Here is a 107,500-nt window from a genome sequence, read left to right as displayed (position 1 = left end):
ACTCTCTAGTCACTCAAACAGGTAACCAGACTCTCAGGTAACCAGACTCTCTAGTCACTCAAACAGGTAACCAGACTCTCTAGTCACTCAAACAGGTAACCAGCCTCTCAGGTAACCAGCCTCTCAGGTAACCAGACTCTCTAGACACTCAAACAGGTAACCAGACTCTCTAGTCACTCAAACAGGTAACCAGACTCTCTAGACACTCAAACAGGTAACCAGACTCTCAGGTAACCAGACTCTCTAGACACTCAAACAGGTAACCAAACTCTCTAGTCACTCAAACAGGTAACCAGACTCTCTAGTCACTCAAACAGGTAACCAGACTCTCAGGTAACCAGACTCTCTAGACACTCAAACAGGTAACCAGACTCTCTAGTCACTCAAACAGGTAACCAGACTCTCAAATAGGTAACCAGACTCTCAGGTAACCAGACTCTCTAGACACTCAAACAGGTTACCAGACTCTCTAGTCACTCAAACAGGTAACCAGACTCTTTAGTCACTCAAACAGGTAACCAGACTCTTTAGTCACTCAAACAGGTAACCAGACTGACTCTCTAGTCACTCAAACAGGTAACCAGACTCTCTAGACACTCAAACAGGTAACCAGACTCTCTAGTCACTCAAACAGGTAACCAGACTCTCTAGACACTCAAACAGGTAACCAGACTCTCAAATAGGTAACCAGACTCTCAGGTAACCAGACTCTCTAGTCACTCAAACAGGTAACCAGACTCTCAGGTAACCAGACTCTCTAGACACTCAAACAGGTAACCAGACTCTCTAGACACTCAAACAGGTAACCAGACTCTCTAGTCACTCAAACAGGTAACCAGACTCTCTAGACACTCAAACAGGTAACCAGACTCTCTAGACACTCAAACAGGTAACCAGACTCTCAGGTAACCAGACTCTTTAGTCACTCAAACAGGTAACCAGACTGACTCTCTAGTCACTCAAACAGGTAACCAGACTCTCTAGACACTCAAACAGGTAACCAGACTCTCTAGTCACTCAAACAGGTAACCAGACTCTCTAGACACTCAAACAGGTAACCAGACTCTCTAGACACTCAAAACAGGTATCCAGACAATCTTATTTTACCAGGTAAGTTGATGGAGAACACATTCTCATTTACAGCAACGACCTGGGGAATAGTAGGGATGAAGGAGCCAATTGGAAGCTGGGGATGATTATGTGACCATGATGGTATGAGGGCCAGTTTGGGAATTTAGCCAGGACACCGGGGTTAACACCCCTACTCTTAAGATAAGTACCATGGGATCTTTAGTGTCCACAGAGAGTCAGGACACCCGTTTATCGTCCCATCTGAAAGACGGCACCCTACACAGGGCAATGTCCCCAATCACTGCCCTGGGGCATTGGGATATTAATGTTTTAGACCAGAGGAAAGAGTGCCTCCTACTGGCGCTCCAACACCACTTCTAGCATCATCTGGTCTCCCATCCAGAGACTGACCAGGACCAACCCTGCTTAGCTAACGTTTTCTTCATCAATCTACACACATGCCTCATAATGACAAAGCAAAAACAGTTTTTTAGACATTTTCACAAATTTATTTTAAAAAATTAAAACAGATACCTTATTTACATAAGTATTCAAACCCTTTGCTATGAGACTCAACATTGAGCTCAGGTGCATCCTGTTTCCCTTGATCATCCTTGAGATGTTTCTACAACTTGATTGGAGTCCACCTGTGGTAAATTCAATTGATCGGACATGATTTGGAAAGGCACACACCTGTCTATGTAAGATCCCACAGTTGATAGCGCATGTCAGAGCAAAAACCAAGCCATGAGAATTCTCTGTAGAGCTCCGAGACAGGATTGTGTCGAGGCACAGATCTGGGGAAGGGTACCAAAACATTTCCGCAGCATTGATGGTCCCCAAAGAACACAGCGACCTCCATCTCTGTAGCACTCCACCAATCAGGCCTTTATGGTAGAGTGGCCAGACGGAAGCCACCCCTCAGTAAAAGGAACATGACAGCCCGCTTGGAGTTTGGCAAAAGGCACATAAAGGACTCTCAGACCATGAGAAACAAGATTTTATGGTCTGATGAAACCAAGATTAAACTATTTTGCCTGAATGCCAAGCGACATGTCTGTAGGAAACCTGGCGCCATCCCTACGGTGAAGCATGGTGGTGGCAGCATCATGCTGGAGTGTCTTCGGGACAAGTCTCTGAATGTCCTTGAGTGGCCCAGCCAGAGCCCGGACTTGAACCTGATCGAACATCCCTGGAGAGACCTGAAAATAGCTGTGCAGCAACGCTCCCCATCCAACCTGACAGAGCTTGACATGATCTGCAGAGAAGAATGGGAGAAACTCCCCAAATACAGGTGTGCCAAGCTTGTAGCGTCATACCCAAGAAGATTCGAGGCTGTAATCACTCTGTAATCGCTGTCAAAGATGCTTTAACACAGTACTGAGTAAAGGGTCTGAATACTTTTGTAAATGTGATGTTTTTTAAATTATTTTTTCATACATTTGCAAACATTTCTAAAAACCTGTTTTTGTTTTGGCATCATGGGGTAATGTGATGTCATTATGGGGTAATGTGATGTCATCATGGGGTAATGTGATGTCATCATGGGGTAATGTGATGTCATCATGGGGTAATGTGATGTCATCATGGGGTAATGTGATGTCATCATGGGGTAATGTGATGTCATCATGGGGTAATGTGATGTCATCATGGGGTAATGTGTGTAGATTGAAGAAATAAAATGTTTTCAAACATTTCAATATAAGGCTGTAACGTAACAAAATGTGTCAAATCCAACTACTTCCCAACAAACACACACAGACACCATTAGATAGTATCTCTGCCACTCTTTAACTTGTGTGTAATGCGTGTCTGTGCCTGTATGGAACATGTCAGTAACCCGTGTTTTAACATGTGTCCCCTCTCCTCTCCCTTGCCAGGCGTTGCTGGGCCATACAGACACAGTGACCTGTCTGACAGCCTCGTCAGCGTATCACATCCTGGTGTCTGGTTCTAGAGACAGGACATGCATCATCTGGGACCTCAACAAACTGTCCTTCGTCACACAGCTCAGAGGACACCGGGCCCCGGTCTCCGCCCTTTGCATCAACGAACTCACGGTGGGTGGTGTATTCACACTCAGGAACTCACGGTGGGTGGTGTATACACACTCAGGAACTCACGGTGGGTGGTGTATACACACTCAGGAACTCACGGTGGGTGGTGTATTCACACTCAGGAACTCACGGTGGGTGGTGTATTCACACTCAGGAACTCACGGTGGGTGGTGTATTCACACTCAGGAACTCACGGTGGGTGGTGTATTCACACTCAGGAACTCACGGTGGGTGGTGTATTCACACTCAGGAACTCACGGTGGGTGGTGTATTCACACTCAGGAACTCACGGTGGGTGGTGTATTCACACTCAGGAACTCACGGTGGGTGGTGTATTCACACTCAGGAACTCACGGTGGGTGGTGTATTCACACTCAGGAACTCACGGTGGGTGGTGTATTCACACTCAGGAACTCACGGTGGGTGGTGTATTCACACTCAGGAACTCACGGTGGGTGGTGTATACACACTCAGGAACTCACGGTGGGTGGTGTATACACACTCAGGAACTCACGGTGGGTGGTGTATTCACACTCAGGAACTCACGGTGGGTGGTGTATTCACACTCAGGAACTCACGGTGGGTGGTGTATACACACTCAGGAACTCACGGTGGGTGGTGTATTCACACTCAGGAACTCACGGTGGGTGGTGTATTCACACTCAGGAACTCACGGTGGGTGGTGTATTCACACTCAGGAACTCACGGTGGGTGGTGTATTCACACTCAGGAACTCACGGTGGGTGGTGTATTCACACTCAGGAACTCACGGTGGGTGGTGTATTCACACTCAGGAACTCACGGTGGGTGGTGTATTCACACTCAGGAACTCACGGTGGGTGGTGTATTCACACTCAGGAACTCACGGTGGGTGGTGTATTCACGCTCAGGAACTCACGGTGGGTGGTGTATTCACACTCAGGAACTCACGGTGGGTGGTGTATTCACACTCAGGAACTCACGGTGGGTGGTGTATTCACACTCAGGGTGATGTTTGTTTCCCCCAAACCTATTGATGTTACAAGGGTGATTCAGAAATTAAGAGAGATATTTCATTCTAAGGATACTATAGTTTTCACGTTGGATTTATTATTAACTACAAAAATGTTGTTGTTGTTTTATTCTAGTGCCCCTCTGGTTGTTAGCTAGCTAGTTCTGGTCCAACTATAAACCAACTCTAGTTCTGGTCCAACTTTAAACCATCTCTAGTTCTGGTCCAACTTTAAACCAACTCTAGTTCTGGTCCAACTCTAGTTCTGGTCCAACTATAAACCAACTCTAGTTCTGGTCCAACTTTAAACCATCTCTAGTTCTGGTCCAACTTTAAACCAACTCTAGTTCTGGTCCAACTATAAACCAACTCTAGTTCTGGTCCAACTTTAAACCAACTCTAGTTCTGGTCCAACTTTAAACCAACTCTAGTTCTGGTCCATCTCTAGTTCTGGTCCAACTATAAGCCAACTCTAGTTCTGGTCCAACTCTAGTTCTGGTCCAACTATAAGCCAACTCTAGATCTGGTCCAACTCTAGTTCTGGTCCAACTTTAAACCAACTCTAGTTCTGGTCCAACTTTAAACCAACTCTAGTTCTGGTTCAACTATAAACCAACTCTAGTTCTGGTCCAACTTTAAACCAACTCTAGTTCTGGTCCATCTCTAGTTCTGGTCCAACTATAAACCAACTCTAGTTCTGGTCCAACTATAAACCAACTCTAGTTCTGGTCCAACTTTAAACCAACTCTAGTTCTGGTCCAACTTTAAACCATCTCTAGTTCTGGTCCATCTCTAGTTCTGGTCCAACTTTAAACCAACTCTAGTTCTGGTCCAACTCTAGTTCTGGTCCAACTTTAAACCAACTCTAGCTCTGGTCCAACTTTAAACCAACTCTAGTTCTGGTCCAACTATAAACCAACTCTAGTTCTGGTCCAACTATAAACCAACTCTAGTTCTGGTCCAACTATAAACCAACTCTAGTTCTGGTCCATCTCTAGTTCTGGTCCAACTTTAAACCAACTCTAGTTCTGGTCCAACTATAAACCAACTCTAGTTCTGGTCCAACTATAAACCAACTCTAGTTCTGGTCCAACTATAAACCAACTCTAGTTCTGGTCCAACTATAAACCAACTCTAGTTCTGGTCCATCTCTAGTTCTGGTCCAACTTTAAACCAACTCTAGTTCTGCTCCAACTTTAAACCATCTCTAGCTCTGCCATTAGTGTGTTTGGACCATGATAGTTCGTTGGTAACGTGGACACCAAGGAACTTGAAACTCTCGACCCAGGACAGTTGTCCAAGCGGTGATGCAGCCAGTCAAGATGATCTTGGATGTTCGCAGCTGTAGAACGTTTGTTGAGGAGCCGAGGGCTCCTGTGGGGGAGAGGCACTGCCGTGCCATTTTCACGACTGCCCTGGTGTGTGTGGATTATGTTAAGTCCTTAGTGATGGGGACACCAAGGAACTTTAACCTTTCGACCCACTTCACAACAGCCCTTTTGATGTGGATGAGGGCGTACTCTCCCATCTGTCTCCTGTAGTCCACAATCAACTCCTTTTTCTTACTGATGTTGAGGGAGAGGTTGTTGTTCTGGCACCACACAGCCAGGTCTCTGACCTCCTCCCTGTTGGCTGACTCATCACGGTCAGAGATTAGTTCTACCACCGTTGTCTTGATGATGGTGTTGGAGTCGTGTGTGGCCATGCAGTCGTGGATGAACAGGGAGTACAGGAGGGGACTAGACACACACCCCTGAGGGGCGGAGGTGTTGTTGTCTACCCTCACCGCCTGGGGCCAGCCCGTCAGGAAGTCCAGGATCCAGTTGCAGAGGGAGGGGTTCAGTCCCAGGGTCTTTAGCTTGGTGATGAGCTTGGAGGGCACTATGGTGTTGAACGCTGAGCTGTAGATTGTGACCAGCATTCTCACAGTCATTTCCCTCTGGTCCAGGTGAGAGGGCAGTGTGAAGTGCAATTGAGATTGCATCATCTGTGGATTTGTTGGGGCGGTATGTGAATGAGAGTGGGTTTAGGGTTTCTGGGATGATGATGGTGTTGATGTGTGTGTCGTGACCAGCCTTTCAAAGCATTTCAATATTAAAGATGTGAATGCCACAGGGAGATGTCGTCATTTAGGCAGGTTACCTTGGAGCTTTTGGGAACAGGGACAATGGTGGTCAGCTTGAAACATGTTGGGATTACAGACTGGGACCAGGAGAGATTAAACATGTTGGGATTACAGACTGGGACCAGGAGAGATTAAACATGTTGGGATTACAGACTGGGGCAAGGAGAGATTAAACATGTTGGGATTACAGACCGGGACCAGGAGAGATTAAACATGTTGGGATTACAGACTGGGACCAGGAGAGATTAAACATGTTGGGATTACAGACTGGGACCAGGAGAGACTAAACATGTTGGGATTACAGACTGGGGCAAGGAGAGATTAAACATGTTGGGATTACAGACCGGGACCAGGACAGATTAAACATGTTGGGATTACAGACTGGGACCAGGAGAGATTAAACATGTTGGGATTACAGACCGGGACCAGGAGAGATTAAACATGTTGGGATTACAGACCGGGACCAGGAGAGATTAAACATGTTGGGATTACAGACTGGGACCAGGAGAGATTAAACATGTTGGGATTACAGACTGGGACCAGGAGAGATTAAACATGTTGGGATTACAGACCGGGACCAGGAGAGATTAAACATGTTGGGATTACAGACTGGGACCAGGAGAGATTAAACATGTTGGGATTACAGACTGGGGCAAGGAGAGATTAAACATGTTGGGATTACAGACTGGGACCAGGAGAGATTAAACATGTTGGGATTACAGACTGGGACCAGGAGAGATTAAACATGTTGGGATTACAGACCGGGACCAGGAGAGATTAAACATGTTGGGATTACAGACCGGGACCAGGAGAGATTAAACATGTTGGGATTACAGACTGGGACCAGGAGAGATTAAACATGTTGGGATTACAGACTGGGACCAGGAGAGATTAAACATGTTGGGATTACAGACCGGGACCAGGAGAGATTAAACATGTTGGGATTACAGACCGGGACCAGGAGAGATTAAACATGTTGGGATTACAGACCGGGACCAGGAGAGATTAAACATGTCAGTGAAGACACTTGTCAGCTGGTCTGTGCTTTGAGAACACGCCCTGGTAGTCCGTCTGGCCCGTCGGCCTTGAGATTGTTAACCTGTTTAAAACGTTTTGCTCACGTCGGCCCAGGAGAGCTTAGATCACACGGTCATCTGGAAACACAAGGGGCTTTTTACGCAAGGCACAGTGTTATTTTATGACTTGCCTAGTTAAATAACGTGAAATAAATAAAATAAAATAAAAATATTCATACAATCGAGCATAAAAAGCTTGTAGCTCATTTGGGAGTTGTGCGTCCATAGGCAACTCACGGCTGGGTTTCCCTTTGTAATCTGTTACTGTCTGCAAGCCCTGCCACATACGACAAGCATTGGAGCAGGTGTAATAGGATTCTAACCTCCTATATTGTCATTTTGCTTGTTTGATGTCTCGGAGGTTGTATCTTTCTTTTATTAATATTTTTTATTGCGTCCGTGTACTGTTCCTGGTAAGCGGTAGCTTTAGCCCAGCGCGGATAGTGCTTGTAATCCATGCTTTTTGGTGTGGATATACGTTCTTATAGTCACTGTGGGGACGCCATCGTCTATGCACTTACTGATGAAGCCAGTGACTGCTGTGGTAAACTCCTCAATGCTATCGGATGAATCCCAGGAACATATTCCAGTCTGTACTAGATAAAACAGTCTTGTAGGCTTGTCTGTTTCATCGGACCACTTCCTGTTTGAGCTCATCACTGGTACTTCCTGTTTGAGCTTTTGTTTGTACGCAGGAGAATGGAGTCATGGTCAGATTTGCTGAAGGGAGGACGAGGGAAGGCCTTGCATGTGTTTCTGTTGGTAGAATAAAAGTAGTCTGCGGTTCTAGTGCCCCTAGTGGCGTGTTAGAAGAAGTGCGGTAGGACGGTTTCAAGTCTCCCCATGTTAGTCTCCGCCCACCAGAAACGCTGCCTCTGGGTGAGTGGTTTCTTGTATTGTTTATGGCCTCGCACGGTTTGTGGAGTGTCAGAGTGATGTTGGCTTGTTGAAGGATGTGGACGAGGTCTGCAGAATACCATGAGGTTTTCATTATCACCTGAGCAACAGATCGAGATTTCCTTCACACTTGATTCAGCACACCAGTTGTTATTTATGAAAAAACATACTGAATACTTATGTAAATGTTATATTTAAGTTTTTTTTTTTAAACCTGTTTTCATTTCATCATTATAGGGTATTGTGATGTCATTATGGGTTATTGTGATGTCATTATGGGTTATTGTGATGTCATTATGGGTTATTGTGATGTCATTATGGGTTATTGTGATGTCATTATGGGTTATTGTGATGTCATTATAGGGTATTGTGTGTAGATTGATGAGGGGGGGAAACAATTTAATCAATTTTAAAATAAAGGCTGTAAACGTAACAAAATGTGGAAAAAGTCAAGGGGTCTGAATACTTTCATAAGGCTCTGTGTATTCAGCTGTACATTAGCTAAAACTTCAAACAAAGTGAACTTGATCACTTGATTATCTCTCTCTCTCTCTCTCTCTGTGTGTGTGTGTGTATATATATGCCTATATATATATATATATATATACAGGGAGACATAGTGTCTTCGGCGGGCACCTACATCCATGTGTGGAGCATCAACGGCAGTCCCATAGCCAGCGCCAACACCTTCACAGGCCGCTCCCAGCAGATCCTCTGTTGCTGTGTGTCAGAGATGAACGAATGGGACACGCAGAACGTCATCGTCACCGGACACTCCGACGGCGTCGTCAGGGTAACCAACACTTCCTCCCTTCCTCTCTTCTCATCCTACTCTTACTCCATCTTCTTTTTTTTGGGAAGGGGGGGGGGGTTCAGATGAAGCCTAGTACTGGACAAAAAACAACAAAAAAAGCAAGGTCAACGAGGAATCTCCATTGAAAGTTATTTTTAGTTTTTATCTGAATCTGGGAAACCAGCCCTTAATATCTGTCACTCTTTGTACGTAGTGTATTTATGCTTCAAAATGAGTTTCTTCATCAAAGATATTAAAGTTTTCTAATCTCGTTTTCCTTCCTGTAGTTCTGGAGGATGGAATTCCTACAAGTCCCAGAAACCCCTGCTCCAGAGCCCATCGAGCCCCCTGATGTAACTGACTGCTGTACAGAGGACAAGCTGGGTAGGTCTCTGTGTGTGTGTGTGTGTGTGTGTGTGTGTGTGTGTGTGTGTGTGTGTGTGTGTGTGTGTGTGTAAGTCTCTAATACTGGTGAGGTCATAATTTCATCACGAAGCAAAAAGACATCTGGATGTCTCCCCTTCACTATGAAGTCCACTGCAAAAGTAGTGCACTATGTAGGGAATAGGGTGCCATAGGGCTCTGGTCTAAAGTAGTGCACTATCTAGGGAATAGGGTGCCATTGGGGATGCCGCCTCTGTGTCCTGTGAGCAATAAAGTAGTCTTTCTCTTCGTCTCCAGCAGAGGGACCCGAGAGCCAGAACGCTGACGAAGACAGCAGCGAATCAGACGGAGACGAGCCCTGCCTCAGCACAGAGTCCAAACCCTCCCCTCTGCCCAACGCTGCAGCTGGGGGAGGAGCTGGATCGGTTGGGGGAGGATCAGGCAGCCAACCAGGCAGCACCGTCCACAGACCCAAAGGTCGGTTTACCAGTCAGCCAGCCAGCCAGCCAGTCATCCAGCCAGCCAGCCAGCCAATCATCCAGTCATCCATTCAGTCAGTCAGCCAGTCAGTCAGCCAGTCATCCATTCAGTCAGCCAGTCATCCATTCAGTCAGCCAGCCATCCAGTCATCCAGCCAGTCATCCATTCAGTCATCCATTCAGTCAGTCAGCCAGCCAATCATCCATCCAGTCAGTCAGCCAGCCATCCAGTCAGTCAGCCAGCCAGCCAGTCAGTCAGCCAGCCAGCCAATCATCCAGTCAGCCAGCCAGCCAGCCAATCAGCCAGCCAGTCAATCATCCAGTCAGCCAGTCATCCAGCCAGCCAGCCAGTCAGTCATCCAGTCAGCCAGCCAGTCAGTCATCCAGTCATCCAGCCAGTCAGTCATCCAGTCAGCCAGCCAGTCAATCATCCAGTCAGCCAGTCATCCAGCCAGTCATCCAGTCAGCCAGTCATCCAGCCAGCCAGCCAGTCATCCAGTCAGCCAGTCAGTCAGTCGACCTACCTATATGAAGGCAGAGTGTGACAATGTTCATCATTTGATGACTTCATTTGTTGAATAGGTAATTGGCTAAAACCTACTATATTCTGATATTTTTCTCCATCTCTCCTGTTTTGATTCCTACATACCTGTAACAGACACTATCTGGTATAATCCTGTTTTGATTCCTACATACCTGTAACAGACACTATCTGATATAATCCTGTTTTGATTCCTACATACCTGTAACAGACACTATCTGATATAATCCTGTTTTGATTCATACATACCTGTAACAGACACTATCTGGTATAATCCTGTTTTGATTCCTACATACCTGTAACAGACACTATCTGGTATAATCCTGTTTTGATTCCTACATACCTGTAACAGACACTATCTGATATAATCCTGTTTTGATTCCTACATACCTGTAACAGACACTATCTGATATAATCCTGTTTTGATTCCTACATACCTGTAACAGACACTATCTGGTATAATCCTGTTTTGATTCCTACATACCTGTAACAGACACTATCTGATATAATGCTGTTTTGATTCCTACATACCTATAACAGACACTATCTGGTATAATCCTGTTTTGATTCCTACATACCTGTAACAGACACTATCTGATATAATCCTGTTTTGATTCCTACATACCTGTAACAGACACTATCTGATATAATCCTGTTTTGATTCCTACATACCTGTAACAGACACTATCTGATATAATCCTGTTTTGATTCCTACATACCTGTAACAGACACTATCTGGTATAATCCTGTTTTGATTCCTACATACCTGTAACAGACACTATCTGATATAATCCTGTTTTGATTCCTACATACCTGTAACAGACACTATCTGATATAAAGGACCTTTCAAGAGTACAGACGACCACCCATCATTAATGGTCTGTAGATCCTGAGGGTCCCGGTGCCCTCGAGCTTTCAGTCAGTCAGTTAATCAGCCAGTCAGTTAATCAGTCAGTTAATCAGTGAGCCAGTTAATCAGCCAGTCAGTTAATCAGTCAGTCAGTCAGTTAATCAGCCAGTCAGTTAATCAGTCAGTCAGTTAATCAGTCAGTCAGTCAGTTAATCAGCCAGTTAATCAGCCAGTCAGTTAATCAGTCAGTTAATCGGTCGGTCAGTTAATCAGTCAGTCAGTTAATCAGTCAGTCAGTTAATCAGTCAATCAGTCAGTCAGTTAATGTCAGTCAGTTAATCCGTCAGTCAGTTAATCAGTCAGTCAGTCAGTTAATCAGTCAGTCAGTTAATCCGTCAGTCAGTCAGTTAATCGGTCAGTCAGTCAGTTAATCAGTCAGTCAGTTAATCAGTCAGTCAGTTAATCAGTCAGTCAGCCAGTTAATCAGCCAGTCAGTTAATCGGTCGGTCAGTCAGTTAATCAGTCAGTCAGTTAATCAGTCAGTCAGTCAATCAGTCAGTCAGTTAATCCGTCAGTCAGTTAATCAGTCAGTCAGTTAATCAGTCAGTCAGTCAGTTAATCAGTCAGTCAGTTAATCAGTCAGTCAGTCAGTTAATCAGTCAGTCAGTTAATCAGTCAGTCAGTTAATCAGTCAGTCAGTTAATCAGTCAGTCAGTTAATCAGTCAGTTAATCAGTCAGTCAGTTAATCGGTCTCTGTACTGTACCATACAGAGGTAGAGCTTGTATGAGAATGTTAATCTTCATTCATTTTATATTTGAAGACTTAAGTTCTATAGTTTATTAGCCAAACCTACCCCATTCTTACTACTTTGCAACACAAAAATAAAATGCTTTTTTTTTCTGCAGTTCCTAGGGGTCCCGGTGCCCCCGGGGGTCGGCCAGGGGCCTCCTGGTCAGTGGACAGCGGGTCAGATGACTCCCGACGCTGGTCAGACACCCTCAGCCTGGACGAGAAGGACGGCTTTGTGTTCGTCAACTACTCCGAGGGACAGACGGGACAGACACCCCTCAAACCAGGGGTCCACCCTCACCCCCAGCTTCACCCTCCGCACCCCATAGCAGGCCATGGGGGGGTCCCCCAGCCCGTACACCCCACCACCATGGAGGCACGGCCCTATAACCAGCTCAGAGCAGGTACTGACCAAACCACAGTAATGCAGATCACCCATTAACACAGAGTGATGTATACTGCTGGGTGTGTTTCCCAGTTGGTCTGAGTTTGTGGGTGTTGCGGTGTGTGTGTCTGTGTGTCTGTGTGTGTGTGTGTGTGTGTGTGTGTGTCCTCTAGCTGGTGCATTGTTAAAGTGCTGCCACTAAACTGTGTGTGTGTGTGTGTGTAGGCTACAGATGGGAGCGACAGCTGGTGTTCCGTAGTAAATTGACCATGCACACTGCATTCAACCGGAAGGACAACGCCCACCCAGCAGAGATCACATCCCTCGCCATCTCCAAGTAGGTAGTCTGTCTGTGTGTGTGTGTGTGTGTGTGTGTGTGTGTGTGTGTGTCTGTCTGTGTGTGCGCCTCACTGCATTGAAATGTATATGTGACAGAGACAGCATTCACAAGACAGTTTAGAGGTGGAGGTTGTATAGAGATATAGACAGTATTCACAAGACAGTTTAGTGTACAGAGAAAGATGCTTTATAGTTGCATGGTGGCAGTAATCTTCTCCCTCACTCTCTCTTCCCACCTCTCTACTCTCTCTCCTTGCCTCCCCTTCTCTCTCTCTCTCTCTTTCTCCCCCTCTCTACTCTCTCTCCTTGCCTCCCCTTCTCTCTCTCTTTCTCACCTCTCTACTCTCTCTCCTTGCCTCCCCTTCTCTCTCTCTTTCTCCCCCTCTCTACTCTCTCTCCTTGCCTCCCCTTCTCTCTCTCTTTCTCCCCCTCTCTACTCTCTCTCCTTGCCTCCCCTTCTCTCTCTTTTTCTCCCCCTCTCTACTCTCTCTCCTTGCCTCCCCTTCTCTCTTTCTCCCCCTCTCTACTCTCTCTCCTTGCCTCCCCTTCTCTCTCTCTTTCTCCCCCTCTCTACTCTCTCTCTTTCCTACCTCTCTACTCTCTCCCCCTGCCTCCCCTTCTCTCTCTCCTCTCTGTGTGTGTTTGTCTCTCCCCCTCCCCCAGGGACCACAGTAAGATCCTGGTGGGTGATGGTCGTGGCAGAGTGTTCAGCTGGTCGGTGAGTGACCAGCCTGGTCGTTCTGCTGCTGACCACTGGGTGAAGGACGAGGTTGTGGACAGCTGTTCTGGCTGTACCGTACGTTTCTCCCTCACAGAGAGACGTCACCACTGCAGGAACTGTGGACAGCTCTTCTGTCAGAAGTAAGTCTCTGCAGGTCAGGGTTCGTGGCCCCCCAACAACAACAAAAAATTGGGGTTAATGTAGAACGATTATTAACAATAATCATTCGTCATCGTGTTTATTTGTTAAAGGGACAGATACAATTAAATTAATTGACACATGTAATACCAGTTAGCCAATTAGGGTTACTTGCCTTAATCAAGGGCACATCGACAGAGATTTCGTCCTTGTCTCGGGTATTGGAACCAGCAACCTTTCGGGTACTGGTCCAACGCTCATACCGCTAGGTTACCTGTCGCCCCAATCGTTTGCAGCATCAGTCCTCTAGATGGCCGGAAAAGGCTGCTGAAATGGTTAACGCCGAATTAACATGAAATGGTTAACCAACAATGAACCCGCTATAATATTACAATTAAAATATTGTACAGCCCCATAACCTCAAGGAGTTTTACCAGGGACCAAGCACTGTGCACTAGTGTCTCTCTCTCTCTCTCTTTCTTCTCTCTCTCTCTCTCTCTCTTCTCTCTCTCTCTGTCTCTCTCTCTCTCTCTCTCTCTCTCTCTCTCTCTCTCTCCTCTCTCTGTCTCTCTCTGTTTGTCTCTCTGTCCGTCTCTCTCTCTCTCTCTCTTCTGTCTGTCTCTGTCTCTCTCTTTCTTCGCTCTCTCTCTCGCTCTCTCTCTTTCTTCTATCTCTCCCAGGTGTAGTCGTTTCCAGTCTGAGATCAAGCGTCTGAAGATCTCATCCCCGGTGAGGGTCTGTCAGAACTGTTACTATAACCTGCAGCACGAGCGCAGCGCTGAGGACGGATGCAGAAACTAACCAAGGTCCTCGGTCCCACACCACTACAGCGGAAAGCCTATGTTGTGCCCGTTCTCTCTCTACTTTTACACACCCCCAAAAATACCCCACCTGTGCACCCCTCTACACACACCTGTCCAGTAACCACATGTAACGCTCTGAATGACGCAGACTAAAAGGGATCACCGATTTGAACTGTGGCGATTGTTTCCGTAACTGTGGTAGTTAGTTTAGTATGAAGAAGACTGGGGGGGGTGGATAGAAAAAGCCGTTGGTTTAGTATGAAGAAGACTGGGGGGGGGGGTTGGATAGGAAAAGCCGTTGGTTTAGTATGAAGAAGACTGGGGGGGTTGGATAGGAAAAGCCGTTGGTTTAGTATGAAGAAGACTGGGGGGGTGGATAGGAAAAGCCGTTGGTTTAGTATGAAGAAGACTGGGGGGGGTGTGGATAGGAAAAGCCGTTGGTTTAGTATGAAGAAGACTGGGGGGTTGGATAGGAAAAGCCGTTGGTTTAGTATGAAGAAGACTGGGGGGTGGATAGGAAAAGCCGTTGGTTTAGTATGAAGAAGACTGGGGGGTGGATAGGAAAAGCCGTTGGTTTAGTATGAAGAAGACTGGGGGGGATAGGAAAAGCCGTTGGTTTAGTATGAAGAAGACTGGGGGGGGATAGGAAAAGCCGTTGGTTTAGTATGAAGAAGACTGGGGGGTGGATAGGAAAAGCCGTTGGTTTAGTATGAAGAAGACTGGGGGGTGGATAGGAAAAGCCGTTGGTTTAGTATGAAGAAGACTGGGGGATAGGAAAAGCCGTTGGTTTAGTATGAAGAAGACTGGGGGGGGGGGGAAAGCCTATCAAATAGAGAGAGAAGAGTGTGAGAAGAGAGTTCGTTAAACAATCTTTAATTTCTCGCTTTCTTTCACAGAATAAAACGCTGACCCTCAGCTCTATCCTCCGTGTAATCTCACCATTAGATCTTAGAGACCAACAGGAAACTCCTTCAGTTCAAAACTTGTTTATATTGTAAATACTTAACATTGACCTTTTTAACGAGCAGGAGGTGGGGGGAGAGAGAAAAAAACGGAGAAAATAATTATATTAATGGTTGTTGAGGACAAAAAAAAAAAGTGATTGTGACTAATCATTCCCGGCTTTAAAAACTAAAGGAATGTGTGTAATGTTAGTCTATAATGTCACGGAAGCCCAGAGGGAATGAGAACTGCTACGCTCCAAATGGCACCCTATTCCCTACGTTGCGCACTACTTTTGACCAGAGTCCTATGAGAATAGGGTGCAAAGAGCAAGTCCACTATAAGAGAATTAGGGACGCTATTTGGGATGTGGACGATGATAATGACCGGGGGGGACTATGAATGTTATAATAATAGTAATAAGTGTTTGTGGGTTGACATTACAGTTTCTAGTTATGCAATGACTTCTTCATTTCTTTTTACATTTTTTTTTATTACAATGTGTGAGTTTGATGTGTGAGTTGCCCACAGTGTCAAGCGACTGCCATTAAAGTGAGATTGCGTCTTGTCTTTTCTTCGCCAAATCGTTTCGATATATATATATATCACGCTGAGTAGTATGTATGATGAGCTAACCGTGTCTGTCTTGCATCTACCATGCAGGCTTTAGTTTGGAACACGTAACCCCCCCTCCCTCCCTCTCCCTCCCCCCCACCAAACAGTTTAGTTCCCAGATTATGTTATTGTTGTTGTTTTTATCAAGACTGGAGAAAATATCATATCAAATCAAATGTTATTTGTTTATTTGTCACCTGCGCCGAATACAACAGGTGTGGATCTTACCGTGAAATGCTTCATTACGAGCCCTTTAACTAAACAATACAGTTTTAAGAAAAAAAGTGTCAAGTAAAATAATTGTTGAGTTAATTTTTTATTTTATTTTTTTTAAAGTAAAAAATCATTAAAGAGCTGCAGTAAAATAACAATAGTGGGGCTTTATACAGGAGGTACTGGGTCAATGTGGAGGCTATATACAGGAGGTACTGGGTCAATGTGGAGGCTATATACAGGGGGTACTGGGTCAATGTGGAGGCTATATACAGGGGGTACTGGGTCAATGTGGAGGCTATATACAGGGGGTACCGGTACCGAGTCAATGTGCGGGGGCACCGGTTAGTGGAGGTAATGGAGGTAATATGTACATGTAGGTAGAGTTATTAAAGTGACTATGTAGATAATAAACCGTTCGGTTTCTAGGCTTTCCTTCCCGTTACCATAGCAATATTTATTTGATAGCTCCGTTGATCTGTGGTCTCCATAGGACATTACTGGTGTTTCGCCTGGAGGTAAATCATCATGGGTTCATCATCTGAAATAGAATATAGAGAATATACACAATACATGTGTGATAGATTCATCTGTTTTGATCACATCTCATTACTGCATTGCTCTTGCTATGCTACTGTAGTTGCTGTATTGTAGAGATAGTGTATAGCATTAGTGTACGGCGACCTCTGCTCCCCCCCGTCTAGGTCAGGACCTCTGCTCTCCCCATCTAGGTCAGGACCTCTGCTCTCCTCGTCTAGGTCAGGACCTCTGCTCTCCTCGTCTAGGTCAGGACCTCTGCTCTCCCCGTCTAGGTCAGGACCTCTGCTCTCCTCGTCTAGGTCAGGACCTCTGCTCCCCCCCCCCCCCGTCTAGGTCAGGACCTCTGCTCTCCCCGTCTAGGTCAGGACCTCTGCTCTCCTCGTCTAGGTCAGGACCTCTGCTCCCCCCATCTAGGTCAGGACCTCTGCTCTCCCCGTCTAGGTCAGGACCTCTGCTCCCCCCGTCTAGGTCAGGACCTCTGCTCCCCCCGTCTAGGTCAGGACCTCTGCTCCCCCCGTCTAGGTCAGGACCTCTGCTCTCCCCGTCTAGGTCAGGACCTCTGCTCTCCCCGTCTAAGTGGATGAGAAAGAGTAGCATTACACTAATTTATACATTGATTCTAATATGGAGACCTATGGAATAGCTGCAGTAGAACTACAGATGAGACCCAGTTAACCAGAGAGTCCTATGGAATAGCTGCTGTAGAACTAGAGATGAGACCCAGTTAACCAGAGTCCTATGGAATAGCTGCAGTAGAACTAGAGATGAGACCCAGTTAACCAGAGAGACCTATGGAATAGCTGCAGTAGAACTAGAGATGAGACCCAGTTAACCAGAGAGTCCTATGGAATAGCTGCAGTAGAACTAGAGATGAGACCCAGTTAACCAGAGAGTCCTATGGAATAGCTGCAGTAGAACTAGAGATGAGACCCAGTTAACCAGAGAGTCCTATGGAATAGCTGCAGTAGAACTAGAGATGAGACCCAGTTAACCAGAGAGACCTGTGGAATAGCTGCAGTAGAACTAGAGATGAGACCCAGTTAACCAGAGAGACCTATGGAATAGCTGCAGTAGAACTAGAGATGAGACCCAGTTAACCAGAGAGTCCTATGGAATAGCTGCAGTAGAACTAGAGATGAGACCCAGTTAACCAGAGAGTCCTATGGAATAGCTGCAGTAGAACTAGAGATGAGACCCAGTTAACCAGAGAGTCCTATGGAATAGCTGCAGTAGAACTACAGATGAGACCCAGTAGTGTGTGTTAGTGAGAGATAATCTAAAATGTTCTAGGTGTTTTACATCTACTAAAATGAAAGCAAGTTAGGGTTGTACAGTTGTATCTGGAACGTTTGGGGATACAAGGATCACCTCGATATATATATATATATATTTGACTGAGGACGATCTCTATAGTTGATTGCAGCATGAAATCCTCTCTCGGTCACAAGAAAAGCGATTTGCTCGTCACATTTCACCCTTGAGATGTCGTTAGCTAGCTAGTATGTTTAGAAGTAGTTCTCGATGTATATGTGGGGACCGTGAAATGCGAACATAGTTTGTTTGTGGTCATGATTCGTCATCGATCTGCATCCCTCGTTCATTCGTCGTGTTCTGTATGTTGATGATGCTGTGGGCAACAGTGCATTGAAGTGCTGCTTTCTTTACTAGAAATCACTTTTTATTTTTTACACTTTATTTGATTTTTTTTGTAACTTTTTTTGGGGAGAGTCTCTTCTGACAGGTAAAAACACTTCGAGCTGTAACACAAGTGCAGTCAATGAGTTGTTAATGATCGATTAGAGTGTGACGACCCCCCTCCCCCCCCCCCCTCCGTGTTATATGCACTCTTATTACTATTGGTAAATCACTCTAGGTATGTACTGTATCATAACAGCCAGCTGATAACATGTCTGTTACTAAGCAACTTCAAAATAAACCAGATGGCTTATTATTGTTATTATTATTATTATTCATCTAAGTTCATTATTTCCACCTTCTCCATGTACACAAAAAATAATAACAAACAAAAAAAGTTTAGAAAGGAATAAGAATCATGATTTTTATCGAATGCTAATTTTATGTTGTCAGGCTATCATTTTTTTTTTAAGGAAAAGGGTGCATTTCTTATCCAGAGTGAAATGAACTGTATAAAGTATTTATGCAAATATTAACTGAGTTTTTCCTTCTTTTTTTATGTCAGGAAGTTGTTGTGTGTGGATTAACACAACTGATTTTGTGTCCAGTTGCATTGAACATGTTTTATTTACATTATTTTTGTAGTTTATTTTTTGTTTTCGTGATTTTTTTTTTTTTCAGCGCATTGTCAGTCTTATGCGTTTTGTTTTTAAGCCATTATTAACCCCCGAAGCGATAGGTCGGTGTACAGTTACGATGGGAGTGCTGGAGATGTACCCCAACTCTGGGTGGCCTTTTTCTATTCTTTATGGAAGAAGAAGAGAAAAAAACAAGGACTGATCAAATTTAAATAATGTATTATTTTTGATGGTCTTGTATTAGACTGCATTACTACAGTATCTAGTGTGCAATCTGTGATGATAGCTGAATGTTCATTGTGTATATGTGTTCAGTACAACAATGAGAAGAACCGTAGAATAACCCCTACAGAAACTGTAACAATAATACAATAGATCTGGTACGTATAATTTCATTAAATACTTGCTGTTTTACCACCAATTAGAGCTGTGTGTATGTGTGTTTTATTCGTAACGTATGTAAACCAATACTGCTGTTATGTTGACACACGTTGATCCCAGAGACATATTTACTTCAGAATGTAATATAAAAGGGCTCCCGAGTGGCGGTGCAGTCTAAGGCACTGCATCCTCAATGCAAGAGGTGTCACTGCAGTCCCTGGTTTGAATCCAGGCTGTATCACATCCTGCCGTGATTGGGAGTCCCATAGGGCAGCGCACAATTGGCCCAGTGTCGCTAGTTAAATAAAATAATAATATATAGCAAGGGTTATCCTATATCCTGGTTTGAGGGGAGTAAGGGTGTTCTAAATGGGTTATTGTACAGGGAAAGGGGAGATACCTAATCAGTTGTCCAACTGAAATGTTTAACCTAACCCCTCTGAATCAGAGAGGGGGGGGGGGGGGGCTGCCTTAATCAACATCCACGTCTTCGGCTCCCCAGGGAGCAGTGGGTTAACTGCCTTGTTCAGGGGCAGAATGAAAGATGTTTACCTTGTCAGCTCGGGGATTCGATCTAGCAACCTTCCGGTTATTGGCCCAAAGCTCTAACTACCAGGCTACGGGACAAGAGTTCTATATGGAACCGTTTTCATCCCAGGGTTTCTTAAAATTATTATTTGTGGGGTGCAAAGGGTACTTTCAGGAACATAAAGGGGTTTCTCCTTTGTGTTTATTAGTAGAACATTTTGAGAAGAGTAGATGTCCAACTCTTCGGCGTCAGGATTAATTTACACTTCGATAAATGAAAAGCATATTTTACATACACGTTTACTATAGGTCACGTGACGACAGGCTATCAACAGGAAAATACCTTCACAGAAAATGCAATAGTGCCAACAATGCAGTCCTATCTTTGTATCACCATCTGCGCTGTTGTGTCGCCACTGCGGAGCGGAAGAAGCAGCGCTATTTCAAGCCAGTATTGAGGGGATTCGATTATCATGCTCGGGTTTACCCCAGTGATTGCATTCGTTTTGGAACCAAACTGCCTCTCGGGGGTGAGCCAGGTACCCAGGTCATAGGCCGTGGCGAAATAGTCTCAAAATAAAAATGAGGTAGCCAATTCTAGACTAAGCACGTGGAGTAGTGAGTAGGATTCTGTTTTCACATGCAAAAGTGAATGCTTAAAAGAAAATAAAAAATTAAATGCCTACCCACTGAATGATTTTATGGAAAATATATGTTGTATAATTCTGAACGCACCAAGCTACTTTATTATTAACAACATGACCAAGCGTCGCAGATTACTATTCGATTTTAAGAGGGCGCTTCTCCCTCACCACATTTGCCGGTTCACGGGAGATAAATCAGTTCACCCACGGTTCAGGTTAGTTGAGTCAGTCAGAAAGAGACTTCGGGATAGGCTGTTCGGATAGACTGGTCGTTCAGGATAGGCTGTTCGGATAGACTGGTCGTTCGGGATAGGCTGTTCGGATAGACCGGTCGTTCGGGATAGGCTGTTGGTTCACCGCAGCGCCACCAAACAACTGCGGCGTTAAACAAATGCAACACATTCGGTTGAGAGAAGGTTCCTACTTTTTTGTTAATGATCTGTCACAATATACATCAATATTGCAGAAACGGACGGTTATTTCAATGATAGCCGAAAATCCTCTTAACTTCTTGTTTTTATTCCAGGGTCGTTTTTAACGTGTTGAGTTAACTATAAGGAGAAAGACATGACTGAGTTAAGGATGAGAGGAAGAGGAGCGGATCCCGACAGCGTTAGTGGAAACATGGTAAGACACAGGACTAAGTGAAAATAGGTGTTTTGTCTCTTGTCGCGTGTTAAAGTTGTTGTACTTAGCGGGACAACGACGGACAACTTGACCTTATCCATTGATAATTACCATAGCTTGCTAATTTAACTAACATTGGCCAAATCATGGTCAATATTCAACATTAGCGAGCGAAATGGCTCTTGTGAATGTTTATATTGTCATATCTGCATTTATTTCAGAACTTCTTATTTTCTCCTGTAAAATTTCAATTTTTAGCAAATAGTGGTGTTATATCTGTTTCCCTGAAGACTTGCCTGACAGCCACACATTGCTATCTAACATGCTAGTATCGAGACTCTCAGCTCACACACACAAGTCACCGGGCGAAGGTGTCTTCTGTAAGGTTAAGATCCCCCGACGTTTCGGTCTGAACATTTTATGGTACGGTATCATTTACTGTACGCTTTTGGAAGCATAAGGACCATATCTTTCATATCAGCGAGAAATGCATTTCAGGAATAAATAAAAATGTTAAATTGACACACACCTTGATAAGGTCAGGGTTGGTTTATGGAAGACAAGAGGCAATTAACCAAATGATCTATCTAGCCTGTGGAAGCACCCATAGTTGTATGGATCTGTGCAAAACTGCTATAGTAAGTGTGTGTGGGGGGGGGGTTACATCCCTCGACTCCTTTTGTGTCAACAGACATCCCCTAATCAAAAAAAAAACCTGACTCATGGAGATTAAGTGTACAACTGGTAAATAGTCTCTGGAATTTCAGTCATATGTCTAGCTAGAAGCCAGGTAATTAATTCTAACTAACTGTCTGGAAGGATGAAGCTAACGTTGTACAGAGCCTGACCTCAGCAGGAGTAGTTGACTGAAATTAAGCTAGCTATAATCATAAATGTGGGCTACTATAAGTTATCATAACAAAATAACGTTGCTTTACAGAGAGTAGTGAGACGGACAGTGGAGAGTCAGACTGCAATGAAGGAGGCAAAGGAGACACACAGAAAGAGGCAGTATTGAAGCAAGCAGGGAGAGAGGTTCTACACAGAGAGACGAAGCAAGCAGGGAGAGAGGTCCTACACAGAGAGACGAAGCAAGCAGGGGGAGAGGTTCTACACAGAGAGAGGAAGCGTTGAAGCAAGCAGGGAGAGAGGTTCTACACAGAGAGACGAAGCAAGCAGGGGGAGAGGTTCTACACAGAGAGAGGAAGCGTTGAAGCAAGCAGGGAGAGAGGTTCTACACAGAGAGACGAAGCAAGCAGGGGGAGAGGTTCTACACAGAGAGAGGAAGCGTTGAAGCAAGCAGGGAGAGAGGTTCTACACAGAGAGACGAAGCAAGCAGGGGGAGAGGTTCTACACAGAGAGAGGAAGCGTTGAAGCAAGCAGGGAGAGAGGTTCTACACAGAGAGAGGAAGCATTGAAACAAGCAGGGAGAGAGGTTCTACACAGAGAGAGCGAGGTCCTACACAGAGAGGAAGTATTGAAGCAAGCAGGGATAGAGGTTCTACACACAGAGAGGAAGCATTGAAACAAGCAGGGAGAGAGGTTAGTACAGTAGTACAGTGGTTCCCAAACTTGGGGTCCGGGACCCATGTGGGGACCCCAATTTTTTTTTAAATAGTGTCCCATGAGAGAATCTTTAATCTTATCAAAAACAATGTTTCTCTTCAAATTGGTTTAGAATACATCATTTTAGGACCTTCAACCTGAGGGCCTTTTACACTGTCAGAATTTACTTTCATGTCATTATGTGTTGGGGCAGCCAGTGGGACCTAAAAAAAGTGTTATATAGTGATATATATATATATTTATTTTCCGCCTTTATTTCACCAGGTAGGCTAGTTGAGAACAAGTTCTCATTTACAATTGCGACCTGGCCAAGATAAAGCAAAGCAGTTTGACACGTACAACGACACAGAGTTACACATGGAGTAAACAAAACGTACAATAATACACACGGAGTAAACAAAACACAATAATACACACGGAGTAAACAAAACATACAGTCAATAATACACACGGAGTAAACAAAACACAATAATACACACGGAGTAAACAAAACATACAGTCAATAATACACACGGAGTAAACAAAACATACAGTCAATAATACACACGGAGTAAACAAAACGTACAGTCAATAATACACACGGAGTAAACAAAACATACAGTCAATAATACACACGGAGTAAACAAAACATACAGTCAATAATACACACGGAGTAAACAAAACACAATAATACACACGGAGTAAACAAAACATACAGTCAATAATACAGTCAAAACACAATAATACACACGGAGTAAACAAAACATACAGTCAATAATACACACGGAGTAAACAAAACATACAGTCAATAATACACACGGAGTAAACAAAACATACAGTCAATAATACACACGGAGTAAACAAAACATACAGTCAATAATACACACAAAACATACAGTCAATAATACACACGGAGTAAACAAAACATACAGTCAATAATACACACGGAGTAAACAACGTACAGTCAATAAACATACAGTCAATAATACACACGGAGTAAACAAAACGTACAGTCAATAATACACACGGAGTAAACAAAACACAATAATACACACGGAGTAAACAAAACGTACAGTCAATAATACACACGGAGTAAACAAAACATACAATAATACACACGGAGTAAACAAAACACAATGTCAATAATACACACGGAGTAAACAAAACACAATGTCAATAATACACACGGAGTAAACAAAACACAATGTCAATAATACACACGGAGTAAACAAAACATACAGTCAATAATACACACGGAGTAAACAAAACATACAGTCAATAATACACACGGAGTAAACAAAACACAATGTCAATAATACACACGGAGTAAACAAAACATACAGTCAATAATACACACGGAGTAAACAAAACGTACAGTCAATAATACACACGGAGTAAACAAAACATACAATAATACACACGGAGTAAACAAAACACACAGTCAATAATACACACGGAGTAAACAAAACACACAGTCAATAATACACACGGAGTAAACAAAACACAATAATACACACGGAGTAAACAAAACGTACAATAATACACACGGAGTAAACAAAACGTACAGTCAATAATACACACGGAGTAAACAAAACGTACAGTCAATAATACACACGGAGTAAACAAAACGTACAGTCAATAATACACACGGAGTAAACCAAACGTACAGTCAATAATACACATGGAGTAAACAAACGTACAGTCAATAATACACATGGAGTAAAACAAACATACAGTCAATAATACAGTAGAAAAAAAAAAAAAAAGTTTTATATACAGTGAGTGCAAATGAGGTAAGATAAGGAAATAAATAGGCCATGGTGGCGAAGTAATTACAATATAGCAATTAAACACCGGAATGGTAGATGTGCAGAAGATGAATGTGCAAGTAGAGATACTGGGGTGCAAAGGAGCAAGATAAATAAATAGAGTATGGGAATGAGGTAGGTACATAGCCCATCTGTAAACAGGTGCAGTGATCTGTGAGCTACTCTGACAGCTGGTGCTTAAAGTTAGTGAGGGAGATATGAGTCTCCAGCTTCAGAGATTTTTGCAGTTCGTTCCAGTCATTGGCAGCAGAGAACTGGAAGGAAAGACTACCAAATGAGGAATTGGCTTTGGGGGTGATCAGTGGGGGAAAAAAGTATTTAGTCAGCCACCAATTGTGCAAGTTCTCCCACTTAAAAAGATGAGAGGCCTGTAATTTTCATCATAGGTACACTTCAAAAAACAGCTCTACAGACTTCACTGTCATGGTGCCCAGTCAGTACACAACACTATGCTCATCGTGTCTTACCAGGATCAGATGGTGACAGAGGTATCAGCAGGGTCAGACAGCCAGGGAAGACCAGTCTACGGAGCTCAGATGAGTCTTGCAATTTATTAACAATACCAGTGAATGGATACAAAGTTCCTTCTTGACACCATCGGTAGGCTACAGTCTGGGATCTTGAAATAATGGTCATTTCAATTATTGAACCATTAATTATATTCTCATATAATATAATGTAAAAATGTACAGCAATATAATTCTTTGTCATGCCTCATCTTATGAGGATCAGATGGCGACAGGGGTCTCAGCAGGGTCAGGCAGCCAGGGAAGACCAGTCTGTGATGGAGAGGAGGTGAATATTTGCAGATACAACACTTTATTCTCTCTGTGCAGCAAACACTGGACAAGCCAGATGCTTCAAAGATTAAAACTATTTTAAGGGAGTCTGACAAACCTCCAAAGTTGATTTCTAAACTGTATCAAGGGTTGATAGAGACTTTTCCTGATGACACAAAACATGTAAAACAATATGTGAAGAAGACCTGGGAGACACTATTGATAATGATGATGATGATGAATAGATACAGCTATGTTTGAATGCCCAGTCATGTTCATATCATCTCAGACATAAATGACTGCAGTTTGAGACCATCGATAGAACATTGTATATGCCAGTGAAACTGAATATCTGAATATCATGCCCTCAGAAATTAAATGATTTATCGGGCGGTGTCAAGCAGAAATGGGACATATTTGTTATGGTCTTTGTGAAGGTTGACTGAATTCTGGCAAAGATGGTTATTTTATCTCAGCATGTCTACAGATTCTCCCTGTTTTTGTTTGCTATGGAAATGTTGATACTAGAGACTTATCTGAAGAAACGGTGTAACCTAGCGTTTTTAAAGCGGCTAAGAAATGCATTGCCATTTAATTGGAAGGTTGGATGTCCTCTCACAATGGATGGAAGAAAGGTCAAGTTACACTCCCGGTCAAAAGTTTGGATACAGCACAGAACGCAGTTCAATTGGGCCATCTTCTGCTAACTGGTTTCTATGGTAACATCTGTTCTTGTCAATTAATGTTCTGTATGATGTCATGTTTCATGTGGAGCCCAGGAAGAGTAGCTGATGCTACTCATTCCAGGGTTTTTCTTTATTTGTAATATTTTCTACATTATAGAATAATAGTGAAGACATCACAACTATGAAATAACACATATTTGAATCATGTAACTAAAAGAGTGTTCAAAATATATATATTATTTTAAAGAAAATCAGCCAACAAGTGCTCAGCATATGTGGGAACTCCTTCAAGACTGTTATAAAATCATTCCAGGTGAAGCTGGTTAAGAGAATGCAAAGAGTGTGCAAAGCTGTCATCAAAAATATATGTTTACTATGTGATTCCATGTGTTATTTCATAGTTTTGATGTCTTCACTATTATTCTTCAATGTAGAAAATAGTAAAAATAAAGAAAAATCCTTGAATGAGTAGGTGTGTCCAAACTTGACTGGTACTGTACATGCATACATACATGTAACTGCCAAAATAATGGAAACACTTGAGTAAATGTGGGATACAAAGTACTGTATATTGAATGTCACAATATAGGAGTAAACAAAACATACAGTCAATAATACACACGGAGTAAACAAAACATACAGTCAATAATACACACGGAGTAAACAAAACACAATGTCAATAATACACACGGAGTAAACAAAACATACAGTCAATAATACACACGGAGTAAACAAAACGTACAGTCAATAATACACACGGAGTAAACAAAACATACAATAATACACACGGAGTAAACAAAACACACAGTCAATAATACACACGGAGTAAACAAAACACACAGTCAATAATACACACGGAGTAAACAAAACACAATAATACACACGGAGTAAACAAAACGTACAATAATACACACGGAGTAAACAAAACGTACAATAATACACACGGAGTAAACAAAACGTACAGTCAATAATACACACGGAGTAAACAAAACGTACAGTCAATAATACACACGGAGTAAACAAAACGTACAGTCAATAATATAAACAAAACGTACACAATAATACACACGGAGTAAACCAAACGTACAGTCAATAATACACATGGAGTAAACAAACGTACAGTCAATAATACACATGGAGTAAAACAAACATACAGTCAATAATACAGTAGAAAAAAAAAAAAAAAGTTTTATATACAGTGAGTGCAAATGAGGTAAGATAAGGAAATAAATAGGCCATGGTGGCGAAGTAATTACAATATAGCAATTAAACACCGGAATGGTAGATGTGCAGAAGATGAATGTGCAAGTAGAGATACTGGGGTGCAAAGGAGCAAGATAAATAAATAGAGTATGGGAATGAGGTAGGTACATAGCCCATCTGTAAACAGGTGCAGTGATCTGTGAGCTACTCTGACAGCTGGTGCTTAAAGTTAGTGAGGGAGATATGAGTCTCCAGCTTCAGAGATTTTTGCAGTTCGTTCCAGTCATTGGCAGCAGAGAACTGGAAGGAAAGACTACCAAATGAGGAATTGGCTTTGGGGGTGATCAGTGGGGGAAAAAAGTATTTAGTCAGCCACCAATTGTGCAAGTTCTCCCACTTAAAAAGATGAGAGGCCTGTAATTTTCATCATAGGTACACTTCAAAAAACAGCTCTACAGACTTCACTGTCATGGTGCCCAGTCAGTACACAACACTATGCTCATCGTGTCTTACCAGGATCAGATGGTGACAGAGGTATCAGCAGGGTCAGACAGCCAGGGAAGACCAGTCTACGGAGCTCAGATGAGTCTTGCAATTTATTAACAATACCAGTGAATGGATACAAAGTTCCTTCTTGACACCATCGGTAGGCTACAGTCTGGGATCTTGAAATAATGGTCATTTCAATTATTGAACCATTAATTATATTCTCATATAATATAATGTAAAAATGTACAGCAATATAATTCTTTGTCATGCCTCATCTTATGAGGATCAGATGGCGACAGGGGTCTCAGCAGGGTCAGGCAGCCAGGGAAGACCAGTCTGTGATGGAGAGGAGGTGAATATTTGCAGATACAACACTTTATTCTCTCTGTGCAGCAAACACTGGACAAGCCAGATGCTTCAAAGATTAAAACTATTTTAAGGGAGTCTGACAAACCTCCAAAGTTGATTTCTAAACTGTATCAAGGGTTGATAGAGACTTTTCCTGATGACACAAAACATGTAAAACAATATGTGAAGAAGACCTGGGAGACACTATTGATAATGATGATGATGATGAATAGATACAGCTATGTTTGAATGCCCAGTCATGTTCATATCATCTCAGACATAAATGACTGCAGTTTGAGACCATCGATAGAACATTGTATATGCCAGTGAAACTGAATATCTGAATATCATGCCCTCAGAAATTAAATGATTTATCGGGCGGTGTCAAGCAGAAATGGGACATATTTGTTATGGTCTTTGTGAAGGTTGACTGAATTCTGGCAAAGATGGTTATTTTATCTCAGCATGTCTACAGATTCTCCCTGTTTTTGTTTGCTATGGAAATGTTGATACTAGAGACTTATCTGAAGAAACGGTGTAACCTAGCGTTTTTAAAGCGGCTAAGAAATGCATTGCCATTTAATTGGAAGGTTGGATGTCCTCTCACAATGGATGGAAGAAAGGTCAAGTTACACTCCCGGTCAAAAGTTTGGATACAGCACAGAACGCAGTTCAATTGGGCCATCTTCTGCTAACTGGTTTCTATGGTAACATCTGTTCTTGTCAATTAATGTTCTGTATGATGTCATGTTTCATGTGGAGCCCAGGAAGAGTAGCTGATGCTACTCATTCCAGGGTTTTTCTTTATTTGTAATATTTTCTACATTATAGAATAATAGTGAAGACATCACAACTATGAAATAACACATATTTGAATCATGTAACTAAAAGAGTGTTCAAAATATATATATTATTTTAAAGAAAATCAGCCAACAAGTGCTCAGCATATGTGGGAACTCCTTCAAGACTGTTATAAAATCATTCCAGGTGAAGCTGGTTAAGAGAATGCAAAGAGTGTGCAAAGCTGTCATCAAAAATATATGTTTACTATGTGATTCCATGTGTTATTTCATAGTTTTGATGTCTTCACTATTATTCTTCAATGTAGAAAATAGTAAAAATAAAGAAAAATCCTTGAATGAGTAGGTGTGTCCAAACTTGACTGGTACTGTACATGCATACATACATGTAACTGCCAAAATAATGGAAACACTTGAGTAAATGTGGGATACAAAGTACTGTATATTGAAAGCAGGTGCTTCCACACAGGTGTAGTTCCTGAGTTAATTGCAATTAAAATCCCATCATGCTTAGGGGGGTCATGTATAAAAATGATGGTCCGGCCATTATTTTGGCTACCATGGTAACCCTAACCCCAACCACAGAGCATGAGTAGTCAGTGAATGGTTTGATGAGCATTAAAACAATGTCAACCATATGCCGTGGCCTGCTGGTTACAGTTCTCCCTCCCCTTCACTGTGTTGTTTAAGACGTGTCTATGGAGACTCTGCAATGCTCAGGCCCTGCATTCAGACATTGATGCATTCAGACATTAATGCATTCAGACATTAATGCATTCAGACATTGATGCATTCAGACATTAATGCATTCAGACATACTGTCAAGCCAGTAGGTCTAAGATGAAGTTGCCCCCTACACGCTGATCCTAGGTCCCTTTTTTATTTTTTATTCCTCACCACTAGGATTGACTGAGGGGAAGCAGATCCTAGATCTGTGCCTATTTGAAGACCTTCACCCCGGAGTGCAGCTAACCACTGACAAGGTACAAATCTGTCGTTCTGCCCCTGAACAGGCAGTTAACCCACTGTTCCTAGGCCGTCATTGAAAATAAGAATTTGTTCTTAACTGACTTGCCTAGTTAAATAAAGGTAAAATAAAAACTGACGGCATGAAACTAAAGTCTAAATCAGTAGCTGAATGTGATTAGGCTTCCAGACTATTTCATATTCGTTGATGCCCTTTTTGTCAATGTTTTCCTCTTTCTTTCCAGAACCTAATAATCTGTGGTTTTGGTTTCTGTTCTTCTGAATGTTTTTCTGCCTACCTGGCAGTCAATAGGCTTGACCTTTTTCTCTGGATATTTCCCCAATGGCACCCTATTCCCTATATAGTACACTACCTTTGACCAGAGTCCTATGGGCCCTGATTGTAGTGCACTGCATAATGCAGTCATAGTCATTGGTGGGCTCGCGACAATCTGAAAGAATGTTTTCCTCAGTCAGTTGAATGCGGCGCTACTTCATAGAACCGTGGTTACATGAGTTGAATGCGCCGTTTACTTCATAGAACCGTGGTTACATGAGTTGAATGCGCCGTTTACTTCATAGAACCGTGGTTACATGAGTTGAATGCGCCGTTTACTTCATAGAACCGTGGTTACATGACATGAGTTGAATGCGCCGTTTATTTCATAGAACCGTGGTTACATGAGTTGAATGCGCCGTTTACTTCATAGAACCGTGGTTACATGAGTTGAATGCGCCGTTTACTTCATAGAACCGTGGTTACATGAGTTGAATGCGCCGTTTACTTCATAGAACCGTGGTTACGCGAGTAACCTTTTTAGCGTCTGGGACAAACGGAGCGGTAAAAGTAGTTTTTCTAGCGATGGATTTGGCTCTAGATTTTGACTGGTTGGAGCTATTACCAATTATGACCCTGAAAGATCCGACTCTGTCAGGAACACGTGTATTCCGTTTCCACCTACAAAGCTGCGCACGGCCCGTTTTTAGAAGGGAGAGTGATTCATCTGCGTAGAATAACTGAGGGAAATCAATTGATTCTCCACTAACAATGTCAGACTTCAGTGCAGCTTTTGACATTGTCGATTATAGTCTGCTGCTCGAAAAACGTCATGTTCTTACACCCCCTGCTATAATGTGGATAAAGAGTTACTTGTCTAACAGAACACAGAGGGTGTTCTTTAATGGATGCCTCTCAAATATAATCCAGTTAGAATCAGGAATTCCCCAGGGCAGCTCTTTAGGCCCCTTGCTTTTTTTCAATCTTTACTATCGACATGCCAGTTTGACTTTGAGAAAAGCCAGAGTGTCTATGTATGCGGATGACTCAACACTATACACTTAACAAAGAGTTGCAGTTAGTTTCAGAATGGGTGGCAAGGAATAAGTTTGCCCTAAATATTTCTAAAACTAAAAGCATCGTATTTGGAACAAAACACTCACTAAATCTTGTAATAAATCATGTGGAAATTGAGCAGGTTGAGATGACTAAACTGCTTGGAGTAACACTAGATTGTAAATTGTTATTGTCAAAACATTGATGCAGTAGTAGTTAAGATGGGGAGAAGTCTGTCCATAATAAAGTGATGCTCTGCCTTAACAGCACTATCAACAAGGCAGGTCCTACAGGCCCTAGTTTCTACCTTCTTAACAACACTATCAACAAGGCAGGTCCTACAGGCCCTAGTTTCTGCCTTCTTAACAGCACTATCAACAAGGCAGGTCCTACAGGCCCTAGTTTCTACCTTCTTAACAACACTATCAACAAGGCAGGTCCTACAGGCCCTAGTTTTGTAACACCTTGAATACTGTTCAGTCGTGTGGTCAGGTGCCACAAAAAAGGCAGCACGGTTGGCCCTTGGATGTGCACAGAGAGCTAATATTAATAATATGCATGTCAATCTCTCTTGACTGAAAGTGGAGGAGAGATTGACTTCATCACTTTTATTTATGAGAGGTATTGACATGTTGAATGCACTGAGCTGTCTGTCTAAACTACTGGCACACAGCTCAGACACCGATGCATACCTCACAAGACATTCCACCAGAGGTCTCTTCACAGTCCCCAAGTCCAGAACAGACAATGTACTACATAGAGCCATGACTACATGGAACTCTATTCCACAGTACTACATAGAGCCATGACTACATGGAACTCTATTCCACAGTACTACATAGAGCCATGACTACATGGAACTCTATTCCACAGTACTAGATAGAGTCATGACTACATGGAACTCTATTCCACAGTACTACATAGAGCCATGACTACATGGAACTCTATTCCACAGTACTACATAGAGCCATGACTACATGGAACTCTATTCCACAGTACTACATAGAGCCATGACTACATGGAACTCTATTCCACAGTACTACATAGAGCCATGACTACATGGAACTCTATTCCACAGTACTAGATAGAGTCATGACTACATGGAACTCTATTCCACAGTACTACATAGAGCCATGACTACATGGAACTCTATTCCACAGTACTACATAGAGCCATGACTACATGGAACTCTATTCCACAGTACTACATAGAGCCATGACTACATGGAACTCTATTCCACAGTACTAGATAGAGCCATGACTACATGGAACTCTATTCCACAGTACTACATAGAGCCATGACTACATGGAACTCTATTCCACAGTACTACATAGAGCCATGACTGCATGGAACTCTATTCCACAGTACTACATAGAGCCATGACTGCATGGAACTCTATTCCACAGTACTACATAGAGCCATGACTACATGGAACTATATTCCACATCAAGTAACTGACGCAAACAGTAGAATCAGATTTAAAAAACACCTTATGGAACAGTTGGTTACTGTGAAGCAACACAAACATTGGCGCACACACACACGATAACATACATACTATATATACACATGGAGATATGTGGTGGAGTAAAGGCCTGAGGGCACACAGTGTGTTGTGAATGTATTGTAATGTTTTAAAATTGTATAAACTGCCTTAATTTTGCCTGGACTCCAGGAAGAGTAGCTTCTGCATTGGCAGCAGCTAATGGAGATCCATAATAAATACAAATATCAGATTGTTTGATCATCTCTGTTTTCCTGAACATAGACTACTACAGTTCCCGCTCAGCCCAGTCAAAACTGTTCGCTGCTCTGGCCCCCCAATGGTGGAACAAACTCCCTCACGACGCCAGGACAGCGGAGTCAATCACCACCTTCCGGAGACACCTGAAACCCCGCCTCTTTAAGGAATACCTAGGATAGGATAAAGTAATCCTTCTCTCCCCCCCCCTTAAAAGACCTAGATGCACTATTGTAAAGTGGCTGTTCCACTGGATGTCATAAGGTGAAAGCACCAATTTGTAAGTCGCTCTGGATAAGAGCGTCTGCTAAATGACTTAAATGTAAATGTAAACTACTTATTTCAGACAGAAATTAGCCATTACCTCCCTGATTTGACATTTTATATTGAGATAATGGCAATAAGGTCTGATTATAAGGATTCATCAAATTATTTTAAATATTTTTTGGTGGAGTGGTGGCAATGACTATAGGGGAAACACTGACCTATATCTTAGGGCTATGCTATAGCCTGTATACTGTAATTGTACCATCAAGTTTTGTTTTTAAATAGGCTATTTTCTAGAGGGAAATGTATCCTAACGATTTGAGAATTGCCTATTTTTTTAGTAACATTTTTAGTGGAAATTGTTAAAAGTAGTCCTTGTGCATAGTTGTGTGGTTTAACTTTGCAATCATTTGGTTTTTGTTTGAAATTTTAAATGTCTGAGCATCATTCTGTTAATGTAGGATCAGGTCCTCTCCCGGTCCCTGTCGTTTTGGGATCAGGCCCCCCCGTCCCTGTCGTTTTGGGATCAGGCCCCCCCGTCCCTGTCGTTTTGGGATCAGGTCCCCCCCCCCTGTCCCTGTCGTTTTGGGATCAGGTCCCCCCCTGTCCCTGTCGTTATGGGATCAGGCCCTCTCCGTGTCGTTATGGGATCAGGTCCCCTCCCCGTCCGTGTCGTTTGGGATCAGCCCCCCCGTCCCTGTCGTTTTGGGATCAGGTCCCCCGTCCCTGTCGTTTTGGGATCAGGTCCCCCAATCCCTGTCGTTTTGGGATCAGCCCCCCCTTGTCCCTGTCGTTTTGGGATCAGGTCCCCCGGTCCTGTCCCTGTCGTTTTGGGATCAGGTCCTCCCTGTCCCTGTCGTTTTGGGATCAGGTCCCCCCGTCCCTGTCCCTGTCGTTTTGGGATCAGGTCCCCCTGTCCCTGTCGTTTTGGGATCAGGTCCCCTCCCCCTCCCCTGTCCCTGTCGTTTTGGGATCAGGTCCCCCAATCCCTGTCGTTTTGGGATCAGCCCCCCCCTTGTCCCTGTCGTTTTGGGATCAGGTCCCCCCGTCCCTGTCCCTGTCGTTTTGGGATCAGGTCCCCCCGTCCCTGTCCCTGTCGTTTTGGGATCAGGTCCCCTGTCCCTGTCGTTTTGGGATCAGGTCCCCTGTCCCTGTCGTTTTGGGATCAGGTCCCCTGTCCCTGTCGTTTTGGGATCAGGTCCCCTCCCCCTGTCCCTGTCGTTTTGGGATCAGGTCCCCTCCCCCTGTCCCTGTCGTTTTGGGATCAAGTCTCCTCCCCCTGTCCCTGTCGTTTGGGATCAGCCCCCCGTCCCTGTCGTTTTGGGATCGGGTCCCCCCGTCCGTCCGTGTCGTTTTGGGATCAGGTCCCCCCGTCCCTGTCGTTTTGGGATCAGGTCCCCCCCGTCCCTGTCCCTGTCGTTTTGGGATCAGGTCCCCTCCCCCCTGTCCCTGTCGTTTTGGGATCAGGTCCCCTCCCCCCGTCCCTGTCGTTTTGGGATCAGGTCCCCTCCCCCCGTCCCTGTCGTTTGGGATCAGGTCCCCTCCCCCCGTCCGTCGTTTTGGGATCAGGTCCCCTCCCCCAGTCCCTGTCGTTTTGGGATCAGGTCCCCTCCCCCTGTCCCTGTCGTTTTGGGATCAAGTCCCCTCCCCCTGTCCCTGTCGTTTTGGGATCAGCCCCCCTGTCCCTGTCGTTTGGGATCGGGTCCCCCGTCCGTCCGTGTCGTTTGGGATCAGGTCCCCCCGTCCCTGTCCCTGTCGTTTTGGGATCAGGTCCCCTCCCCCTGTCCCTGTCGTTTTGGGATCAGGTCCCCTCCCCCCGTCCCTGTCGTTTTGGGATCAGGTCCCCTCCCCCCGTCCGTCGTTTTGGGATCAGGTCCCCTCCCCCAGTCCCTGTCGTTTTGGGATCAGGTCCCCTCCCCCCTGTCCCTGTCGTTTTGGGATCAAGTCCCCTCCCCCTGTCCCTGTCGTTTTGGGATCAGCCCCCCTGTCCCTGTCGTTTGGGATCGGGTCCCCCCCGTCCGTCCGTGTCGTTTTGGGATCGGGTCCCCCCCGTCCGTCCCTGTCGTTTTGGGATCGGGTCCCCCACCGTCCGTGCCGTCTTACTCATTATTATCTAAAAGGAAGTTTCAGACTGAACCAATAGCATCTCTCCTAATATACAGCCCTTTGTGCTAGGTGTCCCAGTCTGCAGGTTTTCCCTGGTTGTGTCTCCTCATCACTCAGCGCTACGCCCTAAATGACAAAATTACATCCGTAATTGCACCCTGTGCCCTATATAGTGCACTACGTTTGACTAGAGTAGTGCCCTATATAGTGCACTACGTTTGACTAGAGTAGTGCACTACGTTTGACTAGAGTAGTGCACTACATAGGGCACAGGGTGCAATTACGGACGTACAAAGTGTCTTCTTCCTTCATTAAAGGTTGAGTAGGATTCTCCTCTTTCATGAAGGAAACCACGGACTCCTTGTCTGTCTGAGACCAGATACACACACACACACACACACACTGAACAAACACACTGAACACGGCAGTGACACAGCACAATGTCACAGCTAACCCCCGCCCCTTCTCAACACACACACACACACACACACACACACACACACACACTGAACAAACACACTGAACACGGCAGTGACACAGCACAATGTCACGGCTAACCCCCCCCCTCTCAACCCAGCACACACGAACACTGATGCACACACACCACACACACAGTCCCCTCCTCAACCCAAGTCGCTCCCAATTTACCCTGCTCATTAGGACTGGTGGCTCAGCCTCTGACCTTTTCGCTAATTTTAGAGTGCAATCTATCGTCTCTCCTTATTTAGGGTGGTTTTAGTTGAGGGAAGCCATGGAGAGAATCCAACCAAATCATGAGAAACTAAAAGGAGAGAGGCCACCGTAGGCAGACATGTCACTCAAGAGAAGACAGGCTATGTGCACACTGCCCACAAAATGAGGTTAGAAAATGAGCTGCACTTCCTAACCTCCTGCCAAATGACCATATTAGAGACACATATTTCCCTCAGATTACACACACACACACACACACACACACACACACACACACACACACACAGAGAGAGAGAGACTTAATACAGTTTTTCCCAATTGTTAACTCACTAAAACTGGACCATAAAGGCACAATGACCCAAAACTGTAACTGATTTAGAAGAACCAGACACCAAATCTGCAATACAACTGGCACATGTGTTTCTTCACACTCCGATTGCAATTCTATAACAAACATTTGGACAAACCACCTTCACAACTAAAATATCTTGTGTACAGATGAAATGCGACACTGTTCGACAAGCTAAGCTCAATTTCTCTCATCACAAACACTAATGTTCACTTTGCAATCAGACCATGTTGAAATATAAAACATTGTTGTTGTTGCTGCTGTTGTTGTTGCTGTTGTTGTTGCTGTTGTTGTTGTTGTTGTTGTGTTCCCCTCCGAGTACACACACAATTATACAGTGAAACAACAACATATTGGTCTCTGAAATAGCTTCTGATTGTAGTGGTTTGAATATGTCACATTAGTGTGATCTCGGTTGTCACAAAATTAGATTTATTTGATGTGTGTGTGTGTGTGTGTGTGTGTGTGTGTGTGTGCAGAGTTTCATTTTGAGGCGGGATTACATTATTATGATTGATGTGTGTGTGTGTGTGTGTGTGTGTTTCATTTTGAGGCGGGATTACATTATTATGATTGATGTGTGTGTGTGTGTGTGTGTGTGTGTGTGTGTGTGTGTGTGTGTGTGTGTGTGTGTGTGTGTGTGTGTGTGTGTATTATGATTGGTGTGTGTTAATTTGATAAGATGTCTGTGTGGTTTGGGGAAATTAAAGAATTAGTACCTGAGATGGCGTTTCAGCAAACGTCTATTAACATTTGGGAAAAAACTCTATGGAATTTGAAATGATTTATACTTTTTGATACTTAAGTATGTTATTGCAATTCCATTTAATACTTAAGTATATTTTAAAAACATTTTACTGATTTTTTTTTTTTTTTTCTCCCAGTATTTTACTGAGAGACTCACTTTTACTTGAGTCATTTTCTATTCAGGTATCTTTACTTTTACTCAAGTAGGACAATTGGGTACTTTTTCCTCCACTGGGTACACCAATCTAGTACCGGGTTGGCCACCCTTTTGCCATGAAAGGAGGCACCTGGTCAGCAACAATGTTCAGATACGCTGCGGTGTTCAATCGTTGCTCAGTTGGTATCTCAAGGGACTTAACGTGTGCCAGAAAAACATTCCCCACACCTTTATACCGGCAGGGTAGCCTAGTGGTTAGAGCGTTGGACTAGTAACCGGAAGGTTGCAAGTTCAAATCCCCGAGCTGACAAGGTACAAATCTGTCGTTCTGCCCCTGAACAGGCAGTTAACCCACTGTTCCTAGGCCGTCATTGAAAATAAGAATTTGTTCTTAACTGATCTTGCCTAGTAAAATAAAGGTCAAATAAAATAAAATACCAATGCCACCAGCCTGTACCGTTGACACCAGGCAGGATGGGGCCATGGACTTGTGCTGCTCACGCAAAACCTTGTTCCTGCCAGCAGCATGATGCAACAGGAACTGGGATTTGTCGGACCAGGCAATGTTTTTCCACACCTCTATTGTCCAGTGTTGGTGATGGCGTCCCTGCTGGATCCACTTCTTCTTGTTTTTAGTTGACTTCATGTTTATAAAATAATACAAAATAATGACACTGAATTCTAAGTAAATCTTGTCTGCCCTGGTCAGGTATTCTGCCAATGTGTACTTTTTTGTTTATGGCCAAAAACATTTAAATTTGTGTAGTTCTATCTATCCAAAATAATAATATTTTTGTTTTCTCGTGCTTTGGTTGTGTCTAATGGTAATGCTGTCCTTGGGCTCTGTGGAGTCTGTTTCAAATCAAATGTCATTTGTCACATGTGCTGAATACAACCTTACCGTGAAACGCTTACTTACAAGCCCTTAACCAACAAGGCAGAAAATATTTGCTAAAATAATTTTATAAACCCAAGTTTAAAAAAAAAAAAGAAGAATTTTAAAATATCACAAAATAACAATGATGAGGTTTATACAGTGGGTACCGGTACCTAGTCAATGTGCAGGGATAATGAGAGATAATGGAGGAAATATAGATAATGTGTGTGTATGTGTTTGATCAGAGCTCCAGAATCAACTAGCTGAGAGGGGACCCTTCTCTAGGTGATGGCTTTGTTATGGAAGGTTTGGCAATCACTTCCTTTTAGGTGGTTGTAGAATTTAACGACTCCTTTCTGGATTTTGATCATGAGCAGATATTTTTCAAATTCTTCTCTGTGTGCATTAACTGTTTTTTTTTTAAACGTTGTACGCGGATGTTTTGGCGAGTCTTAGTTGGACCACAAACGTAAAGGGCAATGAGTTCTATAACTGATTCAAGTATTTTTTTGACAGATCCTAATTGGGGATGTCTAATTTTATGTTCCTTTTGATGGCATAGAAGGCCCTTCTTGCGTTGTGTGTGTCTCTTTCTCTCTCAGGTCGTTGTCATAGGTGTTTATTCCACAGACTCGTGTGACATATTTTTCTTGGCGTGGAGGATTTTTAGCTATCGTTATTTTGAGAGACAATTTTCTTTTCCTGTTTCTGTCTCTCTCTCACCCCCCACCCCCCAGCTCTGAACTCTACCCTAGTGTACTACAGCTCTGAACTCTACCCTACTGTACTACAGCTCTGAACTCTACCCTACTGTACTACAGCTCTGAGTTATGAGGTGCCCAGTGATGTAGAACTCCCTAACGAGCTAAAGGCCTTTTATCCTTGCTTCGAGGAATTCGACCCTGAGTCTTGCATGAAAGGCCCTGTTGTTCCGGATGACTGTGTTATCTCGCAGGTTAACTATGGGTGTAACGGTACACGTATTCGTACCAAACCGTTCGTTACTACAGGGACCTCGGTTCGGTCCGCACTGTGAACCCGATTGAATACATAAAAATATATATATATTTACTAGGTAAAAACACTATAGGCTATGCCTCTTGAGTAAATTTGAGCAGAACATTTTTTTTCGGGGCTCTTCCATTTTAAAATACATTCTGTACAGTCTTAGGGCGCATATCCGCGTCTAAAAACCATTCTCGGTGGTTGAAAATAGGAGGTTTGAGCACCTCGTGAAAGTGCTTGTGCCACATTACCAACTTTCCTCTTGCCTCCATTCAAACTGTCGGGTCTATTTAAACAAGCCAAAGACCAAGTTTTCAATGAATTGGTCAATGAACCCTGTGTTGCTCATACTTTAGGGACAGCCCATCACGTTACCCTGGAGAAATGCCCCACCCCCCTTTATGAGAGTCACAAGTGAGCATCTGACACTGAAGGAGATATGGTGCATTCGTAACCAAGTGGGAATTTCCCACATACGACAGGGGGAAAAATACACTAGAATGCCCCCCCCCCCCTCCCAATTGGTAATTACTAGTAACACTTCTCTCATTCCGTGGCCTTTGATAGCCTCTTATAACAGCATTTTCGTCAGTTAAATGCAACCACAAAACATTTTATTTATAAAATCCAGAATCCTCCAACCAGAATTTCTGGAAAACCAGGGAATTTTATTGAACGTTCACAGAATTTCCTTCAAATACCTCATTATTATCTATCCTGATGCCTAGTCACTTTACCCTGTCTTCATGCACAGTGGGGCAAAAAAGTATTTAGTCAGACACCAATTGTGCAAGTTCTCCCACTTAAAAAGATGAGAGAGGCCTGTAATTGTCATCATAGGTACTTCAACTATGACAGACAAAATGAGGGAAAAAATCCAGAAAATCACATTGTAGGATTTTTTATGAATTTATTTGCAAATTATGGTGGAAAATAAGTATTTGGTCACCTACAAACAACCAAGATTTCTGGCTCTCACAGACCTGTAACTTCTTCTTTAAGAGTCTCCTCTGTCCTCCACTCATTACCTGTATTAATGGCACCTGTTTGAACTTGTTATCAGTATAAAAGACACCTGTCCACAACCTCAAACAGTCACACTCCAAACTCCACTATGGCCAAGACCAAAGAGCTGTCAAAGGACACCAGAAACAAAATTGTAGAACTGCACCGGGCTGGGAAGACTGAATCTGCAATAGGTAAGCAGCTTGGTGGATTTGGGGACTATGAAAAGACCCCTGGTGGCATGTCTGGTGGGATAAGTGTGTGTTTGTGTCAGAGCTGTGTGTAAGTTGACAATGCAAACTATTTGGGATTTTCTACACGTTTCTTGTTTAAAGAAGTGATGCATTCACTCTCCTCAACTCTTAGCCAAGAGAGACTGGCATGCATAGTATTTATATCAGCCCTGTGATTACAATGAAGAGCAAGACGTTCTGCTCTGTTCTGGGCCAGCTGCAGCTTAACTAGGTCTTTCCTTGCAGCACTGGACCACAACTGGACAATAATCAAAGATAAGACAGAACTAGAGCCTGCAGAACTTGCTTTCGGGAGTGTGGTGTCAAAATCTCTTTATTACGGACAGACCTCTCCCCATCTTTACAACCATTGAATCTAGATGTTTTGACCATGATAGTTTACAATCTAAGGAAACGCCAAGTAATTTAGTCTTTTAACTTGTACAACAGCCACACCATTCATTACCAGATTCAGCTGAGGTCTAGAACATAGGGAATGATTTGCACCAAATACAATGTTCTTTGTTTTAGAGATGTTCTGGACCAGTTTATTACTGGCCACACATTCCAAAACAGACTGCAAGTCTTTAAGGGTTTCAGTGACTTCATCAGCTGTGGTTGCTGATGCGTAGCTGGTTGAATCATCAGCATACATGGACACATGCTTTGTTGAAGGCATGAACAACAGGGATCTAGACGGCCACAAACCCGGGACAATCTGAGGTCCCAGCCACAATGGCTAACAGTGTCGCGGGCTACGTTCAAGCCCTCAAACCCCGCTAGCTTGATAGGCAGCTAGCTAGCAGCTAGACTAGCTGCAACACCAAATAGCTCCTCCGACCCGGCCTTGGTCGGCAGGAACACTGGACAGAGAATAGCAGTCCCAGCAACTGATGCAGACTGTTAGCGGGATCCAAAGTAAGAAGTTAGCTAGCTGCTAAGAACTTTCCAATACACTTTCAAAACAACAAACTTTCCAAAACAACAAACCGAGCTCTCCCTCGTTCCGCGTTCAACAGGAAGTTAACTTCTTTGGGACTGGCGGGCAGTATTGAGAAGCTTGGATAAAAAGGTGCCCAGAATAAACTGTCTGCTACTCAGCCATAAAAGCTAGAATATGCTATAATTAGTAGATTTTGATAGAAAACACTCTGAAGTTTCTACAACTGTTTGAATGATGTCTGTGAGTATAACAGAACTCATATGGCAGGCAAAAACCTGAGAAAAAAATCCAACCAGGAAGTGAGAAATCTGAGGTTAGTAGTTTTTCAAGATATTGCCTATTGAATATACAGTGTCTATGGGGTCATATTGCACTTCCTACGGCTTCCACTAGATGTCAACAGTCTTTAGAACCTTGTTTGACGCTTCTACTGTGAAGGAGGGGGGAATGACGGCTGAATGAGTCAGGGCTCTCTCAAGTGAGAGCGACCTGCGTTCCATTGCATTTCTACAGACAAAGGAATTCTCCGGTTGAAACATTATTGAAGATTTATGATAAAAACATCCTAAAGATTGATTCTATACTTCGTTTGACATGTTTCTACAAACTGTAATATGACTTTTCGTCTGAACTTTCGCCTGGACTTGCCCGCGCCTCCGTGAGTTTGGATTGTGTACTAAACGCGCGAACAAAAATGAGGTATTTGGACATAAATGATGGACATTATCAAACAAAATAAATATTTCTTGTGGAACTGGGATTCCTGGGAGTGCATTCTGATGAAGATCATCAAAGGTAAGTGAATATTTATAATGCTATTTCTGACTTCTGTTGACGACACAACATGGCGGATATCTCTATGGCTTGTTTTTGTGTCTGAGCGCCGTTCTCAGATTATTGCATGGTGCTTTTTCCGGAAAGTTTTTTTGAAATCTGACACAGCGGTTCCATTAAGGAGTAGTGGATCTAAAATCCCATGCATAACACTTGTATCTTTTAGCAATGTTTATTATGAGTATTTCTGTAAATTGATGTGGCTCTCTGCAAAATCACCGGATGTTTTGGAACTACTGAAAATAACGCACCAATGTAAACTGAGATTTTTGCATATAAATATGAACTTTATCGAACAAAACATACATGTATTGTGTAACATGAAGTCCTATGAGTGTCATCTGATGAAGATCATCAAAGGTTAGTGATTTAATTTGATCTCTTTCTGCTTTTTGTGACTCCTCTCTTTGGCTGGAAAAATGGCTGTGTTTTTCTGTGACGAGGCGGTGACCTAACATAATCGTTTGGTCTGTTTTCGCAGTAAAGCCTTTTTGAAATCGGACACTGTGGCTGGATTTACAACAAGTTTATTTTTAATATGGTGTAAAATACTTGTATGTTTGAGGAATTTTAATTATGGGATTTCTGTTGTTTTTTAATTTGGCGCCATGCAATTTCACTGGCTGCTGTTGAGGTGGGACGCTACCGTCCCACATTTCCCAGAGAAGTTAAGAGTTCATATAAGGAAAACAGTCAATTAAAATAAAAATGTTTTGGCCCTAATCTATGGATTTCACATGACTGGGCAGGGGTGCAACCATGGGTGGGCCTGGTAGGGCATAGGCCAACCCACTGGGGAGCCAGGCCCAGCCAATCAGAATGAGGGCTTTATTACAGACAAAATTACTTATCCGTTTCATCAGCTGTCTGGGCGACTGGTCTCAGACGATCCAGCAGGTGAAGAAGCCAGATGTGGAGGTCCTGGGCTGGCGTGGTTACATGTGGTTGTGAGGCCAGTTGAACGTACTGACAAATTCTCTAAAACAACGTTGGAGGTGGCTTATGGTAGAGAAATTAACATTTAAATTCTCTGGCAACAGCTCTGGTGGACATTCCTGCAGTCAGCGTGCCAATTGCACGCTCCCTCAACTTGAGACATCTGTAGCATTGTGTTGTGGGACAAAACTGGACATTTTAGTGGCCTTTTATTGTCCCCAGCACAAGGCGCACCTGTGTAATGATAATGCTTCTTGATAATCCATCCATCTGACAGGTGTGGCATATCTTGCAAAAGAGAAATGCTCATTAACAGAGATGTAAAAAAAAAAATGTGCGCAAAATTGGAAATAAATACACTTTTTTGTGCCTATGGAAATGGGATCTTTTTACATGTTGTGTCTTTATATTTTGGTTCAGTATAGTATCATTGTTTGGTTTTATTTGTGCTGACACACTAGTATTCTAGTCTTAACGCTCTCCGTCTCGTGTGTGTGTGTTAGGAGGCAGCTGGAGAGGACAGATTGGGTCTGGCTGGAGGAGAGGGAGATGGAGACCGAGAGTCTAACGCAGGCACTCCAGAAGTTCCTCCCTCCACAGTAGACAACACTCCACAGTTCCTCAACAAGGCTGTGGAGGGCCTCAACCCCAGGTAACACACATAAATACACACACACACACACACACACTTCAGTGTCTCAACAGGAAGTTGAGGCGGGAATGTGCGTTTAAAACCCCCCTAAGGTCGATGACCACGCCCCCCCCCCGGAAATCAAATTAGCATAATAAAACAATCCCCAAGCAAGAAATAGTGTGTGGGGGGGGTTCTGCATTGGATGAGTCTCAAGCCTCCGCTCTGTCGATATTCTGCATCTGGAGAAAGGTGGCCGAGCTAAAGTGGTGTTTGTCAGACCATGTGATATCCAGAAAATCAAAATAAAATAAAAAATCAAATCAAAATCAAATTTTATTTGTCACATACACATGGTTAGCAGATGTTAATGCGAGTGTAGCGAAATGCTTGTGCTTCTAGTTCCGACAATGCAGTGATAACCAACAAGTAATCTAACTAACAATTCCAAAACTACTGTCTTATACACAGTGTAAGGGGATAAGGAATATGTACATAAGGATATATGAATGAGTGATGGTACAGAGCAGCATACAGTAGATGGTATCGAGTACAGTATATACATATGAGATGAGTATGTAGACAAAGTAAACAAAGTGGCATAGTCAGTCTTCTCACGTCTGAACTGTTGGCCTACAAACGACTATGACCCCTCTATGACCCCTCTATGGAAAGATGAGACTCTCACAAACACGATGGTGTTCCCCGTCTTGGTCTACGACTCCCACAAGCGTCTTGGGATTCGTCTGAAGCCGATCTGCCAACTTCTGGCTGGAGCTTCTGAACAGTTTGGGCTACACACCAATATGATAGTAGGGGTTGGAGCGTCTGAACAGTTTGGGCTACCCACCAATATGATAGTAGGGGTTGGAGCGTCTGAACAGTTTGGGCTACACACCAATATGATAGTAGGGGTTGGAGCGTCTGAACAGTTTGGGCTACCCACCAATATGATAGTAGGGGTTGGAGCGTCTGAACAGTTTGGGCTACCCACCAATATAATAGCCCTCTGTGGAAAGGTGACACTCTCTCATGAACACCTACATATAGGAGGTTTTACTCTAGGATGCCCACAGGCCTCGCAACTCGTCTAAAGGTCCCCCGGTACCAGTTGAAACAACTTAATGGACATATACAGCGTTTTAGCTACTCATTTTTTTTTTTTTTTACTATTTTCTACATTGTAGAATAATTAGTGAAGACATCAAAACTAAGAAATAACACATATGGAATCATGTAGTAACAGACCATTCCATCAAAAATGGGCTCTATAGGAAGGCCTCTGCCTCAGCTGTTGGACAAACAAACCCACTGAAAGTTTGGCTCAAGAATATCTATGGGTCTGCCCATGTGAATATTGAAGTCACCAAATATTTGAATATTATCTGCCATGATTCAGTGAGGAACGCTGTATATCTGTGTGTGTTGATATGTATCTGTGTGTGTTGATGTGTATCTGTGTGTATTGATGTGGATCTGTGTGTATCTGTGTGTGTTGATGTGTATCTGTGTGTACATTTTCCTCTTCTCTCTCTGTAACCAAAAAAATGTTAAAACAAATCAAAATATTATTTATATTTGCGATTCTCCAAATAGCCACCCTTTGCCATGATAGCTTTGCACACTCTTGGCATTCTCTCAACCAGCTCAACCAGATCTCCATTTAAGTCACGACAATAGACAAACACAGTGTGCTTAAACAAACAAACAAACAAACAAAAGACTTAAAGGTCGAGACCGAGTCTGCGTCTATCACATGGGTAGGCAGACCATTCCATAAAAATGGAGCTCTATAGGAGAGAGCCCTGCCTCCAGCTGTTGGACAAAACCCACTGAGTCGATGATGGCTCCGAAAGGTCTTTTGGAGTGGGTCTGTGGACTTTTCCATGTGAATATTGAAGTCACCAAATATTTGAATATTATCTGCCATGACTACAAGGTCCAATAGGAGCTCAGTGAGGAACGCTGTATATCTGTGTGTGTTGATATGTATCTGTGTGTATTGATGTGGATCTGTGTGTATCTGTGTGTGTTGATGTGTATCTGTGTGTATTGATGTGGATCTGTGTGTATCTGTGTGTGTTGATGTGTATCTGTGTGTATTGATGTGGATCTGTGTGTATCTGTGTGTGTTGATGTGTATCTGTGTTGATGTGTATCTGTGTGTAGTGTATCTGTGTGTATTGATGTGTATCTGTGTGTATTGATGTGTTGATGTGTATCTGTGTGTTGATGTGTATCTGTCTGTGTGTGTTGATGTGTATCTGTCTGTGTGTGTTGATGTGTATCTGTCTGTGTGTGTTGATGTGTATCTGTCTGTGTGTGTTGATGTGTATCTGTCTGTGTGTGTTGATGTGTATATGTCTGTGTGTGTTGATGTGTATATGTCTGTGTGTATTGATGTGTATATGTCTGTGTGTATTGATGTGTATATGTCTGTCTGTGTTGATGTGTATATGTCTGTCTGTGTTGATGTGTATATGTGTGTGTTGATGTGTATCTGTGTGTATTGTGTGTGTTGATGTCTGTGTGTATGTGTGTATATGTCTGTCTGTGTTGATGTGTATATGTGTGTGTTGATGTGTATCTGTGTGTATTGATGTATATCTGTGTCTGTTGATGTGTATCTGTCTGTTGATGTGGATCTGTGTGTATCTGTGTGTATTGATGTGTATCTGTGTGTATCTGTGTGTATTGATGTGTATCTGTGTGTATTGATGTGTATCTGTCTGTGTTGTGTTTCCAGATGGAAGAACTGGTGGATCCGAGGGGTTCTGTCTCTGGCCATGATTTCAGGATTCTTTATGGTCATCTACCTGGGACCCACCATGCTCATATTAGTGGTACGAGGCTTCATAACACCATGTTCATATTAGTGGTACGAGGCTTTATAACACCATGTTCATATTAATGCTACAAGGCTTTATAACATCATGTTCATATTTGTGGTACGAGGCTTTATAACACCATGTTCATATTAGTGGTACGAGGCTTCATAACAACATCATGTTCATATTAGTGGTACGAGGCTTTATAACAACATGTTCATATTAGTGGTACGAGGCTTCATAACAACATGTTCATATTAGTGGTACGAGGCTTCATAACAACACCATGTTCATATTAGTGGTACGAGGCTTTATAACACCATGTTCATATTAGTGGTACGAGGCTTTATAACAACATGTTCATATTAGTGGTACGAGGCTTCATAACACCATGTTCATATTAGTGGTACGAGACTTTATAACAACATGCTTTTTTTTGATGACCAGTGGTAACTCCTCCTGGGTGGTAGGTGGTAACTCCTCCTGGGTGGGTAGGTGGTAACTCCCCCTGGGTGGGTAGGTGGTAACCAGTGGTAACTCCTCCTGGGTGGGTAGGTGGTAACTCCTCCTGGGTGGGTAGGTGGTAACTCCTCCTGGGTGGGTAGGTGGTAACTCCCCCTGGGTGGGTAGGTGGTAACCAGTGGTTACTCCTCCTGGGTGGGTAGGTGGTAACCAGGGGTAACTCTTCTTGGGTGGGTAGGTGGTAACCAGGGGTAACTCCATGTGATTCTCTCTCCTTGGTAGGTGATGACCATCCAGATCAAGTGTTTTCAGGAGATCATCGATATCGGCTACAGAGTCTACCATTCCTACGAGCTGCCCTGGTTCAGGACACTCAGCTGGTGAGGACATTGTATCTACACTGAAGAAAAATATAAACGCAACACAACAATTTCAAAGATTTTACTGAGTTACAGTTCATTTAAGGAAATCAGTCCAATTGAAACAAATTCATTAGGCCCTAATCTATGGATTGCACATGACTGGGGGTACAGATATGCATCTGTTGGTCACAGATACATTTAAAAAACGTAGGGGCGTGGATCAGAAAACCAGTCAGTATCTGGTGTGACCATTTGCCTCATTCAGCGAGTCACATCTCCTTCACATAGAGTTGATCAGGCTGTTGATTGTGGCCTGTGGAATGTTTTCCCACTCCTCTTCAATTGTTGTGCGAAGTTGCTGGATATTGGCGGGAACTGGAACACGCTGTCGTAAACGTTTATCCAGAGCATCCCAAACATGCTCAATGGGTGACGTCTGGTGAGTATGCAGGCCACGGAAGAACTGGGACATTTTCAGCTTCCAGGAATTGTGTCCAGATCCTTGCGACATGGGGCCGTGCATTATCATGCTGAAACATGAGGTGATGGTGGCGGATGAATGGCACGACAACGGGCCTCAGGATCTCCTCACGGTATCTCCGTGCATTCAAATTTCTATTGATTTAAATGCAATTGTGTTTGTTGTCCGTAGCTTATACCTGCCCATACCATAACCCCACCTCCACCATGGGGCACTCTGTTCACAACGTTAACATCAGCAAACTGCTCACCTACACAACGCCCTACACCGCTGTCTGCCATGGGCAGTTGAAACCGGGATTCATCCGTGAAGAGCACACGACTACAGCGTACCAGTGACCAACATTCAGTTCTCTGGCAACAGCTCTGGTGGACATTCCTGCAGTCAGCATGCCAATCGCACGCTCCCTCAAAACATGAGACATCAAGTGGCATTGTGTTGTGTGACAAAACTATACATTTTAGAGTGACCTTTTATTGTCTCCCGCACAAGGTGCACCTGTGGAATGATCATGCTGTTTAATCAGCTTATTAATATGCCACACCTGTCAGGTGGATGGATTATCTTGGCAAAGGAGAAATGTTCACTAACAGGGATGTAAACAAATGTATGTGCAAAATTTGAGAAAAATAAGCTTTTTGTGCACATAGAACATTTCAGGGATATTTTATTTCAGCTCATGAAACATGAGACCAACACTTAACATGTTGCCTTTATATTGTTGTTCAGTGTATCTCGATCTCCCCCCCCCCCTCTCTTTCTTTCACCCATCCCTCTCTTTCTGGTTCCCTACGGTCCCTACCCTCTCTCTCTCTTTTCTGGTTCCCTACGGTCCCTACCCTCTCTCTCTCTTTCTGGTTCCCTACGGTCCCTACCCTCTCTCTCTCTTTCTGGTTCCCTACGGTCCCTACCCTCTCTCTCTCTTTCTGGTTCCCTACCCTCTCTCTCTTTCTGGTTCCCTGCGGTCCCTACCCTCTCTCTCTTTCTGGTTCCCTACCCTCTCTCTCTTTCTGGTTCCCCACCCTCTCTCTCTTTCTGGTTCCCCACCCTCTCTCTCTTTCTGGTTCCCCACCCTCTCTCTCTTTCTGGTTCCCTACCCTCTCTCTCTCTTTCTGGTTCCCTACCCTCTCTCTCTCTTTCTGGTTCCCTACCCTCTCTCTCTCTTTCTGGTTCCCTACCCTCTCTCTCTCTTTCTGGTTCCCTACCCTCTCTCTCTCTTTCTGGTTCCCTACCCTCTCTCTCTCTCTGGTTCCCTACCCTCTCTCTCTTTCTGGTTCCCTACCCTCTCTCTCTTTCTGGTTCCCTACCCTCTCTCTCTTTCTGGTTCTCTACGGTCCCTACCCTCTCTCTCTCTCTTTCTGGTTCCCTACGGTTCCTACCCTCTCTCTCTCTTTCTGGTTCCCTACGGTCCCTACCCTCTCTCTCTCTTTCTGGTTCCCTACGGTCCCTACCCTCTCTCTTTTTTACGTTTCCCAATGTTCTCTCTCTTTCCCTACGATCTTTCGCTCGCTCTCTGTTTTTTCTACTGTTTCTCTCAATTCAATTTCAATTCAATTCAAGGGCTTTATTGGCATGGGAAACATGTGTTAACATTGCCAAAGCAAGTGAGGTAGACAACATACAAAGTGAATATATAAGGTGAAAAACAACAAAAATGAACAGTAAACATTACACATACAGAAGTTTCAAAACAGTAAAGACATTACAAATGTCATATTATATATATATATATATATATATACAATGTACAAATAGTTAAAGGACACAAGATAAAATAAATAAGCATAAATATGGGTTGTATTTACAATGGTGTTTGTTCTTCACTGGTTGCACTTTTCTCGTGGCAACAGGTCACACATCTTGCTGCTGTGATGGCACACTGTGGAATTTCACCCAGTAGATATGGGAGTTTTTCAAAATTGGATTTGTTTTCGAATTCTTTGTGAATCTGTGTGATCTGGGGGAAATATGTATCTCTAATATGGTCATACATTGGGCAGGAGGTTAGGAAGTGCAGCTCAGTTTCCACCTCATTTTGTGGGCAGTGAGCACATAGCCTGTCTTCTCTTGAGAGCCATGTCTGCCTACGGCGGCCTTTCTCAATAGCAAGGCTATGCTCACTGAGTCTGTACATAGTCAAAGCTTTCCTTAATTTTGGGTCAGTCACAGTGGTCAGGTATTCTGCCACTGTGTACTCTCTGTGTAGGGCCAAATAGCATTCTAGTTTGCTGTTTTTTTGTTAATTCTTTCCAATGTGTTAAGTAATTATCTTTTTGTTTTCTCATGATTTGGTTGGGTCTAATTGTGCTGTTGTCTCTCTCTCTTTCTGTTTATCAACGGTCTCTCGCTCTCTCCTTGTTATGTTTCCCAATGTTCTCTCTCTTTCCCTACGGTCTCTCTCTCTCCCTCACGTCCCTCTCTCTGCTCTGCCTCTGTCTAAAATGCTGCCTAGTGTTACTCTGCAGGTAATAGTGTGAATATGGAGTGGCCCTCTCCCCTTTGAGTTTTACATTTCTGTACAGCAGAGCAGGTTTTGTGCACATTGTTTTGTTTTAAAAATATTTTTCTTATTTTATTTCAGTTTAGAAAATAGTTTCTAATTTTAGTTTCAGTTGACCATAATAACCTTGGCACACAACACACACTCACACACCAGTCAAGCCAACCCTGAACAAAGGCCACTGCAATGAAACCCTCTCAACCAAACCTTATCACTCACACAACCAAACAAAAACCTTGATACCCAACAAATATGTGAGGTAAAAAACACACATTAAACCAATGGAAGGATTACAATATCTTTCCTCTGTTTTTCCAGGAACTTTAGGTTACTGTTTGATTTGTGTTGAACTGATTGATACTGAATAAATAGGGCCTATGTGATGCAAAACACACACACACACATTTAAAGAGAGAACTACATATTCACAGTATCCATCTTTGTTTGTTTGTCTTTCAGGTACTTCCTGATTTGTGTGAACTACTTCTTCTACGGTGAGACGTTGGCGGAGTACTTTGGTGCGTTGGTTCAGAGAGAGGATTCACTCCAGTTCCTGGTCCGATACCACCGCTTCATCTCCTTCACTCTCTACCTGGCAGGTGAGCCTCGGTGGAACACAGCGGAAACATAGCCATCGATACAGCATGTGCTGTGTTTACTATAGAAGAAGAAGAAGACGGCGCATTAGGAAAGTATTCAGACCCCTCGGTGGAACACAGCGGAAACACAGCCATCGATACAGCATGTGCTGTGTTTACTAAAGAAGAAGAAGAAGACGCATTAGGAAAGTATTCAGACCCCTTGTGTATTTTTCCACATTTTGTTACGTTAGTCTTATTCTAAAATGGGTTCAGTTGTCCCCCCCCTCATCAATCTACACACAATAATGACATCACAATACCCCATAATGACATCACAATACCCCATAATGACATCACAATACCCCATAATGACATCACAATACCCCATAATGACAAAGCAAAAAGTTTTTTTTTTAAATACATATTTGCAAAAGTATAAAAATAATATCACGGGGCCTCCCGGGTGGCGCAGTGGTTAAGGGCGCTGTACTGCAGCGCCAGCTGTGCCATCAGAGTCCCTGGGTTCGCGCCCAGGCTCTGACCGGGAGGTCCGTGGGGCGCCGCACAATTGGCCGCGACCGGGAGGGAGGGCTTGGTCGGTAGGGGTGTCCTTGTCTCATCACGCACCAGCAACTCCTGTGGCGGGCTGGGTGCAGTGTGCGCTAGCCAAGGTGGCCAGGTGCACGGTGTTTCCTCCGGCGCATTGGTGCGGCTGGCTTCCGGGTTGGATGCGCACTGTGTTAAGAAGCAGTGCGGCTTGGTTGGGTTGTGTATCGGAGGACGCATGACTTTCAACCTTCGTCTCTCCCGAGCCCGTACGGGAGTTGTAGCGATGAGACAAGATAGTAGCTACTACAACAATTGGATACCACAAAATTGGGGAGAAAAAGGGCCAAAAAAAATAATTATAATATCACATTTACATTAGTATTCAGACCCCTCAGACTGTGTTGAAGAACCTTTGGCAGCGATTACAGCCTCAAGTCTTGTTGGGTATGATGCTACAAGCTTGGCACACCTGTATTTGGGGAGTTTCTCCCGTTCTTCTCTGCAGATCCTCTCAAGCTCTGTCAGGTTGGATGGGGAGCGTTGCCGCACAGCTTTTTTCAGGTCTCTCCAGAGATGTTCGATCGGGTTCAAGTCCGGGCTCTGGCTGGGCAACTCAAGGACAATCAGGTCACAGCCAAGAAAACTCCTCCGTTGTCTTGGCTGTGTGCTTAGGGTCGTTGTCCTGTTGGAAGGTGAACCTTTTCCCCATTCTGAGGTGCTGAGCACTCTGGAGCAGATTTTCATCAAGGATCTCTCTGTACTTTGCTCTGTTCGTCTTTCCCTCGATACAGACTAGTCTCCAAGTCTCTGCCGCTGAAAAACATACCCACATCATGATGCTGCCACCACCATGCTTCACCGTAGGGATGGTTCCAGGATCCCTTCGGATGTGACGCTTGGCATTCAGGCCAAAGAGTTCAATCTTGGTTTCATCAAAGCAGAAAATATTTTTCCTGAGTCCTTTTAGGTGCCTTTTGGCAAACTCCAAGCGGCTTGTCATGTGCCTTTTACTGAGGAGTTGCTTCCGTCTGACCACTCTACCATAAAGGCCTGATTGGTGGAGTGCTGCAGAGATGGGAGAACCTTCCAAAAGGACAACCATCTCCACAGAGGAACTCTGGAGCTCTGTCAGAGTGACCATCGGGTTCTTGGTCACCTCCCTGACCAAGGCCCTTCTCCCCTGATTGCTCAGTTTGGCCGGGTGGCCAGCTCTAGGAAGAGTCTTGGTGGTTCCAAACTTCTTCCATTTAAGAATGATGGAGGCCCCTGTGTTCTTAGGGACCTTCAATGATGCAGACATTTTTTGGTACCCTTCCCCAGATCTGTGCCTCGATACAATCCTGTCTCGGTGCGCTACGGACAATTCCTTCAACCTAAATTTGCAAAAAAATGTCTAAACCTGTTTTCACTCTTTCATTATGGAGGACTGTGTATAGATTGTTGAGGAACATTTTATTTAATCCATTTTAGAATAAGGCTGTAACGTAACAAAATGTGGAAAAAGATCAAGGGGTCTGAATACTTTCTGAACACACTGTACGTCTATGCCATTTAGCAGGACTTTTTCCATCAAAAGTGACTAACAGTCATGTGTGTATATATTTTCCATATAGGAAACCCTCTAACATTTAACATAGAGAATAATGGAGTCTTCGTAACGGCGTCTTCGTAGCCATTTTATCATGTTTGTTGTGTATCAGAAAATCGACAAAACCCTCTACACCAATCAGAATCGAGTATTCAGCTAATGCAACATGTTATCTATATAGCCATATATATATATATATATATACACACACACACACACACACACACACACACACACACACACACACACACTGGGGCAAAAAAAGTATTTAGTCAGCCACCAATTGTGCAAGTTCTCCCACTTAAAAAGATGAGAGAGGCCTGTAATTTTCATCATAGGTACACCTCAACTATGACAGACAAAATGAGAAAAAAAAATCCAGAAATCACATTGTAGGATTTTTTATGAATTTATTTGCAAATTATGGTGGAAAATAAGTATTTGGTCACCTACAAACAAGCAAGGTTTCTGGCTCTCACAGACCTGTAACTTCTTCTTTAAGAGGCTCCTCTGTCCTCCACTCGTTACCTGTATTAATGAACGTTTTAATTGACGCCTTCAGCACAAATTATATAGTTCTATTAGCCTGGATCCACGCCGGGTTCTGTCTTGACAACTCAGTGTGACAATGGTCATACGACTCGGCACTATATGGATGTGGTGATGATGATGATGATGATGCCCCACCCCACCTTGTACAGAGAAACTGATCGCATGTTATTTGATTTTTCACAGGTTTCTGCATGTTTGTTCTGAGTCTAGTGAAGAAACATTACCGTCTGCAGTTTTATATGGTGTGTATGAGCCAAGTAACCCTGGATACCACTGACTAACCACCACCATACTGCACACTGCATACCATCCACCATACTGTATACCATCCACCACACTGCATACCATCCACCACACTGCATACCATACTGCATACCATCCACCATACTGTATACCACACTGCATACCATCCACCATACTGTATACCACACTGCATACCATCCACCGTATTGTATACCACACTGCATACCATCCACCATACTGTATACCACACTGCATACCATCCACCATACTGTATACCACACTGCATACCATACTGTATACCACACTGCATACCATCCACCACACTGCATACCATCCTGTATACCACACTGCATACCATCCACTATACTGTATACCACACTGCATACCATACTGTATACCACACTGCATACCATCCACCACACTGCATACCATCCTGTATACCACACTGCATACCACACTGTATACCACACTGCATACCATCCACTATACTGTATATCACACTGCATACCATCCACCATACTGTATACCACACTGTATACAATCCACTATACTGTATACCACACTGCATACCATACTGTATACCACACTGCATACCATCCACCATACTGTATACCACACTGCATACCATCCACCATACTGTATACCACACTGCATACCATCCACCATACTGTATACCACACTGCATACCATCCACCATACTGTATACCACACTGCATACCATCCTGTATACCACACTGCATACCATCCTGTATACCACACTGCATACCATCCACCATCCTGTATACTACACTGCATACCATCCACCATACTGTATACCACACTGCATACCATCCACCATACTGTATACCACCCTGCATACCATCCACCACACTGCATACCATCCACTATACTGTATACCACACTGCATACCATCCACCACACTGCATACCATCCTGTATACCACACTGCATACCATCCACCAAACTGTATACCACACTGCATACCATCCACTATACTGTATACCACACTGCATACCATCCTGTATACCATCCACTATACTGTATACCACACTGCATACCATCCTGTATACCATCCACTATACTGTATATCACACTGCATACCATCCACCATACTGTATACCATCCACCATACTGTATACCACACTGCATACCATCCACTATACTGTATACCACACTGCATACCATCCACCATACTGTATACCACACTGCATACCATCCACCACACTGCATACCATCCACCATACTGTATACCACACTGCATACCATCCACCATACTGTATACCACACTGCATACCATCCACCACACTGCATACCACACTGCATACCATACTGTATACCATCCACCACACTGCATACCATCCACTATACTGTATACCACACTGCATACCATCCACCATACTGCATACCATCCACCACACTGCATACCATCCACCATACTGCATAACATCCACCACACTGCATACCATCCACCACACTGCATAACATCCACCACACTGCATGCCATCCACCATACTGTATACCACACTGCATACCATCCACTATACTGTATACCACACTGCATACCATCCACTATACTGTATACCACACTGCATACCATCCACTATACTGTATACCACACTGTATACCATCCACCACACTGTATACCACACTGCATACCATCCTGTATACCACACTGCATACCATCCACTATACTGTATACCACACTGCATACCGTCCTGTATACCATCCACTATACTGTATACCATCCTGTATACCACACTGCATACCATCCACTATACTGTATACCACACTGCATACCCCAGGGGTGTCAAAGTCAAATGGACGGAGGGCCAAATAAAAAAATCAGCTACAAGACGAGGGCCGGACTGTTCGAATGTTCATTGAAAATTTTTTAAATGACGCATATAGTCTAGTGAACCTAATTGAACCTACTGAAAACCTAACAAATATATTACAATATGATCAGATAAATAAAGCAATATTTTCTTATGGCTCTGTCAGTAATCTTTAATTTTCAACAGACACAAAAGACAAATTTCCTTTATATAAATATCCCCATAACATGAACATTAAATGAAAGAAACCGGTATTCAAGGCACCATCAGTAGACTATATTTTCTATTTTAGCAAAAGTGGGCTAAATTTACTTCAAAGAAAAACAATAATAGCAATTTTCTATCATCCACTCAACTGAAATATTTTTAAAATATAATTGGATTGAAATACAAAAAAATAAAGTGCAAAAATCTATTAATCAAAAACAACACTTTGTTTAAGGAGAAGTAACATGCAGTGAAAACAAATATTAAATTTTAACTTTTAAACTTGAACTGAGTAAAACTCTAAATATGTGATTGCACAGTAATGTTCACTTGTTTGAGGTTGAGGGTGATACTTGGTGGTGTCCCATCTTTTCCACAAGTTCATCAATGTTCTAAGGCTCTGAGCTGAAGAAATCCTCAGAATTGAGTGGAGGTGTTCAGCAGTAAGTCCATGTTTTGTTCAGGTTCATCAAAGAAAACAGTTGTTCACACAGGTATGTGCTGCCAAACATAGACAACGTTTGAGCAGCCTGGATGCGCACCATTGTGCCGGGAGGAAACGGGCGAACTCCGCAGCACCCACTGCCGCATATTTTGCCAGTGCATCATTGCATTGGAGGTCAATCAACTCCATTTGGAGGTTTGGTGGTGAGCTTTCCACGTCAACAGCAAATGGGTTATTCCAACCTGCTTTTTTGTGCTTCAAAGTCAGCAAATCCAAAGTCAGCGGCAAGCATACCTATTTTATCAGCCAACTGTGTGCTCGGGAACGCACTGGTAGAGAGCTTCTCTTTCATGGTCTGGCAGCTGGGAAAGTGGCTCAAATTTTCTTTCCGCATCTGCGTCTCCCACAGAGTCAGTTTGGTTTTAAATGCCTTCACTGTACTGTACATAGAGATGACATCCACCCTGCAGCTGCAAGTTTATTGCATTCAGATGACTGTAATGTCACACAGAAAAGCCATTTCACACAGAAACATTTCAGTTGTGTTGTGTCTTTCCCTTTGCTGTCCAAGAACAGACAAATCTCCTCACCAAACATCTTTGAAGCACCTTTCCCTGGCTTAGCCATCGCACCTCTGTGTGATAAGGCAAATCACATGCTTTCTAACTCCGCATGCCTTGAACTGGCGGTGATTCAAACCTTTGGCTCTGATAAAGTTAACTGTGCGCGTGATGATGCTCATTACATGCTCCATTTTCAAGCTTTACCGCACAACGCTACCACCTGTCGCGTTTTCCTCTTGCATCTTTTCCCGTATCTTCGCCACCAGTCCGCTCCTGTGTCCACACATCGCAGGTGCTCCGTCGGTTGTCAAACCCACACTTTTCCCAAGGCAGCTCCATCTCATTTACCATCTTGACACCTCTTCATACAAATCATGCCCCGTAGTTGTGCCATGCATAGGACGTAAAGCCAAAAACTCCTCTGTCACGCTTAGGTTGGAGTCCACTCCGCGGATGAAAATTGACAACTGGGCAATGTCAGAAATGTCGGTGCTCTCATCCACAGCCAAGGAATATGCAATAAAATCTTTTCCCTTTTTCACAAGCTGCTCTTTTAGATTGATGGACAACTGGTCTACTCTCGCAATGGTGTTTCTGCTCAGACTCACATTTAAAAAGAGTTGCCTTTTTTCTGGGCAAACTACCAAACTTTAATCATGCAGTTTTTGATGAAATCCCCCTCCGTAAATGGCCATTTAGCGATCTCTTCTGCCAAATAAAACTGGCCTTGACAGCAGCCTGGCCTTGTGATTTGGCTTTTTTGAACAGAGCCTGTCGAGATTTGAGGCCTCGTTTTAATTCCTCTGCCTTTTGTAGCCTTTGTTCCATGTCCATATTCTTGTTTTTGTCCGCGTGTTTCGTTTCATAATGTCGTCTCAGATTATACTCTTTCAGTACCGCCACACTTTCTCCACACAGAAGACACACAGGTTTTCCAGCTACCTTCGTGAACATATACTCCGACTCCCACCTTGTTTGAAACCCCCGGTTCTCAGTATCCACCTTCCGTTTTGCCATTTTTGATGGGTATCTGAAAGTTAATTTTACTGTGATGCTGACGACTGCTGTGCCAATAAATATTGAAATGAAGCAGCCTACTGCTCGGTGCGTCACCTTTGCATTGTGGGAAATGTAGTATTGGTGCGTGTAAAAGATCTGCGGGCTGCCGGCTTGCTGCGGGCGGTTCTAATAATAAATCAAGATCATCCCAGGGGCAAAAAACCTTCTTGCATACCATCTCTGACATATGTGCTGTATACCATCCACTATACTGTATACCACACTGCATACCATCCTGTATACCACACTGCATACCATCCACTATACTGTATATCACACTGCATACCATCCACCATACTGTATACCACACTGCATACCATCCACTATACTGTATACCACACTGCATACCATCCACCATACTGTATACCACACTGCATACCATCCACCATAATGTATACCACACTGCATACCATCCACCATACTGTATACCACACTGCATACCATCCACCACACTGCATACCACACTGCATACCATACTGTATACCATCCACCACACTGCATACCACACTGCATACCATCCACTATACTGTATACCACACTGCATACCATCCACCATACTGCATACCATCCACCACACTGCATACCATCCACCACACTGCATACCATCCACCATACTGCATAACATCCACCACACTGCATAACATCCACCACACTGCATAACATCCACCACACTGCATACCATACTGTATACCATCCACCACACTGCATACCACACTGCATACCATCCACTATACTGTATACCACACTGCATACCATCCACCATACTGCATACCATCCACCACACTGCATACCATCCACCATACTGCATAACATCCACCACACTGCATACCATCCACCACACTGCATACCATCCACCACACTGCATAACATCCACCACACTGCATACCATCCACCATACTGTATACCACACTGCATACCATCCACTATACTGTATACCATCCACTATACTGTATACCACACTGCATACCATCCACTATACTGTATACCATCCACTATACTGTATACCACACTGCATACCATCCTGTATACCACACTGCATACCATCCACTATACTGTATACCACACTGCATACCATCCTGTATACCATCCACTATACTGTATACCACACTGCATACCATCCTGTATACCACACTGCATACCATCCACTATACTGTATATCACACTGCATACCATCCACCATACTGTATACCATCCACCATACTGTATACCACACTGCATACCATCCACTATACTGTATACCACACTGCATACCATCCACCATACTGTATACCACACTGCATACCATCCACCACACTGCATACCATCCACCATACTGTATACCACACTGCATACCATCCACCATACTGTATACCACACTGCATACCATCCACCACACTGCATACCATACTGTATACCATCCACCACACTGCATACCACACTGCATACCATCCACTATACTGTATACCACACTGCATACCATCCACCATACTGCATACCATCCACCACACTGCATACCATCCACCACACTGCATACCATCCACCATACTGCATAACATCCACCACACTGCATAACATCCACCACACTGCATAACATCCACCACACTGCATAACATCCACCACACTGCATAACATCCACCACACTGTATACCACACTGCATACCATCCACTATACTGTATACCACACTGCATACCATTCTGTATACTGTATACCACACTGTATACCATCCACCACACTGTATACCACACTGCATACCATCCTGCATACCACACTGCATACCATCCACCACACTGAATACCATCCACCATACTGTATACCACACTGCATACCATCCACTATACTGTATACCACACTGCATACCATCCACCACACTGCATACCATCCACCGTACTGCATAGCCTGGGCACCAGAACGGTTTGTGCTAACATTCCACTTCCTTGTATATATGGTATGGAGTGGCATGATGGCACAAACAGAATGGTAACCAGGCTAGCCTACTCCCAGGCTACGACACAAATGTCACACTATTCCCAATGTAGTGCACTTTGTTTTACCACTCTATTTTTTTTGTTACGGTTTATTAAAAACTAGTTGACTACATAGGGAGTAGGAATGTTGTTTGAAACTTAGCCAGTAGAACCAGCTGTACTATACTAGGTCTGGCCCAAGAGAACATTCTAGATTACAGCCAGTAGAACCAGCTGTACTATACTAGGTCTGGCCCAAGAGAACATTCTAGATTACAGCCAGTAGAACCAGCTGTACCATACTAGGTCTGGCCCAAGAGAACATTCTAGATTACAGCCAGTAGAACCAGCTGTACTATACTAGGTCTGGCCCAAGAGAACATTCTAGATTACAGCCAGTAGAACCAGCTGTACCATACTAGGTCTGGCCCAAGAGAACATTCTAGATTACAGCCAGTAGAACCAGCTGTACCATACTAGGTCTGGCCCAAGAGAACATTCTAGATTACAGCCAGTAGAACTAGCTGTACTATACTAGGTCTGGCCCAAGAGAACATTCTAGATTACAGCATAGCTTGTTTTTCTCCCCTCACACACACACACACACACCTCCACAAATATGTTGTATTTTAATGTCTCCATCCATCACCTCTGTGTCTTTTTAACATAAAGGATCAGCTATGTGTTATATTGACAGTACGTCTCACACACACACACACACACACAACACACACACATTGCTAGCCTGCTTTGTAAAAGGCATCTTCATCCGCCTAGCATTGTGTCATTGATGTCAGTAGTAGTGGACTGACTATACTTCTCTCTGTGCTCAATCCATATTCCCCACCACTAACGTGTGTGTGTGTGGTTTGCCCCTCCAGTTTGCGTGGACCCATGTAACCCTCCTGATCGTGGTTACACAGTCTCACCTAGTCATTCAGAACCTGTTTGAAGGAATGATCTGGTAAGAGACACACACACACACGCACACACACACACCACACGCACACACACACCACACGCACACAGGGCTCTACAGTGCAACCCTTTTACTCACAAAATATTTTGCTGTGCGACCTGACATTTTTATTTAGGAGCCCCCAGTGCACCAGATTCTAGCTTTATTACGCCAAATATTTGTCATTGTGCGCCTACATTTTCCAACTTAGGTCACATGCTCCTTGTAAAAAAGGTTAGCGTAGAGCCCTGACAAAGCATCAGTGTTTCTGGTCACAAAGAAACATCGCCCCCAGACAGACCAGGGCCCGTATCCACACAGAAACGTCGCGCCCAGACAGACCAGGGCCCGTATCCACAAAGAAACGTTGCCCCCAGACAGACCCGGGCCCGTATCCACACAGAAACGTCGCGCCCAGACAGACCAGGGCCCGTATCCACAAAGAAACGTTGCCCCCAAACAGACCCGGGCCCGTATCCACACAGAAACCTCGCGCCCAGACAGACCAGGGCCCGTATCCACAAAGAAACCTTGCGCCCAGACAGACCAGGGCCCGTATCCACAAAGAAACCTCGCGCCCAGACAGACCAGGGCCCGTATCCACACAGAAACCTCGCGCCCAGACAGACCAGGGCCCGTATCCACAAAGAAACCTTGCGCCCAGACAGACCAGGGCCCGTATCCACACAGAAACGTCATGCCCAGACAGACCAGGGCCCGTATCCACACAGAAACGTCGCGCCCAGACAGACCAGGGCCCGTATCCACAAAGAAACCTCGCGCCCAGACAGACCAGGGCCCGTATCCACACAGAAACGTCGTGCCCAGACAGACCAGGGCCCGTATCCACAAAGAAACGTCGCGCCCAGACAGACCAGGGCCCGTATCCACAAGGAAATGTCGCGCCCAGACAGACCAGTGCCCGTATCCACAAGGAAACGTCTCACCCAGACAGACCAGGGCCCGTATCCACAAGGAAATGTCTCACCCAGACAGACCAGGGCCCGTATCCACAAAGAAACGTCGCGTCCAGACAGACCCGGGCCCGTATCCACACAGAAACATCGTGCCCAGACAGACCAGGGCCCGTATCCACACAGAAACGTTGTGCCCAGACAGACCAGGGCCCGTATCCACAAGGAAATGTCGCGCCCAGACAGACCAGGGCCCGTATCCACAAGGAAATGTCGCGTCCAGACAGACCAGGGCCCATATCCACAAGGAAACATCGCCCCCAGACAGACCAGGGCCCGTATCCACACAGAAACGTTGCGCGCAGACAGACCCGGGCCCGTATCCACACAGAAACGTTGTGCCCAGACAGACCAGGGCCCGTATCCACACAGAAACGTCGCGCCCAGACAGACCAGGGCCCGTATCCACAAAGAAACGTTGCCCCCAGACAGACCCGGGCCCGTATCCACACAGAAACGTCGCGCCCAGACAGACCAGGGCCCGTATCCACAAAGAAACGTTGCCCCCAGACAGACCCGGGCCCGTATCCACACAGAAACCTCGCGCCCAGACAGACCAGGGCCCGTATCCACAAAGAAACCTTGCGCCCAGACAGACCAGGGCCCGTATCCACAAAGAAACCTCGCGCCCAGACAGACCAGGGCCCGTATCCACACAGAAACCTCGCGCCCAGACAGACCAGGGCCCGTATCCACAAAGAAACCTCGCGCCCAGACAGACCAGGGCGCGTATCCACACAGAAACGTCATGCCCAGACAGACCAGGGCCCGTATCCACACAGAAACGTCGCGCCCAGACAGACCAGGGCCCGTATCCACAAAGAAACCTCGCGCCCAGACAGACCAGGGCCCGTATCCACACAGAAACGTCGCGCCCAGACAGACCAGGGCCCGTATCCACAAAGAAACGTCGCGCCCAGACAGACCAGGGCCCGTATCCACAAGGAAATGTCGCGCCCAGACAGACCAGTGCCCGTATCCACAAGGAAACGTCTCACCCAGACAGACCAGGGCCCGTATCCACAAGGAAATGTCTCACCCAGACAGACCAGGGCCCGTATCCACAAAGAAACGTCGCGTCCAGACAGACCAGGGCCCGTATCCACAAAGAAACGTTGCGCCCAGACAGACCAGGGCCCGTATCCACAAGGAAATGTCGCGCCCAGACAGACCAGGGCCCGTATCCACAAGGAAATGTCGCGTCCAGACAGACCAGGGCCCATATCCACAAGGAAACATCGCCCCCAGACAGACCAGGGCCCGTATCCACACAGAAACGTTGCACGCAGACAGACCCGGGCCCGTATCCACACAGAAACGTTGTGCCCAGACAGACCAGGGCCCGTATCCACACAAAAACGTCTCAGAAAAGGTCCTAAGAATCCTGCTTTAATCCTAAATAACCTCTCAGCCCAGAGTAGGTTTTAGTGTGACGTTAAAACACTGCCCGCACTAACTCTAAGCCAGGAGTAAACTCGACTCATTAAGTTTATCTCAACTGGTTGAACGGCAGTTTAAGGAAGATGGTGATGACGCTCATTGACGTTGGTTATACCCCACCAATCGCGATGAGGCCAGCTGTGAACTCTATGGCACGTTTCAGACACCTAGACAATGTGGCTGTACTTCATAATGTTGTCATGGTGAAGCCTTTGAGATCATTTCCTCCAGACAACGTCACTTCTCTTAATTATCGCCTAATATGATCGCATGCATAATGATAATTTTTTAACCAATTCTTGTTGGTGAAGAGAATGTTGCACGTTTTAAAGCTTATTTCCTGAAATTCTACACATTTTGTCATGGGGTGCAAAGAAAATTTTGCAGTTTTAAAGCAGTAGTCTACCGGGTATGTTACGGTAGGGCGGCAGTCTACCGGGTATGTTACGGTAGGACGGTAGTCTACCGGGTATGTTACGGTAGGACGGTAGTCTACCGGGTACGTTACGGTAGGGCGGTAGCTTACCGGGTACGTTACGGTAGGGCGGTAGCTTACCGGGTACGTTACGGTAGGGTGGTAGCTTACCGGGTATGTTACGGTAGGATGGTAGTCTACCGGGTATGTTACGGTAGGATGGTAGTCTACCGGGTATGTTACGGTAGGACGGTAGTCTACCGGGTATGTTGCGGTAGGACGGTAGCCTACCGGGTAGTGTACGGTAGGACGGTAGTCTACCGGGTATGTTACGGTAGGACGGTAGCCTACCGGGTATGTTACGGTAGGGCGGTAGTCTACCGGGTATGTTACGGTAGTCTACCGGGTATGGTGATGTAGGGCGGTAGTCTACCAGGTATGGTGATGTAGGGCGGTAGACTACCAGGTATGGTGATGTAGGGCGGTAGACTACCAGGTATGGTGATGTAGGGCGGTAGACTACCAGGTATGGTGCGGTAGACTACCAGGTATGTTGCGGTAGGCTACCAGGTATGTTGCGGTAGACTACCAGGTATGTTGCGGTAGACTACCAGGTATGGTGCGGTAGGGCAGTAGACTACCAGGTATGGTGTGGTAGACTACCAGGTATGGTGCGGTAGGGTGGTAGACTACCAGGTATGGTGCGGTAGGGCGGTAGGCTACCAGGTATGTTGCGGTAGACTACCAGGTATGTTGCGGTAGACTACCAGGTATGGTGCGGTAGACTACCAGGTATGGTGCGGTAGACTACCAGGTATGGTGCGGTAGGGCAGTAGACTACCAGGTATGGTGTGGTAGACTACCAGGTATGGTGTGGTAGACTACCAGGTATAGGGCAGTAGACTACCAGGTATGGTGCGGTAGGGCGGTAGACTACCAGGTATGTTGCGGTAGACTACCAGGTATGTTGCGGTAGAGCGGTAGACTACCAGGTATGGTGTGGTAGACTACCAGGTATGGTGCGATGGAGCAGTAGACTACCAGGTATGGTGCGGTAGAGCGGTAGACTACCAGGTATGGTGCGGTAGAGCGGTAGACTACCAGGTATGTTTCGGTAGACTACCAGGTATGTTGCGGTAGACTACCAGGTATGTTGCGGTAGACTACCAGGAATGGTGCGGTAGACTACCAGGTATGGTGCGGTAGACTACCAGTTATGTTGCGGTAGACTACCAGGTATGTTGCGGTAGACTACCAGGTATGGTGCGGTAGACTACCAGGTATGGTGCGGTAGAGCGGTAGACTACCAGGTATGTTGCGGTAGACTACCAGGTATGTTGCGGTAGACTACCAGGTATGGTGCGGTAGACTACCAGGTATGGTGCGGTAGACTACCAGTTATGTTGCGGTAGACTACCAGTTATGTTGCGGTAGACTACCAGGTATGTTGCGGTAGACTACCAGGTATGTTGCGGTAGACTACCAGGTATGGTGCGGTAGACTACCCCAGGTATGGTGCGGTAGAGCGGTAGACTACCAGTTATGTTGCGGTAGACTACCAGGTATGTTGCGGTAGACTACCAGGTATGTTACGGTAGACTACCAGGTATGGTGCGGTAGACTACCAGGTATGGTGCGGTAGACTACCAGGTATGGTGCGGTAGAGTGGTAGCCTACCAGGTATGGTGCGGTAGACTACCAGGTATGGTGCGGTAGAGCGGTAGACTACCAGGTATGTTGCGGTAGGGCGGTAGCTTACCGGGTATGTTACGGTAGGGCGGTAGCTTACCGGGTATGTTACGGTAGGGCGGTAGCTTACCGGGTATGTTACGGTAGGGCGGGAGCTTACCGGGTATGTTACGGTAGGGCGGTAGCTTACCGGGTATGTTACGGTATATTGAATCTGTATGTAAGCGGTGTCTATAACCGGTAAACAGTTTTTTCAAATCTTTGACCATGTTTACATCTTGAATGTTGTTTTCCAGGTTCATCGTCCCCATCTCCATAGTGATATGCAATGACATCATGGCCTACCTGTTTGGTTTCTTCTTTGGCAGAACGCCACTCATTAAGGTACACTTATATTATATATATATTATAAACTGGGTGGTTTGAGCACTGAATGCTGATTGGCTGACAGCCGTTGGTATATCAGACCGTATACCACGGGTGTGACAGAGCATTTCCTTGTACTGCTGTAATTAGGTTGGTAGCCAGTTTATAATAGCAATAAGGCATCTGGGGACTTTGTGGTATATGGCCAATATACCACGGCTGATGGCTGTATCCCGGGACTCCGTGTTGCGTCGTGCCAAGAACAGCCCTTAGCCGTGATATATTGGCCATATAATACCATAAAGCCCCGAGATTCCCTATTGCTTAAATATATGACGTGTTTGTACCAGGGTTACTTTGGGCCCAATTCCACCCTAATCCCAGTCCATCCACGAAGAGAAGAGGAGCTCCTAAAACCAAGAAGAAGAATACTTTGTTGGACATTCTTGCAATTAGTCTTTTTTTTGTTGCTTAAACCCAACCCCTCCACCCACACACGCACACACGCAAACACACACGCACGCACACATGCACACACACACACACGCGCACGCACACACATACACACGCACGCACACACATGCACGCACACACACACACACGCACGCACGCACATACACGCACGCACGCACATACACGCACGCACGTACACACACACAATGAGAAACAGACAGAGATTCTCAGTATGGCTGTAGGACAGATAGATGACCTTCTTCTTTCCCAATGAAGATGAGTCACATGTGGCTTGGGGTTAGGGTTGGCACACTGAGGTAAGGCCAGGACAGGCTGGATACTGTCATCCCCTGTGTGAAACCCTATGTCATCCCCTGTGTGAAACGCTATGTCATCCCCTGTGTGAAACGCTATGTCATCCCCTGTGTGAAACGCTATGTCATCCCCTGTGTGAAACGCTATGTCATCCCCTGCGTGAAACGCTATGTCATCCCCTGTGTGAAACGCTATGTCATCCCCTGTGTGAAACGCTATGTCATCCCCTGCGTGAAACGCTATGTCATCCCCTGTGTGAAACGCTGTTATTGTATCTGTCTCCACTCAAATCTCAATTCAGTTTCTATACTCCCAGTTCAGGAAGTGGAATTGCAATGAAAAATATATATATTTTATATATATATAATATATATATATTTTATATATAAAATACATAGAGAGGAATAATTGTGCCTAACACGTTCCAAATGAAATGTATCATTTTTAATTTTCTTACAGCTGTCTCCTAAGAAGACGTGGGAGGGGTTTATAGGAGGCTTCTTCGGGACCCTGGTCTGTGGCTTCGTAGTGAGTACTACAGTGCAGTAAAGTTATGATGATAGTATGTTGTACCTTTTTACCTTTAGAGCACGGAAATAAAGTGCCCATCCTCATTGATGATCCTCTGCTGTGTTTCTCCTAGCTGGCCTACCTGCTAGCTCAGTTCCAGTACTTTGTATGTCCTGTGGAGTACAACAGCGAGACCAACCGTTTCACCGCGGACTGTGAACCCTCTGACATCTTTGTGATGCAACAGTACACATTTCCTTTCGCTGTCCAGAACATCCTCACATGGGTAAGGAAATTCCTGAAACCTTCCTAAGAAATCCCCAGTTGAAGAATTCAAAATATGGTTTCATGTGCTCCTAGATGGCTTAGACATTAATAGGCAGACTGGTCTGTTACTGGTCTAGTGAGGATGCGAGACCGAGAGAATCTACTACTGGTCTGTTGAGGATGAGAGAGGATGAGAGAGAGGATGAGAGAGAGGATGAGAGAGAGGATGAGAGAGAGAGAGAGAGAGAGAGGATGAGAGAGAGAGAGATCATGTGTTCTAGAGATCATGTGTTCTAGAGATCATGTGTTCTAGAGATCATGTGTTCTAGAGATCATGTGTTCTAGACATGGTCAATACTGAGTTGTATTTACTACGTTGTTCAGAACATTTACTAATTAGCTGATGCCCAATACATAGTGGTACTTGTTTTAGTGAGTCCAATCGGAAACCCTAAACAACGTGTGTGTCTCTACAGAAAACGGTGAACCTGTACCCGTATCAGATCCACAGTGTGGTGCTCTCCACCTTCGCCTCTCTGATTGGTCCCTTTGGAGGATTCTTTGCCAGCGGCTTCAAGCGAGCGTTCCAGATCAAAGTGAGAGAACACACACAGGCTGGCGTAGGGTCATCTCCACCTTCGCCTCTCTGATTGGTCCCTTTGGAGGAAAGAGAGAACACACACAGGCTGGCGTAGGGTGATCTCCATGGATACCTTAAAGACACAATCTGTTATTTCTCTGTAGTAACTTATCTATCTCTCGCTCTCGCTCGCTCTCAGGACCTTCTCTGTAATAACTTAGTGGGGCAAAAAAGTATTTAGTCAGCCACCAATTGTGCAAGTTCTCCCACTTAAAAAGATGAGAGAGGCCTGTAATTTTCATCATAGGTACACTTCAACTATGACAGACAAAATTAGAAAAAAAAATCCAGAAAATCACATTGTGGGATTTTTTATGAATTTATTTGCAAATTATGGTGGAAAATAAGTATTTGGTCACCTACAAACAAGCTCTCACAGACCTGTAACTTCTTCTTTAAGAGGCTCCTCTGTCCTCCACTCGTTACCTGTATTAATGGCACCTGTTTGAACTTGTTATCAGTATAAAATACACCTGTCCACAACCTCAAACAGTCACGCTCCAAACTCCACTAAAAACATATCTATCTCTCGCTCGCTCTCAGGTCCTTCTCTGTAATAACTTCTCTCTCTCTCTCCTGTCAGGACTTTGCAGACACCATCCCTGGTCACGGAGGCATCATGGATCGCTTCGACTGTCAGTATCTGATGGCTACATTCACTCACGTTTACATAGCCAGCTTCATCAGGTAAGCTTCGTCACTTTAAAGTAGCCAGCTTCATCAGGTAGGGGTCATCACTTTAACCTAGCTAGCTTCATCAGGTAAAGGTAATCACATTCACCTAGCCAGCATCATCAGGTAAGGGTCGTCACATTCACCTAGCCAGCAAGCGGCAGTAGGATGAGTGAGCCAGTTTATAGTAGCAGCAGTAGGATGAGTGAGCCAGTTTATAGTAGCAGCAGTAGGATGAGTGAGCCAGTTTATAGTAGCAGCAGTAGGATGAGTGAGCCAGTTTATAGTAGCAGCAGTAGGATGAGTGAGCCAGTTTATAGTAGCAGCAGTAGGATGAGTGAGCCAGTTTATAGTAGCAGCAGTAGGATGAGTGAGCCAGTTTATAGTAGCAGCAGTAGGATGAGTGAGCCAGTTTATAGTAGCAGCAGTAGGATGAGTGAGCCAGTTTATAGTAGCAGCAGTAGGATGAGTGAGCCAGTTTATAGTAGCAGCAGTAGGATGAGTGAGCCAGTTTATAGTAGCAGCAGTAGGATGAGTGAGCCAGTTTATAGTAGCAGCAGTAGGATGAGTGAGCCAGTTTATAGTAGCAGCAGTAGGATGAGTGAGCCAGTTTATAGTAGCAGCAGTAGGATGAGTGAGCCAGTTTATAGTAGCAGCAGTAGGATGAGTGAGCCAGTTTATAGTAGCAGCAGTAGGATGAGTGAGCCAGTTTATAGTAGCAGCAAGCGGCAGTAGGATGAGTGAGCCGGTCAGCTGAAATAGACCAGCAGTAAGGTTGGTGTGATTGATACTAACCTCTAATTGATGCCATCTCAGCTGATGGCAAGCCTGAGGCGAGGCCTCTAATTGATGCCATCTCAGCTGATGGCAAGCCTGAGGCGAGGCACTCTGGTTTCCCATCTGAACTGGCTCCAATTAATTTAGTTATTATTGCTGGCCCTGTCCTGTGGTTTGATAAGAGGTTATTGGTAGTTAGTTATTATGGCTGATCCTGTTATGTTATGTAGTGCTGAGCGATTACCATAATTTTTCATTTTTTAAACAACTAATTTATCGACATTTGTTCAATTATTTGAATTCCATTTTGGTCTGTTTTTTTCTGTGAACTCAATGTGCTGCATTTATTTTCTAGATCATGCCCTAACAATGTGATGTAGTAGGGAGTTGTAGTTTCCAACAGGCCAATGTTCTACATAGTTTAACCACGTTTTCTGTACTATTAACTACAATGACCATAATCCTTTGCACGCCTGCTACATAAGGAACAGAATAATGCACAATCAAGAGGGGATTACATAGAGAACAATTGCTATGAGGTATCTCTACCTGAAAATACGTGATCTAAGTGATTTGATAGTTGGTATTCAGCGGTCATAAAAGTATACCTTATTTACTGGGAAGAACTACTAAAATAGTGATTTTTGTCAGACAGCAGCTCTATAGAGATGAGATGATGACTTGGAATGAAATAGTAAAGTCATCAAATAAAACTAATGTAATATACGCCATAACATAACGGGGCGGCAGGGTAGCCTAGTGGTTAGAGTGTAGAGGCGGCAGGGTAGCCTAGTGGTTAGAGTGTAGAGGCGGCAGGGTAGACTAGTGGTTAGAGTGTAGAGGCGGCAGGGTAGCCTAGTGGTTAGAGTGTAGAGGCGGCAGGGTAGACTAGTGGTTAGAGTGTAGAGGCGGCAGGGTAGCCTAGTGGTTAGAGTGTAGAGGCGGCAGGGTAGTCTAGTGGTTAGAGTGTAGAGGCGGCAGGGTAGACTAGTGGTTAGAGTGTAGAGGCGGCAGGGTAGACTAGTGGTTAGAGTGTAGAGGCGGCAGGGTAGACTAGTGGTTAGAGTGTAGAGGCGGCAGGGTAGCCTAGTGGTTAGAGCGTTGGACTAGTAACCGGAAGGTTGCAAGTTCATATCCCGACCTGACAAGGTACAAATCTGTCGTTCTGCCCTGAACAGGCACTTAACCCACTGTTCCTAGACCAGTTAACCCACTGTTCCTAGACCAGTTAACCCACTGTTCCTAGACCAGTTAAGGCCGTCATTGTAAATAAGAATTTGTTCTTTAACTGACTTGCCTAGTTAAATAAATAAAAAATAACTGAAATAATGTATTAAAGTAATGTGAATAAATGATGGTTAATAAGCAGTAATGGGTCACTATACCACTATACCATGATGGGACTTTTATTTTATTCTGTGCATTCAATGTTTGCCAAAAATTATTGAAATATAAATTGTGATTCTTAAAAAAAAAAAAAATAACTGAAACCAAACTGACTTCAAAAAGCATTAATGACATGTTATGTCTGTGTTCCAGAGGTCCCAACCCCAGCAGCTGTTATATTATAATATGTTATGTCTGTGTTCCAGAGGTCCCAGCAGCTGTTATATTATAATATGTTATGTCTGTGTTCCAGGGGTCCCAGCAGCTGTTTATATTATATGTTTATGTTATGTCTGTGTTCCAGAGGTCCCAGCAGCTGTTATATTATAATATGTTATGTCTGTGTTCCAGAGGTCCCAACCCTAGCAGCTGTTATATTATAATATGTTATGTCTGTGTTCCAGGGGTCCCAACCCTAGCAGCTGTTATATTATAATATGTTATGTCTGTGTTCCAGGGGTCCCAACCCCAGCAAGGTGTTACAGCAGCTGTTGGTCCTGCAGCCAGAGCAGCAGCTCAGTATCTTCAACGCCATGAGAGACCGCCTGAGAGACAGGGGAATACTGCCCCCTGCTGCCATGTAGTACACACACACAGAGAGAGAGAGAGAGTGTTGTCCGAGAGAATTGTCTTTTGGCTGCTTGTGTGTTCCTAGATTTACACATCTAGTTTTTCTGGATCTATGTCAAGTAATGCGAGGGGGGAAAAAATGGCACAGCAGCCATTTTGGGACAGGGTGTAGATGAGCACACATGGCAATCATCTTTTTTTGGTGATTTCTACCTTCTTCCAGAAACTCTTCTGAACAGCGACTGTTTTGTTTTTCTTGTTCTTTTAACCAGTCCTCATTACTGTGAACTAAGGTGTTGCTCCCAGCAACAAGACGTTAGCTTTTACCAATAACAACAATACTTTCGCGACTTTACATGTACCACTGGGACCTGCACGAGCACCTGCACCAACAAACTACAGTAAATCAATGTAATGCTACCATGCTAACTAGCGGCAGCAACATTTTAAAGACTAAAGGCTGCGTTGCTCTGAAGAAACCAAATTGATCCTAGTTAAGACCGCATATGGTTTGTTTCATAACGTGCTGTAGGGGACAGTGACTGGCGGTCACCCTGTGGATGGATGGAGATTATTACAGTGATTTTATCCGAACTGAAGGAAGACAGAGCAAATCTTACAGAACCAGGATAGCAGTTTATCCTGTTGGCTTGGAGCAACAGCAGGGTCTTATTCACTAGACACCAAACCGAAGAAAACGGACCGGAACAGGGAGGTACTGACCTGAATTTGTCCAATTAGAAACGTCTGTTTTTTGTTGCATAATGTTTTGCTAAAGTGTGCACTATAATGAACGTTTTTGGGCGCTGCCCTAATATGTTGAAGATACTAAACACACTTGACTTGAGCAGGGTTTTCATTTAATAATAGTATGTATCTTGTCTATATCAGAGATGATGGTCTTCACGTCAACATGACGTATACAACAATAATACGATCTAAAAACGATTAAGCATGTTCCTAAATCCTGTCGTTCATTACAACTGAAATAAGCTGTTTTTCTTCTGAAGTAGTTTTAGTTTCTAGATTGACCTACTGTTAGGTTTTGGAACTTCACCTCACGCTATAATACACACTACCGTTCAAAAGTGTTTATTTATATTTACTGTTTTCTACATTGTAGAATAATAGTGAAGACATCAAAACTATGAAATAACACAGTAATCAAAAATTCATTTAAATTTGAGATTCTTCAAAGTAGCCACCCAGTGCCTTGATGACAGCTTTGCACACTATTGGCATTCTCTCAACCAGCTTCATGAGGTAGTCACCTGGAATGCATTTCAATTAACAGGTGTGCCTTGTTAAAAGTTCATTTGTGGAATTACTTTCCTTAATGCATTTTAGCCAATCAGTTGTGTTGTGACAAGGTAGGAGTGGTATACAGAAGATAGCCCTATTTGCTAAAAGACCAAGTCCATATTATGGCAAGAACAGCTCAAATAAGCAAAGAAAAACAACAGTCCATAATTACTTTAAGACATGAAGGTCAGTCAATCCGGAACATTTCGAGAACTTTGAAAGTTTCTTGAAGTGCAGTCAACTGTTCAGAGGAGAATCAGACCTTCATGGTCGAATTTCTGCAACAACAAAAAAAACACTGATAAGAAGAAGAAGAGACTTGCTTGGGCCAAGAAACAAGAGCAATGGACATTAGACCAGTGGAAATCTGTCCTTTGGTCTGATGAGTCCAAATTTGAGGTTTTTGGTTCCAACCACCGTGTCTTTATGAGACGCAGAGTAGGTGAACGGATGATCTCTGCATGTGTGGTTCTCACCGTGAAGCATGGAGGAGGTGGTGTGATGGTGCTTTTGCTGGTGACAGTCTGAGTTACTTAGAATTCAAGGCACACTTAACCACCATGGCTACCACTGCATTCTCCAGTGAAACGCCATCCCATCTGGTTTGTGCTTAGTGGGACTATCATTTGTTTTTCAACAGGACAATGACCCAATACACCTCCAGGCTGTGTAAGGGCTATTTGACCAAGAAGGAGAGTGATGGAGTGCTGCATCAGATGACCTGGCCTCCACAATCACCTGACCTCAACCCAGTTGAAATGGTTTGGGATGGGTCGGACCGCAGCGTGAAAGTAAAGCAGCCGCCAACAAGTGCTCATCATATGTGGGAACTCCCAAGACTGTTGGAAAAGCATTCCAGGTGAATATGGTTGAGAGAACACCAATAGTGTGCAAAGGGTGGCTACTTTGAAGAATCTAAAATAAAATATATTTTGGTTACAACGTGATTCCATATGTGTTATTTCATAGTTTTGATGTCTTCACTATTATTTTACAATGTAGAAAATAGTCAAATAAAAGAAAAATCCTTAAATGAGTAGGTGTGTCCAAACTTTTGACTGGTAGTGCATTTCTGTAGGTATGGATCACTGTAAACAAATGCAGAAAAATTACAGTAATTTTCAAAATAATTAGCAAAATTTCCCGAAATCCTAGTTGTAATATTCCCCAAAAATCGTGAGGGAATAAGCAAGAAATCCGATATCCTCCAACCGGGATTTCTGGGAATTTGGGGAAAGTTACCCGGAATTTGGCAACTATAGCAACCAGCACACACTATCACACTGTGTACATAAGAATATCATATTTATCTGAACAAAGACCTAATATCAAATCTTTAAACTATGAAAACTATATGCAAAATAACCATCCAATGGGACGTTATTATTTATCTGTAGCAATAGCATTAATAAACTGTGGTTGAATAGGTAGCTAGGTGGGGAGGGGGTATACACTTTTTTTTGGGGGGGGGGGCATCTATTAACATATAAGGTGAACTGGTGGCTGCTGATGTGAGAATGTCTGGGGTAACTTAAACTTGAGATTGTGAAAGATATAATTTTTTTGCTACCTTTTTCGGTCTAGCCTTATTAACCAATTATTTTAGTTGCACTATAGTTGATTGTCCATCTCTCTTCAGCTGACCTGAACCATTCAACTGTTCCAATATTCCTATTATTTTTCTTACCAGACTCGATCTTTTGTAAAAATGTGTAGAAAATAACATTTTAGAAGTCTACTTATTTGTTGTATTGTTGCTCTTAAAGGGGTTGGTATTGAGAGAATTCAAGATATTTTGGTAACATTTCATGTTATGATTGCGGTGTCAGGCGAATTACAGTGCGTGTACACACATACACTCAGTGGCCAGTTTATTAGGTACACCACCCCGTTCACATAAATGCTTTGCTCTTCCAGTGAGTCAAGTGGATGTGGTTTGCTATATAAAGGAATCAGACAGGCATCGAGACATTCAGTTACTGTTCCATTGACCGTTAGAATGGGGGAAAACTAGTGACCCAAGTGACTGGGCGTGGTATGATCGTTGGTTCCAGTATCTCAGAAACGGCCGGCCTCCTGGGTTTTTCCACTCACGACAGTCAGCGGGAGTCCTGCGGACGAAAACAGCTTGTTGAAGAGAAAGTCGAAGGAGAATGGCAAGAATCGTGCAAGCGAACAGGCGGGCAAATAACGGCGCAGTATAACAGTGGTGTGCTGAACGGCATCTAGGAACGCACAACTCGTCGGACCGGGTTCCGGAATGTTTTCGGACCGGGTTCCGGAATGTTTTCGGACCGGGTTCTGGAATGTTTTCGGACCGGGTTCCACTCCTATCAGCTAAAAACAACAAGAAGAAGAAGCAGCTCCAGCAGGGACGCCATCATCAACACTGGACCACTGAAGAGTGGAAAAACATCACCTGGTCTGACAAATCCCAGTTCCTGTTGCATCATGTTGATGGCAGAGTCAGGATTTAGCGTAAGCAGCATGAGTCCATGGCCCCATCCTGCCTGGTGTCAACGGTACAGGCTGGTGGTGGTGATGTCGGGAATGTTTTTCTGGCACATGTTAGGTCCCTTGATACCAATTTGAGCAAGGTTTCCATGTCCTGAATAATTCAGGCTGTTCTGAACGCAAAGGGGAGTCCAACCTGGTACTAGATGGGTGTACCTAATAAACTGGAAACTGAGTGTATATAAAGTATATTATATTCAGAAGAGTAGCTGTATCTTTCAGAAATGTGGTTGCTTTTGAATCTATAAAGGCATATGGATGGGGCTTCTGTGTTAGGCTGGTATTCAATCAAACACCAGTACAGGAAAATCTGCACTGTGGCAAAACATTACCACTTTGCGGTAACATGAAAGTCGTGATTTGATAAACAATGTTTACTGGTTGAAAAATAATCAAAAAACAAACTCTCACTCGTTTGAATGATTCAAAGAAAGGGTGATTTTTTGTTGTTGTTGTTGCATTGGAGAGAGAGAAAAAAATCCATCTTGTGTCTTTTGATTGGTTTGAATCCAAACCTTCATCTGTTCTGATTAGCAGAGAGAGATACTTCCAGAAACGTTTACTAAAGCACGGTCTGAAACACTTCCTTATTTGAGGTTTTTACCTATTTATTTCCTCCAGATACATTTTTATGCTTCCTGGTTTCTTTCTCATGTTGAAGTAACTGCTCTCTTCTGTGGATTTGTGGAACTAGTTCTGTACTGTAGAATTGTGGTGTCACTTCTAAAGCCCTCCCCATTGGCCAAATGGCTTCTCTCTCTATTGGTTCCTGCTTGGGATTAGATTTTTATAGATTGTTTCTGATTGGAAGTTTTAACTGTCCACTCGCTTATTAAAACACATGAACAGATGCACATGGATGATAGAAATCAAGAGTTCTTGGTTTGGCCCCATACGAGAAACCTCTTCTTTATGCTTCTAGGTAGAACCCTTTTGGTGGTGCGAAAGGTACAACCACGTAGAACATTGCATTAGTGAAAGGAAAGTGTTATCTTTTGGAGGGTTCTCCTTATGGTGGAACAATTTCAGGAACCCTTTTATGGTTCTAGGTAGCGCAGCCTTTTAAGAGGGTACAGCATGTGGTGTTCAACACAACCCAGTCTGACCAAAAGTGGCGCTGTCCAAAGTAAAGATGTGGTCGAGGCGTATGAGACTTAAGGTGTGAAATGGCTGCAGTTCAAATGAGGTTTAAGTTGGTGTGGTTTTAGTTATTTTGTGATAATATATAAGCCTATATACTGTTGGCAACACGGTAGTATTACAATGAACACGACCTAAAGTGCAAGTCCGAAAACCTAAATACCAGGTATTATGCAAAAGTTTTGGGGTCTCATGTCTTTTTATCTTTTGACTCTTTTTCGTTTGTTTTGATTGCTTATGCAGAATTGGTTTTCTAATAAATCTCTAGCTTTTTGAAGTGGGGTAAGATTGAAAAGTTGACATTGTATTGTGAAATAGAGAGTTAAGATAATATATACACATATTAACATTTGATTTGACACACACACACAGTTCTGTCTAAAAGCATAGTGTGAATATGATTAGTTACATTGTGATTCTGTATGGAGGTGAATAAATCCTTTTTATTTTTCCCCTTTAAAAAAAATATACATCTCCTGGTTTTGTTTGTTTCTTCTCTTGAGAATCTGAATTCATGAAGATATATTTTCACCACAAGGTTCTCACCTGTTAAACCCTTTCAAGGAAGCACTTTTTTTTTCTCCTAAACTGATTTTGTGCCGGAGCCTGTATTCTAAGAGAGGACGAGTGCTGATCCTGGATCAGTTCTCTTGACGGCGCTATGGATGCAAGATCGGTATGTTACATTTAAAAAAAAAAAAATTAAAGACAGATTGTTCCTTTTTTTTTTAAAGCAGTTTATTTTTTTTAAAAGGACTTGCAGTGTTAACAGTGATTGACATAGCACTTGTATAGCTTAATCTCTTGGGATCTACGTAAACACAACTGGTACTGTAGAATTTTGTCGGGAAGGAATGGGGGAAAACGAGCAGCAGTAGCTTGCAAAGAGGGGGGGTGGAGCTTCTCGTTCCGGTTCAGCTCCTCATTTTAAACAACGCATCGACCCAGAACTTCAATCAGCTGACCAATTATGCAAGACATTAGTTCTGGATTAAGAACATTTTGATTCCTTATTTGAGCTCTAAAAGCAGATAACACTGAAGCATTCTGAATTTAAAGTGCTTTTTCAACATCAAACACAAAACAGTATTGCAGCAATAACTGACCTTTTTTTATCGGGAAAGAAACGTCACATCCAGAATATTGCAAAGAAAAAACGTGTTTTGCACATCTATATTAAATAAATCACTGTCTTGTCTTTCCATGACTGTCCATGTCTTTCATTTCATTGTATGGTTTGATTTTAAATGGCCCAGTAATGTAAAATAATTTCTGAAACGAATCTACTCTGAGTACAACATATTGTCTGGACAGATGAGAATGGCTATTCATATTTCTTTTATTTACTTAATTTAAAAATGTAAATCAAATAAATGTAACCTAGCCTGAGAAGAAAGAATGCTACAAAATGGGACTTTTTCAGCTAATGCCAGGCATATGCTACACATTTTCATGATCGGGCTGAAATCCTATGAACTTGGGCTAGGTTGTTTTTTGAGAGGTCAAGGACACAACGGCTGTCCCGATACATTTTCTTAAAATGTTGGTCGTGCATCTTGTAGTATGAGCAGTGCTCTAGGACGCGATTGGGCAAGGGGTCTGATGCCAATGAGAACGCCGCATGTGAGACCTAAAAGAGACGGTGAAGAGGGACGCAACAACAAGCCCGGTGTGGACCGAGGTGATGGGAGCCTGATTGGTGGAGCTGTGGAGAAAACACAACTGCCTTTTTTAAATGGGTGAGTTGGTGTTAAGTGGCCCGATGAACAGCGTTTCATAATTATTTTTCCATTGGTCCTTAACGTGAATTCTCCACGCACCGGGGCTATGCAAAATTAACTCCAATATTACGTCCTTATTCTGCGCCTCCCATCGGTTTCTGCACATAATGTGCACTCCAATAAATCAGCTGTTTTTGTTACGACACTTTCCCCCCCCCCTATGACAATGGAAAAAACACTAGGGAATAACAGTGTAACGTGAGCACCCACATCCTGGGGTTGAACATGGACGGAATTAAAGATTTGTGAAAAGGGAATTTTAAAAATAAAATCAGGAAATGTGAGCAATTCCAAGTTACGATTTTAGAAGTATTGTAGCGTATGCCCAACATTGGGATTTGTATTGTGCAATATTATGAGCTGACCCAACACATTGGGAGTACATTCCTGTGGACGGTTATTATTATATTCTGAACTGAAAAAAGTGAAGTTACCCTGTTGGTCAGATTCATGCTGCTCACTCACTCTTTCATGTTATAGAAGAAAGAAAAAAAACAATTTATAGAATTTATACTGCGTGATTAAACTCGGTCAATATGAGCAGTGAGTGAATGTTGGACGGGCGGTACATATGAGGACTTCCATTTTATCTGCTATTTGTATGTTGGGAAGTGGACATGAATATTCAGAATGAATGAAACCCCAAAATTAACTAGCCTGAAATTCAGTCGGTGCTAACATTTCACTCCTTTGCCTCAGGGGGTCACGTTAAATGCAGATTTTTGCGTTGTTCACCACGCCCCCCCCCCCAAAAAAAAATGTTTTTTTTTTAAACGCATGAGTAAATAAGAATTAGTTCTAAACTGACTTAAAAAAAAATATAATTTTTAATGAGAGATATCTTGTTGCGTTTTGGAAACGCAGTTCTAAAATGCTTCTTATTGTAATTTCTGCTCGGCATCAGACCGAACCATTTTGTCCTTCAATTGCACTTCTCCGCTTGGATGAGAATTCACCAACGGGCATTTTATCAGCAGACATCGCTCTGACTGCGTAGCTACTTTCCTCCGGTACAACGATTAACCCGAAGAAAAACATTAGGAGCTGGCTACATTCTTTCTACGATAAACTGAAATCTGATGACCATGCGTCGTTTTAGCAAAAACAAATACCTTCCTTTTTCATTGTAAGCTCATTTACTTGAGTGGCTGCTACGCCAAATAGCATTTACACTTCTGTTGTCATCTGATGAAAATGAAGCTATTTTGTGAATGTGTTGCACTAATGTATTTTCTGTGAAGGAAATCTATAGCTGCACGTTCCTGATCACTCTATTGAAGCAGACAACAAATAAACTCGACTTTCAATATTAAAACGCAGCTGAAATGGTTTAAAAATGCAGATTTCTGAACTCTTAAACACGACCCCCTGTGCCTCCTCACGCCATAAATGTTTGGAGTGCAAATGTTGGCACAAACAGACTAGATTCTCAACGGTAAATAATAAACCATTATTCAGGAAGTCAGATAAAAAATGGGAGGGCTGTCAATTACATTGGTTGTACTCTCCACTTCTCTGGCCCAGTGTCATTTCCTTTTAACGACCACTTGACTTAACGCAACCAATTTGAAAAGAAAATGACTCATCAATACAAAACTGAATGTGCAGTTCAAATGGAATCGACCTCAAACTCTCCCTTCAGAGGTCAAGACGAGCTGTAGCTACTGTACATCTGTCCGACAGACCACGTCCCCAGTCCCAGAGCCTGTATTCACAAAGCTGATCTAGGATCAGGAACCCACTTGTCCATATAATCTTATTCATTATATACACATTATGATATAACCGTCAAAACTGAGCCTAGCTCAGCACTCCTACTCTGCAACATTTGTGAATACAGACCCGGAGCAAACTGACCATCGAGCTAAATGACAACCACTAAGTGATCATGGTATTGAAGGGCATCCTAGCCTCCTCTTCCTCCTCCTCCAGAGCACTCCTCGTCTCCGGCCCATCCGGGCAGAATATGAGCCGGAGCAGCGTCAACCCGCCTCTGACCAGCAGCCTCAGCAACAGGAAAGCAAACGGCACCGTAATCTCCATCAGGTGGAAAATAGACGCGCTGAATTGACTGAGAATACAGGTGAGGAAGAAGGTCCCCAGGGCCACGCACGGGTACAGCGCCAGCTTGGCCAACATGAAGGCGTGCTCACGGCCGCCGTAACGCACATAAGGGTGTAGCGTCTCGCGTTCGCTGAACAGCGCCGCCACCCAGATGGCGAGCTGGAAGACGCCGGCGAAGAAGATGATGACGCAGCTGATCTGGATGGCCTCCAGCTCGTTGCGGGAGTTCCGGGGGAACTCGTGGGTCAGCTGGTAGGCCAAGGGCAGGCCCCCTACGAAGGCCAGAGAGAAGGTGTTGAGGAGGCCCATGAAACGAGTGGTCCTGGATGACGAATCAGAGAGAGGTAGGTAAAAAAAAACACATCAGTCATTGTGAGTAAAACTTTCCCAAATACACAACAGTACAATTCTAATGTACAATACACTCATTTTCTTTACCTTTAACCTGACAACTGCAGATGTTAAAAATATATATTTTAAAAATGTACATTTATTTGATGAATTGAATTTGTTCTATATTACCTGGTGACGTGAAGGAAGAGAGAGTGATGGACAAACCAGAGGAGAGCCACGGTAGCGAAGGAGCCGAAGTAGGCCAGGTACTCTGGGCCATAGTTCTGCAGGGCAGCCACCAGACTGCCACCATACTGTTTCTGGACCATCACTGGGTCGGGGACATTGTCCTCACTGGAAAAATACATCTTTACCATCATTATTTTACAGGGCCTCCTCCCTGCTTAAATAAACATTTACAAATTAGCATCATTTAAATTACAACAATATTCATCTTCCTGCCCCGTCCCTCGCCCGCCTGCCCGCCCGCCAGCCCAAACAAAAACACTAACCATATGTCTAAGATGAGTAGAGTAGCTACGATGGCAAACACGCCGTCGCTGAAGGCCTCCACCCTCTCCTTGCTGAGGGGTTCGTTTGGATGGTAAGTATAAAACATCATGGAATCAGGTGTCTCCTCCACCTGGCCTGAGGGGTAACCAGCACAGCAACATACTTTTGGTCAAGTAGTGTATGTGGACACCTGCTCGTCAAACATCTCATTCTAAAATCACCGGTATTAATATGGTGATGTAACAGCCTCAACTCTTCTGGGGAGGCTTTTCCACTAGATGTTGGAACATTGCTGCTATAACAGCCTCAAATCTTCTGGCAAGGCATTCCACTAGATGTTGGGTCATTGCTGCTATATAACAGCCTCCACTCTTCTGGGAAGGCTTTCCACTAGATGTTGGAACATTGCTGCTATAACAGCCTCCACTCTTCTGGGAAGGCTTTCCACTAGATGTTGGGACATTGCTGCTATGACAGCCTCAAATCTTCTGGGAAGGCTTTCCACTAGATGTTGGGACAATGCTGCAGGGACTTGCTTCCATTCAGACACAAGAGCATTAGTGATGTTGGGCGATTTGGCCTGGCACGCAGTCGGCGTTCCAATTCATCCCAATGGTGTTTGATGGGGTTTAGGTCAGGGTCTGTGCAGGCCAGTCAAGTTCCTCCAGACCGATCTCGACAAACCATTTCTGTATGGATCTAGCTTTGTGCACGGGGGCATAGTCATGCTGAAACTGGTTGACTGAAACCTCAAACTGTTGCTAAAATGTTGGAAGCACAGAATAGTCTATATTGTATGCTGTAGCGTAAAGACTTCCCTTCACTGGAACTAAGGGGCCCGAACCATGAAAAACAGCCCCAGACCATTATTCCTCATCCACCAAACATTACAGTTGGCACTATGCATTGGGGCAGGTAGCGTTCTCCTGGCATCCGCTAAACCCAGATTTATTCGTCAGACTACCAGATGGTGAAGCGTGATTCATCACTCCAGAGAACTCGTTTCCGCTGCTCCAGAGTCCAATGGCGGCGAGCTTTTACACCACTCCAGTCGACACTTGGCATTGTGCATAGTGATCTTAGGCTTGTGTGGCTGCTCGGCCATGGAAACCCATTTCAGTTGACTGGGGGGCAGCTTTAGAAGGGCAGAAATTTGACGAACTGACTTGTTTGAAAGGTGGTATCCTATGACGGTGCCACGTTGAAAGTCACAGAGCTCTTCAGTGAAGCCATTCTACTGCCAATGTTTGTCTATGGAGATTGCATGGGTGTGGCTAAAATAGCCGAAACAACTCATTTGAAGGGGTTTCCACATACATACACTATACCCTATATATACAAAAGTAAAGTCAGCATAACACACAGGTGTAGAACAGCAGTCTGGGGCCTTCTATATTTGGCCTGAACACAACAGATCCAGCAGTCTGGGGGCCTTCTATATTTGGCCTGAACACAACAGATCCAGCAGTCTGGGGGCCTTCTATATTTGGCCTGAACACAACAGATCTCTTCAACTTACAAATGAAATATATTATGATTTAACGGTAGTTAAAGTCCGTCTGTCTTCAACCTCAATGTACTGTTAGGTTATTTGTTTATACCCAACATTTGACAATCTAAATAATACATAAAGACTTTCAACCTAAACGTAGCAATTGGCATCCATGTATAACATACTCACCGATAGCTTTGCTGCGGCACCATTTTAGAGACTGGGAGATGTAAGGCAGGAAGATTACGATGGCTAGGATCACATAGGACTGAAAGACAACGGGAGAACGTTAGGACTGAAAGACAACGTTAGGACTGAAAGACAACGTTAGGACTGAAAGACAACGTTAGGATCACACAGGACTGAAAGACAACGGGACAACGTTAGGACTGAAAGACAATGTTAGGACTGAAAGACAACGTTAGGATCGCACGGGACTGAAAGACAACGGGACAACGTTAGGACTGAAAGACAATGTTAGGACTGAAAGACAACGGGACAACGTTAGGACTGAAAGACAACGTTAGGATCACACGGGACTGAAAGACAACGGGACAACGTTAGGACTGAAAGACACGTTAGGATCACACAGGACTGAAAGACAACGTTAGGATCGCACGGGACTGAAAGACAACGGGACAACGTTAGGACTGAAAGACAACGGGACAACGTTAGGACTGAAAGACAACGTTAGGACTGAAAGACAACGGGACAACGTTAGGACTGAAAGACAATGTTAGGACTGAAAGACAACGGGACAACGTTAGGACTGAAAGACAACGTTAGGATCACACGGGACTGAAAGACAACGGGACAACGTTAGGACTGAAAGACAACGGGACAACGTTAGGACTGAAAGACAACGTTAGGACTGAAAGACAACGTTAGGACTAAAAGACAACGTTAGGACTAAAAGACAACGTTAGGACTAAAAGACAACGTTAGGACTGAAAGACAACGTTAGGACTGAAAGACAACGTTATGACTGAAAGACAATGTTAGGACTGAAAGACAACGGGACAACGTTAGGACTGAAAGACAACGTTAGGATCACACGGGACTGAAAGACAACGGGACAACGTTAGGACTGAAAGACAACGTTAGGACTGAAAGACACGTTAGGATCACACAGGACTGAAAGACACGTTAGGATCAGACAGGACTGAAAGACACGTTAGGATCAGACAGGACTGAAAGACAACGTTAGGACTAAAAGACAACGTTAGGACTGAAAGACAACGTTATGACTGAAAGACAACGTTATGACTGAAAGACAACGTTAGGACTGAAAGACAACGTTAGGACTGAAAAGGACTGAAAGACAACGTTAGGACTGAAAGACAACGTTAGGACTGAAAGACAACGTTAGGACTGAAAGACAACGTTAGTTAGGACTGAAAGACAACGTTAGTTAGGACTGAAAGACAACGTTAGTTAGGACTGAAAGACAACGTTAGGACTGAAAGACAACGTTAGGACTGAAAGACAACGTTAGGACTGAAAGACAACGTTAGGATCACACAGGACTGAAAGACAACGTTAGGACTGAAAGACAACGTTAGGACTGAAAGACAACGTTAGGACTGAAAGACAACGTTAGGACTGAAAGACAACGTTAGGACTGAAAGACAACGTTAGGACTGAAAGACAACGTTAGGATCACACAGGCCTGAAAGACAACGTTAGGACTGAAAGACAACGTTAGGACTGAAAGACAACGTTAGGACTGAAAGACAACGTTAGGACTGAAAGACAACGTTAGGATCACATGGGACTGAAAGACAACGGGAGAACGTTAGGACTAAAAGACAATGCTAGGATCGCACGGGACTGAAAGACAACGTTAGGACTGAAAGACAACGGGACAACGTTAGGACTGAAAGACACGTTAGGACTGAAAGACAACGTTAGGACTGACAATACTGCCCTGGGGCAATAGTTCTAACAATACTGCCCTGGGGCAATAGTTCTAACAATACTGCCCTGGGGCAATAGTTCTAACAATACTGCCCTGGGGCAATAGTTCTAACAATACACACACCTCACTGGGGCAATAGTTCTAACAATACACACACCTCACTGGGGCAATCGTTCTAACAATACACACACCTCACTGGGGCAATAGTTCTAACAATACACACACCTCACTGGGGCAATAGTTCTAACAATACACACACCTCACTGGGGCAATAGTTCTAACAATAGACACACCTCACTGGGGCAATAGTTCTAACAATACACACACCTCACTTTTTTAGTCCCAGAGGAGAGAAGAGGAAAAGGGAGAAGCAGAGAAAACAAAAAGAGAAGACGAGAGAAGAGAAGACGACTGACTTACCATCTGAAAGAAGATGAATGAGAAGATACTGGCGAAGAAGCACATGATGGGGACCCTCATGATGACCTTCAGGATGTGATGTTTATAGAACACCTGGTTCTCCGACACCTGGATCTGGTCGTTGAGCAGGAACGGACGGCTGAAGCCATACACCACTATAACAGCCTGGGGGAGGGAGGGAGGGGGAGGGAGTAGAGGGGACAGAGGGAAGTAGGGAGGGGGGAGTAGAGGGTAGGGAAGTAGAAGGGAAGGAGGGGAGTAGAGAGGGGGAGGGAGTAGAGGGATGTAGAGGAGAGGGAAGGGAGGGATGTAGAGGAGAGGGAAGGAGGGATGTAGAGGGGAGGGAGGTAAGGAGGGATGTAGAGGGGAGGGAGGTAAGGAGGGAAGGTGGGAAGTAGAGAGGGGAGGGAAGGAGGGATGTAGAGGGGAGGGAGGTAAGGAGGGAAGGTGGGAAGTAGAGGGAAGGAGGGAAGTAGAGAGGAGGGAAGTAGAGAGGGAGGGAGGTAAGGAGGGATGTAGAGGGGAGGGGTAAGGGATTCAACCATAGTTTTACTGTGTAATTACACCAAGAAAAACAACATGTAATGATGCGGAAGGTTGCGAGTTAAGAAATGACACAAACACACCGTATCCTCACCTGAATGAAGCCTAACACCATGACGCAGGCACAGAACAGGAGGATTCCCAAGATGTTCTCAGGAAACGTCGCCATGAGGGAGAACTGCAGAGGAAAACAAATGATGTGGAAAAAGGGACTGTTCTTATTGAACAAGTTCAGACAGCAACTCCCCATTTAATATGATGACATTTACCTACCAGTCAGCCAGTCAGTCAGGTAGTCAGTCAGTAGAGCCGGGACCATACCAGCCAGTCAGTAGAGCCGGCACCATACCAGCCAGTCAGTAGAGCCGGGACCATACCAGCCAGTCAGTAGAGCCGGCACCATACCAGCCAGTCAGTCAGTAGAGCCGGGACCATACCAGCCAGTCAGTAGAGCCGGGACCATACCAGCCAGTCAGTAGAGCCGGGACCATACCAGCCAGTCAGTAGAGCCGGGACCATACCAGCCAGTCAGTCAGTAGAGCCGGGACCATACCAGCCAGTCAGTCAGTAGAGCCGGGACCATACCAGCCAGTCAGTCAGTAGAGCCGGGACCATACCAGCCAGTCAGTCAGTAGAGCCGGGACCATACCAGCCAGTCAGTCAGTAGAGCCGGGACCATACCAGTCAGTCAGTCGAGCCGGGACCATACCAGTCAGTCGAGCCGGGACCATACCAGCCAGTCAATAGAGCCGGGACCATACCAACCAGTCAGTCAGTAGGGCCGGGACCATACCAGCCAGTCAGTAGAGCCGGGACCATAACAGCCAGTCAGTCAGTAGAGCCGGGACCATACCAGCCAGTCAGTAGAGTCGGGACCATACCAGCCAGTCAGTAGAGTCGGGACCATACCAGCCAGTCAGTAGAGTCGGGACCATACCAGCCAGTCAGTAGAGCCGGGACCATACCAGCCAGTCAGTAGAGCCGGGACCATACCAGCCAGTCAGTCAGTAGAGCCGGGACCATACCAGCCAGTCAGATACAAAGCAGATTTAACTTTGTTTAGGAAAAACGACCTTAATGTTGGTAACAAACACGTTGTCATCCACAGTTATATGTATTTATTATCCAGGCTACACACAATATATTACATACTAAAAGGACCAACGAATTGTCTGTTTCATGTTTTTTTGCCATGGACAAAATATGACGATACGGGTATGGTCTCGGCCCTATCGGTCAGTCAGTGTGAAGTTCACATCCACCCCTGACTGATCTAACCCGATTCAGACTCACTGTGTACGGCAGAAAGGTGATCAACATCATACAAGCCTAGAAGAGAAAAAGGGAAGGTTTAAGACCACAGTAAAACACATGGCTTCACTACATGGTGAATCATACCACCGTTACAATGACAGAAGTGAAACTGTTTTAGTGAGTTAATGAAAGGACATGTCCTATATCCTGACCAACTGGCCCGGTGCTTTGATGCTGTATCCTGACCAACTGGCCCAGTGCTTTGATGCTGTATCCTGACCAACTGGCCCGGTGCTTTGATGCTATACCCTGACCAACTGGCCCAGTGCTTTGATGCTACATCATGACCAACTGGCCCAGTGCTTTGATGCTGTATCATGACCAACTGGCCCGGTGCTTTGATGCTGTATCCTGACCAACTGGCCCAGTGCTTTGATGCTACATCATGACCAACTGGCCCAGTGCTTTGATGCTATACCCTGACCAACTGGCCCGGTGCTTTGATGCTGTATCCTGACCAACTGGCCCAGTGCTTTGATGCTACATCATGACCAACTGGCCCAGTGCTTTGATGCTATACCCTGACCAACTGGCCCAGTGCTTTGATGCTGTATCCTGACCAACTGGCCCGGTGCTTTGATGCTGTATCCTGACCAACTGGCCCAGTGCTTTGATGCTGTATCCTGACCAACTGGCCCAGTGCTTTGATGCTGTATCCTGACCAACTGGCCCGGTGCTTTGATGCTGTATCCTGACCAACTGGCCCAGTGCTTTGATGCTACATCATGACCAACTGGCCCAGTGCTTTGATGCTACATCATGACCAATTGGCCCAGTGCTTTGACGCTACATCATGACCAACTGGCCCGGTGCTCTGATGCTGTATCCTGACCAACTGGCCCAGTGCTTTGATGCTGTATCCTGACCAACTGGCCCAGTGCTCTGATGTGTATCCTGACCAACTGGCTTGATGCTATACCCTGACCAACTGGCCCAGTGCTTTGATGCTGTATCCTGACCAACTGGCCCAGTGCTTTGATGCTGTATCCTGACCAACTGGCCCAGTGCTTTGATGCTACATCATGACCAACTGGCCCAGTGCTTTGATGCTACATCATGACCAACTGGCCCAGTGCTTTGATGCTACATCCTGACCAACTGGCCCAGTGCTTTGATGCTACATCCTGACCAACTGGCCCAGTGCTTTGATGCTGTATCCTGACTAACTGGCCCAGTGCTTTGATGCTACATCCTGACCAACTGGCCCAGTGCTTTGATGCTGTATCCTGACCAACTGGCCCAGTGCTCTGATGCTATATCCTGACCAACTGGCTTGATGCTATACCCTGACCAACTGGCCCAGTGCTTTGATGCTGTATCCTGACCAACTGGCCCAGTGCTTTGATGCTGTATCCTGACCAACTGGCCCAGTGCTTTGATGCTGTATCCTGACCAACTGGCCCAGTGCTTTGATGCTGTATCCTGACCAACTGGCCCAGTGCTTTGGTGTTGTATTCTGAAGGTTCATGTCCCAAAGTGGGCACACAATATTAGAGGTATATTGAGCCATTTTGTGTTGTGATGTACTGTGATCCAGTGTTGTGTGGTGTGCTGCAGGGTGGTGTGGTGTAGTGCAGGGTGGTGTGGTGTAGTGCAGGGTGGTGTGGTGTGCTGCAGGGTGATGTGGTGTGGTGTGCTGCAGGGTGATGTGGTGTGGTGCAGGGTGGTGTGGTGTGCTGCAGGGTGATGTGGTGTGGTGCAGGGTGGTGTGGTGTGCTGCAGGGTGGTGTGGTGTGGTGTGCTGCAGGGTGATGTGGTGTAGTGCAGGGTGATGTGGTGTACAGGGTGCAGGGTGGTGTGGTGTGATGTGCTGCAGGGTGATGTGGTGTGGTGCAGGGTGGTGTGGTGTGCTGCAGGGTGGTGTGGTGTGCTGCAGGGTGGTGTGGTGTGCTGCAGGGTGATGTGGTGTGCTGCAGGGTGATGTGGTGTGGTGTGCTGCAGGGTGGTGCGGTGTGCTGCAGGGTGGTGCGGTGTGATGCAGGGTGGTGTGGTGTGCTGCAGGGTGGTGCGGTGTGATGCAGGGTGGTGTGGTGTGCTGCAGGGTGGTGTGGTGTGCTGCAGGGTGGTGTGGTGTGGTGTGCTGCAGGGTGATGTGGTGTGGTGTGCTGCAGGGTGATGTGGTGTGCTGCAGGGTGGTGTGGTGTGCTGCAGGATGGTGCGGTGTGATGCAGGGTGGTGTGGTGTGCTGCAGGGTGGTGTGGTGTGCTGCAGGGTGGTGCGGTGTGATGCAGGGTGGTGTGGCGTGCTGCAGGGTGGTGCGGTGTGATGCAGGGTGGTGTGGTGTGATGCAGGGTGGTGCGGTGTGATGCATGGTGCTGCAGTTTGAGAACCAGTAGTTCTTACTAGGTTGAGAAGTGCAAGGCAGTCATCAATACGTTCAATGACTTGAAATAACCTGTAAAAACACAGAGAGAGAAAGACGTGACCATCAGTGCATGTCTGAATGGTCAAACATGATACTGTTTAACGCGGCAGTCAGTGCTTCCTTCCTTCCTACCTACCTTCCTTCCTTCCTTTAAGTTATCACAGATCTCAAATAAAATAACATTTTAATAGTGTTAAATGCTGAATACAACAGGTGTAGTAGACCTCACAGTGAAATGCTGAATACAACAGGTGTAGTAGACCTCACAGTGAAATGCTGAATACAACAGGTGTAGTAGACCTCACAGTGAAATGCTGAATACAACAGGTGTAGTAGACCTCACAGTGAAATGCCGAATACAACAGGTGTAGTAGACCTCACAGTGAAATGCCGAATACAACAGGTGTAGTAGACCTCACAGTGAAATGCCGAATACATCAGGTGTAGTAGACCTCACAGTGAAATGCCGAATACAACAGGTGTAGTAGACCTCACAGTGAAATGCTGAATACAACAGGTGTAGTAGACCTCACAGTGAAATGCTGAATACAACAGGTGTAGTAGACCTCACAGTGAAATGCCGAATACAACAGGTGTAGTAGACCTCACAGTGAAATGCTGAATACAACAGGTGTAGTTGACCTTACAGTGAAATGCTGAATACAACAGGTGTAGTTTGGCCCAGGTCAGGAAGCTCTCGATGGTGCAGCTGTAGAACCTTTTGAAGATCTGAGGAGAACCCATGCCAAATATTTTCAGTCTTCTGAGGGGGAATAGGTTTAGTCATGCCCTCTTCACAACTCTCTTGGTGTGCTTGGACCATGTTAGTTTGTTGGTGATGTGGACACCAAGGAACTTGAAGCTCTCAACCTGCTCCACTGCAGCCTCGCCAATGAGAATGGGGGGGTGCTCGGTCCTCCTTTTCCTGTAGTCCACAATCATTTCCTTTGTCTTGATCACATGGAGGGAGAGGTTGTTGTCCTGGCACCACACGGCCAGGTCTCTGGTCTCCTGCCTATAGGCTGTCTTGTCGTTGTCTGTGATCTGGCCTAACACTTGTGTCATCGGCAAATTGAATGATATTGTTGGAGTCGTGCCTGGCCGTGCTGTCATGAGTGAATAGGGAATACAGGAAGGGGCTGAGCACACACCCTTGAGGGGCCCCTGTGTTGAAATTCAGCATGGCGGATGTGTTGTTGCCTACCCTTACCACCTGGGGGCGGCCCGTCAGGAAGTACAGGATCCAGTTGCAGAGGGAGGTGTTTAATCCCAGGGTCCTTATTGATGTAGCTTATTGATGAGCTTTAAGGGCACTATGGTGTTTAACGCTGAGCTGTAGTCAATGAACAGCATTCTCACATAGGTGTTCCTTTTGTCCAGGTGTGAAAGGGTAGTGTGGAGTGCAATAGAGATTGCATCATTTGTGGATCTGTTGGGGCGGTATGCAAATTGGAGTGGGTCTAGGGTTTCTGGGATAATGGTGTTGATGTGAGCCATTACCAGCCTTTCAAAGCACTTCATGACTACAGACGTGAGTGCTACAGGTTGGTAGTCATTTAGGCAGGTTACCTTAGTGTTCTTGGGCACAGGCACTATGGTGGTCTGCTTAAAACATGTTGGTATTACAAACTCGGACAGGGAGAGGTTGAAAATATCAGAGAAGACACTTGATAGTTGGTCAGCGCATGCTCACAGTACATGCTCACTGGTAATCCGTCTGGCCCTGCGGCCTTGTGAATGTTGACCTGTCTAAAGGTCTTACTCACATCGGTTGCGGAGAGCGTGATCACACAATCGTCCGGTACAGCTGGTGCTCTCATGCATGTTTCAGTGTTATTTGCCTCGAAGCGAGCATAGAAGTAGTTTAGCTCATCTGGTAGGCTCTTGTCACTGGGCAGCTCTCGGCTGTGCTTCCCTTTGTAGTCTGTAATAGTTTACAAGCCCTGCCACATCCGACGAGTGTCGGAGCTAGTATGATTTGATCTTAGTCCTGTACTGACGATTGCCTGTATGATGGTTTGTCGGAGGGCATAGCGGGATTTCTTGTAAGCTTCCGGGTTAGAGTCCCGCTCCTTGAAAACGGCAGCTCTAGCCTTTAGCAGTGCAAATGTTGCCTGTAATCCATGGCTTCTGGTTGGGATATGTACGTACAGTCACTGTGGGGACGACGTCATCGATGCATTATTGATGAAGCCAATAGTGGCAGGGTAGCCTAGTGGTTAGAGCGTTGGACTAGTAACCAGCAGGTAGCCTAGTGGTTAGAGCGTTGGACTAGTAACCAGCAGGTAGCCTAGTGGTTAGAGTGTTGGACTAGTAACCAGCAGGTAGCCTAGTGGTTAGAGTGTTGGACTAGTAACCAGCAGGTAGCCTAGTGGTTAGAGTGTTGGACTAGTAACCAGCAGGTAGCCTAGTGGTTAGAGCGTTGGACTAGTATCCAGCAGGTAGCCTAGTGGTTAGAGCGTTGGACTAGTATCCAGCAGGTAGCCTAGTGGTTAGAGCGTTGGACTAGTAACCAGCAGGTAGCCTAGTGGTTAGAGCGTTGGACTAGTAACCAGCAGGTAGCCTAGTGGTTAGAGCGTTGGACTAGTAACCAGCAGGTAGCCTAGTGGTTAAGAGTGTTGGACTAGTATCCAGCAGGTAGCCTAGTGGTTAGAGCGTTGGACTAGTAACCAGCAGGTAGCCTAGTGGTTAGAGTGTTGGACTAGTAACCAGCAGGTAGCCTAGTGGTTAGAGCGTTGGACTAGTGACCAGCAGGTAGCCTAGTGGTTAGAGTGTTGGACTAGTAACCAGCAGGTAGTCTAGTGGTTAGAGTGTTGGACTAGTAACCAGCAGGTAGCCTAGTGGTTAGAGTGTTGGACTAGTAACCAGCAGGTAGCCTAGTGGTTAGAGTGTTGGACTAGTAACCAGCAGGTAGCCTAGTGGTTAGAGTGTTGGACTAGTAACCAGCAGGTAGCCTAGTGGTTAGAGCGTTGGACTAGTAACCAGCAGGGTAGCCTAGTGGTTAGAGTGTTGGACTAGTAACCAGCAGGTAGCCTAGTGGTTAGAGCGTTGGACTAGTAACCAGCAGGTAGCCTAGTGGTTAGAGCGTTGGACTAGTAACCAGCAGGTAGCCTAGTGGTTAGAGCGTTGGACTAGTGACCAGCAGGTAGCCTAGTGGTTAGAGTGTTGGACTAGTAACCAGCAGGTAGCCTAGTGGTTAGAGTGTTGGACTAGTAACCGGAAGGTAGCCTAGTGGTTAGAGCGTTGGACTAGTAACCAGCAGGTAGTCTAGTGGTTAGAGTGTTGGACTAGTAACCAGCAGGTAGCCTAGTGGTTAGAGTGTTGGACTAGTAACCAGCAGGTAGCCTAGTGGTTAGAGTGTTGGACTAGTAACCAGCAGGTAGCCTAGTGGTTAGAGTGTTGGACTAGTAACCAGCAGGTAGCCTAGTGGTTAGAGCGTTGGACTAGTAACCAGCAGGGTAGCCTAGTGGTTAGAGTGTTGGACTAGTAACCAGCAGGTAGCCTAGTGGTTAGAGCGTTGGACTAGTAACCAGCAGGTAGCCTAGTGGTTAGAGCGTTGGACTAGTAACCAGCAGGTAGCCTAGTGGTTAGAGCGTTGGACTAGTAACCGGAAGGTTGCCTAGTGGTTAGAGCGTTGGACTAGTAACCAGCAGGTAGCCTAGTGGTTAGAGTGTTGGACTAGTAACCGGAAGGTAGCCTAGTGGTTAGAGCGTTGGACTAGTAACCAGCAGGTAGCCTAGTGGTTAGAGCGTTGGACTAGTAACCAGCAGGTAGCCTAGTGGTTAGAGCGTTGGACTAGTAACCGGAAGGTTGCAAGTTCAAACCCCTGAGCTGACAACGTACAACGTACTGTCGTTCTGCCCCTGAACAGGCAGTTAACCCACTGTTCCTAGGCCGTCATTGAAAATAAGAAATTGTTCTTAACTGACTTGCCTAGTTAAATAAAGGTTAAAAAAAAAAAAAAATAAAAAATTTTTTTTTTAAATGACTGATGTGGTGTACTCCTCAATGCCATTGGAGGAATCCCAGAACATGTTCCAGTCTGTGCTACAAAAACAGTCCTGTAGCTTAGCATCTGCTTCATCTGACCGCTTTTTTATTGATCTGGTTACCGGTGTTTCCTGCTTTCATTTTTGCTGTCAACAGGAATCAGGAGGATAGAATTGTGGTCAGATTTGCGAAATGGAAGGCGAGGTAGAGCGTTGTATGCGTCTCTGTGTGTGGAGTAGAGGTGGTCCATACACATTTAACATGCTGATAGAAATTTGGTAAAACGGATTTAAGTTTCCCTGGATTAAAGTCCCCGGCTACTAGGAGTGCCGCCTCTGGGTGGGCGTTTTCTTGTTTGCTTATGCTCATTCAATGCTGTCTTAATGCCAACCTCTGACTGTGGGGGTATGTACAACTACAAAGAATACAGATGAAAAGTCTCTCGGTAGGTAGTGTGGTTTACAGCCTATCATGAGATACTCTACCTCAGGCGAGCAATAGCTCAAGACTTCTCTAGATATCGTGCATCAGCTGTTTAAAAAAATACAAAGACCGCCGCCCCTTGTCTTACCAGATGCTGCTGTTCTATCCTGCCGGTACAGCGTATAACCAGGCAGATGTTTGTTGGTAAATACCTGTATGATGTTAAATACATAGTATAACCAGCCAGCTGTATGTTGATATTGTCGTCATTCAGCCACGACTCCGTGAAGAATAAGATGTTACCGTTTTTAATGTCCCGGTGGTAGTTTAATCTTCCACGTAACTTGTCGATTTTATTGTCCAAAGATTGCACGTTTGCTAGCAGAATTGAGGGAAGTGGGGTTTTATTCGCCCGCCTTCGAATTCTCAGGAGGCAGCCCGCTCTCCGGCCCCTCTTTACGCAGATCATGAGGGTCGTGGCCTGTTCCCGAAGGAGCCGTATCTCCTCCTCCGCCTCGTCAGAGTCGTGAAAGAAGAAAAATTATTCTGCTAGTCCGTGGTGAGTAATCGCATTCCTGATGTCTAGAAGTTATTTTCAGTCATATGAGATGGTAGCGGCAACATTATGCACAAAATATATTTTAAAAAAAACTAAGTTACAAACAACGCAGATAAACAAACAAAAAAAACAGTTGGGGGGGACATAAAACCAGCGCCATCTTACTTTATCCAATCTAAAAGTTTGATTAGTGAAACTCGTTATGTGGTAACCTTGTGTAACAGTATAACTTCATACTGTCCCCTCGCCCATACCCGGGCGCGAACCAGGGACCCTCTGCACACATCAACAACAGTCAGCCTCGAAGCATCGTTACCCATCGCTCCACAAAAGCCGCGGCCCTTGCAGAGCAAAGGGGAACCACTACTTCAAGGTCTCAGAGCGAGTGACGTCACCGATTGAAACGCTATTTAGCGCGAACACCGCTAACTAAGCTAGCCGTTTCACATCCGTTACACTTGCTTACACCTATCCAATCAATATAGGCTAACTTTGTGCTTACCTCAGGAAAACAAGAAACAAAAGGTTTATTTGAACAGGGCATATGATAATCATGACCTATGACCTTACCTGATATGAGCAGCCCATGCTACGGTCACTATGAGGAAGGTCATCAGGTACACAGCTATCTTAGTGGTGAGCAGAACCTGCAGACTCTCCTTCAATTCCTACCAGACAGACAGAGATACTTTTTATTCAAGAGTTTCATCAGATGTTTCTGTATCAATTTTCAGAATATATTATTGGTCATATTCTATATATGTTATCACGTTATTAGCCTACATATATATTATAGCGTAACTAACCAGGTTTACCTACCTCGTTATCTTGGACCTTTGTATGTGCAACAGGTAATATCTGCAAATACATAGATACCATCAAATCTAATTGTATTTGTCACATGCTTCGTACACAACAGTGAAATGCGTACATACGGGTAATTTTCCAACAATGCAGAGTTAAAGATAAAACTTTTTTTTTTTTTTTTAAATGTTTTTAAATAGTCCAACGGTGATTAGCTTGTTGCTCCATTTCAATAAATATCGAGGGTCTTATTCAGGTGACATGATCGACGCTTGGCTGCCGCTTGACAAATAATAACAATCAAATCAAGCTAGCTAGACTATTACCCGCAAGTACCAAGATCAGAGTGGGCACATTCTCTATATAACGCAACATGTCGTGACAAAACCATCAGTAGAGTTGAAAATGCGATAGAAACACATTTCATTGATATATTTTTTTAAATTCCGTACATGGGAATCGAAACGCAAAAAGTTATGTGCAATACGTCATCACGCACACGCTTTTAATTCACAACAGGTAAATTTGATGGAAACATCTTTGGTGGGAAAATGTTCATTGTTTTTATGCGTATTTTTGAATATTCGCATGAAAATCTGTCACCAATTGGATGGAAACATGGCTAATGGCTGCCATGTTCACCCTATTCTGGAAATTTGAGGGTTTAGGAGTTGACATAACCCCTCTTGTAATTTGATTTAATATCGATAGTTAATAGACTGCTACCAAGCTAGAAATGCACATTATGTCCACAGAGTTTATTAAAATGTCCCTGCTTCTCCCTACCTACCATAACAGTGGCTATGATTGAGATGAGCGCGTCACTGTATGCCAGCAGCCGGTGGGAAGACTGCGTACTACTGTGTCCATCCCTCTCCGACGGTGTAACACTCTCCATGAACGAAGAGCCATGACTTCTTAATATCCTCTTCTTCTCCATCTCCTCATCAACGTGATGCTCTATGATCTCGGTGTCGCCGTTTTCTCCCATTTTATCCGGTAACAGCACGATTCAAGTGACAAACGGGGTGGACGGGCGGCGGAGCTGCAAACATCCGAGCACGGGATCTTTGTTTGCAAATAAGAATGACAGCTGAGCTGAGTGAGATCGTGAAGATACCGGAAGAGCCCGTTTAATGGCAAGGCAGCCTTGGGAAGTACTGCGCAGATGCATGATTTGAGATAAACGAATCCTCAAATCAGAGCTCTTCAAGGAAGTGATTAACCTAACGTAGCTGGCAGGAAGTGACAAAAACACTCCGCATGTGCGTTGGCCAAAAGGCTACTACATAATTTAAAGATAAAAAATTGTATGAAATAAATAATATGCTTATGCGTACGTTATAGACGTGCTTCAAACCGCCAGATATGTAGTCTATTCATCCATTTGAGCCCATAATTTTGGGTGCGTTCCAGGTGATCTTTATTACAGTCAAACTGCAGAAGACCAGATCACACAAAAACGTCTAAGGAACCAAACACCACATTAGCTTATGACAGAGCATTTTTCTTCTGAGATATGACCAATGACTTAGTGATGAATGGTCAGTGATGACTTCACTAGTCCAGGTGTGTGTGTGTGTGTCAAATGGCGCTCTATTCCTTAGTGCTGTACACGTGTTTAGCAGTTGTTATTGCGGTGGTAGCAAAATGCTTTCGTGCAATCCTTTTGACTAGAGCCTCGTGGGCCCTAGTTGACCCTTAGTAATTAAATATCTAGTTTTCACTCGCATCTCCTTAGTTTTTCTCCTGTCTGATATGACAGTTTCCTGTCTTTAAGAGGTTAAAAGAAAACTCTCACAGAGAGCTGTATGTCAGTGTAGAGAAACACACTGTAACATATACACAACCAAGATAACAGAGATGACAGTGTTTGTCAGGGGATTCTGAAGTCCAAGAGGTTGAAACAAACCTTTCTGACGATTCAGCAACAATACGAAGACCAACGAGCAGAAAACCGACAAGTGGCCCAAAAATCAATTTCTTTATATATCCGATATGTTAGTGTTGTGTTTTCACATTGCTACAGGTAATAATAAAAAAATGTATTGAGATAATTCATTTTACCTTATTATTCAATATATTCTGACTTGTACCAAGTTTTTAAGAAGAAAAAAATAAATACATGTAAAACATATATACCAAATCAAAATCAAATGTATTTATAGAGCCCTTCGTACATCAGCTGATATCTCAAAGTGTTGTACAGAAACCCAGCCTAAAACCCCAAACAGCAAGCAATGCAGGTGTAGAAGCACCAGTGGGTTAAGAATCAGTGGTGTGTATTTGTGGATGCCAAGCTTCTCCAAATATTTGACCAATGAATTTAAAAATATATATATATTTATCTTAAGTCTCTTGTGTTTTCATATTTTTTAGTCAATTAAGCAAGTGGCTGAATCTCACTGGAGAAGTCATCCGAGCAAGGGAAACAGCGCCCCCTCTGTCTCGGTATGTGTAGCTCATGTATCTGATGCCGTCTGGACAGTGAAACAGCGCCCCCTCTGTCTCGGTATGTGTAGCTCATGTATCTGATGCTGTCTGGACAGCGAAACAGCGCCCCCTCTGTCTCGGTATGTGTAGCTCATGTATCTGATGCCGTCTGGACAGTGAAACAGCGCCCCCTCTGTCTCGGTATGTGTAGCTCATGTATCTGATGCTGTCTGGACAGGGAAACAGCGCCCCCTCTGTCTCGGTATGTGTAGCTCATGTATCTGATGCTGTCTGGACCAAAAGAGTAGGACATGTTGCCGCAGTAGCATTTGATTGATTGATGCCAGCAAACATTTGGCTTCACTTGATTAAAAAATATATATTAAATTAGCCAATCAGCATTGGGTTGTCCTGGTGCAGCAAAACGCCTCCCAGGGGAAGCCAGTTTGGATTTGGCTTCACACCAATCACTTCCTAAGTAAAATGTAATTTAAAAAAAAGCGTGTCTGTTTCTGTTGATGTCCTGCTAGCTTGCTAAATTGTCCCTTTCCTAATCCATGGATGGAGATGTGGATTTGACTTAATTCTCCAATGATTATAACGGCGATGCATAAATTGATAATGTTGTGCCACTGGCCTGAGACGATTGAAGTTCAATATGTAACCTAGTAGTCGCACGTTAAACTAGCTAGCTAACTTAGCTGGTTCATTGTTGCCCATGCCAGGAAATTAGGCTACTACTAGCATTTTAGCTACGACAACAATATGACAGAGCCATATTTCTTTAACTAGGCAAGTCAGTTAAGAACAAATGATGTCTAGGAACAGTGGGTTAACTGACTGTTCAGGGGCAGAACGACAGATTTGTACCTTGTCAGCTCAGGGGTTTGAACTTGCAACCTTCCGGTTACTAGTCCAACGCTCTAACCACTAGGCTACCCTGCCATTTTGATTACATGAAATACAGGATGGCATTGGCATGAGGTAATATTTTTAGCACACACATGATATTTAGCAATGTTGATTAAAATGTTTGTTTTTTTGTATCTTTAAGTTTGTTTTCAGTGTGTTAAACTAAGCCTATATAGCCTTGTTGATTTGATGATGTTTAAGTTGAAATGGTGCTGGTTAAACCCAAGTCAAACAAGTAAATGCATTTTTTCTGGAGGGGGGTTAAGTGAAATCACTTCATTATCTCAATACAATATTAAAATGTTAGGTAAGATTGACATTTCTTGCAGCGTAGTAAAGCTTAATCTGTGTTTTTGGAAACTGGCCTTGTGTCTTGTTGAAGTCAGTAGCTCCACTCCAACCATGTAACAGTATAACTTTAGACCGTCCCCTCGCCCATACCCGGGCGCGAACCAGGGACCCTCTGCACACATCAACAACAGTCACCCTCGAAGCATCGTTACCCATCGCTCCACAAAACCCGGGACCCTTGCAGAGCAAAGGAGAACCACTACTTCAAGGTCTCAGAGCAAGTGACGTCACCGATTGAAACGCTATTTAGCGCGAACCAACGCTAACTAAACTAGCCGTTTCACATCCGTTACACATGTTCAGTGATGCAGGGTCTGTGTCCCAAACGGCACCCTATTCCCTATACACTCCATTTGACTAGAACACTATGGGACCCGGGTCAGAAGTAATGCGCTCCATAGGAAATAGGGTGCCATTTGGGTTGAATACAGGGTCATAAATTTAAAGGCATTGTTCAGGCGTTCGGCGGATTCTGCATTCACGGTAAACACTGAATACGTCAGCTCAATCGGAAATTGTATTTAAATGGCAATTACGGATTGAATAGAGCTGAACATCCACAATACGGACTGAATAGAGCTGAACATCCACAATACGGACTGAATAGAGCTGAACATCCACAATACGGACTGAATAGAGCTGAACATCCACAATACGGACTGAATAGAGCTGAACATCCACAATACGGACTGAATAGAGCACTTACTCTTTGTTTGAACTCATAGAAAAACATTGAAAACATCCAGGGATGGCAGTCAAACATAGTGATGAAGAGGATCGAGGAGCAGTTTAAAATGGAGATGCAGGTCTACACACAGGATGATATCTTCTTTGAAACATTGAATCCAGAGGAGGAAACCCCCAGACTGCTCCGGTTACGATTAACTATGAGTTAGAATGCACTACCAACTGGGCACAGACGTCAATTCAAACGTCTATTCCACATTGGTTCGACATCATTTCCTCGAAATGAGGTGGAAACGTAGATTCAACCAGTGTGTGAGTTTCAACTTGAAGATATAAAGTACACTAGGTACGTGCAGAAGGATATATACCAGGATGAAAATCATGCAGCATCTAACAGTTATTGCGCCAACTCCAGTTAATCTGACTGGATAAATAGAAAAACGGCTTAATGTCCAGAATTTCACAGTATCCCTTTAACTTTAGTGGTTAAAATACCCATAGTCACAAATGAACCCCTAACATCCCCAACAACTGATTGCTAGCTCTGAAGTTAACACGCTAGTTCTGACAATCTTGGTTAACCCAGAACTAAAAGTCTCACGTAATTGGTCAACTGCTCAATGACGTTCTGAGTCCAAACGCGTTAAGAGAAGCGATGCAGTGATCGAGACGCTCCATCATCTCTCTCTTTACAAACTACGGGACGTTTACGGGCCGAATGACCCCTGCCCCTTCCCGAAATGCAAAAACAAATGCTAACATCTGTGAAATCGTGATTTGTCTAAATAACCAGTGATGAAAAAAAAACAAGCCCTGGAACTATTGCTGCTCGTTGTCCAATAGTATAAAGACAAACCTATGGTACCATTCATGTTTACGTCGTCTGGCCACGAGAGATTAGCCCCGAAAAAACAGAGAATTGTCAGGCGTCACTCCAGGTCTCACTTAAAGTTTATTTTCCTCTCCCCTCCCGCCTACCTCTCTCTCAGATCGTGGTGCAGCGACTGGCGGACCAGGTGCCCATGCTGATCCGTTACTTCATCCTGAAGGAGTCAGCCAGGATCCTTTGCAGTGAGATGTTGGACCTGCTGAACAGCGATGACTTGGACGCGATGCTGACGGAGGAATCAGAGATTGACCGAAGAAGATCAGCTTTACGGTCCCGTGTGGAGCGTCTTGGACTGGCCAATGACAAGATCAGTAGCCTATGAGAACAGAGTGGGTTTTTGACAATGACAAAAATCTGAGATTTTGTCACAAAATATTAGTTTAAGTATAATCTGATTCAATTTTACACAAAAATATTTTGATGTCATTCCTATTTTACAAATGGTCTACAGACAGGCCAAATACACTGTTTTATTTGAAGAGGCAGTAATGGCCAAATGCAATGTCTTTAAATAATAATAATGATGATGATGATGATGATGATGACGAAGCTATATCTTGTCTATTCCTATTCAACAGAAATGTGAGTAATATGATTCCCTAGTCTCAAAATGTTTCCGGATCAAAAGCTCATGAATTGTGAATAATAACCTCATAAAAAAAAAATGTAGGGACAGCTTCAGTATATTCTCTACCAGTAGTCCATTGTCAGTGATTATAGGGTTAATATAGCACCTAACCACCAAAACAGATAGAGATTCCTCTGTCAACTCAGGTTGATACAAGGTCAAGCAATAAAATGTCAATTCACATGGAAATTGAATTAGTCTGATAGGCAATAATCATGAACAGATTCCTCCATTAACTTAAGCATTTTTTAAATTAACTTTGTCACTTTCTCTTCTAACAACTAACTCAGTAATAAAACAGGTGATCTATTCCAGCTTAACAGTTCAAATACAAAAACACAGATAAACACAGGAAAAACAGAAGTATTTACACAGTCAAACCATATTATCATGTAGAGAGGAGAAACTGCAAAAGACAAGACAACGCTATACGTCAGTCAATGGCCGCGTTCCAGAACGACTACATTGCAGACGCCTGCCAGATATCAGCTTTGCCACGCCTACAATGTAGTGGGCCTGGAACGTGACCAATATGTTTAACTTCAAAGTGTATACTAGAATAAAAAATGAAGTGTTCTCATACAAACCTGAACAAAAAATAATCAGTTTAGGGCAAAATCTAATAACAATGAAATGTACCTAGTACAAAATGATATAACAAATACAATAAAATATTTGTAAATATCCATAATATTAAATAATGACGACTACAGAGAGGATCAAATATGATGAAAACAATAATATGAAGAAAGTACAACCTATTAGGAAGAACGTTTGATCCAGCATTAACTGAGGAAAAAAAATGTCCAACTCCTCAGCTCACACACAACCTCCACTAATTACATAAATCAACTCATTCACTGGCTCAACTCTGCTCCGCCACAGCACTTACTTAACTCAACCACAAGGGGGCGATACAACCGCATTGCATTTCTATACTCATGGGAGGGGCATAGTGATTAGCTACGCCACTATCACAGGATGGATAATCTTGAGTGCTCAGCGCAGGACAGTCCTCCAAAGCTATATTTATTCCATCAAAGTGGCTGGTTAGTGGCAGAACACCATAACGCTGATTATCAGGAACTGCTCGCGTCCCAAATAGCACACTATTCTCTATATCAGTGTTTCCCAAACTCGGTCCCGGGGACTTCATGGGGTGGACGTTAATACCATCTTAACATCCCCACCCACCCCTCTGTTTCTGCCCATGGCTGAGTGTCCCATTGATAAAAGATGAGAAGAGAAGGAAGGTGTTGCTTCCTGTTGTAGAGCATCACAAAGCTTTTATACAAACAAAAGAATGGACATCATGTTTCCAATCCAATGCACTCAGTGCTTTGTAAACATACTGAGCAGTACAGTTCTCAGCGCTTGGCCGACCACACCAACATGAGCAAGAGAATCACGTATAACGGTACATGTGACACACATACACACACAAATAAACATTAGCTTCATATTTTCTATACCAACCCCGCTGTAGGTTAGCTTTGACACCATTATACAGTATACTGATTCCCAGTAAACACAATGCTGGCTTTTTAAAGAGAGAGGGAGAGAGAGAGACAGAGAGAGAGAGAGAGACAAAGAGAGAGAGAGAGAGACAGAGAGAGACAAAGAGAGAGACAGAGAGACACAAAGAGAGAGAGACACAAAGAGAGAGAGAGAGAGAGAGCGAGAGAGAGAGAGAGAGGGAGCAGCCTGTTCGTTGTACACGTTAGAACTGAATCAGTTGGCCATCCAGCAGCCAACTCTCAACTCCTGTAGAAAGTCAAATACATCTTCAAAATGTCCGGAGATTTTTATCAACAGTGTCACCCGGTGTAAATACACGGTGTGTTTTGTTACGTTTTCGACAGACGTAGCCAAAAGGACAACAAAAAAAGTTTCCCTGGACTTTCCTCTCCTCCTCACGATGGTCGTAACTTATTATTTATTTGTTTCCCCAAAAAATTAAAGTATAGAAATTCATTGAAAAGACATGAAAAAAGTTTTCCTGGAAACATACAACATGAAGAAGACCAAACTCTCCTTGACCGGAGAACAGAAAAGTTCCTGATCTGCTAAACAGAACAGGCCAGATTGTCGTTTCCCATCCAAACAGGAATTCTGTTATTTGGACATCCTCCACAGGGCACGGCTTGGTTGTCAGACTGGGTTGACTTGGTTCCTCCTTCAGAAACTCTAGACTCTACTTAGCAGAGTAGATCTGTAGAACGAGAGAGAAGAGAACATCTATTAGCAAGACATGTAACAGGCATCTGATTAGGGTGATAATGTCTGAGAAGCTGCTGATTGGAGGATAGATATATTGGCGTGGATGTTAGGCCTGAGACAAAGTCGAGGGCTGGCAAACCCTGCCATTATATCCCCCCAACACCGGCTTCGAGGGCATTATCAGTTTTATACAACAGGGTTACCAACATATTCAAACAATGATTGACCTACAGTACCAGTAAAAAGATTGGATACAGCTACTCATTCAAAGGGTTTCTCTTTCTTTGTATTATTTTTATACATTGTAGAATAATAGTGAAGACATCAAATCTATGAAATAACACATATGGAATCACGTAGTAACCAAAAAAGTAACAAATCAAAATGTATTTTATATTTGAGATTCTTCAAAGTACACCTGTGGCATTCTCTCAACCAGCTTCACGAGGTAGTCACCTGGAATGCATTTCAATTAACAGGTGTGCCTAGTTAAAAGTTCATTTGTGACATTTCTTTCCTTCTTAATGCGTTTGAGACAATCAGTTGTGTTGTGACAAGGTAGGGGTTGTATACAGAAAACAGCCCTATTTGGTAAAAGACCAAGTCCATATTATAGCATGAACAGCTCAAATAAGAAAAGAGAAACGACAGTCCATCATTACTTTTAAGACATGAAGGTCAGTCAATACAGAACATTTCAAGAACTTTGAAAGTTTCTTCAAGTGCAGTCACAAAAACCATCAAGCGCTATGATGAAACTGGCTCTCATGAGGACCGCCACAGGAAAGGAAGACCCAGAGTTACCTCTGCTACAGAGGATAAGTTCATTAGAGTTACCAGCCACATAAATTGCAGCACAAATAAATACTTCACAGAGTTCAAGAAACAGACACATCTCAACATCAACTGTTCAGAGGAGTGTGTGAATCAGGCCTTCATGGTCAAATTGCTGTAAAGAAACCAATACTAAAGGACACCAATAAGAAGAAGAGACTTGCTTGGGCCAAGAAACACGAGTAATGGACATTAGAGTAGGTGAACAGGTGATCTCTGCATGTGTGGTTCTCACTGTGAAGCATGGAGGAGGAGGTGTGATGGTGCTTTACTGGTGACACTGTCTGTGATTTATTTAGAATTCAAGGCACACTTAACCAGCATGGCTACCACCGCATTCTGCATTGAAACGCCATCCCATCTGGTTTGTGCTTAGTGGGACTATCATTTGTTTTTCAACAGGACAATGACCCAATACACCTACAGGCCGTGTAAGGGCTATTTGACCAAGAAAGAGAGTGATCAAGTGCTGCATCAGATGACCTGGCCTCCACAATCACCCAACCTCAACCCAATTGAGATGGTTTGGGATGAGTTGGACGGCAGAGTGAGGGAAAAGCAGCCAACAAGTGCTCAGCATATGTGGGAACTCCTTCCAAGACTGTTGGAAAAGCATTCCAGGTGAAGCTGGTTGAGAGAATGCCAAGAGTGTGCAAAGTTGTCATCAAGGCAAAGGGTGACTAATTTGAACAATCTAAAATATAGTTTTATGTGTTTAACACTTTTTTTGGTTACTACATGATTCCATATGTGTTATTTCATAGTTTTCTACGATGTAGAAAATAGTAACAAATAAAGAAAACCCCTTGAATGAGTAGCTGTGTCCAAACTTTTGACTGGTACTGTATATTCATTAAAAAAGTTATTTTGATGAATTTATTCATCCTATTTCATCCTTCCACAAGATAAAGTCTCGACGCTAATTTAGGGTTGCTACCCAAGCCGGCTGGTCGTTCGTTCAATTGGTTCGGTTGCCAGACACGCAACCCAGTCGTTCATTATAACTGTACCGTTGCCCTCGCTTACTAGCTAGTCAACTTTGGCTAACACAGTCAGGTCAAACAGTGCAGCCAGAATAACAGCAAAGTAGCTGCATTTCTGTTTGTTTAACTTGTTTTCTAGTTATTTTGGGGGGGGGGAATACATCCATAACAATGAGCTAATGACGTGCGATTTCGCCTGTCATGGTACATTTGCTTTCTTGCCAGGTCACTGTTCAGAAGAGATAGCCAACTACATAGCTAACACAATCACTTCAACCTGAAGCTGGAATGACAGCAAACTAGCTGCATTTAATGTTTTCCTATTGACATTTATTAATATATATCCATAACAAATAATACAGAGTCATGATTGGCTGAGAAAAGCTGCCTGTCTGTCTCGTCCCGACCTCTACACATTCATTACTATGGGACAGCAGATCGAATTACAATATTGAAACAATGTTGCAAACGTCAGAGAGACAGACAGCAAGGTTTATACAAATCTCCGCTGTTGAAAACCAATTGCTCGGAGATAATGGCTAGAAGCTTTTTATAGTGGAGATCAAGTTTATAAATTGCCTGGCTGGGCCGTTGAGACATTGGATTGCACAGTCAGATGGATCAGAGTAAATAGGCATTTTAACGTCATAGATTTAGCTGGTGGTAACTTGTGAATAGACACCAGCTGGAATGCGGTATTAACCAATCAGCATCCAGGATTAGACCCAGTCTGGAGTCTCAGTGGGGGGAGAGACAGAAACTACACCAGTCTGGAGTCTCAGTGGGGAGAGAGACAGAAACTACACCAGTCTGTAGTCTCAGTGGGGGGAGAGAGAAACTACACCAGTCTGGAGTCTCAGTGGGGAGAGAGACAGAAACTACACCAGTCTGGAGTCTCAGTGGAGAGAGAGACAGAAACTACACCAGTCTGGAGTCTCAGTGGGGGGAGAGAGACAGAAACTACACCAGTCTGGAGTCTCAGTGGGGAGAGAGACAGAAACTACACCAGTCTGGAGTCTCAGTGGGGAGAGAGACAGAAACTACACCAGTCTGGAGTCTCAGTGGGGGGAGAGAGAGAAACTACACCAGTCTGGAGTCTCAGTGGGGGGAGAGACAGAAACTACACCAGTCTGGAGTCTCAGTGGGGGGAGAAAGAGAAACTACACCAGTCTGGAGTCTCAGTGGGGAGAGACAGAAACTACACCAGTCTGGAGTCTCAGTGGGGAGAGACAGAAACTACACCAGTCTGGAGTCTCAGTGGGGGGAGAGACAGAAATTACACCAGTCTGGAGTCTCAGTGGGGAGAGACAGAAACTACACCAGTCGCGAGTCTCAGTGGGGGGAGAGACAGAAATTACACCAGTCTGGAGTCTCAGTGGGGGGAGAGAGAGATAAACTACACCAGTCTGGAGTAATGGGACAGATTCTGTCGCATTGGGGCTGACCCTAGGGATACACACGTACACACATCACCCCGGGGAGGGTACATACCTCAAAGACTTCCATCTGTCCTTCTCCATATTATTCTCAGGGCCTTCACTGTCATAGGAGGCCAGACACAGAGCTGAAAGGAGAGAGAACAGAGAACCATCAGCATCACTGTCATAGGAGGCCAGACACAGAGCTGAGAGGAGAGAGAACAGAGAACCATCAGCATCACTGTCATAGGAGGCCAGACACAGAGCTGAGAGGAGAGAGAACAGAGAGAACCATCAGCATCACTGTCATAGGAGGCCAGACACAGAGCTGAGAGAGAACAGAGAGAACCATCAGCATCACTGTCATAGGAGGCCAGACACAGAGCTGAAAGGAGAGAGAACAGAGAGAACCATCAGCATCACTGTCATAGGAGGCCAGACACAGAGCTGAGAGGAGAGAGAACAGAGAGAACCATCAGCATCACTGTCATAGGAGGCCAGACACAGAGCTGAGAGGAGAGAGAACAGAGAGAACCATCAGCATCACTGTCATAGGAGGCCAGACACAGAGCTGAGAGGAGAGAGAACAGAGAGAACCATCAGCATCACTGTCATAGGAGGCCAGACACAGAGCTGAGAGGAGAGAGAACAGAGAGAACCATCAGCATCACTGTCATAGGAGGCCAGACACAGAGCTGAGAGGAGAGAGAACAGAGAGAACCATCAGCATCACTGTCATAGGAGGCCAGACACAGAGCTGAGAGGAGAGAGAACAGAGAGAACCATCAGCATCACTGTCATAGGAGGCCAGACACAGAGCTGAGAGGAGAGAGAACAGAGAGAACCATCAGCATCACTGTCATAGGAGGCCAGACACAGAGCTGAGAGGAGAGAGAACAGAGAGAACCATCAGCATCACTGTCATAGGAGGCCAGACACAGAGCTGAGAGGAGAGAGAACAGAGAGAACCATCAGCATCACTGTCATAGGAGGCCAGACACAGAGCTGAGAGGAGAGAGAACAGAGAGAACCATCAGCATCACTGTCATAGGAGGCCAGACACAGAGCTGAGAGGAGAGAGAACGTCATATCCACATTATCATACAGCACATACAACCTGGAGAACACTGAACGTTAAAGTATAGCGGACATATCTAGCGTACTCTTTCCTGAGTTGATTTAGTTTAAAATGATATAATCATTTTGGTACATTGACCTTATACAATGTGGGAGCAGCATTGTGGAGTTAAGGGGTGTACATACTGTCCTCGCTGAAGACCGGTGCGGTGAGCAGATACTGGAGAATCTTACGGTCCTTCTCAAACGGACACTCC

General features: G+C 44.3%; 4 protein-coding genes across 11 annotated transcripts in view; 2 read left to right on the top strand and 2 right to left on the bottom strand.

The window, feature by feature from the left end:
- Positions 1–14,495, top strand: part of wdfy3 (WD repeat and FYVE domain containing 3) — a 252,100-nt gene extending 237,605 nt beyond the window's left edge. The window contains 8 exon segments of the mRNA XM_065026907.1: positions 2,952–3,131; positions 8,828–9,010; positions 9,298–9,394; positions 9,692–9,871; positions 12,172–12,459; positions 12,666–12,777; positions 13,443–13,640; positions 14,319–14,495. Of these exon segments, the coding sequence (XP_064882979.1) occupies positions 2,952–3,131; positions 8,828–9,010; positions 9,298–9,394; positions 9,692–9,871; positions 12,172–12,459; positions 12,666–12,777; positions 13,443–13,640; positions 14,319–14,439 (1,359 nt within the window). The 3' untranslated portion in view covers positions 14,440–14,495.
- Positions 14,496–21,024: 6,529 nt separating this feature from the next.
- On the top strand, positions 21,025–77,494 carry LOC115123851 (phosphatidate cytidylyltransferase 1-like). Of its 4 annotated transcripts, none has more exons than XR_010465652.1 (14): positions 21,026–21,204; positions 43,579–43,727; positions 46,453–46,549; positions 47,279–47,376; positions 50,799–50,938; positions 53,793–53,851; positions 60,786–60,868; positions 65,677–65,764; positions 66,974–67,042; positions 67,158–67,310; positions 67,768–67,887; positions 68,515–68,618; positions 71,224–72,051; positions 73,279–73,365. XR_010465652.1 is itself a non-coding variant. In XM_065026902.1 (14 exons), exons 4-14 carry the CDS (start codon positions 46,493–46,495, stop codon positions 73,499–73,501), a joined length of 1,194 nt encoding a protein of 397 aa, XP_064882974.1. In that variant the 5' UTR covers positions 21,026–21,204; positions 29,787–29,866; positions 43,579–43,727; positions 46,453–46,492; the 3' UTR covers positions 73,502–77,494. The 4 variants fall into 4 exon arrangements, 3 of the variants coding, with proteins under 3 accessions (XP_064882972.1, XP_064882974.1, XP_064882973.1); XM_065026902.1 differs by lacking the exon at positions 71,224–72,051 and adding an exon at positions 29,787–29,866 and having other exon boundaries at positions 73,279–77,494; XM_065026900.1 differs by lacking the exon at positions 71,224–72,051 and having other exon boundaries at positions 21,025–21,204; positions 73,279–77,494.
- On the bottom strand, positions 77,030–95,955 carry tmem175 (transmembrane protein 175). Of its 3 annotated transcripts, XM_065026894.1 has the most exons (11): positions 95,602–95,955; positions 94,827–94,865; positions 94,578–94,675; positions 89,014–89,065; positions 86,650–86,685; positions 85,451–85,534; positions 84,814–84,978; positions 82,665–82,743; positions 80,983–81,118; positions 80,660–80,824; positions 77,030–80,459 (listed from the first exon to the last, which is right to left on the bottom strand). In XM_065026894.1, the coding sequence occupies exons 1-11, from the start codon at positions 95,800–95,802 to the stop codon at positions 79,952–79,954; spliced, it is 1,563 nt and encodes a 520-aa protein (XP_064882966.1). In that variant the 5' UTR covers positions 95,803–95,955; the 3' UTR covers positions 77,030–79,951. The 3 variants fall into 3 exon arrangements, with proteins under 3 accessions (XP_064882966.1, XP_064882967.1, XP_064882968.1); XM_065026895.1 differs by lacking the exon at positions 86,650–86,685; XM_065026896.1 differs by lacking the exons at positions 89,014–89,065; positions 94,827–94,865; positions 95,602–95,955 and having other exon boundaries at positions 94,578–94,671.
- A 4,988-nt stretch (positions 95,956–100,943) lies between these two features.
- LOC115127952 (ras-GEF domain-containing family member 1B-A-like) overlaps positions 100,944–107,500 on the bottom strand; it is a 97,183-nt gene continuing 90,626 nt past the window's right edge. For 2 of the 3 annotated variants that reach the window (XM_065026898.1, XM_065026897.1), the window contains exons 12-14: positions 107,430–107,500; positions 106,240–106,312; positions 100,944–102,923 (exon numbers count right to left, since the gene is read on the bottom strand). The exon at positions 107,430–107,500 is cut by the window's right edge and continues 53 nt beyond it. In XM_065026898.1, the coding sequence (XP_064882970.1) occupies positions 102,899–102,923; positions 106,240–106,312; positions 107,430–107,500 (169 nt within the window). In that variant the 3' untranslated portion in view covers positions 100,944–102,898. Of the gene's footprint in view, positions 102,924–106,239; positions 106,313–107,429 lie in introns of those variants that run through there. The other variant, XM_065026899.1, reaches the window with a different exon arrangement.

The sequence above is a fragment of the Oncorhynchus nerka genome, linkage group LG13 (genome assembly GCF_034236695.1).
Source record: "Oncorhynchus nerka isolate Pitt River linkage group LG13, Oner_Uvic_2.0, whole genome shotgun sequence".
In the NCBI taxonomy this organism is placed as follows: domain Eukaryota; kingdom Metazoa; phylum Chordata; class Actinopteri; order Salmoniformes; family Salmonidae; genus Oncorhynchus; species Oncorhynchus nerka.
This window is presented reverse-complemented; position numbering and strand designations above follow the sequence as displayed.

Bases quoted from the DNA above. Each gene is read 5' to 3' on its own strand.
- LOC115123851 (XM_065026900.1), top strand. From the start codon at position 21,145: ATGACTGAGTTAAGGATGAGAGGAAGAGGAGCGGATCCCGACAGCGTT. The intron at 65,765-66,973 runs GTACACTTATAT...ATTTTCTTACAG, and splicing joins GCAGAACGCCACTCATTAAG to CTGTCTCCTAAGAAGACGTG. The intron at 68,619-73,278 runs GTAAGCTTCGTC...GTTTTTCAACAG, and splicing joins TACATAGCCAGCTTCATCAG to GACAATGACCCAATACACCT.
- tmem175 (XM_065026894.1), bottom strand. From the start codon at position 95,802: ATGGGAGAAAACGGCGACACCGAGATCATAGAGCATCACGTTGATGAG. The intron at 94,866-95,601 runs GTAGGTAGGGAG...ATGTATTTGCAG, and splicing joins CAATCATAGCCACTGTTATG to ATATTACCTGTTGCACATAC. The intron at 94,676-94,826 runs GTAGGTAAACCT...TCTGTCTGGTAG, and splicing joins CAAAGGTCCAAGATAACGAG to GAATTGAAGGAGAGTCTGCA.